The sequence below is a fragment of the Pyrus communis genome, chromosome 3 (assembly GCF_041283825.1).
Source record: "Pyrus communis isolate YQ-2024b chromosome 3, ASM4128382v1, whole genome shotgun sequence".
In the NCBI taxonomy this organism is placed as follows: Eukaryota; Viridiplantae; Streptophyta; class Magnoliopsida; order Rosales; family Rosaceae; genus Pyrus; species Pyrus communis.
The window spans coordinates 28,939,744-29,061,639 of NC_142567.1; the positions used below are offsets into that span (position 1 = coordinate 28,939,744).

The following is a 121,896-nucleotide window of genomic DNA, read 5'->3' on the forward strand; positions in this document are numbered from 1 at the left end:
TGAAATTGGAAAGCCCTTTGTGCAAGGTTCGTTTAACTTGAGCTTTAACTTGCTTTGCTTCATTACCTTACAATGGAAAACACGTCTTTCTTGAGTGAAAAGTTATTGGTAGGGTCAATAATTGTAATCGACATCATTTTACCTACCAAAAAGATAATTATAGTAACAACTAGTTTTGTTCCGTGAAGAGTGGTCTTATGGTAATTAACCGATGATCATCATAATTAGGAAACTATATATAGTTGGACAAGAAATTATGAATCGCCATTCCTTTTGCACGTGCTCAAGTTCATTGGCTTTGATTGCTTTAATTGATCGCTTTTTTTTAGAATGGTGCTATCTACACACCCATTTTAAATTTCACACATCCCTCTTAATTTCTAGCTGTCAAATCGAATGAAATGAAGAAGATTAATCAACAAAATTTAACAAGAGTCTACAGGAGATATAAAGAGGTGTGTGAATATATAACACTACCCTTTTTATATTGTTTTAGTTTACTAGTTTCTATAGTATGTAAATTTGGACTTAGCAGAATTAACTTTACTAGTTTATGGTCTGTAAACTTGGACTAACCAAGTGATTGGTTATAGCAATGTGCTCTCTCATTTGTACCTAAATTTGAATTTCCCTTCCTATAGTTAAATGAATTTATTGTGGGATATCACTTATATCATAGATAAAAAAACCTTGTTTCTCATCTACAAGTAGATTTTATGAGTTTGATATTGATCAATTATGACGTTCTATTACAGTGACATGTTATTGTAGTGGGCGTATTGACATGTCATAAATTTCTTTATAATTTTTTGTAAATTTTTTTTTATTCATTTCTAATACTGGTTGAAATATCTCTAAGCCAAAAGACAAAAATAAGAGCGACTCTAGCCCAATAAGGCTCTTCGTTTTGCAAGGATGGAGTGGGGAATGTCTATCGTGCGTAGCCTTACTCTTGATTTGGAAAGAGACTGTTTTCACGGATCGAGCTTGTGGCCTTTAGATCACAAAAGAGCACGCTTTTTGTTGTGTCAAAGCTCTCAAATGGTTACTTGTATAAGGATTACAAATAAACTAGTTACTTGTATAAAGATTACAAATAAACTAGCAAAGAGGTTACTTGTATAAAGATGATCACTTTGGACACAAAAAAGGTGAGAGCTTATGTTATGATTTGGGGACAAATTGTTCTTAAATCACGCGGTTTATTAGTAAATTAGGGTCTTAGTTCCAACTTTACCAAGCAATTCATACGACTTAATCCATGGCGCCCAACAGAGAGCTGTATTAGTAATGATTACAACTTTGTGAATAAAATTGCAATTTTTTGAACTTGAAAAGGAAATATTGGTAGGCCGAGAATTAGGGTTAAATTAACATAATATTCAGAGCCATTGAGGCACCAGCTGAATATCTAGCCAGCAAATCCATGCATGGACCCTTTGGTGGTGAAGGCTTAAAGGGAACAATTGAATATAAAAAAGACGACCTCAAGCTAACTAAATTTTCTGTTTTGTGAAGGTCATAGTAACGTTTATCGTACACATCATTATTCTTGTGTAAAAAAATTATTTTCTTGACTCGACCCGTTACATGTTCAATTATAAATCAACAATATTTCTGTTGTGACAAAATTTGCTCTCAAAGGGTAACATTGAATATCATCTAGATAATGGGGGAAAATATGAAAAACCCGAAGCACAGGATCGATTATTTTTTCGATAATTCAGGGACCACTCGTGTGCAATAAAACTAGCTTTGGGCACTGTTGCAACTCCAGCTTTTGCGAGCAAGTGGATGAAATAGTTAGCCTTTAAAAATGGCGCTCTGCAAACTTTCCGAGGTGAAGATAATGGCAGTGGTAATTGTCTTTAGAGGATTTTCCACTAGCATATATAGTGGTGGTGGATGAGATAATATGCTTTGGAGTTTGTAACAGTGAATCTGTCAGTGAGTTCTTTGCTAATGACAGTTTAAGGGGTAATTAACCACAATAGATATGTTTTGACATGTGTTGAACTTTTGATCACACTTTTTAAGGATTGTTTGGATCAATTTTTCCTGTGAAAAGTCAAAACTGTCCTTCATTAATATTTTAATTGATCAATTTTGCCTGTAAAAAGTCAAAAATGTCCTTCATGTGTACTAACATGCTACGGTTATCATATCGTTAGTAAAACCCTAGCTGTCTAGAGCAAAAATCGAAGAAAAATTCTCTGCCTTCAGCCTCTTGCTTTGGATTTGGGGTTGGTTGCAATCTTTTTGAAAATCATTATTGGTCTCTTTCGTTTTCCTTTCCGTTAACTTTGTTTGGTGTAAAATTATCACCGTGAAACGTTGTAGTCACTATAATAATCGTCGTTTTGGCCTACGTACACACAGTAAACACAAGGTTTGAATCCAATTATCACCCTCAATGCAGGGTTGAAGTTGGAAGCCATATAAACACGAACCATTATTTTATCTAATTACCATATATAATTCTTTGACCAATCTTCATTGTCTTCCTCTGTTCCTCATATTCAATTCCCTTGGCACTATATCCCTAAACAAACTTGTAATGGTTGTTCTTGCATAAGTTGATCATGGAAATTTAATTACCAAATGAGAGAGGCGCGAATTATATACTGATAGCACTCACGAGCATGATATAATAGCAAATTTAATTGCCTTATTTTAAGTGATTGATTAGGTCAGTACTCTAACCCACCAATAATCCTAAAATTGAAGGGAATATTAATTTATCACCTTAATGAGCTTAGGGCAAAACGGGAATTACAGAAATAATTAACATATCTTGGGCAAGTTTGCATAGGTGGCATAAAAGTCAATGGGTCTAAACTAATGACCAGGACTAATCTATGAAAAAAGTGAGTAGTAATGAAACACTTCCTGTACTGTTTACTTTTAATGTTAGAATATTTTTGGCCTAAAAAATCACTCATGGTACTATTCACTTACACATTTATTTTGTCATTTTGATTAAAACTAAAGTTTTTAAGAACTTTTGTTAGTTTTTCTATAAAAAAAAAATGGGAGAGGTTTTATATTCTCTTACAATACTGCTAATTTGTTAAACCAATATTAACCAACTCTAACAAACGTATAATCAACCAATATTGAGCTGACACGCGTTCGCTCAATCCTTCACACTATTATTAAGTTTGAACTTTCTGAAGTATCTAAATTTTTATGAAATGTGAATTAATTTTTTTACCCATGATTAAATGTATTCGAATTTACTTTAATCAAGGCCTTGTACTTGATGAGTGTGTATTATGTGTATTTTTTTCAGTTAAAAAGGGAAAAAAAGAATATAAAAGAGGAAAAGAAGAATAATATATTTACATCAATCATTTGTGCATGAACAATGCTAGCAAGATCAATTTTTTAGACCGATTTACAAATTATATGATGTGCTATCAATAAGAAATAAGTATGTTAATTAACATTTAAGTAATAATCTAATTATCTCTCACCTAGGCTTCTAGGGTTTTCTCTACTAGCCACCTTTGGGCCTCTAATGTTTGAGCTCCTGTGGAGGATCTTTTTACTTTATGGGTTGAAAGCCTTTATGTTATTTCATTTATGTACTATTTTGCAATTGTTGCAGCGAAGAACTATTACTCATGCTTTATTTGCATAAGTGACGTTTTCTTTATATGCGTTAGTCTTTTTAGAACTACATACTTTGATAATCTGTCCGTCAAGACTTTATTTTATGAATGTTTCTCTATCTTTGACCCCCCAAAAAAGATAGTCTCTCCCTGTCATTACCCTTGTAGGGCAGAATATTTTTTTTTGAAACCAAGAACCATAGCATAAAAAGGCCTACAAAGAGGCAAACAGAATAACAAGACCAAGCAGTGTCAAGGGATAAACCACAACGACCCCTCCACAAGTAGAGACGTCATCCCCATCACCACCATAACCCCATTAATGAGGGCAAGGTAATCCGTCATTGTTCAATACATAGATCAACGAAGATGGGGGTCTAACGACCCAAACGACATCACTCATCTCCGAAAAACCAATCGATGCAATCTTGTGAGCCACGCCATTAGCAGACCGTGGCACCCAAATTATAGAGATGTAGTAGGGTAGAGGAAGATCACATCAAGCAGAAAAATATCGAACTAGATTTCCTATGAATTATATATAAAAAACAAAGCCACAGTAGTAGAGCAATTACAAAAAATGGAAATCCATAACAAATACGACAATAGAATCAAAATATATACAATGTCAGTACACTTGTTTGACAGTATATAGCATCTGGTGCTGAAACCAAACAAGCAATGCTGGAATCAGATGCCAATTAGCATGCAATTTTGTCAGTAAATTTAGTGCTCCTCTGACTTTGAGGACCCAAACACTGAATGAGTACTGAAAACCAAGTGCAATCTTTGTCTTCTACCTCTAGGCTCTAGGGTTGTTAATTGGTTCATATCTGCGTTTTTATTAGGAACTGTTCTTGCGCTAAAAAACAACCTGCTTTTTCCGGCCATGCATGCGTAGGGCAAGAGTGAGGCTTTTATGTCTAACCCTAGCTACGCTAGCAGACAATATCTATTTTCAGCTTAGAATAAAAAGAAAATGTATTTGGTAAGCCTTTGGACAATAGATTTGCTCTTTACTGTCCTCCTTTTTTATTTTGTTTTTATTTTTTATCTTTACCATGGCTACAGGTATGGGAAACCTATCTCTGCATCATACCATGCGTTTTATTTTTGACGTTGAACATGGAATCTTTTTATACCTATAGCGCCAAATTGCACCATATTTTGTATGTTGTTTAAGGGGAAAAACTCATACTCAAGTTGAGGAAGCTTTATAGCCTTTAGACTATGGTCAAAGAAAAGCTTTTAGAATGTGACGATGATCACCAATAATTCCTATATATCTATATCTTTTTCCATCTCATCCAATACTGTGGTATATTAATCCATGATGGTTTTGACTAAGGAAAAAAAAAATTAGGTTTCCTTTCCGACGGTAGAACAACTATATATTAATTTTTTATGGAGACATGTAACAACCACATCCAATACAAGAAAGATATGTGGGCTCAACATGAGGGTTTTATTCTTGTCATCTTGCGTAGACCATAAAATACGTTGAATGAATAAGACGTAGTCTGCCCTAATAAAGTAACTGGACTTTTATGCCATTAACAGACATGGGATGTCCAGGCCACTCATAATAAGTCTTGCCATCGGGCCGTACCTTGTCCAACGATGGCAGGGTACCAACTCTCCGGAGTCTCCCCTTGAGCGTTGGTGCACTTGTGCTCTTGCCAACGTGGACCTTTAGGACTACTAGCTGGCAGTACTACGCCTACATTATCAAAGACTACCTAGTAATAGTATGCTTTGTAGCCTCCCCTCTCCGCTGTCACTAGGGTTTCTTTCTTATAAAATAACCAAGTTAATAAGAGAAAACGATAATCGCCACTTATAACTCTTTTTTCTCTCTACTACTTGTCTGACCTATGCATCAGAGGCCTTTTGGCAGACACCCTCCCTTTTGTTTAGTGTGTTCGTCAATTAGACTACTGATATTTGTTCTCTTATAGATGAAATTCTTCAAATCAACCATGTACGAATTTAGGGTTATGAAAGGTCTTTCAATTAATAAGTAGAATTAATCAACTTTCAAAGCGTTTATATATTAGGCTATCTTTTCAACTTAACAAAAGCAGACATGACCCACTTCTAAAAGCTTTTCTTTGACTGGTGTTTTATCTTCTCCACAAATGTTTCAGCCATAAGAATTGCCAATATAGCCAAGGGGGACTCATAGAATAGAGTAATTCGACGCATTCAATGACGTTACTATTTCATTTTAGTTATAACTTGCAAAATTATTAATACACCGTAGAAGTTGAATATATTAATTTTATCGTCTATTTTTTATAATGCATCATTTTGTGTTCCTGATATATAGAAAATTTTCTTTTGTAGGCATTTCATTCAAGAAGAGAAAAGTAAAAATATTCGGAGTAAATCACACTTTACATTCTTCACACTTGCCAAGGAAGCTTTCTAATTAGCTTTAGTGTGAAATAGTTATGTGAAATCTTGGGTCTCCTTTATATAAATCGAAAGTAATTCCAATCAAGAGGGGAAGCAGAAACCAAAGTAACTTAGACTTCTTTAGCATATAAGTCCAAAGAAAAAGAATATTGATTCGAGGAGGGATGTGCATGCAAGTGCAACCCAGCTCACAACTTGTTAGAATATTTCACAATGAAAAATGTTAAGGGACTCTAAAAAATGAGAATTTTTATCGACTCTTTGTTACCTCATATTTTTACACAATGTTTTCTAACATTAACATGGAAATTGATGTTAAATCGTCAAATGACAAAGAGTTCATAAATAGTCCAGTTTTTTAAAGAATCCCCTTAACATTTCTCTTTCACAATTTAATTACTTTCAAATGCATGTCAATCAAATTTATTCTCTAGGCCTAAAATAGTATCTAGCATAATATTGATATAAACAGCTGTTAGTCCTAGAGAATAAATTTGACTCATCCTATATAATGACACGTACTGTACCATCCGGTGTGCCAGTACATTGAAAAATCTCTCTATTAACATGGGCATTAGGACAGGTATTTTGTCTCAAAGAAAACCACATAGAACAAATCTCCGGGGATGTTTGGGGGGGGGGGGGGGGGGGGGGTGTTGTGTGGAAAAGTGCCACACGACACAAACTAACACATGCAAAACGCCGACGCTTTTTTATTAGCATTACACAACTCTACTTACTATCAGCACCAGACAAAGTTAGAAACGAAAGAATAATTAAAATATAGTTACCTTTTCCCAACATTTCGAAGTAAGGAAAAACATTATTTCATTCCCAAATTATATGCATATGCATTAGATCTGGTAAACGGGTCGTGTTTGTGTCATACCCATTATCTTAATAAGTCATGTTGTGTCAAACTCATTATCTTAATGAGTTATTAACAAGTGACTTGATAACGATCCAATTAGTTAAATGTTGTGTCGTTTCGTATCGAGGTAATGAGTCATGCAAGAAATTGTAATGCCTAATGTATAGACCTAACAAATGAGTTGTATTCATGTCGTTTTTATGTCATACTTGTTATCTTATCGAGTTCTTAACGTGTAAACTGATAACGACCATTCATTAACAGGTTCTTAACGGGTGACTTAATATCCGAATCTTTAACCGATTGACTCAAAATGTTTTATTTACGTGTTGAGTTAACGAATCGTACAAGAAATTGTCAAACCTAATAATATGCGTAGGAAGTCCGTACCCAATGAAGTCAATCCTCAAACCAAAGTGGCCCTAAACTGTCAATAAAGGAAATATATATTGGGCTATCTCAAAAATAAGAAAACGAGAAAACCAACCATTGGGCTTTCTACTTGTTTTTGGGCTTTTTTCTCCTCCCTTTCTGGTTTGGAGTCCATGTTGTTAATTAATTAAGTATTTACCAGAAGAAGAAAAAAAAAAAAAAAAAAAACTAAAACAGACGTTCCATCACGCTCTCTCTCAAGCGTTTGGTTGCCGAAGCAACTAAAAATCAAAAACCTACTCGCGGCTTCTTCCTCCCGATTTTGGAGCTTCTCTCCCTTCCACTCTCTCTCTCTCTCTTTCCTCCATTGAAGCACCTCCATACACAGGTATCGTTTCTTCCGTAATTATGTATTTTATTATTTGAAACTTAGTGCTTCTGTTCTGTGCAAAATTCTTGAGCTTTTGATTACCTGCAATTTTCAATTTTCTACGATATAGGGTTTTTGGATAATTTCATGATTTAGCGATTCAGGGTTTCATTCTTCTGCAAAAGGCGTTTAATTTCTTCAGAGTTCTGGACTTTAATTTTCTAATTCTTCTCAAAAACAAGGATTTCAATTTGCACCTTAGATCCTTTAACCCTGTGTACTGTTTCTGGCTTTCGTAACTGCAAAAATTCAGATTTGTCTTAGTGAAATTAAAACACCCGAAAATGTGAAATTGTGAAGATGTGATTACGGCACATAGAAATTAAGTAAATCAAGCATACAGCGTATGTTAACATTGCTCATCGTGAATTATATGCATTATACTTGAGTTGGATCTTTCGGCACTACTGTATGCACGAACACTAACTGTGTGGTGTCATTTATGGCAGGGATTTGGGTCTTGAGTGACGGGTGTTGGAAATTGTTGTGGGCAGTTGGTTTTTGAGTTCCTAGTGAAGTTTTTTTCCGCGTAAGATAATGGCTAGAGGGTATGGTAGTAAGTCGAGCGATGATGATATCAGAGGTGAATATCGTCGTCATAGTAGTAGAACTAAGCATCATGATGAGCGTCGTAGAGATGTGGACAGGGGAAAGTCCACTGAAAGGGATCTCAGAGGCAGAGAAAGTTCTGATGAAGAAGGGGAGTTGATAGAGAGAGACAGGGGCAGCCAAAGGAATGAAAGAAAGTCTGAGAATGGGCGTGGAGAACAGGAAAAAGGTAGTTACCGGGATGAAAGGGAGAAACCACATAGGCGTGAGAGTGAACGTAGAGGGGTAGATACTGATGGTGGTCATAGAAGTAGGGGCCGAGATTCGCGTCACTATTCAGAGCGCAAGGATGAAAGGGAAGAGCATAGAACATTAGAACGGAAAAAGGATAAAAGAGATGATGATCAGAGAATGTTTCATAAAAACCTGGAAGATGAAAGACGAGAAGGAGAAGATAGGAGTTTGAGGGAAAATAATGGAAATTCAATACCTCAAGGACGGTTGCCAGAAGGAAAAATGAACGCTGATGTGGCAAATACAGGAAAGAGTGGTGGGGTTTACATTCCCCCATTTAAGTTGGCCCGTATGATGAAAGAGGTTGAAGATAAAAGCAGCGTTCAGTATCAGCGACTGACATGGGATGCCCTTCGAAAGAGCATTAATGGTCTTGTGAACAAGGTCAATGCTGCAAACATAAAAAATATAATTCCTGAAATTTTTGCTGAGAATCTGATTCGTGGACGGGGCCTCTTTTGCCGTTCGTGTATGAAATCACAGATGGCATCTCCAGGTTTCACTGATGTGTTTGCAGCCTTGGTTGCTGTTGTCAACACAAAGTTTCCTGAGGTTGGTGAACTTTTGTTGAGAAGAATTGTCTTACAGCTTAAGAGAGCATTTAAGCGGAATGACAAGGTGTGTTTTTTCTCCCATGCTTTGTTATTTTACCTCCACTCTTTTGTGTTTATTCTCAGTAATTTCATGCCCACACATGCTGAGTATTGAGCCCTCGACTCAGCCTCCACTTTCATTTTTGAAAGGATGAGTCCTCACAGCACCGTCGCCCGAGGGCTGTTGGCTCGTTTAATAAAGTTTTGGAAGACATAATATATCTTTTACATATATTGATTCTAATCCTCTTCTTTAATTGGCTCGACTCTGTGATCAGCCGCAACTACTAGCTGCTGTTAAATTTATAGCTCATCTGGTCAACCAGCAAGTGGCTCACGAGATTATTGCCTTAGAATTGCTCACAGTTCTGTTGGAGAACCCTACGGATGACAGTGTTGAAGTTGCTGTTGGCTTTGTCACTGAGTGTGGATCATTACTGCAGGACCTTTCGCCTAAAGGGTTGCACGGTGGGTATGCTGTTTGATTTGGTAGCATTTATGTGCTTTTTGGGTTTGATTCATTAGCATGATCTACGTGTTTATGATCAACTATATGCTTATTATACATTGCATCTTACTAATATTTGGAAGTTTTACATAGCTAGATTATACAAATTGTTTTTCAGTTGTTTGTTTCCGCATGCTTATTATGTATTGCATCTTACTAATAATTTTGATGATATGTAAGACAGATGTGCACCCATGTAAAATTGACTGAATTGGATGTTATTTTAAGTGCATTTTCAATCTGGTGACCTGGGTTCTGCTCTGGGTTCCTCCACTGTCCCAATTATCTTGAACTTTATATTGCATAGGGTCCATAGTTCCTTTTCTTTTTCAGGGTGTTGTTTGACATTGCTCTTATCATCTGTAACTTTTGCAGGCATCTTTGAGCGCTTTCGTGGAATTCTTCATGAGGGAGAAATAGACAAGAGAGTTCAATATCTGATTGAAAACTTATTTGCGATACGGAAAGCAAAGTTTCAGGTTTCGTGGCTTGAGTCTATTTGTCTCTATGATGGTAAACTATATAGCAACAAAGAACTCCGAGAGCTTACAATTTATTGTTTCATATCCATTTGCAGGGGCACCCAGCTGTTCGTCCAGAACTGGACCTTGTAGAGCAGGAAGACCAGTTGACACATGAAATTTCTCTTGAAGAGAAAATAGATTCAGAAGTTACCCTTGGTATGTCTTATGATGTTAATTATTCATAGATTTTCTACTTTCCTACAGTTATATTCGTTAGAGATGTTAACGTTTTGATTTGTCTTCATTTTTAGATCTTTTCAAGGCTGATCCTGATTTCCTTGAGAATGAGAACCGCTATGAAGAACTGAAGAAAACCATACTTGGTGAGGATTCTGAAGATGAAGAAGGTTCTGATGTTGCGTCAGATGGTGACGATGATGACGATGACGATGATGAAGAATCTGAGGAAGAGGATGAGGAGCAGATGCAGATAAGAGACGAGACAGAGACAAATCTTGTGAATCTTAGAAGAACTATCTATCTTACAATCATGTCCAGTGTAGATTTTGAGGAGGCGGGTCATAAGCTCCTGAAGATTAAACTTGAGCCTGGTCAAGAGGTGAGTGATACAAGTCATGCATGATGTAGTTATCTTATTCCATATGATAACTAGGAAACTGGATGTGTCTTTGTGCCATGCTTTGAATGAACTAAAATATTAGTATCAATGTAAAAACTGCTTGTGCTCAGCTAATCTGTTTAACCACAATCTTATAATGTGAATTTTAATTATCCTAATATGAAGATTAATAGAAACTGAATACATTTGCAAATATGTGAATCATGTTTAGACTCAAGAGTGCAGCAATTTAACAACAAAGCTTTTGAAACTCTGTGACTATATAGTATTTATCTTGATTGACTTGCAATTTTGTTGAAGAATGATAATCTTCATTATTTGACCTTGATTTCTCATATAAAAAAAAAACAATCGTCTTGATTTGACCTTTTACAGATGGAACTATGTGTCATGCTTTTGGAATGTTGCAGTCAAGAAAGAACCTACCTCCGGTATTATGGTCTCTTGGGGCAAAGGTTCTGCATGATCAACAAAGTCCACCAGGAAAATTTTGAGAAATGCTTTGTGCAACAGTATTCCATGATCCACCGGCTTGAGACAAATAAGTTACGGAATGTTGCAAAGTTTTTCGCCCATTTACTCGGCACAGATGCCCTTCCTTGGCATGTGTTGGCCTATATACGATTGACTGAAGAGGACACTACTTCATCTTCTCGTATTTTTATCAAGATCCTTTTCCAGGTAACAAAAGAGAAATTTGATATTTCTACATTTCTGTTTCGTTTTCTGAAGCCTACCATTGCTTGTTACAATGTTGACAATTATTAGTTTACTTCTACCTCTGAAATAATTATTTTATTTCCAAATCTTTTTAACTTATTGACAATGATAAGTCTGATTGAGAAAAAGAAGGCGAAAAGATCAGCAGATATAAATATATAATGTCGGTTGGTCTTGGTCAAGAATAGGTTCGAATCACAAATATATATAATGTCAGCTTGCTAACAATCATTAGTGACCGCTGCCTCTAATTAATCCTTGTCCATGTAAAGTTTGTTTTGAATAACATGACGTAGGACATTTGTTCATGTTTGTGTTTATTTTCTTAATCTTTTTCTTAATCTTAGTGGTTTGAAATATCATTACCTACCAAATTGACACCTGTTTCTGTGGTTAATTTCTTAAGTTATGATTTACCTCATTTGTCTGATTATTGTTCTTAGAGAATGTTGACTTACAGATCCTGGCATCCGTTTGCTGGAGATTGTTTCTTAGAGAATATTGTACACAGTTGTGATTTTCTATTGTTTCTGGTGTGTAGGAATTGTCAGAGCATCTTGGCATCCGTTTGCTAAATGAGCGGCTCACAGATCCAGCAATGCAGGAATCTTATGATTCTATTTTCCCAAAGGATAATCCCAAGAACACCCGCTTTGCCATTAATTTTTTCACATCCATTGGGCTTGGTGGCATCACCGAGAACCTGCGTGAGTACTTGAAGCATATGCCACGACTCATTATGCAACAACAAAAACCTGTGTCTGACACAGAATCAGGTGAAGAATCTGGGAGCTCTAGTTCATCAGATTCGGGAACTAGTTCCGAGTCTGAATCAGAATCAGATTCATCAAGCTCTTCTGAAAGTGAGAGTGATAGGGACAAAAGACAAAAGAAGCGTAGGAGTGAAAGAAAGAGGGACGAAAGACACGAGAAGCGCAGGAGGAGAGATTAAAGTTTGTTTACTGCCTTAGAATTACGTATCGCGTTTTTGGGATATGATGTTAAGAATATGAATATTTTTGCTTCCGCTTCTAGTTGTAAGGGTATATTGTTTTCGACTGATTCTGGTCTGATATCAGCCCCCTTCAGAACTTTGCTTGCCAAGCTCTATCTCCGGGATATTCGGTTTCTTCCTCCCTCTGCTCCTCGAGTGCCGGATGTACTCCTACCAAGGAAGAGGTTCTCCCTGAGTGGAAAATTTCCTCGTACCGGTTGGTGGAATATTATTACAGATGGTTGTAGGAATGCTGTGTGGATCATATAACTAGGTCTTGCTCTTTGCCAGTTCTAATTTCTGCAGCCTTTTAGCTATTGTACAAGTTTCCAGTTTTGAAATTGTATGAGCAATATTTTATGAAAATTTTGAGCTCTTTTTTGGACAGAAAATTTGGACCTCTCTCATGGTCCTGAAAATCTGGGTGACTTGAAAGTGAATGAGAAAGCGATAATCACTGTGTGCTGCTCCATTACCTTTCAAGTTACTCTTTAGTTTCAGCTTTGGTTAAAAGTTGACTGAACTCTGCAGTTTCTGCATATGCTATATATTTTGTGGTGCAAGCTGTAATGATATGCTACATACTCGAGGGCTTACAACGTGCTTAATGTGACCCCACGCATCAAGGTATCAAACAGCAGTGGACAGATTAGAACACTTTATGATGAGGCCCAACCAATCGCTTCAATGCCATCTTAGTAGCTGAAACTTTATTTTTATCTAATAGTCACTTGCTTTTGATGGAATTACAATGTACTCGGTATACATGACATATTCTACAACACTATAGCCCTTGCACTCTTCTCAGAAAATAACCTCTAAAGCATCAATGCTTCAATATATCATTATGGAAAAAAACTGCCATTTGACCCCTAGAACTATTTTTTTGATAAATTAACTCGTGAATTATTTGAAATTAGTGAATTAACATCTCACTGTCAAAGTCGATAAAATCTCATCTACTTAATGGTCAAATACTGACTTGACTTTATCTTAAGAGTGAATCAAGTGCTGGTCAACAAAGGGAATGAAAGGATGAAACCCTTCGAATCTAACGGTGAAGGATTAATTAGCTAATTTCAAATAGTGTAGAGCATTAATTTACCAAAAAAATAGTTCAAGTGGCCAATTTTAAGTAGAGTAAGAGTTCAAGGGTCAAATGGTAGCTTACTCATCATTATACATTATTTAGCTAATCAGATTGTGCTGCAACTCCATTGATATAAATCGACAAAAAACATAACTGATTTTTATGAAGTTACCTTCCTTCAATTCAAGCCCATAATACATCGTTTCAAGTAAAACGGTGAGAAAAACAAACCACACTATTTGTTAATGATTTAACGAAAAGTTTTTTTATATTTTATTATTATTATTATTTTAATAATGTTGTTTATTTTCAAGTATTTTGTAACCTTTTGTTTTTATTTATTTTTGGAGGTGGAGTTATTTAAGGTATTATTTGTAGGGTTACCGATGGTCCTGTTATCTTGTAGCTTTCACCGGGTTATGGTCTCCTTCATGTCGATGTTCATGTCTCACATACATGATGCGCAAAATTTTAAGCCTCAGATCATTTTCCAATAATTCTTCCTATGTTGACATTGTTGTTATTCCCAGCCAAGTACACAATGGACCAGTTTTGGAGGTCTACCGTCAATTATAAAACTTAAGAGAGCTCCAAGAGCTACAAGTCTTTTACGGCAAGAGATCCAGTTTTGGAGGTCTACCATCAATTATAAAACTCAAGAGAGCTCCAAGAGCTACAAGTCTTTTACGGCAATAGATCCCTCCGGATCTCTCTCACCAAATCCCACCAATCAATTAATCTGGATCCTTGAAATTTGATCCAATAACTAAAATTATTATAATTTTTTAAGGGACCTTATGTTTGTAGCCGTTTGATCAAATTTCAAGGGTTTAGATTAATTGATTGGTGGGCTTTTGTGGGAGAGATCCCTTAGGGATCTCTTCCAGTCTTTTACCATAATGTATTTCAACGATCTGAACCGTTTATATGATTTCAGAAAGGAGCTCTAAACCTTTAATCCACTGGTCATATAGGTTCAAATCTATGTGGTTTTTAGTAGACATGATATTTGAGGGAAGTCCTAAAAGATAGACGGTTTGGATTGTTGAAATACATTACAGAGTGGGCCGCACAAAACATGTGTCAAAAGTTATGTAAAAAAATCTGTCCTCATTACTCTATTTTTTTTTTTTAATTTTGAAGGTATGAAGGAATGTTATTGAAACTTCCATCTTTCCCTTTGGGTAAGGAATGATCCCAACTTCCACATTTTGTCAGCAAATGCAAATTTATTTGTTTGAAAATATTAGAAACCAACCACTTATCGTTTTCAGGATCCTCAGCTGCCTTGTAAGCAATGCAAAGTGCAAACGAGAGCAACAATACATGTGCTGTCATGCACATATAGAATAGGTTAGGTTTATTCGGATAAGGGTTTGCGAGGAGCTTGCTGCTTAAGTGATTAATAACGTTTATTTATGCATCTGAGGTTTGTTTAGGTTTTTTCCCGCAACATCGTTTATATACACACGTACATATATCACACATGCCAGTAGGTTATATCATTGCATAATATGCAAAAGCAAAGGTAATGACTGTAACCGGTAACCTGCAGGATAAGTTGTCTGTGCCTCATGATCTCGTGATTTTTTTAGGTTCTTCCTATATCTATACATCACTTGTGACTCAAATATACCTATATATCACCTTGTGATATTTTTAGATTCTTCCTATGTCTATACATCACTTCTAGACATGTGAATCGAAAACCCACATATGCTTTGACTAAAAAATGCAATAATGAGACAGAAACTCAGGACAAAAGGGGTAGAGAAAGACCTAAGAAAAATTGAGAAGAGACTCTAAGAAAAGACATGGAATACTTGGAGCTAACGAAATATTTGGTGCAAAACCGAATCGAATGATGTTTTAGAATTCATACAACCGACCCTACTTATTGAGATAAGGTTTTGTTGTTATTATTATTATATTTTCTTTTATCAAACGATAGGATATTGACAAACACTTTTACATTTGCATTCGCAATGCTACAACCAAACTATCCTACCATAATAGAGTTAGTTACAACTAAGTATCGTACGATCATTATAATTATGTATCATTCTCGACATCTATGTGAGTTGAACATGAAATCCCATCCACCCACATGAAGACAATACTATTAAGTCAAATATAGTCTATCTAATTCTTTTTGGGTGGGAGATTATTTTGCAACTTGTTAGCAGATGAAAGAAAAATCAAAAGACAATGGAGTCGGTACATGTTTGCATAAAATGTCGCACGAGTAAAGTTAGTCAACAAAAATGTCCCTCCACCTGCAGTAGATCCAAGAAAAACAAAGTGCATGACTTTTGAGCTCACTGTGATTCTACCGCTTAGGCAATACGCAATCATTGGTCGATAACAAATATCCACTGATGTAATCGTTTGTTCACATCAAAAAATTTCTCTTTCAGTGTGCGATACAGTTATACTTAAAACGACTTGTTATACTAAAACCTCTTGTTTCGGTGTAACATGAGTTCTAAAACTTCTCGTTACTTTAAAAGTTCTCATTTCGATGTAACATGAGAAAGACCAAACATTCACTTCAATTTTCTTCCATCTTTTAAGGACTATGCAATAAATAACGATTACTAGAGGGATAAAAGAGAAAATTACAAATTGGAATAACCTCAGATCCTAATCTTGTGATGTAACAATGAAAGCAAAATTCCTTGGAAGCAATTACACATCAAATCTTCTGGGATTAATACAGCTGTAAGATGAAGGATACTGCCAATATGAGTTCTTGAAACGGAGATGTGTGATTTTATTTTAATATAACGACATATTATGCACATGATTCGTTTAGAAATGATTTTAAAATGGTTGTGAACATTTTTAGTGAAAATATTGCTAGTTGCAAACACAATATTCTTGAAATTCAAAACTAAGGCTTATTATTTACAATTAAAAAAAAATACTATTAGACCGTACTACGATAGACATGTGACATTTTGGATATTATCATGATTTGGAACTATTTGCAGGATAAATAATTATAAATAAACGTTTGCTTCACCTAAATAATTACACAGCTCGTTTGTAAATGCTTTTAATGAAATTAACTTTAAAATTATGACCTTTTTGCACGAACCACTTCAATGTCTTTTCCAAGAATACTTTCAACAAATTTGAGCATAATAAGAAGTTTACATAATGTTACTTACCTTTCTTTCTGTACTTTTTTTTTTAGAGAACTTTAACGAAAAACTTTCGGTACTGTTTACTTTAACAAAAAATCACATTTTTACACTAAAAAATCAATCATGATACTATTCACTTTACCATTTATTTTGTCCTTATCATTAAAAATTAAAATTTTTAAACCTTTTTTATTAATTTTTTTTTAAATCATTTTTTCATCTCTCTCCATTCCAACATCACCGATATTACTGATGATTGGAATCATCTGTTTGACCATTCAACATTCATGCTACCAAATTAGAAATTGCTGATTGATTGATTGATTAGCACTGTGATAAAATATCATTAATTAATGTAATTAATCTAATCTTTCTCTTGTCTTCTTTTACCTTCTAACTATTGAGGCACCTTGACTTTTTCACAGCATATATTGGAGCAGGATTCTCTATCCTCCTAATCTATTTACTCTTTCATCTTCTACTATTTGAATGGTCACGGTTAAACCACGTCAACATTTTATATTGATTTTTTTATAAAGATAATAAGACAAAAAATAACGTGTGAGAGGAGGGGATGGAATGGAATGAGAATAGAAGGGTAGAAAATCATACTCCTATGGCTGTTGATGGACATGGACATTATTCACACCACATGAACAGCCAAAATATATGAAAAATCCAAGAGGATCCTCGCAGGATCCTTCAATCACATCCGTTCATCGTATATCATACGATTAGAAATTATTATAATTTTTTTTATTTAAAAATTAAATATAAGCACCTAACAAAAATTGACTCACAAAGAGAAACCGGCGAGGATCCTCTTTCATGAAAAATAATGAAATTATTTGTAGTAAGGATCATTCTCCTCGCTAGATTAAGATCTAGATTGAGTCTTGTTGTCGACAATGTTTCTTAGCGGATAATCTGTAAAATACAAAGGAAAGACCAAAACCCTCTCAGTAAGTCCAAAGAAATTTGTGGTATACCCTAATTCTAGGATGGGGTGGGCACCCCTCCCTCTAAACTTTTTTCTGAAAGAAAAAAAAAAAATTGTCGTCCACAACCTTTCACAAAAGAGAAAGGATAGTGCAGGTTTGAATTGTGAATTATTAAGTGTAAATAAAATGAATTTTTTATCCTCTTAAGTACAAATATGTGGATAAAATTTTTCATGTAATTTAGAGTAATCAAACAATAGAGTAATGCTATTCATACCATGTTTTTATATCACATTTCTATACCGATGTGGACAGCCACATCATTTGAAAAATTTGCAAAACCCAAGGAAATGAAGGAGAAAGACTCATCTTATACCACAATCATCATTTAATTAACTAGTTTTCATTAATTATTAGTTTATTAAATAATGAACTAAATTTAAAATTTTAATTAATTCAAATAATATGCTGTCCACGTCAAATATCACCTAAAATAATATAAAAATGTGATACTAAAACATAGTATGGATAACATTATTCTATAAATAATGAGTAAAATAAATAGGGACGGAAAGTAAACGGTTGAAATTTCAGTTGAAAAGGGAGCGAAAAGAAGGCCACCTGTTGGTGCTGCTTTCTTCTCCTCCTCGGAGACATTTCCGATGGCCCTCAACCCCCCAACCTTCGCCCGGTCAAACCCGCCTCAAAACACGACACCGTATCCGTGATCTTCACCTCACTTCCCTCTCTCTATATCTCTGTGTAACTGTGTATAAATAGATAGATAGATATAATAAATATATATATAAATTCTGTAGAATTATTGCTCTGTGAAAATATTCCAAATTAAATTTACCCAAATAGTGACCATTTCTTAGCTTTCACGGGATGGTTTTGGTTTTTGATATAGATTGCAATCTTGGACTCTAGCCTCTCTCTCTCTCTCTCTCTACTTTCTCTGTGTGTGTGTGTGTGTATAAATAGAATATTAGCCTCGCACTCTCACTTTCTCACTCCCACATGTGCTTCTGTTCTTAACTTTTTCTAGTTCCTTCTCTCTCCCTTATAAATTATACAGTTGTTCCCTGAATTTGGAGTGAGTTGTCTTCTGGGTTTTGCTCAAAAACCAGATGCTTTGATTTTATTTAATTGGACTTTTGAGCTCAAACTGCCTCTTTTCTGGTGCTTTGTGCTCTAATGTTATTGAAATTTGTGACTTTCAGAGAATTTCTTTGTTGGGTTTTTGTTAAAAATTTAACACTTTGAGTATTTTGTGACTTCCAGAGGTTTTAATTGTTGGGTTTTGGTAAAGTTTGAATTTTTTTGATATTGGCAATTGAATGTGAAGTTTGTGGACTGAATTTTGACTGCTTAGTGGGCCTTTTTTTTGGTGTTTATTTACTTGGTTTCAATCATATTGGGATAATTTTAATCTGGGGTTTTGATGAAAATGAAGGGCTTTGTGTTTATTGATTTGTTAGCTGTGTTTGTAATCCTTCTTCTATGTGGTTTTGCTGTGGGGAAGGAATGTACAAACATCCCTACTCAGCTTTCATCACATACTTACCGGTATGACCTCTTATCTTCCCACAATGAGACACTCAAGGAGGAAATATTCTCATACTACCACTTGATACCTACCGATGATTCGGCGTGGATGGATTTGCTCCCAAGAAAGATACTGAGGGAAGAAGATGAAGTTGAATGGGGAATGATGTACCGGAAAATGAAAACTTCTGGCGGTTTTGAGGCCTCCGGAGGTTTTCTTAAGGAAGTGCCATTGCATGATGTGAGGTTGCATCCAACTTCACAACATGGAAGGGCACAGCAAACAAATTTGGAGTACTTATTGATGTTGGATTCAGATGGTTTAATTTGGAACTTTCGTCAGACAGCGGGTTTGCCAACCCCTGGAACACCATATAAGGGTTGGGAGGACCCTACTTGTGAGCTTCGGGGTCATTTCGTAGGTTAGTCTTATTTGTTAACTCATTCCTTTTGTCTTCTCTGTCAACATTGCTAAGCCTTTTGATCAAAGCTTTAGTGTAATTTCTCTGTTCTCACATGTTAATACATTTCTTCATTGATATTGTCTTCTCATATCTATACAATGTGACTGTGTTTACCTCGGTTTTAGTTTGGAGAACACTTGCACATTGTTCCGATTAGTTTGGGGAACAAATAATATACCATAGAGGCATTCCCTGTCTCCACATTCTACTGCCTTGGTCTCTGATATATAACTGAAATTCAGCAATGGGGTTGTTTTCAATTGTGATTTTATTTTTTGAAAATTCGGGTTGTGTGGAGGTGTATAAATGGCTTGCTTTTTTATTTTGAAGGGCATTACTTGAGTGCAACAGCACAAATGTGGGCTAGCACTCAGAATCAGATCCTCAAAGATAAAATGTCTGCAATAGTGGACAGTCTCTCTCTTTGTCAGAAAAAAATTGGCAGCGGATATCTTTCTGCCTTTCCATCAGAAGAATTTGATCGATTTGAAGCTGTTAAGCCTGTCTGGGCTCCTTATTACACCATTCACAAGGTAGAATCTACTTAGTTTATTATCTATTGCCATTACTTCGTTTTGATTCGAAGGGACACATCATTAGCTTTTCTGAATTGTCTACTTCGACAGATATTGGCAGGCCTATTGGATCAGTATATATTTGCTGATAATGCTCAAGCGTTAAAAATTGTCACATGGATGGTTGAGTACTTTTACAACCGTGTTCAGAATGTGATATCTAAGTACAGTGTAGAAAGGCATTACACTGCACTCAATGAAGAAACTGGTGGGATGAATGATGTTCTTTATAAGCTATATGCTATAACGGTACGTAAGATTTATTATAATGCACTCTTGGCTCATCTTTTAGATCATTCATTTTTCGTGCAGACAGTTAATTCTGTCTTTGTCCTGGTTGGAATTAGCAGTATTAGGAACTACCATTCTTATTTGTTAGGACCTTTCTTTGAAAATATGGTATTTGGGAGATAACACTGCTCATGTATGTCATATGCCCCGTTCTAAACATTAGGAAAAAGCCCGTGTAGAAGTTTCGTGGAATTTACTATTTCGATGGCAACCACATCAGAACTCTGGTTTCCATTGATATGCGAACTACTTTATAGACTTATAGTATTTTGAACATTAGAGTTGTGGCATTGACCTTTCTTGTTACCATGCTCAGGGAGATGCAAAGCATTTATTGTTGGCTCATCTTTTCGACAAACCATGCTTTCTGGGAGTGCTGGCAGTGCAGGTAACCATTATTTTCGGTTCAGTATGTCTAGCTTGACCTTGGGTTTCTTGCAAATTTTGTTTTCCTTTCTCTTCCCGTTGGTAAAGACCAGCTATGATAGCTAATTTCTAGCTTCTCTGAACCTTATCTTTTGGAATCCCTTTCATCAAGTAGTTTTGATATTTGCAGGCTGATGACATATCTGGTTTTCACGCTAACACGCATATCCCAATTGTTATCGGTGCTCAAATGCGATATGAAGTCACTGGTGATCCACTTTATAAGGTAAATGATTTAATCATCTTTTAGAGTATCTGAACAACAATTATCAACAAAACCTAAGATCCTTTCTACGGTTTATGTTTTAAGCTCAACAAATCGGCTTTTCCCCCTTGCACATGATCACCATGCGAGTTTGTATGGATATTACTTATCTTTTTACAAATGGTATTGCTCTTGCGTTTTTTATTTTGTTTTTAATCTTTCGATTACCATTTTTTCTATTTCCTTAGTGACTATATCATTAGTATTAGTGAAGGGTTGTTTATTCTGACATTTATAAAAAAAATCTGAAATTTTCAGGAAATGAGTACTTTCTTTATGAACGTTGTTAACTCTTCTCACAGCTATGCAACCGGAGGGACATCAGTGAGCGAGTTCTGGTACTAAAAATCAGATATTGATGTTTCATTTTCAGCTCATTCATAATAAGCTCTTCCTTTTTGCCTGAATCCCAGTGCTACTTTGAGGATAAGTACTTATAAAGTCTTAACATGGATCCCGAATTGTTCGGATTTGCTTTCCTCAACTTGTGAACAGGTCCAACCCTAAAAGGTTGGCGAGCACTCTACAAACTGAGAATGAGGAGTCGTGCACAACTTATAACATGCTGAAGGTATGCCCATTGTAATCGTTCTCAAGGCTGATGGATTTTTTATAGGTTACGCGGGAAGTTGATTGATTGATTTTAAATTTTGAGTATTTTTCATTTCATAAAGCTAGAACTGGTGCTGGCGTACCTTATATATTACATGATAGCGGTTATAATTTAGTCTATTGTTGAAAGAGGTGCAACTATGGGAAGTCAAAATAATTTTGTGTAGTGTATAAGTTCATCTTTATCGTTTGATGTTATGCACGATAAAGGCCTTGTTTCTGCTGCTACTTTAGCACATCTCAATGATCTTGTAGGTCTCTCGCCACCTGTTTAGATGGACCAAAGAAACAGCATATGCAGATTATTACGAGCGAGCTCTGACAAATGGTGTGCTAGGCATCCAAAGAGGGACAGAGCCTGGAGTCATGATTTACATGCTTCCACTGGGTCGTGGAAATTCCAAGGCCAGAAGCTACCATGGTTGGGGAAAACCCTTCGAGTCTTTCTGGTGCTGCTATGGCACTGGTATGAGATTTATTGGGATTTTCTTGTCCCTCTTACCTTTCCCTTAAAGGGAATTTCAGATTCTTTCTAAAATCGTCATGATCTATATATTGTAATGATGTGCTTTCTCATTCTGATGGAAGAAAAATTTAGATTGCATTGACTTGTTTCTGTTATAAGTACTGCAAACGACCGTCAGTTATGTCTAAGTTCTTAATGCTTTTGTAGGTATTGAATCATTCTCAAAGCTAGGAGATTCCATATATTTTGAAGAGGAGAAAGAAGCTCCTGCTCTTTACATTATCCAGTATATCTCAAGCTTCCTTGATTGGAAATCCGGACAAATAGTGGTTAATCAGACAGTTGATCATGTCAATTCATGGGATCCTTACCTTAGAGTCGCGCAAACATTTTCTTCAGCGGAGGTATGTGTGACATTGACATTGACATTATCATTATCAGACAGAAGTTTTTATCTCTTTCGGTATTCACAATTCATCCTTCTGCCATCTTATTGCTCAGTCTTTCAGTTGCAATTGTGTTTCTACTCTTTCTCTGATACGCACGGCAGTTCTCTTATTTTCATTAGGATTTGTGAAACACTTTCAAGGACATCATAAACACGTCCTCCAGCGTTTGACACTCATTTAGAAACCTATAAAAGAGTCACCCTTGTCTATAAACAAACATGTGTATGTTTCAGTATAGATTCACTAAAACAAACACATATAGCATCATTTTGTCTTGTGCCCTTGTAAGTCAAACATAGAATTTTTATACTGGATCTCAATGATGCAGGGGACAGGCAAATCATCTACGTTGAACTTGCGAATTCCAATTTGGACAGATTCAAATGGTGCAAATGCAGCATTGAATGGTCAAAGTCTGAGTGTTCCAGCTCCAGGTGAGAGTGACACTCGCAGTTCCCTCTCTATTTCTGGAGTTGGTATCAGTTTCGAACCTCTTTGTGTTTGATTTTGGGTTCAAACTATAGGATTAATTGATATTATTTTCATATTCGTGAAGCAGGTAGTTTCCTAACAGTCACAAGAAAATGGAGTCCTGGTGACATTTTGACCCTTGAGCTGCCCATTAGTCTAAGAACAGAGGCTATTAAAGGTAGTTTATAGTATATTCCTATCGTTAACCAAAACATTCTTTTATGAATGATACATAACTGACCAATCCTTCAAATTTCAGATGATCGGCCTGAGTACGCTTCGGTTCAAGCAATTCTTTATGGTCCGTATCTTCTTGCGGCTCATACGAGTGGTAACTGGGACATTAATACTGGCTCTGTTGGGTCTCTTTCGGACTGGATAACTCCAATCCCTTCCTCATATAATAACTTCTTGGTTTCTTTATCCCAAGAGTCCGGAAGCTCAAGTTTCGTCATAGCCAACTTAAACGAATCAATTGGATTGGACGAGGTTCCTGAAACTGGCACTGATGCTGCTAATCATGCCACTTTCAGACTCGTTAAAAGTGACATGTCCACAGAACTCTCTTCAGCGAATGATGTTATAGGCAAATCAATCGTGCTAGAACTGTTTGATCTTCCAGGAAAGGTTGTGGTGCAGCAAGGGAAAGACGAGAACCTCGGTATAGCAGACATGTCCACTAGTAGGGACACTTCAGTTTTTCGTTTGGTTCAAGGTTTGGATGGAAGGAACACCACGGTATCCTTAGAGTCCGAAAGCAATGAAGGTTGCTATGTGTATAGTGAAAAAGTTGAGGCGAATGCAGACTTGAAGCTCGTCTGCAGTTCAGAGTCATCTAGCGCTGGATTCAATCAGGCAGCCAGCTTTGTGATGACCAGTGGAATAAATCAGTATCATCCTATCAGCTTTGTTGCTAAGGGGACACCAAGGAACTTTCTTCTAGCGCCATTGTCAACCTTCAAGGACGAATCTTATTCCGCTTATCTCAACATTATGACCTGATAAGTAGGGTTCGGATTGTGGAAGCTGGAGCTGATCCATTCAATAAACAAACTGTTTGTGATGGTTTTTCTCGGGATGGCATTCGTTGCTTCAGTTTCGTTCATTGCTTCTGCACATAGGGCGGGATGAATTTACTCATTCAGGAATCTTAGTAGAGATCACAGAGCTTAGAAGTTGGGTAAAAGAAAGGTTATATATTCTAGTAATTATCTTGAGACCATTTGTATCCATGCCAAGAAATAATCACTGTAGCTTTATGTTCTTATTCATGAAGAATTTTTAGAATGTGAAATATGAAGTGATGAAAGCTTGGCTCCTTAAGATTGAATAGGAGTAACTCTTCAAGATACTTTGTGACTGATTTACGAAACTTCATTGATGCTTGTACTGTATCCGACCATTTGTTTTTTATCTAGTTCGATGACTAAACGATTTCATATTTGCAGGAAATCATCTTTACAAAGTGATTTATATTATGAACAAATTCGGTTATAAGTGAGAAGTTTCGTGAATCGGTAACAAACCATCTTGAGGAGAAACTCCTACTCATCCATTGAGAGCCAAGCTAATTCTATATTAAATTGGCTGGGGATTAGAAAATTAAATCATGCATGCTATGTTCGTCTATTTATCTAGTCACGGTTGGATGACTACAAAGATTATAAACAAAAAGCGAATATCATGGATGAGAGTTAACACGTTGTTGTGTTATTCGGGGAAAAAAAAATCACTTCAATAGTCTAAATTATGTGAAAAAAAATAAGAACATAAATATGAATACAACAGAACACCAAAAACGCCGATCTTAGTATGAAAAACCTAATGATGAGCTGGACTTATTTCCAACACTACAGTAAACCAATAAAAATGGGTCCAATTGTTCTAAACGGGCCCTAATTAGTATGAAAAACCTAATAAGACATTGGGTCTTTCTACATATAGGTTTCACCTAAGGTTTGAAATTTTATCGTCGTCGTTTTAGGGTTTTAGGGTTTGAGAGAAACTTCAGGAATCATAATATAGAAGAGACCCGTCACTTGTAGTGCAATAACAGTCACGTACACAAGTGTTTTTTTTACTATCAATTGAAGTTTTGAGGGGCTTATTTTTCAAGAACCTAAAACTTTTCAATGGTTTAATCCTGCTAGTTAGCAACTTGGACAGAATGCTCATGGTTTTGCCAGAATTTTAAGGTTTGGTGCTGTGTCTTGTGAGATTGCTTTTGGCTTAAGCTACGTTTAGCCTCTGAGTCAATGCACAAAACAGTAATGGCCACCTCACACCAAAAAAAAAAGAAAAAAGAAAAGAAGAACAAGAATTCTTAGGTCACAAGAAAGTTATGAATTACTAAAGATAGATGCTGCTTTAGAATCTGAGTTACAGGAATTATGGCTTCTCGATAACCAAGTTACCAACAATCTACAGTCAGAGACGCTATGATTCATCGAGGACCGTGGTGTCTAATTAATCCCCGGAGACCCTCTGGAGGAACCTCGGTACTAGAGAATAGAGCTCCTCCTTGCCATCTTCTTCTTCGTTTCTGGCATTGGACGCCTTCTTTTTGAATGTGCTGCAGAAGAACAACAAAACACAGCATCAGGAAATTTCTATCCAGTACTACACTCATTTAGGACAAGACTAACAAACAAAGAATTTTGAGCCGCAGATTCAAAATGTACACAACTAAACGATCTAGCTCTTGAATTAAACGGCTACACTTAGCATTTGACCCTCTTAACACCAGAAACTTAGGAAATGATTAGGTTCAACCGCAGATGCTACCTTAATTGCAACGACTCAAAGGCTATATTTTTGGTGTGAGGTGGCCATTACTGTTTTCTGCTGGCAGCACGAGATGATATGACATATCTATCAGAGATACTGGAAATAAATTGACATGTTTATCTCGTCACATGGCAACCCGTACACGTCACGCGTTCACATTTAGTACACTGTTCACCGTTTCGAACCCCTCTTCGTGAATGTAAATTGTACAGCTGGGCTTTAGGAGAGTCATTGTCTGTCACTAATGCTTCACGTGTGATGTCTTGTTTTGATGTTCTTGAATCCTTGAAACTGATATCAAGTCTTAGTATGAGAAATGTACGTGAGAACAACTTACAATAACGGGATCACCGTACTGTAGTATTTTATTTAATAATGCATTATTATGTGTGTGCATTATTAGAAGGAACACCACGTGACGTTAACCTATTTCATATCAGTCGTTATTAATGAATTTGTTTATGTCAACAGCTGTGAAAATGGTCAAATGGGTTGTGCTAAGGTTACTGGTTAATTTTGTTGGAGTGCCAGTTGAAACTTGTGTATAGATGAGTTGTAGGCTTGTTGTCACATTTGGCCACAAGTTTTGTGCTTATGATTGGATTTTATTGGATTACTCATTAGATTTGAGATTTGTTGAAGTGAGAAATGAATACTTCATTTTCAAATTTATTCAAGTTAAAGGAATCAGATGTGTTATAAGATGATGACACCCTACTCATTTGAGGGGATTGAAAATGTTAAGTTTCTTTCATGACTAATCTGTTTTTACATTTGTTTCTTTCATGACTAATTTGTTTTTACATTCAACTTAAACGAAATTTAAAAGTTGGCATTGATTTATTCTTTCAAAGTGCAGTGTACGTTAAATCTAATGAATTATCTTATGAGTTATCTTAATTAAATCTTAAGAACCATACCTGGCCTTAAGCTAACGACCTTCCAAACCTATTATCTACCTTTTACGTAGGAGGAATTCGAATCACTAAGTGATCCTAATCCTACCCATATAACTTCTCCTTTCACTTATTACTTGAACTAACCTCAAGGACTTCATGAATTTGTAATACTTTTTCCCTCAAAAGTTCCCATTTTACCATCCCTAATTTCCCTATTTGTCCTCAGTTTCCCCTCCTGTTTCAAGTGTAGGTTCCCTATTAGTCTAGAAGGTCCATCTTGCACGGTTCTCTCCTTGTCTAGGAGGCCTCACCTCTAGGAGAAATCCGTTAATAGGGCAGTCTAATTTGGTAACATGTAAAACAATTTTTATGAGACTGAGACCAGTGTAAGACTGAGTGAAACCGAAATGCAAAAGGACTCGTTTGTTTATGTAAACTATCAAACAAATGATGACGTCATCAAGTATGTTGTCTTATTGAATATATCTCCTCTGAAAACTTATCTCCGTCACTGGGTAAAGGTTGATTAGTAGGTTAGAAAACTTTTTACAATGAATGCATGCAAAAGGGATTTTTTTCGAATTTCAAAAGTGGTATGTAATCCTGTAAACAGCTTTCCTTCAATTATTGGCATTCCAAAAGCAAAAATAAAAATAAAAATAAACCACTATTTCATCTTTTTCCACTTACAAAATTGGAAGATGACTTCTCCTAAAGAACAGTTTGCATTTTCATGGTCGATGGTCTCATCAATTTGCATGAAATGAGTAGACATAGTTTGGCCTTCCCCTTTTATGTCACAAGTCAAACATAATAGTGGCCCCAACCAAATACTCTCCATATATTCATGCAAAATTACGTGCATATTAAAAAATAAACACTAAAATTGTCGTAATAACAACGTTATAACAGACAACAAAATATCAATACTTAATAAATTTAAATTACAGAGAGCAGAATGCAAACTTTCGAAGCACAGTGCTTTATCAATTTAGCTAAACCTAAATCCGCATAACAACGTTTAGGTTCGATAAAAATTTGAAAATTTTGACGTTAATAAGCGCAGTAAACACACCAATAATATAAAATACAAACACCTTCACAATCCATCTTTAAGCTAGCAAGTTTTTAGTGGCTTGCCACATAAGCAATCGTTGTAAATAAAAGACGACGCTTCAAGGTGGTCGAACGGCGAGCCGGCCGGAATCCGGCCGCAAAGGTGGTTGTGGCTCAAATCTAAGTGCCCGATATATGAAGCCGAAATGATAGATTTCGGGATATCACCCCTTAAACTATTGAACGACAAATCAATCGCCGTGAAGTAGGATCCCCGTCCGAAAACATCCGGTATCAGGCCCGAAAGACAGTTTCGGCTCAAGTTCAAGTTGCTAATGGCCGAAACAATCAAACTGGGCGGTATACGACCCGATATTTTGTTGCAGTCGAGATTTAGCGTTGCAAGAACTGCCATTTTGCCGATTGTAGCAGGAATCGGACCCGAAAGCTGGTTCAAGGAAAGATCCAGATCCGCGAGACGGTAAATTTGCGAGATCGAGCTCGGGATGGTACCGGTGATCAAGTTTCGGCTCAGCAAAGCCCGGCTCAGCATTCCGAGTCGGCCAAAATCTCGGGGCAACTCGCCCGATATTTTGTTGTTTCGGAGGTCAAGGTGCATGAGGCTGGAGAGGTTGGTGAGCGAGGCTGGTATTGGGCCGGAGATGAGGTTATCGGCGAAGTTGAGTACCGTGAGACGGTGTAGCCGTCCGATACCGGAAGGAATCTCGCCGGAAATTCTGTTTCCGATGAGGTCAAGGATTCGGAGGAAAGGGAGCGTAGTGATGCATTTCGGAATCTCGCCGGTAATTCCCTTCCAGTCGGCGATGGTGACGCTGGAGAGACGGGTGAGGCGGCAGATGGCTGGGGAGATCGTACCAGTCATGTACCCGGTCCGGTGGGACTTCTCGTAAATCGGGTCCTCGGACTCGCCCCGGAGGTTTATGTCGGCAACACGGCGGGACTGTTGATCGCAGCTGATGCCTTTCCAGTTGTGGCAGCAATCAGTACCGACCCACGAGTTGAAGATCCCATGCTTCGACTCGTGGAGCACCGACTTGAAAGCCAGCAGAGCTGCCCGGTCTGAAGGCGGACAGCCCTGAACGGCACAAGTAACTGCAAAGATTGTAATGGCCACTGCCGTTAAGTGAAGACGCACAGCTCCCATTTTTCGAAAGGATTGCTCACTGTTTGTTTACAAAGTATTTATGTTTTTGTTTGTGAGATTCAGTAAGGGTGTGTGTTGAGTTGTGTGCTGTCAGGTTTAGGAACTTGAAGCAGGGATAAGAGGGAAGGAGATGGGCATGAACTTACTGAGTCTCAGTGTGTTTATATATATACAGTGAGATTAATTTTTATGACGTTTTTGCCCTTAACGTGGGTATTTAGGGTTTATCAGCTGGATTGACTCGGAGAAATTTTTCAATGTGGCGAAATATGGCCTGGTACAGTAAGTGTTATAATATAAGTAGTTGAAATTTTTTTTTCGTTCTTAACTATCCAACCATTTATATTATAACACTTACTGTATCGATTCGTCTGGTACAGTAAATGTTGTAATACAAGTAGTTGGAAATTATTTATTTTAATTAAATATTTAACAATTTGTATTATAACACTTAGTGTGTTGATCTGTGTTTCAAACACACTAAAAATCTCTGATTGACTTAGGTGTTGGGTGATTGCACTTTTCAAGACTTGGAGTATATATGACAATGAGTATCGTTTTCAATTCCTATGCTTCCTGAAATTTCATTGTATTATTGCCACATCACAAGATTGATTCACACAACATATTATAATAAAGCAATTATGTACATGATATTTGAATATACATAATGCAGACAAACACGTAAGGATTAAAAGAGTTGATACAGTTTGAGAGAGAGAAGGATAAATTATTACTCATATTAGGAATTATTTTGGAGAAATTAGGTTTTCATCTCTCATTTTGCTACTTCATTAATTAAAACTTTATTCTTTTACAATTTTTTATCAAGGTCCTTGGGTATTAATAACATCATTAATTATTTCAATAATAAAATATTTTTACCTAAAAATATTCATTTAGTGTTAAAAATGTTACAATTAGTATATTTATATTTATGGCTAAATTTTTTATCATATATTTTTATTTTTAGTTTGTACTCATTTTAAATTTGCAAACCTTTTTTAAATTTGTATCAATTTTCTTTTCAGTTTTAATTTGCACCCATATATTAATTCTTTTTGTGCCCATATTTTTTTAAAGTTTTATTTGTATTTGTGCCCATGTGTTTACCGTCACGTGACATTGTATAATTAATCAATGATAGAAAAATTACATATGGTATATTTATGTTTTATGGCTAAACTTTGTATCATATATTTATATTTTTAGTTTGTACCCGCTTTTTAATTTGCAACCTTTTTAAAAAAAAATTGTAGTATTTTATTTTTAGTTTTAATTTGTACCCATGTATTAATTTCTTTTTGCACTCATATTTTTTAAAATTTCATTTGTACTCATAATTTTTTAATCTTTTATTTGTACCCTAATTTATTTATAATGTACTCATTCTTCTTTATTAATGTACTACTTTGTTATAAGTGAAATGTACCAATTTTTTTAACACTATGGATACATTCTTTTGCCATTTATTATTTCTTATTGTTACATAGTTTTTATCCATTTATTCAATTAAAATGTTTGAATTTTTTTTATTGTAACCATTTCTAATAGTATTAATGAGGGATTTTAAATTTATAGGATTATAAATCTCATAAAATATCAAACAATTAATATCAAAACTTTAAAAATATAAATATTAATAGTAATATAATGAGGTGTACAAAGTCAAGAGATTTTGATCAAACTTTGAATACCATTAAGATTTTAGTCAAAGAGTGTTAGAGACTAGGGACCGCATCCAAAGTATCCCATTTATTTTAGGTAATGAGGTTAAGATAAACTATGAATATGTGTAATGACTCGTAAATGAGGTATACTAGGTAACTGAACGCATGAACTAGTTGGGAAAGAAATAAGGTTAAATCTTGCATCCTTTCATGAGGAATGTACATATCGATTCTTTGTGAATAATATATCTTTAACCAAAACCATTCAATTTCTAAACTTTCATAAAAAGATCATTTTTAAAAAGAATAATTCAAATCGGATTGTTTATATATCTAAATTTATGGAACAATAGACAAGGTGGGTATCAAGTTACATGTTAACCATCTACATATTTAATACATTTGGATGTCTAAATGATTACTTTGTCGGAGATAAGATTAAAATAAATTCTTAATATGTAGAATCACTGATGATTAGGTAAATATTGGGGAAAAATGATAGGATTGGATAGAATTTAACATTTATATCTGATCGATTTAGGAGATGATCAGAAAGGGTGTGGATTAAATTTGAGGCTTGAGGTGGGGCTCAAAAATAATAATTGAAATATATACAGCTCAACATGGGGGCATATGAGAGTGGGTGGAGGAAGAAGATAAGGGTGGGGAGGGGCCTTGGCTAAATTTTGCAGGGAGTACGATGAGAGTTGGAGCACATGGCAGCTTGAGGTCCATATATATATATATATATATATATATATATATATATATATATAGGTTACATAAGTTTAGAGAGAGAGAGAGAGAGAGAGAGAGAGAGAGAGAGAGAATGTTAGGGTTTTTCATAAATTTTCTGTCAGGGATGAAGTATCTGCATAAAATAACGTCTGATTTTGAGTTAATTCCATCGAATAGGTTGGCCGTATGGAACAGAACAAAGTAATTGTCGTAGTTGAGAAAGAGAAAGAAACCTTCTTTTTCTTTCTTTATACCAGTGATATTGCGTGATGAATATTCGGACTCCGAACCTCATTTGCAAAAATAGTACTCCTAGTTACCTGCAGAAAAGAAAGAAATTAAATACCAAAAACTTGAGAAGTTCTCCAAACCTAAGCATATATTTAGTCTCGCTAATTAGTAGATACCGCACTAATAATGCAGACAATGTCATTGGGAGAGGACGAGTTTCACCAAGCAACATTTTATAGAGTGAAAAACTATAGGTATATCGAAGAGGGAAAACAAGACAAAGGTATATATATTTTCACCCAAGCAATCTGATTTTTGTACTTGATTGGATGATCACTTCCCTTTTCTGTCATCGTCTTTGCAATTATGCTTTGAGATGATCATGACACTGGACCAATTAATACCGACCTTGACACTATTCTTTTAACCATTTGAACTTTAAATTGATTGTTTTAAGTTTATTTTCTGTTACACTCGGCGTGGAAAAATATTGAAAGCTAACAAATGCGTGTCAAAATTTCACTAGCCTAGACTATTGAATCTCTTCTTATTATGTTTCTTGTGTTCCATTAATTGAGATGAAGCAAAAACATGTTTAGTGTTTGATCAAATTCAATGAATTTTTTAGTGCTAATGTGCTTGAGTTAGGAGAAGGTTAATTAGTTTTGTCCAAAATTTGTGCTTTGAAGCTAGGTCTTTTTAGATTACCCCTACCAATACCTGAATCTTTGTCTCCCCAATTTGAATGCCCAATTTGGTTTTTATTTTCAGAGAGTGGTCAATTATATTAAATGATCAATAAGTACATTAATCAAACAGTAGAAACAGGCCCATGCGAAGATTGAAGATCATGATCTGTGGACCATCATTTTATCTTGCATGTGGATGAGGATGATCATACCATGTGAGGACAAGCAGCCGCTATTGGTCCATGTTAAGAGGATTTCAAACAAATGAAAAACTATGTCGATTGGAAGTGGGAAAGATTTGAAAAGCATGCACATCTCCAGTTAGATTTTCATAATTTTGATTTATTTTACTGTTTGATTACCATATAGTTATAACTGACTTGTGATATTAGCGCTCTGCTTGTTTCAGTAGTAGAACACACTTATCCTAAATGATAACACTAGACCTTAAAATTCACTGGTAGAGTACTTACCGCTCTTTTCTTAATTAGGGCTGAATCAAAAGAGAAAAACATATCTATACATATCTTCAGGCACGACTTGTCGTTGATACTCCTGCCCCAAACCTTTGAGTTAAGAGATTTCAACAACTTGTGCACGATGATGATCCTCTTAACAGATTGATGTTGTAGCAAGTGGTCATTTACTATATAGTGGTGGAAATGATTTGAGTCATTACATGACGGCATGAGTTCAAACCTTGTTGGTAGCTAATCTAACAAAAATACCTATCGTTTGAAAAAAAAAAAAAAAAAAATTACAGATTGATGTTGTAACTGCTTGCTCATTTTTAGACTTGTTTTTTTCTTCTTCCAAGAATTTTGATTTTCCAGCTGCTAATTTTGCTTCCCTTTTTTTTTTTTTTTTTTTTTTTGGGGGGTGGGGGTGGGGCCGGGCGGGCGCGGGGGGGGGGGGGGGGGGGGGGGTGTGTAGGCTGGAAGCTTTTGGGTTTAATTTGGTTGAGATCATTATAATTCATCCTAAAAATGAGTAATTTTTTATGTGATATTGTTAATCATAATTATATCCCAAAACATGCCCGACTTAGGGTTACAAGTTCACATGAATTATAACACATGTAGCTATAATCTATTGATTATATGAGGAGATCCATGTATAATATAACATTTGTCACATAACATTTATCATGGTCGGTGCCGTATCATATGTATTTCTTGCTCCAACTATTAAAATCCCCTTTAAAGAATGTCGTTTCCTGAAAATAGGCATGAGCTATATATTTCAGTGTGTTTTATAGTTTTCCCAATTGTAGATCTTATAGAATCATTGGTTAGAGGCTAAAGCTCATGATCTAAAAGGAGAATAGGTAGGTAATGGACCAGATTGCACTGCAGCAATTATTGAGAGAACAGTATGCATGGAACTCAGTAAAGGAACTTGGTACCATTATTTAAAAGAGTAGAAGACCTGCTATTGTTTCTTCCTTTGCATGTGAGTGTGTGTGCGTGCTTTATGTGTACAGAGCCTGCAAATAAAGTAGTACATTAAACAGCTTCCCTTTTAATCTGGTACGTTTGTGCTCATCTACCCAAAAAACCCTAATGTTGTTCACCTTAGGCTTTAGCGTCGGCGACAATCCTTCTTGATTTCTTTCTTCTCTTTTTCTTTGTTTTTTTTAGTGGTCCCTCTCTTATTCTATCGATGAAAACTTTCATATTTGTAGTCGCTCTCTCCTCAATATTGAGGAGGATTTTGTAGTGGTTATGACTTACTCAATCTCGGATCATAGACCAAGGACAGTTGTTCAAATATAAGATGGTGGATTTATAGTTTGTGCTCTTGAAAAATGATTATAAGGAGGAAATTTGACGTTTATTGGAAGTGAATCATAGCAGGGATTGTTTGCAAACGAATACAAGATCATCAAAGAGTGGTGCAGTCTTTCTCTGATGACGTTGCAGTGGCTTGACGGGATTACTAATTATAGATGTCTCATAACAAAATTTCCTTGCCAAATGAGTGTCCTCATATGCAAGTTCGTCAAAAAGATGTTAATACAAAATTATTGCTTAATCATATCCTTGTAATACTAATATTGACCTAATTATTTCCTTGTAATACTGATATTGACACTTCCTATTCTCTGATAATGGTCGCTCTCTCGCTCTGTTTGAGGAGAGCCTCTATATCTGTAGTCACTCTCTCCGTTTTCTTTGATGATAAGTTGTTCATTAGCTTTCAACAAAATAATAATGAGATTATCATGTTTTATTTGACCAACAATGAATTAGATTATAATTGAATTGACTTGATGAACCTTATCCAGAAGATTGTCGTTTCGTTTTTGGGAAACATGAAACGACTAAGAAATATAAGAACATATGGATTTGGTTCTCCTAAAATTTTGCATTATAATCTGACAGCTGACAAAACTAGCCGACGTGCATGTTAGATAATTATAATATAGTTGGAATTGCTTATTCCTTTTCCCAAATCTAATTAGAAAATTGATTTAAGAAACTGTTTATTAGTACCCAATTAAAATAGTTTGCATCTCTTTTAAAAAAAGTTTGTATCAATAGATATCCAAAACTTTATATAAACATCAATATATTTGACAAGAAAAGGGTTTAACTGGATTCTTTGTCTTTGGGTTAGCAGTAACAGCTCAAACGCATGAAGGAAATCTTGTATTTTGTTTTTATTTTATTTTTTCTTTCGAACATTTGAATTTTGATGGACCAAACTACAATCATGCCTTTTCTCTAGTTAGTGATGTGATCGTATGATTAGCTATGTATGAATATATGCATGTGCGAGAGATCTCCCAACTCCACCAGAAGCTTATTGGGAAGATCATCATATTTTACTAATTAATTAATTTCAAACAAAGATATAATTATGTAAATGTAAATGTAATCTTATTTTCATGTTCAGGTGTAATTTTGTGCAGCTTACCAGCCATATGATAGATGACCAAAAAAACAAAAAAAATTGAATGAAAGAAAAAAAAATCCCTTCTCCTAGAACCAGCATTATTCTCGTATTTACTGTAGTATCCCACATCGCCCGTGAGGGCTTGGTCTTTGGGCCTTATATATCCATTGCCAACCTTAAGTTTCAACTAGGCCTTTTGTGGACTCCCTGAGGGGAGAGCAGGCGCTGGCTACGGCTGAGTACCGGTCCTCAGAAACAAAACCGTGCGGTAGCTCTGTCTTCGGGCAGGGAATGCCAAAGCGGACAATATAGTTGGAGCTGAGGGTTGGGATGTGACAATTTGGTATCAGAGCCAGACTCATGGTCGTGGTGTGCCGACGAGGACATCGGGCTCCCTAAGGGGGGTGGATTGTAGTATCCCACATCGCCCGTGAGGGCTTGGTCTTTGGGCCTTATATATCCATTGCCAACCTTAAGTTTCAACTAGGCCTTTTGTGGACTCCCTGAGGGGAGAGCAGGCGCTGGCTACGGCTGAGTACCGGTCCTCAGAAACAAAACCGTGCGGTAGCTCTGTCTTCGGGCAGGGAATGCCAAAGCGGACAATATAGTTGGAGCTGAGGGTTGGGATGTGACATTTACCATTATGATGATCTTTTGCATACCTTGTCATCACCATAAGCCCTACCAACCAAATGAATTTATTTTTTTCACAGCTTCTTTACTGCCACCACAGCCCCACGTGAAAAGTTTGAAAGAGACTTTAGGAAACAACACAGAACTTGAAGTTAACAAAATATTTGACGTAAAATTAAACACAGTGACATTCTATAATTCATACAGCTGATTCCACTTAGTAAAATATGGTTTTGATGTTGTTGTGCTGCAGTAATTAATCAATATGTTACTAAATAAGGCTTTGTTGTAATTAACAGAGAATTGACGTAAAACTGAGCGTAATGACATTCTATGATTTATACAATTGACCCCAATTAGTAAAATGAAGTTTTGTTGTTGTTGTTGTGCTGCAATAATTAATCAATATGTTAGGAAATAAAAATGGTTTTCTTTGGGTGGTATCTAGGGCAATCAACAACAGGACTAGGACAAGAAGTCCCGTGTTCATAAGACCATCTGTAACCCTTGGCCTAAAACCTAAAATTTTTAACCCAGAAAATTTAGGTTTTAGACTAGAAACAGCTTTTCTGCTTCAACCCTTCAGGCCTAAAATTTTAGCCCCAAATTATTAAAGAATGAATTTGGGCTAATTTTTTTTTCTTAAATTAATTTTCTTTCAAAAAAAAATTATGTAGACTATCGTAAATTAATTTTATGAACATTTTAATCTAAAAATATTTAAATTCCGATATATATTGAAAAATCACTAAATCGATACATGAAACTTATGAAACACTATGAAGAATATGAAAATCATGATAGAGATGTACAAACACAAAATACATGAAACACACAAGACACACAGAACACGTGTGGAACACATACCAAACACATGTAAGGGACATACAAAACACTATGTGAAGCGCACACACATGTGAAGGACATACAAAACACATGATAGAGATGAAGCACACACAGAACACATGTGAAACATATGACACACTCGAAACATATACCAAATACATACAAAACACATGAAACGCATGAAACACAAACCTACATACATGAAACTCAAACCTTCAATCATCCTCTATATAAGCATGTGCTGAATATCTAACTATCACACAACACTCATACCTTTAGTCATCCTCTATATTCACCAATCTTCCAACTTTCAAAGTGTTTTTGTTTCATAAAAATCATCAATATCTCATCAATGGGTGATAGAAGAAGGCGTAGCTTGACAATGCAGATGGCACAATACCAAGCAAGTCGTGCAAATGCCAATGCAAAAATGAATGCAGAAGAAGCCGAATTTGCAAACTTGCTTATGCAGTATCAGCACCATATCAAATCTAGCCATCGTGATTCTGTCACGGGACGTTCATTTGTGCAGCGAGATAGAGAAAAGTGTTATGACCAGATGATGAAAGATTATTTCATCGAACGTCCAAGATATCTTCCTCATGATTTTCGGAGGCGGTATCGGATAAGGAGAGAGCTTTTTGAAAGCATCTTAAATGCAGTTGTCCATCATGACTACTATTTTGCAAAGAAGATAGATGCAGTAGGCTGACAAAGCTTATCACCTCATCAGAAGCTAACATTTACATTTCGGATGCTAGCTAATGGGTGCTATGTAGACTAAACTGATAAGTATTGCTGACTTGCGGAGAGTAATGACGAGTATTCAAGCTCCTCAAGGTCATGACACACTCTGTAAGGATTTGGTTGAGCATGTATGGCGCCGAGAAGGTGAACGTTGATGATGGATGATCTTAATAAGTGTAATAATGTGTTATGTTATGTACTAATTTTGCATGTACTATGTTGGTATTTCTAGTAATAAATTGAAATTTCTTCTTGTGACAAGTCTTTTCACTAGTACATTGTCAAAATTATTGAAGGCATCTACTGTACAATAATTAACGGGTGCTTTGCAGACTCAACTGACAATAAGGACAATAATTATTGAAGGCATCTAGATTAATATAAACAATAATTAATAAGTTATAAACTTAATACAAAGGACAATTAATAAACCACATAAACCATATAAACTTAAAAAAAAAAAAAACAACAATTAATAAACTACATAAACTTAATACAATTGAAAATTCATAAACTACATAAACTTAATAATGATATCCACTATCTTGATTTGGTGGTGGACTTAATGGTGGACTTGGGATATAGCCTTGAGATGAATTATCATCTTGAAATATACTCATTCTGGCATCCCTTTACAAAATTTCCTTTTGCTTACCACGTAAGTACTTCTTCCTCTGTAGTGTGTATTTGTTAAGGTCCTCCATCATGAAATTTATTTTGAACCTCTCTTGGTCCCTATCTCCTAGTTGCGTCATAGCCACATGCATTCGGGCCACTTCCTCCTCCTGAGAGCTATGACTTTCGGTCAATCTTGCAAATCCGGTAGCAATTTGTTCACTTATGGGATCTTGGGACTTCCATTTTTTCTTTGCTTCCTTTTACTTATCTCTTCATGGGGGCCTTGCAAAAGAAGAAGTTGGGGTCATTTGTTCGACACCTTCATTCACACCTTCATTGACATCATTTGGGGGTGAGGCTTCACTATGAAATAATCTTCCCCATTGTTAGTCCGCATCGGTTCCCCACCTCAGACAATCCTTGAGGACATTCCAAGCATGATGCAACTTAAAAGCTTGATTTTTTGGTGTAGTTCTTGTCTTGTAAATTGTCATTGCTTTGTCACCCTATGCATTAAATACGTAAAAACAATTAGTTGAAACATACTATTATGTACATGACAAATAAAATATCAACAAAAAATTAACAATTTCTGAAGAGCTCCTTCCATTAGCCATGTCAACCGTGGCTCTCACCAAGCTTCCCTTCCACAAAGTACACGCTTTGTTGATAACCTTCCACCGATCATAAACACCACCACCTTCCCTTGGCTTGGCGTTGGAGTTTCATGGAACTTATCAATGATTTTACCCCACAAAACCTTTTTATTTTGGTTTGTGTCAACAGCACCATCTTCGCTAATAGAAACTCATGCCAAACATAAAGCAATATCTTCCTCAAAGATCCAATTACGACCTCTAACATGCTCTTTTGACATCTTGAAAAATTTGGAAATGAGAAGAAATAGTAGAAAGAAAAATTGGAAGAATTGTAGGAGAAAAGTGAGTTTTGTGTGGATGTTTGAACAAATACATATGTATTTATAGAGTTTTTGGGTGAATTTTGAGTTAAATATATTTTTTTTAAATTATTGTAGTTGTTGGATTTAAAATTGGGCCGTTAGATCTTTTTTTTTACCGTTAAATTTGATTATATTCGATCTAAGCTGTTGGATTCAATAAATATATAAATATAAAACTAAAAAAAAAAATTGAACGTGGACCGTTGGATTAACCAACGACCCATTTAAATATGGCCGTTGGATCGAAAAAAGTAGCCGTTAGGCTACTGACCGGGACTAACAGGCGGGGGCCATGCCCATGTGGGTGGGGTCTTGCTGGGATTCCATCTAATGCGTGTTGCGCGTTGGGCAAGTGGGTTAGGCGTTTCTGCTTCACAACCCGTGGTTCACTCGCACTTGGTGGGGCCCACAATGATTTATGGCCTAAAAATGGGCCAGTATTTGGCCATCTTTTGAGTTTTAGGTTTTAGGTTTTGTTTAGCACTTAGGTTGGGTTGGGTTTTGGAGGGGGGGGGAGGGGGAATTTGGGTTTTAGTCCAGGGTTGGAGAGAGTCTAAGGAACGCATTCATGTTTTGTCGTTTAAAAATATTTTTTTGTCAATTTTTACAAGAATTTGTTGAGGGTTTTCTTAAAATTAGTTGTTTGTTTAGGCATTTGAGTTTCTTGCTTATGTGTTTTTTTCGGGTTGGGAATTGAAAACATATTTCCATCACCGATGCTAAGCTGGATTAGGCCCTTAGGCCTTTAAAATAGAATCTATATTATGAGAGGTTTTGTCCATCATAAACATGTCAATTTAAGTAATTTACTAGTAATACTCAAGAACAAGTGACCATCAATTTTCATTAGGATATGAGACACATGTTTTTGACACATATTTTGATATTATTTTGTAGGATTCATTTCGTAATTTATTTCAACGATATGAACTATTTATATTTTTAATTACATTATTTATAGATCATCATTGCAAAAAATTAGACAAATCCAAAACTACTCAGACATTCATTTTTAATGAAGGAAATTAATGGACGAATGCGGTTCTACAAAGAAACAATAAATTCAACCCAACGATCATATGATTTCAAATTTTGGTATTTTTGGTAGCTGGAACACGTAAAGGATAGGTAGTTGGATCATTGAAATACATTACAGAGTGGGCTCACAAAAATGCGAATCAAAAGTGTGTGTTCTAGATCCTACCTCATATAGACTCCATGTACTATTGCCTAGTTGAAATTGACCCATGAACTATTTGTTTGGTAAATGAACCCCGTTGACTATTTGAAATCAGCCAATTACCCCCTATGAAATTCATCTAGTTTGCTGTTAAATACTTACACTACTTTAGCCTCAAAAGTGAATCACGTGCTAGTATTTGCTAGCAAAGTGAATGAAATTTCATAGAATCTGACAGTGAGGTGTTGATTGGCTAATTTCAATTGTTTCAAGGGAGTTAATTTACCAAAAAATAGTTCATGGATGAATTTCAACTAGAATAATATTTTAAGGGGTAAAAAGCAATTACACTGTATATTTAGAGAGAGAGAGAGATTCAATCAAAATCATCTCTCTTCCAATATAGCTTGACTTGATCAATGATCTTGAGAAAACAAAACATATTGCATCATCTGTCATGATAAAAATATGGGCGATTCTATTACTCCAATCTTTTGAAGATACCCCTGAAAATATCCCATACTTTTGATTCATGTATTAACTAAAACTACCAAACCAACTTACCAAAGATGCCCTTGAGAATTATCTTCCAACTAAATTAGATTACATCACCCAACACCTGGATTCCCTTAACTAGTGAACTTCTCTCCAAATTTGTGAAAACCTCCACTATGAAAAATGATGACATTGGAATTTGGAAGTTGGTTTTTCATGGGTCAATGGAAGTTGGGTTCCTTAGCCCTAGAAAGACCTATATACATTGGAATTTGGAAGTTGGGTTGCTTAGCTTCTGTATATCCCCATTTGGACTTTGAATTGAGAGCATATGGGTATTTGAATTTAGTTGCCACTTTTCCAATGCAGGATATAGTTTCATCAAAATGTTAATCAAAGACCGAAGGTAGGCAAGTACGCTGTCAATAGAGGGAGTAAGAATATTGGAAAGCCCAATGGCTTCATGTGAAATTTGGCAGAAAAAGTGAAGCCTGATAGCCACATAACCCATACTCCAAACAGAAAAGCCATAGCCTTCCTCCTTAACTCCAAAAGGGAAACGATACAATTCTAAAGAGAAAAGAAACGCAATACAATTATAAAGAGAAAAAAGGGAAATAAAGTTATACCTAGGTGCCATGAGAAGCAACTATTTAAAGTGTTCATGTTGGGAGAGGATCAGTTTATGTGACATTTGACTGTGTTCGATTCTGCTCTCCACATCACTCAACCAACAATGTATGTATTGTATGTTTTTTTTTTTTTTTTTTTTTTTTCCAATGGAAAAGGATTATGCGAGATTAGCTCTTCGGTAATGATGTATTGTATTTGATATAATTCTTACCTTTAAATAATCCAATCCAATTCCATGGCCAATGGATTGACATTCTCCCCGTACCACTTCAATTTATTCTCTTCTCATCTCTCCCACTAGTCACTTCCCACCAAAACCTACAACAACAGACACCAAAAGGTTATATTACTAATCCACATCTTGTAATGTACTTGGAGCATATTTATGTATAAGTAGCCTCTTGAGGGCGCTCGATGATATGTATTTATTTAGGGTTTTTATTTTTATTTTTTATGTAACCCTAATCTCACCACCTTAGTCATTTATTGCTAAAAATGTGTCTCACGACAAGCCTTTTATCGATAGGAGGCTAAGAATCATTCATGCATGCGTGAATGACTAATAAAATTTAAAACTTTAATTAACTTTAACCTCATATAATCTTTTGAAAATTACATATCTTTTAGTTTTTAGTACTAAGAAACAACTGCATACCTCATTTATTGGGACATGTATTTTATTTATATCATTCCGTGACATTTGACTATGTTCAATTATGCTCTTAACGAGTTTTTTTATATCATTCCGTGACCAAGAATCCTCTACGCATGCGTGGACGACTAATAGCAATAAAACTAAATCAGTGTAGGAGAAAATGCATACTATTTTCTCAATTAAGAATGTCAAACATAAAATAGAGAAACTTCACAACTATTTTTCCCTTTGTAAGTTACAGATCTAGCTGCTGTTAGAACTAAGAAACAACTGAATATTTACCTCACTCCCTAGGTGCCAAAAGTTCTATTTGATGCATGAGTCTGATAACCAAGCTCACTTTCATTTCAATCGAAATCGAAAGAAGGGCAACTTCAAATACATCGACCCAGCTTCCAATTTAGAAATGTCTTCTTTAACGAATGTGTGGACACAATGGCCTTTCATTTTATGAATTCCTTACCTTTGGCAAATGTACGAACACCATGAGGTATTTATTTTATAAATGAACGTGTGGGGACTATATATATATGATTAATTAAGAACAAAAACGAATTCGACTAAGGCTTACAAAATAAATTCTTTCCGTTAAAAAGAAAAAGCTAGGGGCAACACTTAGATCTTCTATGGATAGTGCCAAAGTTGGAAGGACCAGCTAAATCCTCTGCCCCTTAGTGAATCCGCCCTTGCCTCAAGTAACATGTAAGAATCACTGCATGCCTGGGAGAGAAAATCATGTTCACGTATGAGATTACGGATTGCAATACGAGTCATAATACTCTTTTTTTTTTTTCTTGTGTGTTAACAAAGGTATAAATGGTAAAGAATATCAGAAATTTTTATTGAAATGAGTCAACCTATCACAAAATACCACAAATATATATTAAATTTGACCACTTCATTTACACATCTATCCTTCAATATAAATATATATATATGAACAAACGATATTATCTATACTAAGGGGAGGGAAAGGGAGAGGGGGTGGGGTTGGGCTAAGCCTCACAATAGGCTAGCAATAATGTAGTTCAAATTCGCTTTTGGCGAGAATCAAACCTAAGACCTCTCGCTTACAAGTGAAGATGAATACTATTAAACCGTAGTACTAATTAAGTGGTCATCTTTCAAAATACATTGGTCCAAATAAACTCCAAAACTCATAATAGCTTAAATTTATCAGGTCGTTTTCTCACTTATGTGATGAATTTTGGAGTAAACCTAGAATATATAGAAGATTGAAGACTATTTATTCTTGTGGTGGGTCAAGCATTCATCACATGCCATTATATGTTATGACACTACTTAGAAGATGTGTAGAAATGCTTTACATCTTATTTACCTAATTCTCTACTGCTTTTCCCAAAAAAAAAAAAAAATCTCCATTGAATTATACAACATTATCTAATACTATGATGCACAGCTCCTTAGTCTCCACTCAACTATGTTGTCACTTTATGATTTGATTAATCTCATCAAGATCTGAAGCTTAGTTAATTAAAGCTTAATCGTGGATAAGCTGGCTCAAATCAAGTGCTAATTTAATATGATTACGTGCATAAGCACCTTTAAGAAGATTAGTATAAGAATAATCAACTGTTCTTATTTGAAACGCCTTGTAATCTTCAACCAATTTTGTGCTTCAATATAATTACCAGGAGTAAGCGCTATTGCTTGTTTCCAATACTCGGCGACTTGATCGAACCAAGCCTCCGCAATTTCGGAATCTCCTTGTATCTGTATAAATGTATCTGTATAAATCAATATTATTACATTCCAATTCATTCCTGATACCTCCCAAAAAAAAAAATCCAAATTATATCTCAAATTGACTGGTTAGTGTGAGCTTATATATCCATGCAGTTATGCACTCTTCGAATAGGAAATGAAGCACCTAGGTTAAATGGACTGCCCGTTTTGTAAGATCCTTAATAATTAATTAACCTTGTACTTTTCCATCCAAGCAATAAGCTCTAAACACGTTTTAATTAGTTTAATTAGCTAATTACATGTGACATTTTCTACCACCACAAAAAATTTGGCCAAACCCACTTTTGGATTCCTATATATTAATCAACTAGTGAACCCAAAAGTAGCTTGCATTCGATAGATAATATTGAACCATTAACTTTTGAGCTTTTGATAAGTGCACTGCAAATTTGATCAGATTAATTATTGAGATGAAACCCTAATACACCAACACAGAAATTAGATGAGGGGAAGAACATCAATGGTTGATCTCTCTTAAATTTTAATCAACGACTTTAATAAAAAAAATCAACTCAATAATGCATATGTAACTTCGATTTAACGGAGTAATAGTACATAGATCAAATTTTTAGACAAATTTTTAAATCATGTGATTTGTCATCAATAATATATAAGCACGTTAATAACACTTAAGTAATAATTCAATCATCAAGCAACACGTCATATAATTTACAAATTTGGTCTGAAAAATTATCCTCCATGACATTACCCGATTTAACGCCATAATTTTGTTTGTTAGTACGAGGGTTGCCCCTACTTATTAAAATCCATGTGCCTCTATGTGCATCTTCCTATGTGTATAAGACTCCTCGGGGCAGCATTGGTCCCCCACTAAATAGCAGAAAGATCCTTTCTTTAAGCACCAAAAACTAATTAAGAAAGTAATCCCTTGTTTTGAAAACATTAACCTTGAACTCCCACAATCTGTATTCTGCAGCACGTCATGAATTAAGAAGGAAAAAAAATAATCTATGAATTATTAAGCAAAAAAATAATGTCCTCCAGATTTGTGAATCTAATAGAAGATCATTATTTATTCAGTCTCTCCAAAAGTGATGGAGGATGTTAATTAATTTTTGGGTTTCTGTGGAACTGGAGGAGGTAACTTGCCTCTGATTAACATCCACAAATAACTTCGGATTTTATAACCGACGAGATGAATATTTTGTATTAAATTCTGGTTGTTTGATTTAACTTTGATTTTGATTTTGTTATTTTGTGTATGGTATGATGAACAGACTTAGAGTACTTGGATCTAACGGAAGACGTGACATAGAACCGAGCGCAATGACTTTCTAGGATTCATACAGTGTACCTTATTTAGTGGGATAAATCTTTGTTGTTGTTGTGTATGGTATGATGAATAGCCATATTCAGAATATAAACTACTTACTCGTTTGAAATTGTTTTTAAATTGGCTGAAGCGTTTTTTATGAAAATATTTTTGGGATCAATTTTTAGTAAAAATGCAATTGAATTTTGAAAAAACATTTGAAGTGTTTCCTACGAAAAACACATAACTAGTATTTCTTATAGAAAACGCTTCATATGCTTTTAAAGCCAAAAAATATTTTCTCCTAAAAACACTTTTGGACATTTTAAAAACGTTTGCACACGAATCCTATATATTTTTTCATACTAATGTACTTATCCAAATGGTCAAAATCTAAATCTAATTTAACAACAATTTTAACAAAGAAATAAGCCATTCATTTTGCTTCATATGAAATCTCAAGACCCACTTGTTGACCACCATGAGGGTAAAAGCAAATCCACATGTATGATACATTACTATACATATCCACCACAAAATATTGTGGCTAATATGATCTAAGAAAACTAAAAAAAGAGAATGGCAATTATAAATTGAGAGAAATTATGATTCTTCTACAGTACGACCACCGGTGCGATAAGAAAGCTAGGCTCATCAGTATACACAAAGTGATGATAAAGTTTCCTTGGCTCCACCATGCCTGCCTCAACCTCTTTGAGGCATTTTGCTCGAGCATCTTGCCCACACGAAAATCATGTTAATGAGAAGACCAAATGAATATTGCTACAATTTCCATTGTAGCAGTAATGGGATTGGAATCAATTGCATACACTGGCAACGCGAACTACTGAAACCAGAAAACCTAATTGATTCCAGATCAATCCCAAAACAAGAGCAAAACTGGGAAGAAATGCATCAAAACCTGCACCAAATGATTCCACATCAATCCCAAAACTTGAAATACACTATTACTTAAGGAGAAGGATAGTGGTCAATTTTCACGGAAAAATAGCATTGGGAAGTATGAAACCTAAGGCAAACTTGGTCTGCTTCGTATGTAAAAAATGAGCGAAACAAGAACAATTCTACAGATAGGTTATGTACTAGTTTTTTAATATAATTACACTTTTCTTCTCATACCTAACTTTTTATACATGTAGTATACTTTTGCTCACACGCATCTTTATACCATACAAATTACAAAAGTCTGTACGTCAATGAAACTAATAGTTGCCCAAAGTCCAAATTAAGTTTCCTTGTACCCGAAAGTAAAAACCCTAAGTTCCCTTCCCTGTGTGTACAACTAAGTTGTCCCTGTCTAAAACAGCACCCACAATACTGGTGGTTGTGGTCCAAACGTTCACAAAGGGCAGCATATAGTCCATGACCTGGTGGTCACCCTCCGCACCAGAAAACCTAGCTTTTCTGCTAAAAATGGGATTCGAGTATGTTCTTTACAAACCCCAGCCCAGCCCCAGTTTTGCGTTTTGCTAACGTATACAAGATCCAGCCATTTTTTTTCTCTTGCTTTGATAATTATGGTTCTGCCCCTCCATTCGCTATGCAGCCATTTCTCTCTTAGAATTCATTGGTTCTTCTGTAATAATGGCTAGTCTTTGAGGGCAATATGGTCCTGTAAAAAATGTAAACTTACCAAATCTGAGAGACTAGATTTTCTGTCCTCAGTTACTCCTGTGGGGCTGAACTCAATAGAAGAGGAAAGAAAATGTGTTTTTTTTTTTTTTTTCCTAAAATTATTATTTATTATTATTTGTTGTGGGTTTCACTTTTATCTCTCCACAGTCACTGTCACTGGCATCAACGAGAACTCCACCACCGCTGTCACTAGTATTCCATGCCCAGAACCAGCATCAGCAACAGTAGAGAAAGAAGAAGCAAATCTCTAGAGAGAGAGAGAGTGAGTGTGTAAAGGTTTGCTTTTTATATTGTTATGCTTATATTCTTGGTTTTGTCTTATGTCATCTGATATTGTGCTTGATTTCAGTGGGTTGTTTGAATTTCTTATGTTATCTTCCTTACTTGGGTGATTGAGATTTCAGGAATAGGAAAGTTGGTGGATTTTGGGATTTGTGAGAAATTTTCAGTGAATAGTGAAAAAATGGTACTAGTTAGTGTCTTCTGTCCTCAGTTTTTCTTTGTTTCAGAAGCTACTTTTATAGCAGAATCAATATATCTTTTAACACGAGTAAGAATTACATGGATTTGGCTTTTGGGTAGCTTTAAATTCTTGGGTTGAATCTAAAAGTTGGGTTCTTTTATTTTGTTTTCTGAGAATTTTTGCAGGGGATAAAGCCAGAGCTTTTACTTGTGATTTGATCTGATTATGGTCGGAAAATAGAAAAGGAGGAGTTTATTGCTTTGTTGAAGTTTGGATTTTTGGATGAGAATTTGAAGAATTAAGGAAGCAATGGAATCAGATCATCAGCAGCATCATGACAAACCCCAGCAGCATATGAACTCTAGCTTGACGCGCTACCGGTCAGCTCCCAGCTCATATTTCACAAACATTTTGGACTCAGAGGTTTGTGAGCCCTTGTTCAATCGGCCTTCTAGCCCTGAAACCGAGAGGATTTTCGCCCGGTTTCTGGCTAGTGAAGGTGGTGGTGATGGAGGAGGAGGTGGTGGTGGAGGAACAGAAGAAATTGCATCACAACACAAAGTTGAAACACAGATTAATAATCAGCAACCACAATTTATGCTGCCTAAGGTGGATGATGAAGTGGGGATGATTCAACAGCAGCAGCAGCAGAGCAATTTGAACAACTATTCATCTGTTGCTCAAGGATTTTACCAGCCGACGTCGAAACCGCCTTTGCCTAATCAGAACTTGAATGAAGGAGCTTATTCAATGGGGGGAAGTCACTTGCCTTCTGTCAAAACCGGTGGTGGCGTTGCAAATTCCAATCTCATTCGGCATAGTAGCTCGCCTGCTGGATTGTTCTCCAATATGAACATTGATGGTATGTTGTTTTTTTCAGCATTGATGAATTCCAAAAGGTAGAAGTGCCAAATCAAGTAAATTTTGATTATTGTGAGGCAGATTTTTGCTTCTTTCAGTTTTTGGATGCTTAATTTTCTCACAATATGCCGAATTATATTTACTTTCTGTTATTTGAATTGATTGATTTTGTACAGCAAAGTAATGAACTTTGTATATCATTCTGATAAATCAGTTGGGAATAAAGTTAACTAGTGATAACTGTCGCTTACGAAATCTAATCTACCGAACATTTTATGAAAGATTCAATAGTTCTGGTTCTTCGGTTTGGTTGATTCTAGTCTTAGTTTAGATTCGAAAGAAAAAAGATGGTATCGATTTGAGAATGATACTTAGCATTTTGCAGCGGCAGGCTATGCTGCATTGAGAGGAATGGGGAACTTCGGAGCAAGTAATAGCACTGGTGAAGAAGCATCTTTTTCTTCTGCGAGCAGGTTGAAAAATTTCTCTTCAGGGCCACCATCTACGTCGGGGCTAATGAGTCCGATTGCTGAAATTGGGAACAAAAGAATGCGATCGAATAGTCAAGATGCTGGAGGTTTTGGGGATGGCCATGGTAACAATTATGTGACTGGTTTCCCAATGGATTCATGGGATGACTCTGCGATTCTGGGTGATGATACAGGCTTTAGGGATGACGAAGTGAAAGCATACACTGGTTTAAGTCCATCTGAAACTCAGGTACCAAATTTGTGTTAAAAAGTAATGTGCTTGGTTGTGTATTATCTAGTGTCTGATAGTTTTCATTACTGTCATGCAGGATGTGGAGGCTGGAAATCATCCTCCTACACTTCTAGCTCATCACTTGAGCTTGCCAAAAACATCCACGGAGATGGCTGCCATTGAAAAGTTTTTACAGTTCCAAGATTCTGTTCCTTGTAAGATTCGAGCAAAGCGGGGCTGCGCCACACACCCAAGAAGCATTGCTGAGAGGGTACTGTTTTAGTGTCTCAATATCACACATTGTACACCCTTCTTATTGATTTGAACACTGTTAAACGAAAAGCTCCATTTGCACATGTTAAATTAAAATGCTCAAAATGTTTATTTTTGTTCCGGCCAGGTGAGAAGAACCCGAATTAGCGAACGAATGAGGAAACTGCAAGAGCTTGTACCAAACATGGACAAGGTAAAATCTTCACTTGCTTTTTCGATCTATGAACCAGTTAGCGATTACATTAGACTCAAAACATCTGAGATTCTAAGGTCTTTACTTTGCAGCAAGCACACACTTCCGACATGTTGGATTTGGCTGTTGACTACATTAAAGACCTTCAAACTCAAGTCCAGGTATTTTTTCGGAATCCAATCATGAAAATTTACAAATTGTGGAGCTCAAACACTTGTGATTTGCATTTGCAATGTATTCACTCATCGGTATATCCTTCTTTTTCTCTTCATTTTTTTTCAGACGCTCTCCGAAAATCGTGCCAAGTGTACTTGCTCAAACAAGCAGCAGTAGCAACACAAAAGTGTGGGAGGGGACTTTGCTTTTGATGTACAGAACCATTAGAAGTTGGAAAAGAAGATAGAAAGCAGCTGTAGTGTTCTGGGGTTCTCTTTTATACTGTAAAAAAATTGACAGTTAGGTTACTTATTAAGTGGGTGGAGAGGAAAAGAAGCAAAAGGGGGTGCCAAAAGTTTATGTGTAAGATTCAAAACCCACTGAGGACATTAATAGAATGCAAGCTGTATAGTAATATTTTGTTAAGATGTGACATTACGTGTTTACAGTTGTCGAGCTCGAATTCAGATCCTCTCTAAATCTCACAATCCGGAGCGAACCAAATAATTCGAACCATCTAACAATGGAAGAGAGAGATATGGACTCTTAGTTTGTATGAAGTGGGTTAGCTAGATATGCTAATGAGGGCAGTGGATGAAATGAGTGGTCTAGATTTTTCGTTCTATCGGCTCCTAACTGTGAGATCTAAAGAGGATCTCGATTCGTGGAGCTCAAGCAATTTATCAAATTTGCAGTCCCTTACGAACTTACGTGAAAAAGAGACGCTAATTATGTGAAGTTGTGTGAGGAAGCAACACAAAAAATGAAAACACACGGCGACATCTAGAGGTAAACATGCTTTTTCTAGCATAATTGGGGGAAGAATGAGTGAAGCAAATTAAAGATTCCATGATTACTAAATGAGCATTTTCTCTTTGCTTTTATTTTTAGGCATCAAACCGCATCCACTCAAGATGGTAATTGTTCTTGTTGCCCAATCTGGATTCAATAATGTAGGTTCAAATTATTTGATTTGACTTTCAAATATTTCATTTTAAAAATATTTTTTGATGTTATAAACCTAACGCGTTAGCGTTCTAAATTTTATACAGCCAACTTCATCTAGTAAAATAAGACTTTGTTGTTGTATGAAATAATGAATGGTTGAGGCACCTCTAGGATGCCGACAAGTACTATGGACTATAGGGGACCAGTTGAACCTCAAAGAATTGCAGATTTTATGTAGAGTAACATGGTCGACACCCTAATTTTATTGGCATTGTCTTGTTCTATGCAACAAGGGGACCACTCCTAGTTCTAGTTTCGTTATAGTAAATTTGTTTTGGGTGTGTGGTGTTGGTGAACTAGACATGTCACAGCGTGTAGTGTTTTAATGAGATGTTCATATCGTGTGAGATTATGTTAAATTCAAATTTAACTCGTTAACTTGTCATCATCAAATATATAAATCCAATCTCCTTTATAAATCTTGTTGGTTGTGCTGCGTTTCACATGTTTACTCGTTTTTCTCCATTCCTTTTGGGCTTAGAAAAGTCCAACATAAAAAATATTATCGAATAATATCAAGTATTACATAACTAAAATAACCTTAAACCTTAAACTACCGTAAAGCCTAGCCAAGTACATCATACATATAACAAATGTCGGACCCTTCACCAACAAACATGTAACGTAAGAATCCAATTAAGTTATAGACTAAACAATAAATAAAACACATTTCACAAAGATAAAGAGTGGTTATCATGTTTTGTAATGAATGTTGACTCGAACCCTTAATTAACGTGTTATTTTATTGTTCGTGCTTCTAACGCGTTATTGTGTCATAAGAAGGCTAGCAAAAACATGAGTTGGGTTTTGTTTTCTTTCTAACTTTGTCTTTTCAACTTTGCTTTCATAACCAAGAGGTTGGATGCCCTGGTGAAGAAGGATTGTTGGAAGAACGAATGGCTATAATAAGCTGCATCAAATGGACAAGTCACTGTCTTCTGCATGTAAGTGGTTGCCATGTCATACCTTATGTCATGTCCCTCCCAAAAATTGCTTACCTTACCCATCAAAGAAAGATTGCTTTCTACTTGTTTTTATTCCTTGTGGAAGCACAGAATGCCACTACACACACACACACACACATACATACATATTTCTCTTGGTAAAATTTGGTCATGAATCGAGATCCTCTCCGGATCTCAAAATGCAAAGTCAACGAATTCAGAGATTCTGGCCGTTCAAGGGAGAGAGAAAGTGATTCAGACCTTTAATTTATGTGAAGTGAGTCAGTATAATATTCTAATGCGAGATGTAGAATTTTAAATAAGTGGTCCGGATATCTACGTTTGACGGCTCTGAAAACAGAGGTGCGGATAGGGTCTCAATTCATCACAAAGAGAGATGTAGGTGTACTAGTTGGAATCATGAAGTTAACGAACTTTGTTTTCTAAGCGGGGACCTTTTTCTTTCCAGCTGCATGATGAAGCTACTGCCTCCCAAACTAGTCAATGCAGAATGGCATATAAACTTGGTTTGATAAAAACACCAAAACAAACCTCCTTCATTAATTGAAAAATCTATTATTTTTTGGTGTATCTTATCTATCAGGATTTTTTGTCCATCATTAGATTTTGGTTACTGAATTTTTTCACTACAGAAATATAACCCCCAATTTATAAGATATCCCAGAGCATGCTAGGAATCTACTCTCTAATTACCATTGAAATATCCGAGAGGTTGAATCCCTATAAAAAAATATTAAGTAACATGCATGCATGACTGCTACTGTCAAGTTCTAATAACGTCGGCAAGGCCGCCAAGTAACTGAAAAAAAATTAAAAAACATTATTAAATCCATAATTTTTTTCTCCTCCTTTCCTAATCACAGGCCCAGTGTTATCTAATGGTTGGGGTCTTATCTCAAGAGAGTCCATCACTTTCTGGTATTGAGAAAGAGATCAGGACAAAAAAAAATTAAATGGCGGGGCCAGGATCTTAGTCTAGAAGGGGCTCAAAAGTTGCAATTCGAAATGCTTTTTTTATCTTACAAAAATTACTTTGTCGTGTGGTGGGCAACCGACTATCGTTGTTTGGGTTTAGTATGGTATCGTTCTCATCATCTTCTTCTTTAAATCTAAACTCAAGTTTGTAACTTTCTTCCTCTCTTCTTCCACCAGTCCACAGACTAGAGTCCTCATCAAAACTCAAAGCAACGGATTGTATGAAGTCCATAGAAGCCACCAACCCCAAACTAAACCCGATGAAATAAATTAAAGTAAAAGCATCGGATTGGGACCTCGAGTCCACCGAAAAACCTTTAAAAAACATAAACATAACACTAAACATTTTTGTATATAAAAAAATAAAAAATGTTAGGATGAGCCCGGGACCAACCTAACCCCTTCATGGCTCCACTAAAGCTACATAGATCTCATAGGTTAGTTACCTGTTTATTTAGGGTTTCTGTTTTTTTATTGGGTTATTATACAAAATGATCCCTGAGATTTGCATGATCAATAGAAATGGTTATTGAGATTGAAAATCAGTAGAAATGGTCCTTGAGATTGTCTACCATCCATGATTTTGGTCCTTCTGTTAAAAACGATTTTGGGCAATTTTCAAAGTTTTGTAACTCAATCATTTCTTAACCAAATTCGACCCATAATATATCAAAATTTAGATAGGAAAGTGTAAAATAAGATTATACCTATTTGGAAGCCCAATGGTTGCCGTAGATGACCGAAAAATAGTCTGAAAGGTGACTGATCCTCGGGAAAACTGAAAAACTCGCCGGAAACTGGGTAAACTTTAAACGTTCTTAACTTCTTCAATACTCAACCAAATCGAGTGATTCAAAACGAAAATAATACTTCTTGATGAGAAGAAGAGAATGGTGCCTTTTTCAAAGGCTAACTCGCCGTGTTTTGGTCGGACAAAGGCTCGAAAGTGGCTAACCATTTTCTAGTTAGCCATTTTCGAGCAGGTTTCCAGCCAAACCATGGCAAGTTAGTAGTAAAGAAAGATACCATGCTCTTCGTGTTGTCGAGAAGTATGATTTTCGTTTTTGAATCACTCGATTTCGTTGAGTATTGAAGAAGTTATGAACGTTTAAAATTTACCCAGTTTCTGACGAGTATTCCAGTTTTCCCATGGACCAGTCACCTTTTAGGCTATTTTCCGGCCATCTCCGGCAATCATTAGGCTTCCAAATAGGTATAATCTTGTTCTATACTTTCTTATCTTCATTTTGATATATTATGGGTCGAATTTGGTTAAGAATCGATTGAGTTACGAAGCTTTGAAAATTGCCCAAAGAGTTTTTAACGAAAGGACCAAAATCATGGATGATGGACAATCTCAGGGACCATTTCTATTGATCATGCAAATCTCAAGGACCATTTTGTATAATAACTCTTTTTTATTTTCTTTATATTGATCTCTTATTCTAAAAACTTTAATTTACAGAAAAATGATTTCAAACTTGAGTGTAAAAAGACGGACAAATTTCTATAGCTAACTGGGCCTTTGTCTTGTACCACATCTGGGCCTTTGTCTATCTTGTACCAAATTACATGGCTAAAGTCCAATGGTATAGCTATTTAAGCCCCATAAATAAGGGTAAGAAGAAGAAAATAACTATTTAATTGTTTTTTTAAGTACATTTAATATTTTTTTAACAAATTATATTATCTATATTCGGAGGAAGAGGTGGGCTTAGCCTTATAATGAGCTAGCAATAATATAGTTCAAATTCGTCTTTGGCGAGAATCAAACCTAAGAACTCTCACTTACAAGTAAAGATGAATACCACTATACCGTAATACTAAATGACATTTAATTGCTTTTTTACTCATATTTTTTATGTATTAAAACTTCAGCAAATTCTCTCTTAAATTAGACCTTGTTATACTTACCCTCCCTCCAAACTATCAATTGTGACCAATATTCCCAAAACCCTTAAATCACTTTTATTTTGTAATTGTATATCATAGGTATTTAAATTTCTTTTACGCGAATCATAAAAAGATGCAATAAAAAAAAAAGAATGCTACCAAATTGAGTTTCATTAGGAAATTTGTATTTCATTTTCATTCCAATTATGCTGGATAATTCATATCTCGTAATATCTGATCTTCTCCAGTATGAGATTTTTTCCTTTAAAAAAAAAAATTCTTCTAATCATTAGGATATATCTGCGTACAACGTCTTTACAATTATGACTAAATTACCAAACTAACCGACTAAATAACTGATTCTAGTCACTTGTTATATAAAAAACTATTTTAGCAATATATTTGGACCCCAGAAACAAAAATATTTGTTCTTGATAAATAGAAAAATATATTAACTTTTAAGTATACAATTTTTTTTTGTTTTTGTTTTTGGTATAACATAAGTAGAATATCAAATATTAATTTTTAAAACAAATAAAAACCCAAGAAAAAGAAAAAGAAAGAAGGTGAAAAATCCCAACGTTTGAAGAGGGACGTTGGCCAAACGGTCATTGCGGTTTCCCTCTCGATTTAAAATCATTTGAATCAAATACCAACAAAAAAAAGGACTTTGGCATTCAAAACCTGGTCGCTTCTCTCTCTCTCTCTCCTCTCCGCCCTTCATGCCATGGAACTATCCCACCAAGACTTTCCCTTCGCTGGCTTCAGTGCGGCTCGGGTCACATTAACCCCAATCCCCACGCCCTCCTCCACCCGCCGCCTCTCCAGCAGCTTCAATGAGCGGAGCCGCCCCGTGCCGGCTTGCCGGAAGCTGGCCTGGGTCAACCTCGAAGGCCGGATGGTCAATGCCGACGAGGCCAGCTCGGCTGGAACCATTAAGGGTGGCTTGAGAACAGAGCAAGCCGCGGCTTGGGAGCTGTTTAGCCCCTTCCAGAGGTTCCTCTTCGTCGCCGTGATAAGCGTCGCCACTGCCGAATCGAAGAAAAACCGCCACATTTCGCAGCTGAAAAAATCTGTGGATCTTAGGGTTTGTCATCATTGAGCTTTGATTAAATTGGGTTTATTAAATTTTCAATTTTCTCTTTGAATTGCTGATTAGTGATTGGGGTTGTTTAAAAAATGAATCTTTAGCCGTTTTCTTCAATAAATTATCAAAATTTGAAAATTTCAAGCATGATTCTCTCTGTATATTTATTTTAGTTGTTCCGGTATGAAGTTATATTCATAATCGGGTCTCTCTTTTTTCAATATCAATTTAATTTGGATTTTTTTTCCTGAATTTTATTTATTTTCATATACATTTGATCAAATAATAATCTTCATCACATCCAAAGTATCAGATTTGATTGTTTTTGAGTAAAATACAATCTTTCGAGTTAACTGAATTCGAAAACGTTTTTGTTAAATGCTGAGAACCTTCAGTTGGTGAAATATATAATTTCTTGACTTAAATTCTTGCATCAAACTGTTTACCAGGATCAAATATTATCAAGCATGCAGCAGAAGCTTGACAGCCTTTGCGAGCAGATGAATAACATTAAGGATCACTCAGGAACTCTTGTTCCTTCCACCCTTGAAAGCGCAGAATTGCAACGCAACGAATCTTTTGGTTCCCATAAAATCAAATTTGTTGATTGTGGTTGTTGGCTCTGTGATCAACATCGTGACCTTCCAAATGGGTTGGTGGTAAGAATTTGTTCCGTGCCGCTACATAGGTTGTTTCGAGTTATCTTGTACTAATGCAGAAATCTTGAATCTTGTTGATCTCTTGATTTGGTATCAGGATAACAATGCTGAGAAAGCCTCCAATGGGGATCGGATACTACTACATAAAATGTCTCTGCTAAATGCACAAGAGCAAGAGGAGCGCCGTATGTCAGATTTATCAGACTTGGCCTCAAGTGTCACTTCTGCTGCAGACATCCAGGTAATGGAACGCGTCGTATCTACTAAATTTCCCATCGACATTACTATTTCAAAGCATTGGATCTTTGTCAAGGAACTGATATGAAGAAGGTGAAGTGTTAAATCTATGTTTGAAGAAAACTTCTCCATTGAGGTTTGGTAGGGGATGTTTGAAACTTAATGTAGCTTAAGATTCATGGTAACGATGTCAGGCCGTGTAGGTTCGAAGTTCCCCTGCTCTGACGGGGAGGTTTGCATGTAGTTATACTTTCTGAGGCATCACTTTTCGTGTTCTTGATGTAATTCGTTGTGATTTCTGCAGCTAAACACCTTAGCTATTGAACAAGACATATACAATCTCAAGAAGGATTGTGAAGAGAGAGATGGAACCATACAGGAGCTAACCACTTTACTCCAGTCATCTGAAAGTGCCGGTTCAAAGGTAACCTGCCCCTTTTGTTCTCGTTTCCTTCTTTTATTGCCAAATCTAGTCTTAGACTGATCACTGTTATTCTTATAATTCATGGCAGAGGATTTCCGAGTTAGAAGACATAATACGTAGGAAGAACTCGACGATTACAAGACTAAAGAGGGACATGGTAGTTCTAGAGCAAAAGGTAAAGGAGTTGCTTAATAGACATGGCGTTTCAGAATTTAGGGTAAAGAATTTGTCATGACTTTTTAGTAATTCGTTAATACATATCTCAATGCAGGTAGTACACCTTACAAGGCTTCAGAGACCCTCTTTCTCTTCCTCAAACGCACATGATGACGATAGAAAAATTCCGCACATGATGGACAACCTCGTTTATGATATGGATAGTACTACTAGCCCTTCATCTTCCGATTCAGACTGCTCTCCGCTGATTCGATCACCAACTCCTCATGTTGCTAAAAATCCAGAAGGTCCTCAGATCCTTGACCCTGTTCCAACCACTCAGAAACCAGAGCCTGAAAATGCCTCTACGTCGAAGGTGAAGCCAACTGACAGTCGCATAAAATCCCAACCACTGAATCCTCTGAAAGAGATCACCATGAATTCGAGGCAAGTACACTCAGTGAGCAAATATTCTCAACCAATGAGTCCGAAATCTCAACCAATGAGCCCTGTCAAAAGATCGAATACCACTCAATTTTCAAGGCCAAGGCCGATATCAGCTGGTGGGGATTCGAAAAAGATCATTCGAAGACGTTCTACATCCGGACGAAAGGATGCTACTCCACAGAAGAGATGGGCATAGAAAGGTAGACCTTTTGCTTTTAGGATGAATAAAAGGTCTACCTTTTGTTGGTTGATGTGGAAAACGATATATGCAACCATTGAGTCTATTCATCCCAGTCGTCGACGATACTTTGAAGTAAGATATAAGATTCTAGCTAGTATATATATATAGGATATATATTATAAGTGCAGAGAGTTTTGTATTTAATCATACAATGTGACAGTGCTCTTTCAATGTAAGATCTTATTAATTTTCTCTATGGCAATCCTACCCTTCTCTCTCCATCGTCCCTTTCTGCGCATCTGACACGATAACAGAGAGATGAAGGATTTCTAGAAGGGAAGAAGTAGCAACTGAATTCGCTGCCCCCTCTCCTGAATTGTGATCTGGGTGTCGGGTTTTGTGTCCCAGGTTGGTGGATTGAGTGAATCAGATGACCAGACGAGAAGCAATAGGTTGGAACACAAATCTTGTTGTATTTCCGGTGTCCATGGTGGCAGCGAGGAAGGTGGAGGAAAGGAGGGGCGGGCTGTTTCGTTTGGGGGCTAGGGTTTTAGTGATCGTGGGTTTTGGGCTGGGTTTAGAGAGAGAGGTGGGTAGAAGGAGAGAGTGAGGGTGAAGGTGAAAGCACAAACTTGTGATGCAAGCCAACCTTTCTAACCTCTGAAATAGCACGTGAACAAATAACTTGAACAAAAACAGTGACATTCTTCACATTCATAAGTAAAATTCGAACATGAGGCTATAGTATTTCCCTCTGTTTTTCCCTTCTAAGGTGTAAAATATTTGGGCTATACAGATTTACATACCACAAATGTAAAGTACAGTCAGCATATAATCTGTTCTTGAAACCGAACCGCTATACTCTAGGCCATTGTGGACTCACAACCTGCACGTGCAAATAATTCGTTGTTCATCACAGTCAATTCCTCATCACATATTCTAGGGCAGAGCGTAATTTGGTTTGATACAATCCAAAAATGTATTACAGCAAATATATATGCAGACTATATAACGGAAACCACCACAAGGGTAAGGGCTGATATTGAACACAAAATATTCTCAATTAGTTACTTGGAAAATGTGCTATATTCAGCTAACCTCAAGCGTGCTAAAAACTAATCGCATTCGACTTGCAACAACTGATGGTTCCTCGGCTTGTCCAACCACTGCCATTTGCTCTAGTTGAAGTGTCTTTACTGGAAGCCTTCAAGAAAAAAAGTTTTAAGCAAAGAGTTGAACCTTCACAAACGATTTATATTGCGAGAAAATAGTGTTTAAAATGCTTCAAAAGCAAATTGAAACGTTCAAAGTGGAAGTTGATTATTTGTTGTAATAACATCAAGTAATTGAATTAGGAATTGAATATGCTGAAAGAAGCTTACCATGCCATTCCTCTCACGTAATACGCATTTGCTATGAGTGCACAAAAGCCTTTCCATTTGAGTCTTTCTTCGTCCGACACTGGAGGTGTGGATGACCATCTAACTATTGTTGGCTGTGGTGTACACAAAATGGTGATGAATATAATGCTCAACCACAGAATGCACTCATCAACCTGCATTGTGAAGAAAAGACGGAAAAGGGGATCCGGATCCCACTTAATTAATCATTCACCTTAAGAAGCAACATTCGAAAAGTTTAACCAACCGAAACCTTAACATACATTTCCTGCTTCCCACATTTTCAACATTAGACTATGACTAGGACTCATTCTAGTCAATAGATCACAAAGATCATCGGAGTCGGGAAATAAATTTCATATTCCAATCCTTAGTCAATCAGATAACGAGTGAACATATGCTACAATAGTTGTATTTCGACAAATGGTAAATAAATTTCATATTCCAATCCTTAGTCAATCAGATAATGCGTGAACATATGCTACAATAGTTGCATTTCGACAAATGCTACAAGTTAATAACAAAGAAGCGAGTTCACCTCCTCTGATGCAATCTTGGATTTCAAACTGGTGGTTCCACCATAGCTGTGCATTCCTTCAATTTCAACACCAGATTCCTTCATATCAACAAGTTCTTTTCTTAATCCCTCGTCAGAGCACCCCAGTGCATATGCATTCACCCCAGCACTGATGAACTCCTGATCAACCAAATTAAACATCAGTTGTGAAAGAAATTAAACAAAGAAAAACACACAAAAATACCACTGAATTCTGTATATACTTTTAAGTTGGCACCTCCTCCACGGTCGACCACATTCCTGTACCGCCTAAATAAACTGATAGCTATGTTGCGCGATGATCGATACTCATCGTCTGATGGAATCGAATCCTGCATCCGGCACTGTAATGCATGATAGTAATACACATCAAACACTCAAACAAACCTCCAAAATCCCTTTTCTTCTTTCTAAATTTTAAACAAAAGAAACTAACGAAAACACTTACCAGCCATTTCTTGGGGCTGTTTAGCTGATTTCGACTTCTCCACGAAAAGTAAGAAGCAGAGGGTGTAGAGTTACAAGGAGCTCCAATTGGGTTAATACAAATTGAGATTTTGTTCAAGAAATTCACATGGGTAGTCTTGCAGGGTAATGATGCCTCATGCTGTAGAAAATTATGAGCAGAATCTGAATATGTAATAACTCCTGAAGCATACACCATCAGCATGGTCGCAGAACTTGAACCATCACAAAGCTATATCGCCTTTTACAACAACCCAAAAAACTAAATTCAAATTTGAGCAATTATCTAATTGCATACATTATCACAAAGTTCTCAAAAACAATAAATCCTTATCAAACTAAATGTGGTCAGTTATATGAATCTTAGAATGCTAGTGCGCTTGATTTTGCGCCAAGGCTTTCGTTAGCTCCAAGTATTCCACGAGGCATAACCCAAATTCAAAATTTAGTGTTCAAACAACAATTCAGCATAAACCATCACAAAGGTCTCGCCTTCGAAAAAAACCCAAATACCAAAACCAAAATCGAGCAGTTTCCTAATCCCAAAAGGGACATGCAAAATGGATAATTGATTGATTCAAGTGGAAATATGAAACCTGGAAAAGAAAGCTTCGTCCTTTACCTTTTTCTGCAGCTCAATTTTCCCGGGAACCAAACAGGATTCTGCCAGAAATGATTATCCAAGTGAGGATTTTGTAGAAATTTTTAGGGGTTTTGAGGCCACCAATTAATATATGAAGGGCTATGGTCCTATGGAGGTGGAGATTCCATTTGATTCAAAATTTTCAGAATATTTGTGGCTGCTAATTGTTAACTGCCGTACGAGAACCCTCCTCTGCTTTGGCGGATTTTTTCTCAATTTTTTTTATTTGCAAGCCAATTCTAACGACGTCACTTTCCTTGTCGTCGTTATATTATTACTCTAATTTGCTATTTTTTTCATTTTATTTTTTTGGTGAGCTCATAATATTATTGTTTCACTTGTATTTGTTTTTTATTTATAAACTGTATAGTGCGCGTAAAAACTCGAGTAATATTACCTTTATTATATTTTTTGTAATATATTTGTATTATCTTTTAAATAAATATAAAATTACCGATACAAGTGGATCTCTAAAAAAATTAATGTAAATTTAGTATGAAAAATGTGTAAAAATAGCATTTTAAAATAATTTCGCCTTAATGGAAGAGAAAGTTACTAGACTTGAGTTTTGAGTGTGAAACAAAACCACGACACCCCAAAACCTTTCATTCCCTTCATATTCATTGACTTTTTACTCATTTTCCAATCCCTTTCCCCTCTCTCTATTTTACCTAGTTGAGTCATTGAATTCAATTATTATTTGAGTGAAAATTAAGTTCTTAACTTATTTTTTCAAAAAAAATTAGTCATTGAATTAGTAAATTTACCAATTACATCTTTAATATTATATTCGAAGCTATTATATTCAATTTTTTGTCATTTTAAGTTATGCATGTAATATACATTGGAGGGTAGATTGGTAAATTTTCATAAATAAATAGTGTATAGAATTAACTTTGGAGGGTAAATAGATTTGCAACCTACATGAAATGTTAAGAACTTATAGGCGAGAAAATGACAGTATTATATTAAAAAATGTAGTGATTAAGTTGACAAAAAATTGGATAAAATAACTTTGAATATAATAGTAAGGAAGAAATTGGCAATTTTTAATAACTTTAAGGACTTATTTCACCGAAAAAATAAGCCTATTTTTCGCTGAGATGATAGTTCAAGACTAAATCAGCACACCGCTTTTACGTATTATTACATGAGATACAAGCGTAGAACGCACCGCATCATCAAGAGCTAATGACCATGGACTGAGCGCTGCAGCCAAAGCTCGGACTCCCCGACCAGAGTCGAAATCACCCGCGGTGCTTTCCATCGAGTGCCTCAAAGGCAGTTCCAAGGTGGACGCGTGGACCGGCGACATGCTCCCAACCGGAGACATCGTCCAGGAAATTCGTATATATATTGGAAGCTCCACCACCGTCAAGTCGCCGTTTAAGAACGGAAGGAGCGGTGTACAGAAGATCCTCCATGCATCCTTCAAGGCCAAGGACACCTCCATTATCGTCCACATCCGACGCGGATTACATGATTTTGCACTTTCTAGCAGTTGGGTATGATTACTTTTCTTTTGGTTCTTCATTTGTTATCTTGCTTTCTTTTTTGTTTTTAGAGTCCTCCACCCCAATCGGGCTATTGAGGAGCCCAGCACCGTCAGACTCGTCACTTAGGCAGGAGGCCCGACTTTGTGACTGAGTGGATTTGACTACAGACTCACGTCAGTTACGTTTCTTTCTTTGTTGTTTTTGGCGTGTGGTTTACACTCACAAAGAATAGCAATTGAGCCAACCAATCCCTTGTGCTGATGGGATACCTTCATTTCGGAAAGGAAATTGATCTTAGGAACATTAGTTACCTTGACAAGAGAAATTAATTAAGGCAAACATTAGTTATTATTTTGTGACCAATATTTACCTCCTTAATAAAAACTTTAAAATTACTACCACCCACATAATCTCATTTCCCACAAATAGAAGAAATTGATCTTAATAAATTCCTAAAAAATCATCACTTGTCCAGGTTATTCAACCAAAAAATAAAATTATATTTAAAAAGGTAAACCACCCCTCCCATTGGCGAAATCCTAGTGCCACGGATCGAGCACTCACAACCGTCGATTCTCACAGTTATCAACGGCTCATACTCTCCCGCCGCCTCCTTCTCCTCCAAAATTTTCACACGAAAACACAAAATTTCAAACTTCCCGCGATTCCTCTGCTCTCCAAACCGTAAATAAATAACCCTCAAAGCCTCTGCCATTTTCCATCCAATCCAAATCAAAATCTCTCCAATTTTCCCGAGAAACAAACGCTTCCTAAACCCTTCAGTCTTCCTCTTCATCTTCCCAAATGGCTCGTACCAAGCAGACTGCTCGCAAGTCCACCGGAGGAAAGGCACCAAGGAAGCAGCTGGCAACAAAGGCTGCTCGGAAATCTGCTCCCGCGACCGGAGGAGTGAAGAAGCCTCACCGATTCAGGCCGGGAACCGTGGCCCTGAGGGAGATCAGGAAGTACCAGAAGAGCACTGAGCTCCTGATCCGCAAGCTGCCGTTCCAGAGGCTGGTGAGGGAGATCGCACAGGACTTCAAGACCGATTTGAGGTTCCAGAGCAGCGCTGTATCGGCGCTCCAGGAGGCGGCAGAGGCGTACTTGGTGGGGCTGTTTGAGGACACCAATCTGTGTGCCATTCATGCCAAGAGGGTCACCATTATGCCCAAGGACATCCAGCTTGCTCGTAGGATTAGGGGCGAGAGGGCTTAAGAAATCCCCAAATCTTAGGGTTTTGAATTTCAGCAGAATGTAGTGGGGTTTTTATGATTTGTAATGGGTTTTGGAAATTGATATGTAAAGTTGAGATCTTGGGAGATTTATGGTTAATCGAAGTTTGGTTTGAATTATGTACTCCATGTGTTTGTTAACAAAGCTTGCTTAATTTGATAGACTAATTGTTATTCAAGCTGAATCGGTTTTCTGGATTATTCCTTCTTTTGTTGGTTCGAGCAAGATGTGATCTTTTGCTTGCTTGATCTACTTTGTGATTCTGTACAAGAAAGTGTTTAATGGCGTATCGATTTTTAATAAATTTATTATCCTTCGAGCATTTTGCTCCTAGCAATTGTATGCCCAATCTGCTAGAACCATTTGATCTTCAGACCTCCTTGTCGAAGCTCTTCCTGCAGCATATAATCTTTAGCAACATAATGCCATCGCTGGAAGCATCGACTTTTCTGTGATAGGCATGTTTTAAGAAACATAGCCTCGAGTTCCCCTGATTCCAGTGGTAGTCTAATTCTGGTCCATTTTCAAAAGCTTGGCCAATTTGATGTACGAAATTCTTGCTGTGTAAAAGTCATCGAGAAGTATGTTCTGAGGCCTAATGTCGCAATGGATGATTTGGCTGCTGCACTCCTCGTGTAAATACAAGAGCCCACTCGCAAATTCCTAATGCAATTTCCTTTTTTGGGTTCCAGTTTGGCCTACACTCTTTCAAAGAGGAAGCTTGATAGAGAGCCGTTGCCCATAACTCGTACACAAGAATTTGGTGCTCCCCCTCATTGCAGAATCCTAGTAGCTCGACAAAATTCCAGTGATCTGTTCTACTATTTGTGCACATTTCAGCCTTGAATCCAAGTCAATTTCTTTAATCATAACGTCCAATCTTTTGACAGCAACTCATTTCCCCTTATCAGGCCCCAAAACTCCTTTGAAAACGGTTGCACAAGCACCACGGCCTGGTTCTTCCCCGAATCCATGTGTCTTCTAGCTCTTTGTAAGTAAAATTTTTCAGATTCGTGACTTGATAAGGTTGACTCACCTTTGCTTTTCCGTAGTAGAAGCGAGTAACAACAAAATAGGCTACTCAGCAGCACTGATCCAACCATGATCAGAGTTAAATTATATATCTTTCCTTTTCAAGTATCCGTTGTCGATAGAGATGATGTCACTACTGTGTTGCCCAGAAGTTGGTTGAGAGGACTCCAAGGCAGGGGAACGTTTCGGATTCAATCTCATGGTGTTTCGCAACAGATGACACAACTAGATCAGTCTCACGTGACACGCACATGCTTAATTTGGACGGAATATATAACGGAGTTGATGAAAATGACCATTGCTTCACATTTTGACAAGTTCAAAGACCAATGGTCACAGATTTTTTCAGGAACCAAAGCTCCAATTGGATTAAAGTTTAAGGACCATTGCTCGAATTTCATCTGATAGTAAAGCCAGTATGTGTGTGTGTGTAGATATATATAAAATATATTGCTGCAATTGCAAATGCTAGAACTGGAATTTAAAATCCCAAGTACTTCCATCTCATGCAAATAAGCTTTCTCAAAGATTCAAACACAGTAGAAACCCTTAACAAACACCCCCCAAGCTCTTCTATTCTGGTTCACGGTTTCTCTTGGCTACATGGTTCATCTGGGGGAGAGATCGAGCTTCAAGAAATAGTAAATGGTCTTATCAATACACAAATTTACAACTCCCCAGAAATTTCAATTGCGCTTATATTCATTAATGTAGGAATTGGGTTCAAGCTTTCCCCCTGCAAACGAACATACGAGCCCTCTTACAAAATATAAGGCTAGTAGCGGCTTACATGTGAATGATGAGATCTGAATGAGAGTTTGAGCAGCAGCAGCTTCTGCATGTTGCTTCTATCTCTCGAATTTTCTAGCTAGGTTTTGTTTTCTTCGGTGATCTCAGTGTGGAATTTACAGTAATGGAAACATAAATGAAGTAATTGGGCTTCTCCACGTGTTGCCAATTGACTTTAGGTTCGATGTGCTCACATTCTAACCCCGGAAGGAGAAGCATTTTGGTGACAGCATATTTGAACCCGTCCCATTGAGTGATACGAATATGAAGGGTAAGTTACTGGTTTACAGCCATTGATAGATATGATCAGTTATCGATTTGAAAGCCACACATGATATGCAATAAGATGATTGTGAAAGCTACACATTCCATTATGTTGAGAGCATCAATCCTATATTAGGAAAATGAGAGACTGTGTATGTGTTTATAAGTAATTGGGTTACTCCTATATTGTCAATTGTTTTTTTATATTGAACCTCAACTTTTTCTATGATATCAGAGCATGCTAGCTATTTTCTCTACTGTGTCCTGGACCCGAGGGATCCTATTCTTCAACACATGATATTCCTGGCTCGCCCACATCAACTAAGCTCCTCAACTCAACTTGAACACCAACCAACATGCATGCAATGAAGAAAAAGAATAAGGAAAAAGGTTTATATCAAAATGTGAGAACTATTTGCGACCGTTGCTTAAAAGCATATGCAATCTTTGTTAAACGTAGGAGATCAACGTACATGCTGCAAGAATTTTTCCCGTCGGTCTTTTTTTGGTTTAGCTCTTTTTTTCACCCTAGCAATCACATGGAACAATTCTTTCTTTTTTTTTTCTTCGGACAAATCAAAACAACAAAAATGCCACTCGTTCTTGGAAATAATTAAGGGTGTTGCTATTTCAACCACATTTGCTCGACATCTCTCTAATACAACATGTAACACGTCCGACCCCAATATTCTTCGAACACTAGGGTAGTTACGTGGTGACCGACACTCGAAGGTGACAAAGCCATATTAGGATGCATGAGAAGAAGAAATAAATAAGAATTATGAATTTAAATATAATTAATATGTAATGAGGAACGTGTTTAGAGCATACAACTAATTCTAGAACACTAAAAAGAAATAATGTAAAATTGAATGAACAAACGAATGGGTCCTACTGAGAGGACTCGAAGATGTCGATGTGGAAGTGCCTTGATGCCGGGATGGTACGCCTCGATTTTAAGTCTTGAGGGGGCACAAAACAAACATGAGTAGACCAAATTGATATATATATATATAATATATATATATATATATATATATATAATATTGAAACAATTATCAACATACTAACCCCCAAAGTTTTATGAAAACTAATAGCATAATATGTGATAGGTTTTCCTAGACCCTAGCATGCCATAAAACCTTTCATAAAACATGTTGTATATAGTGTGCTAACTAGTGGTATCAGTATTGCCCAAAGGCATGTATAACTTTTCCTTCAAAACACTTCCTTTACAAGTATCAATCGCCCGTAGGCTCCTACAACACCTAACCCGAAGGTCAATATAAGTATCATCGCTCGAAGGCTCCTACAACACCCAACCCGAAGGTCAATATAAGTATCATCGTTCAAAGGCAGAACAGTGACCACTAGATACGCACAAAACCATTGAATATAATATTTCCAACATAAGTACATATATCTCAAAACATCTTCATAGTATAAAGTCATCCATCATCTATACAGAAAGAAGTGTGTACAAGCATGTTTATAAGCAGTATAAAGTCATCCATCATCTATACTTCAAAGAACATGAGTTTGATAAAGTATGGTATTCCAAAATATTCTAAGTAAACATAATATCTCATAAAACGTAATCATTAAATCATGCTTTTCATGTATGCATTTCTAATAATAAAACATGCATTTTAAAAGGGGTCCACTCACAGATACTTCGTCGTCGTAGAGCTGTACGAAATAGGAATGATGGAATCGCCGCTAATAATTGCACCTAAGCACATAAAGGGTACAATTAAAACGATTGAATTTGGGAAAACGGACGTCAAAAACGGATTTAGGATGTCAAATTACCCTAAGAAAGGTCCTGGGTAACTTTAGAAAAAGTCAACAAAATATCAACAAGGGAATATTCTAGGAATATTCCGAGAAATGTTCCAGGAATATTCCAACTAGATTTGGGTTGGTGGGTTTGGGTCGAAAGGCTGGACCAAGAGGCTGGGCCAGTTTCCTTGGCCCAAGGCCTGGGTTCACACGGCCCAAGGGCCTAAGTTCAATTGGGTTTTGGGTTGGGTTGGGTTTTAGGGGTAGCGGGCCTAAGGCCCAAGTTCCACTCAGCCCCAAGGTCGGTTCTTTGGGTTACACAAGGGTTGGGCTTGGGGGTTTAGGCCCAGAGGCCCTGAGTTCTTTGTTCCTCGTCGGGGAAGGAGGTCGGAGCCTCCCGAGCTTCGGTCACCGGCCAAACAACACCTAAGCTTATGATCTAGATACCAAAGTGGACTTTAGGATGATGGGAAAAGATCTAGTACCTTCGATTAGTTGGGGGGTGGCCGGAGGTGGTCGGATTTCGACTCGCAAGCCATAGGCTCGCCAGACCTGGGAATGTTGTGGGTGTCTCGGTGCTTCACAGGGACGAGGGAGAGGGAAGGTCTAGATGATGGTGGTGGTGGTGAGTGTGTCGGGGTGCTCCATTGAGGTGTGGTGTATGTGGGTGTGTACTGGTCCTCAGGGAAGAGGGAATACGGGAGATGAAGCACAGGAGAGAGAGTGAGAGCTAAGGGAAGGTGAGGGAGAGAAAGAGTGAGATGAGTTCATGGGGAAGAGGGGAACCAGGGACACAAATCAGGGGGTGGACCCCTTGGGCTCACCAATTAAGATCCAAAAATAATTTTTAAATAAAAACCCAAAACTTAATGAAATTACAAAAATACCATTTTGTTCCGTAAATTCCGGAACAGGCTGTCACAACATGCAAATGATCATGTACTATTAGAGAGATAGTCCGCAATTTTGTAAGATAATTTTATTCCAAAAGAAGGAATCAGTCTGAGTATATATTCCAAATGACAACCGTCTACATATTGGCCATTCTGATATTCTCTTGCACTTTCCTTTTTTCGTTTCAAGAATTTTAGCTAGAAATGTCAGGGCTTGTGATAAAGATAAAGATACCGCAACCTATCAGATATCTTCTTGGCCATGTAGCAATAGGGTCAAGTTGAGTTGCGTTCAGTCTCGGTCGAGCCCAATTTAGAGAGAGAGAGAGAGAGAGAGAGAGAGAGAGAGAGAGAGGATCGATATATATTGTTAAAAAATGTTATACTAGAACATCGTTTATTAACACCACCTGCGCTATGTTTGGTTGGCGAAATGGGAAGTCTAAACACTTATCTAAGGCCATGTCTGTAAGTGCTGCCCAGCTCTTCTTTAAGCCAAAACGCCACCCCCACCAACACCCCCCCCCCCAAACCCAATCCACCCCAACCCCCAACACACACACAGACACAGAGAAGAAACTTCATAAAGAGCCAGTGATCCCGCTTTACTATTCATAGTCCGGGATACTCGATATTTTGTTAATATGTCATGCATATTATTGATATTATGTTGATATTGTGTTGATATTGTGTTAATATAGGATATTGGATTTAATTTTTTGATATGTTGTCGGTAACGTCTTGATATGTTGTCGATACAGATCGATAAAGTGTGTCAATAATGCTTCTCCATAAAAACTGGAACAGGATCCTTTAAGAAGGGGCTAACTCATATTGTCTAAATATATACTTTGTTTATTTCATGATTTTTTGTTTCTTTAATTTGTCTAATAGATTGTGGAACTTTTGGTGCATATGGATTGCGAAGGATGCGAAAAAAGGATAAGAAAAGCAATTTCAAAAATGGAGGGCAAGATCTCTTTTCTAATTCATCATTTTTGTCTCACCAATCTCCTTAATTTGCATTTTCCCTATATTAATTACAATATTTGGATTATGCATATGATAATATGCATGCAGGTGTGGATAGCTTGGAAATAAACATGGATACACAAAAGGTGACGGTGACGGGGTATGTAGATCAAAGGAAGGTGTTAAAGGTTGTGAGAAGAACAGGGAGGAGGGCTGAATTTTGGCCCTTCCCATACGACAGCGAATACTATCCGTACGCATCTCAATACTTTGACGAGTCTACGTATTCGTCTTCCTACAACTACTACATGCATGGCTATAACGAAAGCGTGCACGGATACTTCCCCGACCAGTTATACTCAACCGTTGCTGATAATACTGTACATCTCTTTAGTGACGACAATGTTCATGCCTACTGCACTCTTATGTGATCAAACAATAAGAAGCCATATGTACAGTTTGTTGGAAACCAAAAGAAAACTCCCCAGACGATGAGCCTGGAGAGATCTTTTTTTTTTTTGTTTGAAAGCCACAAACGGGTGCTCCTGTGGTGGGAATGCAAGTATTAATCAAATGGATGACCTTTTCAAATTGTTTAGGAGTATTTAATTAACAATATAAAACTAAGAGCATTTAATTAACAATAGAAAACTAACTCAATTGGATTGTTAAAACGCCGATTCTTCCCTCTTCAAAGAGAAAAAACTTTAGGTTATGTTTGGGCGACAGATTTCCGAGTCTCAAAAAATTGATGCCAAGTTAGTATCGTTCCAAAATGTTAGATAGGGAGGAGCGTAAATGTCTTTCATGAGCATTACAAATGTACGAAAGAGAGATTTACAAATGACTTATTCAAAGGATTTGCAAATCCCTCTCACAAGAATTTTGAATTTTTCTACAACGGAAAGTTTAGAATTTTGGAAATTTAAATTATGGAGGAAAATATGTGTATCGGGGAAAATTAGCATGAGAAAATAATTAGTAAAAGGGAATGGACTCATCTTCCCCGCATCAGTTGACATTTTTGCTTAATTTTTTATGCTAATTTTCAAATAAAAACTTGCCCCTGGCTGCAATTGCCTGACAGTATGAGCCTAGCTGATTGAGTCGGGATACTGTTCTGAATACGTCGGACGCTTGATAACTTTTCTTTTAAGAAAATACAAGAGATTTGGTTTACAACAAAAGGGAAACGTACCTTAGAAAACAATAGGAATGTGTGCTTAATGTATGGGGTAGAACAACTCTTGAACAGAAGTACATGATCCAAAATATAAAAATGGATTTCGATTGAACTGGACAAATAGAGTCAGGAATCACTTTATAGCATGCTGCAGAATCACCGATGCACCATTCTAACTCAATCTATGTTTCTTCTTGCTTGTGCCTCGCTTATTGCAGGTCAGGTGTTTTGGATGTTTACAATTTTTGAGTTCCACATATGCATTGTCCTCCGCCTGCTTGGTTGTAAGTATTACTCATTCAAGTGTTATCAGAAACGCTATGGCTTTGTGTTTAATTGCTCTATTTGTTTAATGTTTCCTTTTCATTCTGATGGCATAGAAATGAGTCTGGTATGTCAGCTGATCTGTTATATTTGAGAAAACCTTCATGGCCGCCATTAAATTCGGTAAGGACTCAGTGCTGCTTGGATACTTCAAGCCATTTGTAAATTTGTTGATTACTATCGTTGGTACCTGTAGCAATCCTACAATCGTTGGTATTGTACAGAAATGTCTTAAAATTTTCACTTTTACACCGAACTAAGTATTAGGCTACTCCGATGTTTTCTAATGCAGATCTATGTGTTTGGATCATCAACTGACAATGGGATTTATATTTTGGATTTCTATCCCGATTCAAGCTCTCCTAGCCATGTGGACTACAAGTAAGATACGCTACAATTAGCCATCAGGTCTACCTAGACGTAGGACCGAAATTATAAAGTTGGTTAGATAAGAACAGCAATGTGACCATCAGCCTCTGCAGCTGAGCGTTCTTATCAAATACATAATATGTACTGTTATGAACATTCAGCGGAACTAATAGCGCTTTTTACTTGACAAAGGATGGTTAGATAAGAGTAGAAATGTGACATTTACTTCAATTGCTTTTCCCCTTCTCCTATAGTTGTCTTAATCTTGTAGAGACGTGCACAAAATCGTTCTGGGGTAAAGAAACAAGATAAGAAAAACAGGTTTCTTCCATTGTCAGAAAGAGTTACGGCATGTGCTTCATCCTCTCAACAGCACCATCATCGCTGGAACAAGGGTATGCATTCTCGAAAGCCTACTTTGTGATTCAGTAGTCCAAATCCTAAAGATTCTTTAGAATCCTATAACATGGTTTCTACTGCTACTCCAATTATAAACACGTACGTGAAGGAAAATGGTTGGCGATGTTGAAAGGTGTCTAAACATTTGACCCAACCTGCGCTTCCATTCATCTATTACTTTAGAGTGCTTCAGTTATGAATAATTTCACCATGAATCTCATATTCATACACCCTTGTACAATAGCACTGATGAGTTTTCGTTGTTAATCCATGAGGCCTGATACTTTATGGATCATTGGTTTCAGAATTCATCTTTGCTCGCAAAGCCACAAGTCATGTTGAAGTGACCAACTGATGCTTGGGTGACTTGTATATCTGTAGTTCTAAGCAGAAATGTCCAGTGGTCAAGAAACAACTGGAAAACGCTTAACCCTGAGGCTCTTACGATTTGTACAGTTCATAAGACGTATGTGTTGGGAAGAACCTAGAACATGAGCATTGAAGTTCGGAGGAAGAGTAGAGGTATTTTCTTTTGTAGATTTGTCTACGGTTAGGTTCAGTGGTGTACTTCAGTTATTTACGGGATCCTGAGGTTCGAGGAATGTTGTAGACAGTAGTTAACAATGCAATTCATGATAATCGATCACAGTTGGTACTCAATTCAATAATACTATTGTCATTAATATAATGCAATTTTGTACTGCAAGATCAAAATCGAAATTGCAGATTGAATTGCAAGAAAAAATTGCACCACGACTGATGTTTACAGCTAAATTTGAACACAAATTAAAATGGCTATATTGTTGTAGCAACAACAACGACAAATATGAAAACTGACGATATACAGGACTAAAGATACACGCAAAGAGTCTTAAGTAATGTGAAAGAGTCTTAAGTATTGTAGAACAATACACGGTTTTGAAAATCTTCATTTACAGAAAGTAAACAGGACTCAGAAGCAACACTTCATGAAGATGAGTGAAAACTTTTGGCTGGAACAAAAAGAGCAACAGCACCATACTCCGGTCTTGAGAATTTCCGGTAAACTGCTTGAAGTTTACTTTCTGCAGAATTCGAGTGAAGGCCAACCAAGAGTTTGGCACAGTCCCTGTTGCATGTCAAAGAACACACTCAAATTACTAAATATACACATCTGTTTATCTGTTTCGCCAATCACAGCTACACATACAGATTCCAAATATGGTTTACCTCAACTGTTCTTCAGAGTGGCCAGTGTGGTGCTTCAAAGTTTCAGTCCAGACAGGAATCTTATTCAGAGTATAACGTGCAGCATAGACAGCGGCAGCAGATATCATGGATGGGGAGTACAGAATGATAGTCGGATAATGCAGGATTCCGAGCTCAGCTAGAAAGAAAACCATGTTCTTCATCTGCATTAGATCAGTAAGAAAAGCAAATTAGTTTTTGTTAGTTCACCAAAAACAGAGTTTTAAAGTATGATTCTGTTTTTCTGAAAACCCACAGAAAATTAACTACCTCCACATCAGGCGAAACAGATGCTTTGATATATCGAGACAGGAAGACATAAGGGGTTGGAACTGTCAGATACCACTCCAGCTTCCCGAGAATTGCTTTCTCCATGCGAAGTATCTGATCGGCAGAGTATGCATAGTCTGACAAGCAAACAAAGTCATTGACCTGCATATGGGAAACCCCACTTTCAAATTTCAGATCAAATTATAATGTCCGAAATCAGATGAATTCTTACTAAAACAAGTGAAGAAACACACCTGTGGGGCCCAGATTTCTTCATATTTGGATGCTATGACCATGGAACTAATGCCAACTAGCTGAAGTTCTCTCCTAGAAATGATCTTCTTCGAAAGGTACCGATCAAGTATGTTCACAGTCAGGTAGAAGGTTTCAGGCATCAGTTCAAATTTCCGGTGAACATCTATCAACCAGTCTATGAGGATTGATCTCATCCTTGTATTTATATCTGGCTGCGAGTCCATGTAGTCATGAACTCGGCTATCATCCTGCATACGGAATTTTCATTTATAAGATAAGAGTTAGGAAAAGGGAAAATTGAATTGGGGAGGGAGGGAGAAAGGGAATACAACATACTTCGGTGAGCTTGTAGAACTTGTACAAGTCATCAATGTATTCAACCACTGCTAATTCATCGTTGACATCGGGGGAATCTATTTCAACAATCTTTTCTTTCGGCTTGATGTTCACTCCAAGAGCCATAGCCTGCAGCAAACTAAAATTCAGTACTCCAAAACAGATAAGTTAGAAGCTCAACACACATTATGCCAAAAGAACATGAAAAATCACCTTGCTTCTGGCTGTGAGGATCGAAGTCAGAGTCTTGACTTCCTTCCGCCCTTCTACAGATTTATCCTTTTCTTCTTCATCAGAACTTATAATCACCAAATCCTCTGGTGTTTGCTTTTCAATTTCCTTCCTGGGGACCACCTTCTGGGTAGAAATACGCTTTTGATTGAGAGCTACCTTATCTTCAAGAACCGGCAGCACCACAGGGTTCTACAAAATTTAAACAGTCCAATCAACCCCTAGAGCAAAAAGCTAAACTTTCTTAAGAATAAAGTAACTAAGGTAATAATCTGTGATTAATGTTAACAAACAAAATAAATAATGAATTAGCCAATATATTAAAGGATTCTTTCCTTTTTATCTTTTTCTTAAGAGTATTATTACCACATTTTTAACTCCTTTTTCTTGTGCCTTTGCTATCAGTTGCGCACGAAAGCTCCTGCAAGTCAAAAATTTTTTAGTTCATTACCATTGTCAAGAGAGAGAGAGAGAGAGAGAGAGAGAGAGAGAGAGAGAGAGAGAGAGAGAGAGAGAGAGAGAGAGAGGGAGAGGGAGGGAGGGAGGGAGAGAGAGAGACCTAGTGATGGGTCGATTGCCAATGTCCTGAAGAACTCGCCTGTTATTTCTGAGTCCATCACCACCTTCAAGAAACACATGAAAATCGGCGAAATCAGAAGTAAAACTCAAAAGAAAACCCCCAGAAGAAAAAGCCCTAACTAGCGTTGAAATTATTTAACCCACAAAGAATAACAGATTAACGGTAAACAACAAAAACAGATGAAACCCAACAATTCCCAGATTCCGAATTCCGAATTCCAAATTCATAAATATGATAAAGAAAAACAAAAGGGCAGATCAAAATAAACCCCAGAAAAAGATCACAATAAAAAACCCAGAAATTTAAATGAATTCTTCTCCAAAACCCAGAAGTTTAAATGAAGAATTCTACAAAACCCAGAAATTTAAACCAAGAATTCTACAACATAAAGAAAAAAAAATCCTAAATCCCAACCCACAAATGATCAGGGGAAGAGAAACCCACATAAAATCACATCAAAAGGACTCAGAAATTCAAAATACGAAAGGTTCAAATCGTCTATTCAAAATTCAGAAATGGGACGGCGAATACCTTTGGGTGGAGGAGGAACAACCGCTGTTCCGGCTCTGGCTTCCTCCATTGATGGCTGAGATCTCCTTCTCGCCTTCTAGGGTCTCTCGAGTCAGCGATTCGTCCAAGGAAATTCGCCTTCTTTCTCTCTCTCTCTACCTCTTCCTTCTCCCTCTTCTTTCTCTCTTTCTTCTTTCTTTGATTTGCTGCTCTGCTCTTTGCGTTTCTGGTTTCAGTTGTCTGAAAGCAACGCCGAGGGGTATACTATTTGAAGCTCGGCGGAACACGATAGCTCCAACGGTCATATTCTTTTCATTTGAATTACTGACCGTTGGATTTTGCTTTTTATTTTTGGGCAAAACCGTTGGATAATTCTACGGCTACGATTAGTGGGTGTAATTTGGTAATTCAGTATGGCATTCGCCCTGGCCCACAAAAGGAACTTTGGGCAGTTTTATACCATATAAGTTTTGCATCATTAAGGTTTTGAAGAGAGAATGAACACGTATGTCGTCCTGATAATTTTTGACATGTGTCTTCCAACTTAACTAAGACGCTAGTTGATAAACAGCGGTAATTAGATATTATGTCATCCTGATAATTTTTGACACGTGTCTTTTAACTTAACTAAGACGCTAGCTGATAAACAACGGTAATTAGATATTATGTTATACGTATATAGAGGAAGAGTAAAGGTATTTTCTTCATAAGATTTCATAGATTGGAGGACTGTCGTAGACAGTAGTTGTGTTGCAAATAAGGGAGGACTGTCGAAGACAGTGGTAACAGGCATTGTGTTCGATTGAGGGTTCTGTCGTGTACGAAAGTTGTAGACAGTAGTGAACAGATGTTATTAATACTGCAACTTTGCATTGCATGATCTGAACTGAAAGTTTGCAGCTTGAATTGTAACTAAATTTGAACGCAGTAGAATGGCTATATAGCCTATATTGTTGCAACAACACAACTATGAAGAATCCGAAACCTGAGGAGAGGATATGCACACACGACTACACAAAATCGACACACTGAAAGAGACTAGTATTGTAGAACAATACACGGTTTGGATAATCTTCTTCTATCCGACTCAAAAGCACCTCAACTAGCATATGGGTTGTATTGTCTACAGAAAGTAAACTGGACTCAGAAGCAAACACTTCATGATGATGAATGAAAACTTTTGGCTGGAACAAAAAGAGCAACAGCACCATACTCCGGCATTGAGAATTTGCGGAAAACAGCTTGGAATTTACTTCCTGCAGCATTCGAGTGAAGGCCAACCAAGAGCTTGGCACACTCCCTGTTGCAGGACAGAGAACGCAATCGAATTAGTAAATATGCACCTGTTTCCAATCACAGCTAATAAACTTTAAATCCAATTAGAAAGATAAATAGTCGGATGATTGACAGAAGAAAGACTACCTCAACTGTTCTGCGGAGTAGCCGGTGTGGTGCTTCAGAGTTTCAGTCCAGGCAGGAACCTTATCCAGAGTAAAACGAGCAGCATAGACAGCTGCAGCAGCAATCAGGGATGGGGAATACAGAATGATGGTTGGATAATGCAGGATTCCGAGCTCAGTGAGAAAGAAAACCATGTTCTGGATCTGCATTAAGATAGTAAGAAAAGCAAATTAGTATTTTTTTTACTCTTTCAAAAGAAGGGGAGTTTAAAAGTTGATTCTGTTTTTCTAAAAAACCATAGAAAATTAACTACCTCCACATCAGGCGAAACAGAAGCTTTGATGTATCGAGACAGGAAGACATAAGGGGTGGGAACAGTCAGATACCACTCCAGCTTCCCCAGAATTGCTTTCTCCATGCGAAGTATCTGATTGGCAGTGTATGCATAGTCTGACAAGCAAACAAAGTCATTGACCTGCATATCAAAAACCCCATTTTCAAATTTCAGAATAAATTATAACGTTCGAAATCAGGTGAAACTTACTAAAACAAGTGAAGAAACCCACCTGTGGAGCCCAGATTTCCTCATATTTGGATGCTATGACCATAGAACTAATGCCAACTAGCTGAAGTTCCCTCCTAGAAACGATCTTCATCGAAAGGTACCGATCAAGTATGTTCACAGTCAGGTAGAAGGTTTCAGGCATCAGCTCGAATTTCTTGTGAACCTCTACCAACCAGTCTACGAGAATTGATCTCATCTTCGAGTTTATGTCCGGCTGTGACTCCATGTAATCATGAACTCGGCTATCATTCTGCATAGGAAATTTTCTTTTGTGAGATAAGAGATAGGAAAAGGGGAAACTGAATTGGGGAGGAAGGAAGGAAATAGAACACACTTCGGTGAGCTTGTAGAACTTGTACAAGTCATCAATGTATTCAACCACTGCTAATTCATCGTTGACATCAGCTGAATCGATTTCAACAATCTTTTCTTTCGGCTTGGTGTTTACTCCAACAGCCATAGCCTGCAGCAAACCAAAATTTCAGTACTCCAACAAAGCAAAGTTAAATTCAAGACATTATTCCAAAATAACATCGAAACTCACCTTGCTTCGAGCTGTGAGGATTGAAGTCAGAGTCTTGACTTCCTTCCTCACTTCTTCTGGCTTGCATCGATTAACAGGTTCCTTCTTTTCTTCTTCTTCATCAGAACTTATAACAACCACGGCCTCAGTTTTTGGCTTTTCAATTTCCTTCCTTGGGACTACCTTCTTGGCCGGAAAACGCTTTCGATTGAGAGCTACCTTATCATCAAGCACCGGCAGCACCACAGGGTTCTACAAAATTTATAGAATCCAGTTCCATGAGAATAATTAACTCTAAGAGTCAAAAACCAAAATTCATAAGAACAAAAATAATGGTAAATTTTTATTACCGCATTGTTAACTCCTTTTTCTTGTGCCTTTGCTATCAGTTGTGCATGAAAACTCCTGCCAGTCAAGAATTCGTTAGTTAATTGGTGGTGTGTTTGTGGAAGAGAGAGAGAGAGAGAGAGAGAGACCTAGTGATGGGGCGATTGCCAATGTCCTGAAGAACTCGCCTGTTCCTTCTGAGTTCATCACCACCTTCAGGAAGAACAAACGCAAAACACATCAAAATCGAAGAAATCGGACATTAAAACATGAAGCTTTCCGAGAAACAAAATTTGACTTGCTACAACAATAAGAAAGAACGCGAAATAAAACCCCAGAATAAAAATCCCCAATCAGCACCGAATCCACAAAGAATCACAGAATTAAAGATCAATCAACAGTAAACCGAATATCCAGAAAACCAACATTCCCATTTCAAAAAATGAACAAGAAAAGAAACCGGTAGATCAAAATGAACAAGAAAAATTGATAATCCCCAGACAAAATCGCATCAAAAGAACCCGGAAATTTAAATGGAGAATTCTACAAAACCCGGAAATTAAATAAAGAGTTCTACAAAACCCAGATAAAATCACATCAAAAGAACTCAGAAATTAAATGAATAATTCAAAAAAACCAGATTAAATGACATCAAATAACCATAAATTCAAATGAAGAATTCTACAAAATCCAGAAAAAAAATTACTAAAGCCCAGAAAAAAATCACATCAAAAGATCTCAGAAACTAAATGAACAATTCCACAAAACCCAGATAAAATAACATCAAAAGAACCCAGATTTGAATTGAAAAGATTCATATTTTCCATTCAAAAATCAGCAGTGGGATCGGCGAATACCTTTGGCTTGCTGTGGAACAACCGCTGCTCTGACTTCCTCCATTGATGACTGAGATCTCCTTCTCGCCCTATAGGGTTTCCGGATTCAGTTACTTCCTTAAAGGAAAGGCACCTTCTTTCTCTCTTTCTTTGTTTCGCTCTGCGTTTCTTGTCTCAGGACTCAGGAGCCTAAAAGCAAAGCAATCGGTATCATTTGAAGCTCTCGACCAACGTTAGGCCCCAACGGTCAAATTTTTATTTCAATTTTCAACCGTTGGATTTTGGTGTACGGCTGCGATTCATTTTCGAGATGGGTTTAAAATTGTGGCTTAAATGGTAATTCAGTCATATTTGGCATTTGACAATGCACACATTCTAAGTTGGGCAGTTTTTACCATATAAGCCAAAATCTGAAATTTGTTTATTTTATGGGTTTTTAATGAATATAATTAAATATTGTTTTTCATTTAAAATGACACGAATTTCTTTAATGATATTGATAATTGAGTATCTAAAAGTTAATTATAGTAAACATACACATAAATAAATAAATAATGTATTTTTATGACATGAACAAGTAATAATTAAAGTAGGAAACGAGAAAATGCAACTAAATTTAAATTTTTTCTCGTAATTTAATTGAATTTATTGTAATATCCTGTCATTTACAAAAACAAAGCAGATAACTAGATTTAACCTTTTTTTTATTCAAATCAAATCTTAGGTTTTGTTGACTATGGGATTCTTTTTAAGAAAAACTAATGAAAAAGGCTTGAAAACTTTGAGTTTTAATATTAAGGACAAAATAAAAGGTAAAGTGAATAGTATTATGATTGACTTTTTAGTGTAAAAATATGATTTTTCGTTAAAGTGAACAGTACCGTGGGCTTTTAGTTAAAACTCTCTTCTTTTTAAGGGCTTTATTTGTACACAACCAAGTTATACAATATATGTTCATAAGTAAAAACCATCTGATGTTTAGGTAATTCAATATAGTGACATAGAGCAAGTGACCCCTTACCACAGTGGTGAAAATGTTGAGCCTTTGCATGATAATGTGGATTTAAACCCCGTCGATGATTAATCTAACAAAATCTATCATTGATAAAAAAATAAAAAAAATATACAGTGACATCAAATATTGGGAGTAACAATTTTGGGCAACCAACTTTCCCATATTGGTAAAGATATGGATGGGCCGTGAGTTTAGGTTTGTATTAAGGTCATATTTTAAAATTTAGCACATTTGTAACAAAACGTTGAAAGAGACTAGTTTTAGTGGGGCTGATCAATCAAACCTAATTTATAGAGACTTAAACCTGTGTGGGGGTAAGCGGATCAAGAAGTCGAAACTCAAAGCTAGTGTGTTAAGCAAGCTTGTTTGTTGTAAGGCTATCGGATTAGAGAATTTCCTCTGACAAATTTTTGACACATTTGCAAGTTTACTCAAAATTGGCTCGAACGATACATCTTCCTCTGCGACTAAGTTCAAAATTTCATTCATTGCAGTTTAGATTGAAGTAATTCATTTGCACTCATCTTTTCATTTGTTTAACTGAAGAAAACAAAGAGAAACGCTAAAACATAAAAATAGACGGTTGAATCGTTGAAACAAGGGCAAAACCAAGAATTTTTCTATGGGTGGGCTAGCTAAAGTTATACTTGTTAAACAATGAATTCATTAAAAAACTTCTTTTGAAGACAAATCAATAATGAAAACGGTTCATGCTAGGATTTTACTCTTTAATCTGGGAAAAATAATCCAACAAAAAAAAAAAATTGAAAATTAGGGATTGTGTTCCGGAGAGAAATTATAGAGTACGGTATTACCCCGTCATTTGTGACAAAAGTTTCCACTTCAAATTGCTGCATTGATTTATGATCTTCTATTTTCCATAAATCTCACAAAGAATTGGATTTCCAAGTTAATATCTACTGGGAATTTTTTTTTTTTTGAAAGGAAACCATAGTAGATTGATGATTCAAAAAGTCATTACAAGAAGTAATTAAGGTGATAAGCATCCTCAACAAGTAAATCTATGGTTACACTTGGGGGAAGCAAGCCGTTCGCTACATTGACTAGAAGTAATGTTTAAAACAAAGTTAAGATTGTAGTGTTATTTGAAATTTTTTTCCTAACCGCCTTGGCTACAGCCCACCATAGCCCTCTACATAGTTCCGTCAGTGCATTAAAATACATTACAAGGAGGACCTCACAAAATTGTGTGTATCCAAATCCTCACTGTAACGACCCATCCCAAATTTTAACGTTTTTACAAATTTAAAGCATGAGTTTACAAAAATGCCCTTCGAGGCGAAATAATTGACTTTTGTTGACTCTCATATCGTGAGACTTATAACCCATTATGTTAACGTATCCTTGTAGTACTCGCCGCTATAAACGTGTGGGAGCAAGCAGAATTGAATTTGAAGTTAAAATGAGGATTTTACGAAATTCGAAATGTAAAGGCATTTCGGTAATTTTATGTTCCACGATATATTTTTCCGTTCCGTCTTTTCTTACTTTGTTTGGTGTGCCAGTGGAGCCCACCCCCTGTTTTGATGTCTCCCAACACTCTCTTTCTTCCCTCCCTTTTTCTTTCTTTTTCTTCTTCTTCTTCTTCCCGTGGACATCTCTCACCTCTCTCACTCACAACTTTCCTTCACTCTCTCTACCTTTACACTGTTGGGGTGAAAACTTAGAGTACACAACTCTAGCACAAGTGTTGGAGAGACAATATAAGTAAACAAATTACTTGTATTACACAAACAAATATTACAACACTCTCAAAGGACACTCTTAGAAGCAGTGACACTCACTTACTTTCTAGAGACAAACTCTAGAGCACTCACACTCTTACAAGACTACTTACAAGGCTTCCCACTCTCTTACTTAGCTCTTCTTGATTGATTGGTTGCTTGTTGATTTGTTGATACAAATGGTGTGGATGCCTTCTCCTTTTATAGGCATGGATGGAACCTTGGAGAAGCATGGACACACCATGCTAGAGATATCTAGATAATTCCACTAACTTCCTAAGCTAGAATTATCTACACTAACCTTGCATGTTGGTGCAAACCTCACCATTCTTCTAGACTCTTCCACCAACTTAAGAAACAACATTCTAGTCATTTCTACAAAGTACTACTTTAACTTGGATAATCTAGCTAACCAACCTTAGTGAATGTTCTAGAATTCTTTATTCTAGATTTGTGTAGGTCCTTTAATGAGATGGGGTTGATTTCTTTAACATGCACTATCTCTTTCTCTCAACTCCTACTCATCTCTTTCTTTCTGTAAGTACAGAGAGACGATGCTCCATCACACCACCTTGCCGTACTCTGGCGAGCCTCACGACCAAACCACCTCCACCTCACTCCCTTCACTACCTAATTGTATGACAAAATCAAAGGACAAAGTTTTGAGCCCGCTATCTCCCCTTCATCTCTTTCTCTCGTCTGCTGGTTAAATCGAACCACACAAGCTCAATTCCTAGATCCCTATCTATGGAGCAGCCTTACCTTTGTGCAACCTTACCTTACATGAGATGGATTCCTTCAATCTTCATGAAGTGGCAGCTCCTCCTGAGCTCATTACTTTGTGGCACAGAAATAGTGTTGTCTCCAGTCTTCACAAGATGGCAGCTTATCCTGAACTCTTCACCTTGTGGCACCGAGACCAACACACAAAGTATGCATATATTGATATGCAAATCTGGATTCGATGTCTAGTTAGTTTCACCAGTCAAACACTTGAAAGATGAAACTAATGAGAATCCAAAAAACAGGCCAGTTCACTAATTTGAAACTTGGAAAAACTTGACCTAAAATAGAAATCAAAATCACAAAAATAATGCTGTAATATGCAATGATGTGGGGGATTTAGTGCATGAGTGTGGTTTTGTGGCTAGGGTTTTCAAGTAAGAATACATGAGGTATCACAAAGCTAAAATAAACTCTTTTCTAAATATGCAAAACTCCTAACCAAAACAAATGAGCGTATAAATGAATTTAAGCAAGCAATTTCAAAAATAGATTTAGAAATATTCGATGAAGAAATTACCCATAAAATTTGCTTGATGCTCCTAGGAGAGCTAAGAGATGGAGATGAAAATAAAGCTCTCAAAAACTTTTCCAATCTCAAACCCCAAAAACCAAATGAACCCTAACATGATCTTTATAAAAAGGCTTGAGATTTCAGACAAGAAGGGGACTAGAAAAGCCACGTGTCATGTCCACAAACAATCAAGAAAGATCTAGGGATAAAAATCACTTAGGGAAAAGGTGTCAGTTGACCTATGTGGGCTATCTTAATGTGTGTGCCTAGCAAACTGGAAACCAGCAAGAAATTTTAACTAGACGGAACCACTAGACAGAATGAACTGGAAATAATGACGTGAAATGCATATGAATGACAAAACCTTTGATGTAAGAAGTTAAGCTCTTGAAAGAATATTTCAAAAGTGACATTGAATCCTAAATCTATCCAGAGCATGTGTGGAACAATTTATAAGATTTGACAAGGAAAGCCAAACACCAATTCTAGACTTCATACCACGGATAGTGTCGGTGTGTTATGTAGATATATTTCTTCTCTGGTGTAACCCAGAGTCGTATAGCTTCACCTTCGGGTGATGGTTATGCCTTCGGACGACCATGATACCCCTATTTGAGTACTTTGGTGATTTTATCGTACAAACATTTTCATAGCATGTAGAGTTTCGAGAAAAACCTATTATATAGTACTATATGTGTTTTCAAAACAGGAGGTTAGTATATTCAGAAAGAAAGCGGTTTTCTTATTATTATTATTATAAACTTTGGTCCACTCACACTTTTGTTTTGCACCCCCTTCAGGATTAGAATCGAGATGTACAATCCCGGCATTGAGGCATCCCCGTATCGGTATCTTCGAATCCTGTCGGTGTAGGATCCTTTTCTTTGTAATCTTACCCTTCTATAAAATTTTTTTTGCAGTATTTCTGATTAGTTGTATGCTTTGAACATGTTTCCTCATTTGCATATTTCTTTATATTCATATGTTTTATTTGAGTTCGCTTTCTGTCATTAATTGTATGCATATTAAATGACTTCATCACTCTCGGGTGTCGGCCAGCATGTGCCTATCCTGATATTTAGAAATAGTGGGATAGGGGTGTGTCACTAAAACATATATATTCACGGGCAGAGATAACTTAATTTTTTTTTTTTTTTTAAAACAATAGAAGGACTTGATGAATGTTCCGGATAAAGCCAAACCATGCCTGCAGAACGTTTATGTTTTGAAAAACAAGGAAACTAAACAACAAACAACAGATTGCTGTTAAGTCAAATAAAATTACTTGAATAACGTTGTTCTTTCAGTTACATTGGAAGTTAAGACATGAAAAATTATAAAAAGAAGAAGCCGAAAATGATTTGGTCAGATTAGCGATGACTCTGGTGGATACGATGTTTCGATGCTTTCAATGGATTGGATTTAGAAAAATAGCATAAATAATTCAATGAAAATGATTTGATGCAATTGTCGATGACTAATGGATACGGATATGTCGATGACTCCAATGGATACGATGTTTCGATGCTTTCAATGGATTGGATTTAGAAAAATAGCATGAATAATACAATGAAAATAATGTTCATATATAGACTGTCGCAGCCTTAGCTCATGCATCTCACTTGGTACCATGGCTTTTGAACTGACATGTTCTCTATGCTTTCTACTTATCCTCCTACATCTGCCACTTTTCACCACTTCTCAACCTTACCAGAATAAATCTTTAGGCTCGTCTCTCGTTGCTCAGGACGATGACTCTGCATGGCTCTCACCTTCTGAGGAATTTGCTTTCGGTTTCCAAAGAATTGGAAATGATGGTGGCTTCTTACTCGCCATCTGGTTCAACAAAATACCAGAAAAAACTGTCGTCTGGTCAGCTATTAATGGAAGTCTTTTCCAAAAAGGATCCACGGTTGAGTTCACCGCGGATGGCTTTTTTATCAAGGATTCTGAAACGGGTAATCAGCAATTCATTTCTGATCAGACTGCTGCCAATGGGGTTGCCTATGCAGCCATGCTTGACACTGGAAATTTCGTCGTGGCCAACAAAAATTCAATCAATCTGTGGGAGAGTTTTCATTATCCTACTAATACAATCCTCCCCACACAAACTCTCAGTCAAGGCAACGTACTTTACGCCAGCTATTCTGAAACCAATTACTCAAAGGGCAGATTCCAGTTAAACCTACAGTTCGATGGAAATCTTGTGCTTTATACAACGAATTTTCCATTGGATACTCCCAACTATGCTTACTGGTTCACCAAAACCGAGGGCAGTGGCTTTCAGGTTGTCTTTAACATGTCTGGCTATATTTTGGTTACAGACAAAAATGGAAGCGTAGTTTACACAGTATCAGATTCAGACAAGATGGCTTCGATCAAAGATTACTACCAAAGAGCAACTCTTGATTCTGATGGAGTTTTCAGGCACTATGTCTACCATAAAAGCATTGGCTCATTTGTAGAAACGGGGACCAAGGCTTGGTCCACTTTTTCGTTCCAACCTCCAAATATTTGCATTGCAATAGAAGACAGAGGCCCAGGTCCATGTGGGTTCAACAGCATATGTGAACATGATGATCAAGGACCTACTATTTGTCGGTGCCCGCAGGGTTACACCCCCATTGACGTAAACGATGAGCGCAAAGGATGCAAACAAAAATTCATTCCCCAAAGTTGTGATGAATCCTCACCAGAATCACATGGTTTTGTGTTGGCAGAGATGCCATACACAGATTGGCCTAATGGAGATTATGAGCATTTTCAGCCGGTAGATGAGGACTGGTGCAAGAAGAGTTGTCTGGGTGACTGTTTCTGTGCCATTGCCATTTATAACAACGATCGGCAAGACTGTTATAAGAAGGGAATTCCCCTTTTGAATGGGAGGAATGACAACAGTACTGCATGGAAATCCCTCATCAAAGTAGGAGCAGACAATTCTACTTCAAAATACGGAAAAAAGAAAGAGATTTCAGCTTTAGTCCTCGTCGGATCAGCGCTCATGCTGATAATCAGCTATTTGATTATTTTTATAATAACCTATTTGTTTTTTTCTCGCTTGTACTCCAAGCAAGCAAAGACGAGTGACCTTTACCCAGTTGTTCAAGGCTTTAATCTAAAACGCTTCACTTACATGGAGTTAAAAGAAGCTACAGAAGGATTCAAGGAAGAACTAGGCCGTGGCGGTTTTGCAACAGTTTACAAAGGAGTTTTAGCATCTGACAATGGGAAAGGTGTTGCTGTCAAAAGATTGGACAGTATGGTCAGAGAAAATGATTTCGAATTCAAGGCTGAAGTGAGCATGATTGGGGGAACAAGTCACAAAAATTTAGTCAAGCTACTAGGATTTTGCAATGAAGGACAACACCGAATTCTTGTGTACGAGTTTATGACGAATGGATCCTTATCAAGCTTCCTCTTTGGAAATTCAAGGCCAAGCTGGTACCAAAGAAGAGAAACTGCCTTCGGAACTGCACGAGGGCTCCGGTATTTGCATGAAGAGTGTAGCAGCCAAATCATACATTGTGACATTAAGCCTCAAAACATTCTTCTAGATGACTCTTTCACTGCAAGAATTGCCGACTTTGGAGTGGCCAAGCTATTGAAGATGGACCAAACTCGTACGACTACAAGATTTCGAGGAACAAAAGGGTACGTAGCTCCTGAATGGTTCAAAAGCTTGCCCGTCACAGTGAAGGCGGATGTTTATAGCTTTGGCATTTTGTTATTAGAGATTATTTGCTGCAGGAAGCATTATGAAGAAAACGTGCAGGATGAAGAACAAATGATACTAGCTGATTGGGCATATGGTTGCTATGAGCAAAAGAAACTGCACCTGCTAATCAAGAATGATGATGATGAGGCCAAGGAGGACATCAAGAACATGGAACTGTTTTTGATGATCGCATTTTGGTGCATTCAAGAGGATCCATCACTAAGACCGACCATGAGCAAAGTGACACCGATGCTTGAAGGAAACCTTGAAGTTTCAGTCCCACCAAATCCATCCTCATTATATGTTCTGTCTAAGTGATCACAATTACAGTTGACTGCAAGACATCAAACTTTTGTGTGTTTGATTTTATACCATCAACCTCGCTCTTTATCTGAATTGTAACATGAGCATTTTATTGTTGATGTTTGCTCTGGTAGTGGTGAGTGTTTTTATTTTTTATTTTATTGTATTGTTGTTTTTTTTCTTTCTATATAGGCCAGGGTTATACTTTCTAAATTTTATTTGTGAAATCGATTTGATTAGAATGTCCGTATTTGACTTGGTCACTTGATCTTTTTGTATGTAATATGGTTTTTCTCTCCACACAAGTGGATGTAGACTCTCCTTATTGGCACAAATTTCCACCCCTAATGTTGTATGAAAAAATCCGTGTGTATTTTTAAAGATTTTTATCACAAATTATCATTGAAATTGATCTATCCCTTCAAAATGATCTTGACATTGAAAATTGATAAATATAATTCCTGAAAATAGATATTGTAAATCATTCTAGTTTTTGTAGTATCCCACATCGCCCGTGAGGGCGTGGTCTTTGGGCCTTATATATCCATACCCAGAGCTTTAACTTTAGAGAGGCCTTTTGTGGACTACGGTCCACAAGAACAAAACCGTGCGGTAGCTGCGGTAGCTGGGTGGCTGCGACATAGTACAGACCCAGAATGCCAAAGCGGTCTTGTGGACCGTAGTCCACAAAAGGCCTCTCTAAAGTTAAAGCTTTGGGCATGGATATATAAGGCCCAAAGACCACGCCCTCACGGGCGATGTGGGATACTACAATCCACCCCCCTTAGGGAGTCCGACGTCCTCGTCGGCACACCACGACCGTGAGTCTGGGTCTGATACCAATTTGTCACATCCCGGCCCGGGGCGGACCACTTCCCGGGCCTGCTCTACCACCGTAGCACGATATTGTCCGCTTTGGGCTTACCATTCTCTCACGGTTTTGTTTTTGAGAACTCACGAGCAACTTCCCAGTGGGTCACCCATCATGGGATTGCTCCAGCCCCCTTCTCGCTTAACTTCGGAGTTCCTACGGAACCCGAAGCCAGTGGGCTCCCAAAAGGCCTCGTGCTAGGTAAGGATGAGAATATACATATAAGGATCACTCCCCTGGGCGATGTGGGATGTCACAGTTTTTCCGTTACACTTCTGTAAAAAAATTATCCTATGTGCAGATATCACACAAAACTAGGTCCACAAATTTAATTAATTATTATCATGTAGATTAAAAATATTTAAATAATGAAATTTTTATATTTATTTTCTACATAATGAAAAACTTAAAAAAAAAAGAAAAAGAAAAAAAAAAGAGAAGGGATGTGCTATTCACACATCCTAAATTACTTCCTACACATCTCTTGTTAATTTCTGTCTGTTGATCTCTTTCAATTCATCTGATCCGATGGCTGAAAATTAGAAAGATACATGAAGGATGCGTGAATATCACATCTCAAGAAAAAAAGACAACGAAGATGAACAGTCCATGTTCTTCTTTCCCTCCCACCTAGCAGGCTAGTACAACCATGACTGCAGAAACGATGTCGTAATGCAGATCGGCGAAGAATACACAGCTGACAGTAACGAAATCAGTGACTCAAATCTCGAGCTTACGGACCATCAGAGCCTCGAGTCTCTGGCTCTGCTTCTCCAGAAATCCCAAAGCTGAGTCCCACGCCGCCGCAGGGGGGAAGCCGAAAATCCCAACCGTACCCACTTCCCGGAGAGCTTCGTTTTCCAAGTCGGCGTTCTGGAAGCCCAAGTCGAGGTTCGTGTAGCCGGTTCCTCCTGGTGAACAGAAGATGACTGACGAAATTCCCCACCTGAAGTCAACCGACAATTCCCCTAATGTGGCATCGCGAAGCTCCAAAACAAGGACAAATAGAAGCAAAAAGAAAAGATAGAAAATCTAGGACTGGCTAAGTAGAAGGGGCCGAACATAGTTATACTATGGAACTAAAGTTGCGGAAGGAAGTAGCTTACCTTTGTATAAACTAGACTTGGCTGCTGAAAATTCAGAAGCAGGTCCTGCTTACATCCAATCCCGGTTGAACACATGTTCAAGTTTTGATTAAAAAATTAAAACTTGAACACGTGTCCAGTCGGGATTGAATATAAGCAGGACTTGATGCTGAATTCTTCAACACCCAAGTCTTTTCCCCTTTGTATGGTGATGAGGAGCAGCACTGTCCAAAGCCAAAACCAAAAAGGCCAAAGAAAACGCCAATGGAGATGATGATCATTTATGCCTTCTCCAAGTCCATTGACTCCATTGATTCCACTATTAAAGATTTGCGGTTGATTTTTGCTAGTTTTTTGCGTTATTTAGCTATTGGGATTCAGTGTTGAGCTAGGTAGCAAAGCAAGTATTTGTTATTCGTTGTTTTGTATGAATAAATTAGTATATAATTCTTGGATTTCAAACTTGTTTAGAAATTGTTTGTTGACTTGTTTATGGTTCTTGGGTCTTATTTATTTTTTGTTGACAAAAGGGCATTAAGCTCAAAGAAAAGACTACAATAAAATATCACCTGGCCAAGTGGCTTCCCTATTATATAAGCAACTAGAAAACATTGACAAGATGGAGGAGTTTGCTAATAAAATACTGCACCCAAATTGCAAGATAATTCAAACAGGCAAATTTGTCATCAAACAAAATTTATTTCTCAATAAATATACCAAAATTTCACAAGATCTTATCTATTTTAAGCGTATAAAATAATTTTTCCAGGCCTTCGGAAGGCTATGCATATTTAACTAAATACGATATGAAATTTTGGTGATTTTTTTAAAGTATATGAACTGTTGCAAAATTTTGGTGCATTCAAGGGGATCCATCAGGACGACCGACCACGAAGAATGTCATGCAGATGCTTGAAGGAACTGTTGAAGTCCCCGCCCCACCAAATCCTTCAGAATTATATGCTCAACCAAAGTGATAGCAATTATCATTTGTTTTCCTAGACATCGAAACATTTTTTGTCAGCCAGATAGTTCATAGTGTGTCGGCAAAAGACATGTATTTTTCTCCATTTTTTCTTTTTCTGTTTGCGTTGTAAGATTCCACATCGTTCAGGGGAGTGATCCTTATATGTATATTATCATCCCTACCTAGCACGAGACCTTTTGGGAGCTCACTGGCTTTGGGTTCCATAGGAACTCAAGTAGCGCGCGAGAGCACTCCCATGATGGATGATTCACTGGGAAGTTCTCGTGTGAGTTCCCAGAAACAAAACCGTGAGGGCGTAGTCGGGGCCCAAAGCGGACAATGTCCTGTTACGGTGGTGGAGCAGGCCCGGGATGTGGTGAATCCCGGGCCGGGATGTGACAATTTGATATCAGAGCCAATTCCTGACCGGAAGTGTGCCAACGAGGATGTAGGGGAGTGGATCCCGGGCCGGGATGTGACATGCATTCTATAAACAAGTCTTTGTAGCAAAACTGCCAAAAATTGATAGAATCTTTCATAGTGAGTGTTGGAGATGAATTTCCTAAGAATTGAGGGCTGATTTTAAACGGATATATTACCCCCTAACACACTATTTTCTAAGACGGTTGAAGTAAAAATATACTAAACACATGTATATGTACAATAGAACCTCGATAACTTTATACCCGATAATTCTAAAATATGACTCAATCATTGTTTGTTTAGACATCTTCTGGAAGCAAGGACTAGAAGCACCTCTAAGAAGAAGCATCAGAAAGAAAAATATTGTTAAGCTGCAAGTTTCTTGCCCACCACCACACACTTCCACATGTTTCCTATGGTGTATAAGTTATGCTTTTGTCTGCAACAACTTCAAAGTCGTCTTTATTTTTTTAATGTTTGAGTCTTTTGCATTTAGAAATGGCACTGTGAATAAAATAAGAAACAAGAGACCTTAATTATTGTTAGTGTAACTTGAATCAACGAGAGTTTTGATTTAGATGGAGCTGCACTGAAAACGAACAGTGAACAAAATCTGGAAAAAACGAATGGTTTCTTCTTCACACTGCAGAAACTTGTGCAGAGGAAATATTTCTTTTTTTTTCAAAAAGGAGCACTAACGTGCTTTTACATTAACTGAAGGCCCTTTTACTTGGGACCACATACACTCCTACATTTCATCTTAAACACTCATCTCACTAATTACATGGATCAATCAACACATGGCACTCATGGCCTTTTAGTAAAATTAACCTCTACACTTTGCAACATTTTGCATAAGTGAATACACCAATTTAGAACATCTTATTTAGACTTTTCAGCTCAACACTTATAATTCAACACTCCCCTTTAAGTTTTGAGCTGATTTCACACCTAGCATATCCCTGAGATAGTTAAACCGATCCTTTGTCAAAGCCTTAGTAAATATGTCTGCCATCTGTTCATTTGTTGGACAGTACACCAAATCAATTATCCCTTCCTGGAGTGCATTCTTGATAAAATGATACCTTCTGTCAATGTGCTTGGTTTTCTGATGGAAAACAGGATTTTTAGTAATTGCAATTGCTGCTGTATTATCACAGTTCACTGGAGTTGCTTCAGTTTGCATCTCACCAAAATCTTCAAGAACAAATCTAAGCCAAATGGCTTGAGCAGTTGCTTCAGAGGCACTGATGTACTCTGCTTCTGCTGTAGAGAGTGCTACACAATTCTGTTTCACTGAGGCCCACGAGAACACCCCACTGCCAAAAGAAAATGCATAACCAGAAGTACTCTTGCTATCATCAACAGATCCTCCCCAGTCACTATCACAGAATCCGATTAGCATTGCATTCTTTCCCTTTACATACTCCAAACCATAGTCTAGAGTTCCCTTGATGTACCTAAGCACTCTTTTGGCTGTTCCAAGATGTTTATTTGTAGGGCAGTGCATGAATCGAGCTAGAAGGCTTGCAGCATACATTATATCTGGTCGAGTTGCTGTGAGATACAACAGACTTCCCACAATTCTTCGATACTGTTCCTCACTTGCTGAACCACTGCCATCATCTTTGCATAACTTCTCTGATGAAACAAGAGGTGTGAACACAGATTTACACTCACTCAATCCAAACTTATCTAACAAAGAGACAGCGTACTTCCTTTGATGGATAAATATGCTTGTGTGAGTTTGAATCACTCCCATACCAAGGAAATGATGAAGAAGCCCCAAATCTGTCATCTCATATTTTGTCATCATGTCTTCCTTGAACTCCCTCAACATCTCAGTGCTATTTCCAGTATACACTATGTCATCCACATAGATTGAAACAATCAGAATTTCTCCTTCCCTTGCTTTGATGTAAAGAGTAGCTTCACTCTGACTTTTCACAAACCCACAGTGAGCAAAATAGGTATCGATTTCACTATACCAGGCTCTTGGCGCCTGTTTTAGGCCATACAAAGCTTTATAAAGCTTGTACACCTTGTCTTCACTCCCCTTGATCACAAAACCATCTGGTTGTTCTACATAAACTTCTTCTTCAAGAACTCCATTCAGAAAGGCAGATTTCACATCTAGTTGGTATAATTTCCAACTTTTCTGAGCTGCCAACGCAATTAGAGTCCGAATTGTATCCAGTCTAGCTACAGGTGCAAACGTTTCATTGTAATCCACACCTGGTTTCTGAGCATACCCTTTGGCTACCAGCCTAGCCTTATGCTTTTGCACTGTCCCATCGAGATTAAGCTTGGTCTTGAACACCCACTTAACCCCAATTATGGGTTTATCACTTGGTCTGTTCACCAGATCCCATGTTGCATTCTTCTCAATCATTGACAGTTCATCTTGCATAGCCTTCATCCATGCTTCATCTTTGGCTGCCTCTTCAAATTTTTCAGGTTCCATAATACAAAGATTGCATTCTGCCAACACATCATCTAGATTTCTCCATTTCAATGGAGTGTGATCAAAGGCTTGAGTCCTTTTCATGCTGCTGTCCACATCACTTACAGATTCATGAGAAAAAACCAGATTTGGTGACAGAGCATAATCATTTTCCTCTGAAGTTGTCTCTGATGAGATACATTTAGGCTACACAGATAACTCACTAGGATTAAACACAGTTACATAGTTCTCAGGAGCTGTCTTCCATTCCCAGGCTGCATTTTCATCAAACACTACATCCCTTGAGAGTATAAGCCTTTTACTAAGAGGATCATACACTCTGTACCCCTTTTCACAGGTTGCATAACCTACAAATATGCCCTTGACACTCTTTGCATCTAGTTTCTGTCTCAACTCATTTGGTGTGTGTACATAACACAGACACCCAAAAATTCTAAGGTGTGCAATTCCAGGTTTTCGACCACTGAATGCTTCAAATGGAGTTACTTCTCCAAGAGCTCTTGTAGGACACCTATTCAATATGTAGACAGCTGTGAGTACAGATTCTGCCCATAAGTAGTATGGTAGTCCTTTGTCATGGAGCATAGCTTTTGCCATCTCAACTACAGCTCTGTTCTTCCTCTCTACTACTCCATTCTGTTGTGGAGTATAGGCCATAGATAACTGTCTTTGAATCCCTGCATCTTCACACAGTTTGTTGAATTCACAAGATGTGAATTCACCCCCTCTGTCACTCCTCAAACATTTTATCTTAAAGCCACTTTGTAATTCCACCATGGACTTGAATTTTCTAAAACAGATCAATGCATCTGACTTGTATTTCAGGAAATAAACCCACATCATTCTTGTACAGTCATCTACAAGAAGCATGAAATATTTGTTACCTGCCAGAGAGTCATTCTGCATAGGACCACACAGATCTACATGCACCAATTCTAAAGGTTTACTTGCTCTCCATGCCTGATTCTTTGGAAACCACTCTCTGTGCTGTTTCCCAAACTGACAACCTTCACAAACTTCATCCATTTCTTCTAAAACAGGGAGACCATGCACCATTTCTTTGTTCTTAAGCTGTTGAAGACCTCTAAAATGCAGATGGCCTAGTCTCTTGTGCCATATCCAAGTAGACTTAGAAATACCTGCTCTCAGTACAACCTGATCATTTGGTATCAGTGTCAAAGGATAACACCTGTTCTTTTTCATTTCAACTTTAAGTACAAGACAATCCAATGAAGGTCCATCAAAGATACTACACATCTTTCCCCCAAATAACAGGTAGTAACCGTGTTCATCCATCTGCCCCACACTTAACAAATTTTCCTTCAACCCAGGTAGGTACATTACTTCTTTGACATATTTTCTGCCTTTGCTAGTGTCTATCACAAGTGTACCAAAACCTGCTACATTCATGAGTTCCCCTGTGGGCATTTGAACCTTGCCAACCACATTTGTCTTCATGTCTATCAACAACTTAGAATCCCCTGTCATATGGTTGCTACAACCACTGTCTACATACCATTCTCCATTCACTTTTGATTCAGTGATTGTGCTATTTGCATAAAACAGGTTCCCTGTCACCTCTACCTGATTAGCACTATTTGCCTTTTGCACTAATTTACCTACTGTGCACTCTCTAGCCCAGTGACCAAATTTTTCACAGTTATAGCATTTAGGTTTCCCTTTATATCTACACTCTCCAAAGTGAAACTTAGAACATACCCTGCACTGTGGTTTTGTACCTATCTGCCCCATTGACTGTGCATTATGTGCAGAATTAGCAGGAAATTTCTGCTGAAACTTAGGTTTTGAACCCCATTTCTTGCCCTTATTATTCCAATTTTTCTGGAACTGAGATGAACCAGATTGACCTTCACCCCTATTCTGCTCTTTTGAACTCACTGAGAAAGATGAGAATGCTTTCCCAGTAGTATCAACAGTATGCAGATCAAACCGTTGTTCTTGACTTTTTAAGATTGCAACTACTTCCTGCAACTCTACAGTCTCTAGACACTTTGTGTTTTCTATAACCAAACAGATAGAATCATACGGTTTACTCAGACTAATCAGAACCTTCTGTACAAGTCTCTCATTCGACAGAGATTCACCAAATGTTCTCATTTGATTAATTAGCTCATTCAGCCGTGTAAGATAGCTAGATAAAGACTCATCATCTCTCATCCTAGCATATTCAAACTCTCTCCTAAGATTCTGCAATTTAACAGATCGTACCTGCTCACCACCGTGATACTCCCCGTCAACAAATCCCATGCCATCTTAGCTGACTCGGCATTGGCGATTCGTGGGAAGATCTGATCCGAGACTGCATTCTGAATGATTCCCAAAGCCTTTGCGTCTTTCATCAGAACAGCTACCATTTCTCCATCATCCTCCGATGCTTCTCCAGCTTCCTTCTTCTTCGGATTGGAGGTTGCAATCCCCTTCTCTACCAGATTCCAGAACCCAAGGGACTTGAAAATCGTTGCCATTTTAATTCTCCAGAACTCGTAGTTCTCACCGGAGAAAACTGGAGTCCTCACTTCCGAGCCTCCAGATCCAGACATGTTTTGATCTGAATCGACAACTTTTCACGGAGCTTCAAGAGAGCTTCGATTGAGCTCAAAATAGCTTCACAGATTTACGCCCAGATTGTTAGACCCAACTAGGCTCTGAGGCCATGTTAGTGTAACTTGAATCAACGAGAGTTTTGATTTAGATGGAGCTGCACTGAAAACGAACAGTGAACAAAATCTGGAAAAAACGAATGGTTTCTTGTTCTTCACACTGCAGAAACTTGTGCAGAGGAAATATTTCTTTTTTTTTCAAAAAGGAGCACTAACGTGCTTTTACATTAACTGAAGGCCCTTTTACTTGGGACCACATACACTCCTACATTTCATCTTAAACACTCATCTCACTAATTACATGGATCAATCAACACATGGCACTCATGGCCTTTTAGTAAAATTAACCTCTACACTTTGCAACATTTTGCATAAGTGAATACACCAATTTAGAACATCTTATTTAGACTTTTCAGCTCAACACTTATAATTCAACAATTATGAGGTACATAGGACTAATGTCATGGAACTTTGGAATTAATTGATCTGCCCTTAAACTGTTTTACCGGGTTAAAGGGTTTATATTCTGATTTCTTACAATGCCGTCAAACCTGAAGAAGAGAATTTTTCCGGGGGCAACGGAAACTTTAAAGGCATGTTTACTTATGAGAAATGGGTATTCAAAGTGTGTTTACATTAACGACATTATTATTATTATTTTAACGTTTCATTATTACTAATGCACAAGGAATGAAAAAGTAAAGTAGGCATCTTGAAAACTAGTTCATCATATACCTGAAAAAGTAAATACACACATTCCCTTGATCTGGCAAAACTTCCTGGTTCTTGTTTAAGTTTTCATACAAGAATGCTAGCTAGTGTAGGAAGTTTATACGGACTGCAACTGAACTTACAAGTGATTATGCTCAAAAGTAGAGTAGTCGATCCTGACAAAACCCGAAGTCATTGAATGGTAGAATTTTACATATGACGTTAATTACATTGAAACTCGTCTAATATGGTTTCTAGTCCAAACTTTAGGAAAGTTAGATTGTTGCCATGCACCAGCTCTATATGTGGATAATTAATATATCTTTTATTTCTCAAAGAAAAATACACTTGATTACCACACAAAGTGATCTTTAACATTGGCGAGAAACTGGAAATATGCATATTGCCATGACCGGCTCAAAGCTAAAGGGCCACAAACTCCTAAAAATCCTACAATGAAACCAAGAGCCACAGAAATATGAAACCATGGAATTTCATTCCCATTGCCTTGTACATCTTCCATGTTCTCAGTTGTATTATTACTTGTATTCATCTGTCCGCACTCGTTTGGAAGCGGGGAGCCACAAAGTCCAGGGTTACTCTCAAAGGCGGTGGCACCGAAGCCTTGGAGCTGTGTGCCGGTTGGTATCGATCCTTCTAGATTATTGTATGCAACACTAAATGAAGCCAAGAAATTAAAACTTGACAGTGATGCTGGGATTCCGCCAGATAGATGATTTCTTGAGAGGTCTAATGTCTCCAAGTTTTTGAGGTTTGATATTTGGTTTGGAATATTGCCGGAGAAGTTGTTGACGCTAAGATCCAATTTTTGAAGATATTGCAATTGGCCAATCTCGGCCAATCTCGAAGGGTATATTTCCACTTAGACTGTTGTTCTTGAGTGAGATTGCTCTTGGCATGTTGGATAGATACTTGTAGTGTGAAGAATGTAAAGATGAATTATCATCGCGTAGGAAGTAGATGGAAAACTCAAAATGATAACCCTGGGCTGTTTGATTTGGAGCATGTTGCCATACTAATGCTTGTAGTCTGCAAAGCTCATTCGGAAATTCACCTGAAATCAAGTTATTATTCAACCGTACAAAGAAAAGACTTGGAAGATTCCCCAACCAACCAGGTATTGAACCAGTGAGTCTGTTAAAAGACAAATCCAGGACTCCCAGTTTCGTGAGCTTTGAGATCCATGCAGGTACTTGACCTGTCAAGTGACAGCTATATAAACTGAAAACACACAGATTATGTAACCCAGGATCAACAATGATATTCCTGTCCGGCATTTCTTCACCTTGAAAAGTTTTAGAAAGGAGGAGTACCCTAAGACTTTTGAAATGCATTAGTATTTTCATTGCCCCTGTAATGTTGGTGAATCTGTTTTCAGAAAGCGAAAGGAAGGGACAAGGATTTCAATGAAAGAATCTCAGGTTGTATTTGCCCTTCAAGATCATTTGTAGCCAGTCGAAGTGCTTTGAGGGACTTGCATGAATAAAGGCTTATTGGAAAGATACCAGTGAACGTATTATATACAAAATCGAGTTTACTAAGTTGAGTAAGTCTCGAGAAATCAAGTGTGGAGATATTCCCACTAAAACGGTTGAAGCCCAGATTTAGTTCAATAAGGTTTGTGCAATTCAACAATGATAGGGACAGCGGACCTTCTAGATTGTTGTAGTGAAGCAGCATGAGCTCTAATTTGGAGAGCTTCCCAATATAGAGGGGAAGTATGCCACTCACCTGATTAAAGGAGAGGTCCATGATTCTGAGATTGGTAAGGTTTAGAATGTTTTCACCAATGGAGCCGAAAATCTTATTGTAAGGTAATGAAATTCTTGAAGTGTTTGAGCATTGTAGATATCACTAGGAAGGAACCCGGAGAGAGTATTAAAGCCTGCACGAAAGACTTCCAATTTGGAACAATTTCCTAGTGCGAGAGGAATCGAGCCCTTGAAATCATTGTCGAAGAAATCCAAGACTCGAACCAAAGAAGAATTAAAACAGATTGAGGATGATATTTGGCCTGAGAGAAGGTTAAAACTCAAATCAAGGATCTCAAGACGAGTCAAGGACAAAAAGAGCCCAGCATCCGCAGGACCGGAAAGCAGATTGTGGGAGAGGTTGAGGTGCGAAAGATGTGTCAGGTTTTTGAGCGATGAGAGAAACATACCTCCTTTGAGGCCTTTGGATGGCAACTGCAATCGGATGATCCGACCTCCCTGATCACAAGTGATGCCTTCCCATTGGCAATAATCAACTGAAGCAGTCCAGTTTAATGGAGGGGAAGACTGAGTGATTGACAAGGAAGAGAGAGCGTTACGTTCGGCTAGATCGCATGCATGCTTTGTAGATATAATGGAAGAAACTAAGAGGATGAGAAGGAAGCCATGAGAAATTGGATGACCCATCTTGGATTTAGATTACTCACAGCTTTTTTCATCCAAGCGTATGTATGTAGACATATACAGCATACGCGTATTAAGAAGCTGCAAGCTTATTTACTCCACATGTTCCTATGGCGTACATATGTGTGTATACACATATTATGATTTTGTGTACAATATATTAATGGCTTCAAAGTCGTCTAAAGATTCTTTAATGTTTTAGTCTTGGATTTTTGACTTTAGGAGTAGATAACAAATTAAATAATACAACAGACATAGACTTCTAGGAATTAGAGGTTGCATTTGTTAGCAGTCGTTAGTCTTCACTGGACTAGACTGGGTTAAAAATTAGTCTAGTTTCGTGTTTGTTATTCGCACGGGTTAGCTTTAATGGGATTAGATGGGATTCACATCGACCAAAGGCCTGGCTAGAAGGCCATCTTCAATGAAGAGGGCTAAAAGTCCAAAAGTCAAAGTTCGAAGGCTGGCATCGAAGATTGAGGTTTGAAGGTAAAAACGAATTGCAAAGTTCTGCAGGAGAATTGGATCGATTTACGGGTTTCCAAGCACAACTCTCTCTTTTGATCTTTGGGACCCAAGCAGTGAACTTTTCATCTGGGATTTTTCCAATTTTCTAATTTCAAAGATCTGCTGTTGTGTTGCAAAAAGTCTTAGTAGAGTTTCTTTCACTCTGTGTATTTGAGAGCTCAAAAGCCCCCATTTCTTTCCGACATTTATAGCTATTTCATTATTTTGCTTCTTAGTCTGACATTGCATTAAATGTTTCACTAACTTAGTACAACTTATTTTATTCTAAGGCATCCATCCTAGTCACTAGAATTAATCCAGTTTGAGATAGTGTAACGACCCACCCTCAAATATTTCGGTTTTTATAATTTTAATGCATGAATTTACGAAAATGCCCTTCGAGGTAAAAACGTTGACTTTTGCTAACCGCCTTGTCATGTCATGTAAGATTCGTTTCTTTGGCGTATCATTGTAGTACTCATCGCTACGAATGCATGGGCGCAAGTGGAACATAATTTGGAATTATAACGAAGATTTTACAAAGCTTAAAACGACAAGGGTATTTTGGTAAATTTTCATTTGAAACACATGTTGTATTGGGGTTGTGTGCCACGTGGGACCCACAGATTGGTCCCTAATCTTCTGGAACTCTCTCCCTTTCATTTCTCTCCCATGACTTTTCTCTCTCTCTACTCTCTCAGCTCTCTCTCTTATACATTATCTTAGCTCTCTCACTCCTCTATGTGCACCGCTGCACCACCACCACCACTCACCTTGCCAGCGAACCACATCACCATCACCCCCAGTTCATCCCATCTCTCTCCCTGAAACCAAAAATTTGAACTAAACCCTCGGGCCCACACTTAAATCGGAGAAACAGAGGATGGAGAACTCTGGCTCTCAAATCTTTTCGGTAAGGACCTTCGATCTCTTCCTCTTTGACATTTTGATTCGATTTTTGAGTTGTATACATGTTTTGGTGACAATCTAATGCATAACTCAACTCGGGGAGACCTTCCTCGGTTTTCTGGCGACGTCAGGATTGTGTGCCTCAAATCTAAATCCTAAGGGGGCGCAAAGCAAAAAAGGTGAGTGGACCATAATTTATATTAATACTAATAATAATAAGAGAACCATTTTATTCATGAACATACTAACCCCCTGTTTTGAAAACATATATAATACTACATAATATGTTTTTCAGAAAACCCTAGCATGCCATGAAATCATTCGTAAAACCAATGCGTAAAAACAGTGCTCATAAATAGTAGTATAGCCGCCTGAAGGCAAATCCGCAAATCTCATCAATACTGCACTTTCTAGGGGTAACATAGTTGCCCAAAGGCTGTACCTGTCTATCACTTGAAGGTGAAGCTGTATGACATTGGGTTATGCTAGTGAAGAAACCATGGTCCATCACCCAAAGGTGAAGTTGTACGACTCCAAGTTACACCGAAAAAGAGGATATATAACATCACACATCGACACTAGCCTCAGGCTAGTGAAGCTAGGGGTATAACATCAATATCATCAACTCTTCATTCACCCGAAGGCAATACCTGTCCATCACCCGAAGGTGAAGCTGTATGACACTGGGTTACGCTAGTGAAGAAAACCATGGTCCATTACCCGAAAGTGAAGCTGTACGACTCAGGGTTACGCCGAAGAAGAGGTATATACATAAATCTCCTCGACTGTATCCTATGGCCATAGACATCTACATACCCGTGTTGTGTGGATGTGCCCGCTAGATAAGCACCGAAAATATACCTCAAAAACTCAAATCAAATCCAAAGCTCAAAGCCTTATCTCATCAATCCATGATAGGACATATTCATAAATCCGTAAAATAAATCATATTCGTAAATCCAAATAATCATAATCGTAAATGCATAGAGGTTCATAAACGAAAACCCAATAATTCATAACCTTTAGTAAAATGTAAATTCGCTAAATCCTTAATATTTCCTTAAAAGTAATTTAAATAATTCATAAGTTCTCCGTAACCCTTAAATATAGAAATTTGTAAAACAATATATAAAACATACTCAAATCAAGAAATATGTAATACATGCTAGGCTAACATTTTTATAAAAATATGTAAGTTTAGAAGGGGTCCACTCACAGATATTTTATTGCCCGAAAGCCGCTTGAGCTAGCGAGTATGGTGCCACTTCCCACCGACGCACCTAACACATATAGAGGCCATTTAGCAAAACTCTACCAAAACGACAGAATTTCAAAAAATGAACACCGAATTCGAATTCGGCACGTCGAAAAACTTAATAAGGGACCTTGGGTTCCCCCACCTGCCTCCTTATGGCGGCAGCCCGGAAGGCCATGTGCCATTGCAGGCGCTGCCACTTGCCAAGATGAGTCGCTGGCGTTGCCCTGGACAGTGGCGGAGCACTATACCTTCGGCGAAAGAGCGTGTGCTCCACACGCCAGTCTTGACGTGCCCCCATGCGCAGGCCACGCGTCAGCCCAAGAAGCTGGGTTTGGGTTAATGGGTTGGGCCGAGTTAGGGTTAATAGGCCATGAGCCTAGGTTACATGGCCTAAGGGTTTGGGCTGTATTTGGTTAAGGCTGATGGGTTGTTGGATTAGGCCCAACAGCTGGGTTGGGCCAGTTTAGATCACGGGTCATGCTTGACCCGATCCAGATCATGGACTGTAAGACTTCACGAATGAGAAGGCTGGATTCTTGGCCGAGAATATTCTCAAGCTCCGATTGAGCTCAAATCTCAACCAAACCTTGCAACCTAATATATGAAATTGAAGCCCAAGAGACAAGGAATCGAACCATACCTTTGGGTTCCTCGATCTTGGTCGGAAAACAGCCTGGAATGCACGGATTATCGCCAGAAACTTGAGAAGGTTTCTCCCGAAGTGTTTCCTGCATCCACACGCGTGGTTAACTCCTAAACTACCCTAATCCAATTGCTAAACACAATCTATGGGGTTCCAAGGGTTTACCTTGGTCAGAAATTCAAGAAGCTCGCCAGAGTACGGCAAGGTGATGCCACTGTGCTCCCTTGAGAAGTTAGACGAAGAGAGAGAGAGCTAAGGAATTTTGAGGGAGGAAGAGTGATGGTAGTGAAGTCATCGTGTGCTATTGTATGTTTGTATATGTGTGTGTGTGTGTGTAGTACTCGAGAATGGAGAGGAAGAGAGTTACAGAGAAGAGAGCTGAGGAATACTGTTTCCCGTGGAGAGACAAGGAGGAAGAGAAGGAAAAAGGGAGGGAGAGAGAAGGAAGGAATCGGGGAGAGGAAACAATCACCACGTGTCACTCCGGGAGTGGACCAAGGTAGAAAATATCTCAGCTTGAAATTTGATTAAAGAAAACTCAAAATCTTGAAATTTGTAGTTCAGAATTCAGAGTCCTTTATAATTTTTCGTTGAAAGAGCAATTGTAGATGTTGAAATTTGGGGTTCCACAGTATATGCGCATTCAATAGCATACATTTGCCATCCAAGTTCCTTTAAAGCAACAGAAGAACAAAAGTCAAAATATGCTTGGAATTTGCTGTCCAAGTTCTTTTTGAATTTTTCCAGGCATTAATTAGTTCGGAATTTGCCGTCCAAATTCCTTTAAAGAAGGTTGAACACTGCAGTGAATTTGTTTAGATGAGCACTTACTTTTCTGATTTGAATTTGAGTCTTGAATGAAATAGGTGAATCGAGGGAATCATGCAAATTAAGTCATAAGTAATGTTAATGAAATGGCATCACAACCCCACATTTTGCTGAAAAAGCAAGACTATTGAGAAAATTCATATTTGTCCACATTGGGGATAAAGTTCAAACAAAAAGTGTAAGGAGTGAACTAGCAGAACAGGAGAAGAAGAAAATAATATGTTGTCCACATTAGAGATAAAATTACTTTTTTTCCCTTAGACAATTGACATTTGTCAAGCACGTAACCAAGATGGATGAAAAATTGGATGAAAATTTCCAAAATCTAATGTTAGGGGAGAAATGGGTCAATTATAAAAGTCCAGGAGGGTAATTAGTTAAAATTAAAGTTAAAAAAAAAATATGTCAGCTTCGGAAGAAAATCGACAAAATAGAGTAATATGATTTGATATGGTGAGAATGAATTTCATATTGATGAGAAAAAAGATCTTGCATGGACTTATAAGTAAGTTGGTTACCACATTGCCAATTTAGTTTTGTGGTAGAACCTCAATTTTCTTTATGATATCAGAGTAGGTCTTCTCATGTGTGAAGCTCAACAACCCCACGCACTACACGTTACCATGTTGGTGTTGTTCGCGTGTTTGATTTAAAATTTGGCACAAGTGAGAAATTGTGTTGAAAAAATCAGGTTACTCCTTGTATTACCAATTGATTGTTTTATTAGTAAGTTTGGCTTGTAAGTAAGTTGATTTCTTCGAATCCGTAACAATTTTCATTTAAAAAGTTTTTTTAGCGTCTTGAATTTTCATCCATGCATCTCGGAATACTCAGAAAACTAAATTATCTTACACGCCATGCAGAACTTGAACAAAGTACATAAGTTTGAAAGAGTCAAAAGACAGTTTCCAAGTAATGCCCGTGAAGAATCCGAAAAAAAGACTTGGAATCAGAGTCAATTGAACCATTGACGAAAATGAGCTCATTGTTGACTTTGTTGCGGTTTGATCCTCTAACTTAAGCACAAGAAATCACATCATGGTCCAGCATCCAAGTTTTTTATTTCATATATACTTGAAGAAGATGAAGTAAAAAATTGCAAGTGATTGACACAGAAAATATAGTTTATTTGAAATTTTTCCTCACCTTTGTAATTTTCCCATGGCTTGTCCACTGATAAATCTTTTCTTCCTTTTCATGTTTCTACCATTTTCCACCCTAGCTCAAACCTCCAAAAACATTTCTTTGGCATCATCTCTCACTGCACTAAATGATGACAACTCATCATCATGGACATCGCCATCTGGCGACTTTGCTTTCGGTTTTCAAAGAATCGGAAAAGATGGGTTCCTACTAGCCATTTGGTTCGATAAGATAAAAGATAAAACTATTGTCTGGTCAGCCAATGGGGACAATCTAGTGCCAGAAGGATCCAAAGTTGAGCTTTCGATCGGTGGCGAGCTTATGCTCACTGATGCTACCGGCAAGCGCATATGGTCTGCTCAATCTGTCAGTCCCGAAGTTGCCTATGCATCCATGCTAGACACTGGAAATTTTGTACTGGCGGATCAAAGTTCATCCAATGTGTGGGAGAGTTTTGATAAGCCAACGGATACAATACTACCTACACAGATTCTAAATCAGAACGACATACTCTTTGCGCGCTACACGGCAACAAACTACTCACGGGGAAGATTCATGTTTATTCTACAATCTGACGGAAATCTCTTGCTTTACACAACGAGATTCCCACTGCCGACAAACAATTTTGCTTACTATGCAACCATGACTATGCATACTGGCTTTCAGGTCATCTTCAATCAGTCAGGCTATCTATACCTTACTGCAAAGAACGGAAGCATACTGAATATGGTATCATCCAACACAGTTTCCATGCAAAATTTCTACCATAAAGTAACTCTGGAGCATGACGGAGTTTTGAGGCACTCTGTTCATCCTAAAACTGCTGCCTCAAGTGCCGGAAGCCCCATGGCTTGGTCCCCTTTGACCTCCGAACCTTCGGATATTTGCTTAAGAATTGGAGGAGACACAGGCAGCGGTGCATGTGGATACAACAGCCTATGCAGTTATGATGATAAAGGACCAACTTGCCGATGTCCTTATGGCTACATATTTATTGATCCCAATGATGTCTTGAAAGGATGCAAGCAAAACTTTGTTTCACAAAGTTGTGATGAGGCCTTGCTGGAGACAGAGAGTTTTGATTTTCACGAGATGCAAAACACAGAGTGGGCTGGCGGTGGTTATGAGCAATTTACATCAGTATCGGAGGAATGGTGCAGACAGAATTGCTTAGACGATTGTTTTTGTGTCGTTGCCATTTTCAAGGATGGAGAGTGTGAAAAGAAGAGAATTCCTCTTTCGAATGGAAGAATGGACACGAGTATTGGTGGAAAAGCTCTCGTCAAAGTAAGGAAAGACAACTCTACTTTTATACCTGAAGTTCCAAATACAAAAAAGAAAGATTACTCGACCTTGATCCTCATCGGATCAGTGCTCCTGAGTAGCTCAGGGTTTCTGAACTTGATTTTGCTATTAACAACCTATTTGGCTGTTTCTCGTATTTCTTATAGAAAAGTGAATCTGAGTGAACCTAATTATCCAGTCATCTCTGATATGAATTTGAAGCATTTCACTTATGACGAGCTAAAAAACGCTACAAATGAATTCAAGGATGAAGTAGGACGCGGTGCTTCTGCAATTGTTTTCAAAGGAGTTTTAGCCTCTAATAATGAGAAGAGCGTTGCAGTCAAAAGCTTAGTCACTAGGGTCGGAGAAAATGATTTGGAATTCAAAGCGGAAATGAGTTCTATTGGCAGAACAAACCACAGAAATTTAGTACAGCTACTTGGATTTTGTTACGAGGGAGAGCACCGAATGCTTGTCTATGAGTTCATGAGCAACGGATCTTTAGCGAGCTTCCTTTATGGAGAGTTGAGGCCAAGCTGGTACCAGAGAAGGAAAATTGCACTGGGAATTGCAAGAGGGTTGTTGTATTTGCATGAGGAGTGCTGCAGCCAAATTGTACACTGTGACATCAAGCCTCAAAACATTGTTCTCGATGACTCTTTTGTGGCAAGAATTTCTGACTTCGGACTGGCCAAGCTTTTGAGAATGGGCCAGACTCGAACCACGACTGGAATCAGGGGAACGAAAGGTTATGTGGCCCCTGAATGGTTTAATAGGTTACCTATCACGGCCAAGGTTGATGTTTACAGCTTCGGAATTTTGTTGTTTGAGATTATTTTCTGCAGGAAGCATTTTGAGCCAGCAGCAGAGGATGAAGATCAAATGATACTAGCTGATTGGGTGTACGATTGCTATAAGCAGAATAATCTGCACCAGCTATTCAAGAATGACGATGAGGCAATGCATGACATCAAGATGATGGAGAAGTATGTGATGATTGCAATATGGTGCATTCAGGAGGATCCGTCGCTTAGGCCTACCATGAAGAAAGTTGCGTTGATGCTCGAAGGAACTGTCGAAGTCTCAGCTCCACCCAATCCATGTTCTTTCATAAGTTCAATAATTTAACTGCTTCCAATTATAATCCATTTCTTTTGTATATCAAAAGTTTGTGTATTATTTATTTTCAAATACTCTTTAGTTCTTAATGTACTGTGTAGTATCGAATGTACAATAATTCTCTTAAAATGTCCGAATAAATAGAGGAATTATCAATGGTATAAAACCCATGCTCATTTTTTTGGCTTATGCGTTCTTCCAGTCTTTCTCAATAGCAACTTCTAAAACTCAAGCTTTCTCCCCTACTGCAGAGAACCTCTCAAACCATGTAAAGTTAGCCGGAAAATTGTCCTGGTGTTTCACGTTCGAGATGAAGCTGATTTAAGGACTTAGATATGCAAAACGAAAAGCTGATAGTGTATAGAAACCTCTGCTTTAGTTAATTTAGTTGGAAAGCATAATTATGTAACAGAAAAAAATTTGTATTAAACACATGGACACATAATATGTACAAAGAAAGATAGTTTTTTTCTTTCCTCCTTTCATTGCCTCACGGTAGGCATGCGGATTTGTCATTTTGAGTGTTGTGGCTCCCTTTGCTCCCCATGTTGGAGAAGGATGCTTGATCAAAGGAGAGTACTGTACGAATGATGGAACTCAATTTGCTCAAAAAAACAGCTTGACGAAGCTGGTAAGACAGAGTAGGATTCAAAGTGTTGATTCCCAAGAAGGCGCCAAAGTTGATGCACGAAACCTGGTGGACCTCGAGTCAACGTAAAGTGTGGTGTAAAGACCTTTGCAATGGTGCTCCGGTCGAGGGTGGATTAGTGAAGCAACCTGCAAGGAAGGTAAAATAGGTATCGAAGGGCACCGGTGTGTTACCAGCCTAAGTGCCTCCGAAGCATGGACACTTTGGTGGGTTTACGGTGCTTCGTAGTTGACCGATACTTGGTAGTTTCAAGGTCGATATAATATGGTACAATTAATTTATCATGGCATATGGTTTATGCAATCTTTCATGCATTATCGTTGAAATCAATTATGTGTATTATTAATCATTATCCAAAAATACTACTATTACTACCTATTTGCACCATCTATCTAATAAAGATTCATGCATTGGCGGGCCCTGCCTCTATTAGAGAAATAGTACAAATAGATGGTAAGTGTAACATTATTCATCAGTATCATGATAGGTTTTATTTACGATATGATTGTGTTTTCTGTGTGATCCTATTTTTCGTTTCTTTTTCATTGAAGTGCTGGGCTAGAAGAAACGTGACTAGAAGCTTCTAAATTCTACAAAAAGAGTAGCTGTATAGAGTTTCCAAGTCTAGATTGGACTAGTTAGGGCTTCAACCCAAAAAAAGGGGTAGAAAAGAATGCTTGTTGTAGGCCATGGACAATAGGAAAGACTTGAGTTTAAAACTAGACTCAGAACAGCATTGATGTTCCATTTCTTTGAAGCATTCAAAGAAGGCGGCTTCCAAGTGATTGGCCCTCATGCATATTAAGATTTAAAAAGACTCTGCATCCATTACCCAAATGCCAAATCTCCAACTGCAAATCTACCATGATGGAACGTTTATTTAGTTGTTAGTGAAGACGACGGAACTCATTACAGTTGACTTGAAAATTAAGTACTAGAATGCATGATCCCGATTGCAAACCTGACAGCGGTGCATCTAGATTCGAGGCTCAAGCGCTGTAATTTGTGCCAAAAACATATGCAAACCTTATACGTACGAACATTGCCGCAATATACTAGGTATAGATCGTCATAAGCACCTTACTTAATTGCTAGTTATTTATTTCGTAATTTTTATTCTTGACAAAAAGAGTAAAATGATTTGTTATTGTCTCGAACTTTTACGATGGGTATGGCAAAAAAGAGTAATTAATAACGGCACTTGATCTAAAAACTACTCATGTAAACTTTTATCACTAGAAGACTCGAAGCATATTGTGGCATGCACAAGTAAACAAAAGAATCAAGGACATAACGCTTATAGGAGCCAAAGAATAATATACAGTTTCTCAGCAATTCCCTATATGTAAGATTGAAAGACTTGCAAGCAACCTCCCCCAGCGGATCGATAAATCCAAAAGCAAGAGTTAAAACCAAATTTGGTATATATTAAAGTTAATTGAATCGCTGATGAAAAGGAGCAGTGCTGACCTGGTTATGGTTTGATCCTGTCTAATTTGATTAGAAGAAATCTTGTTTGTCGTCACGAGGATGAAAAATATAATAAAAATTACGAAGTGATTGAAACAGAAAACATAGTTTATTTGATGTTTTATCTACTTAATGAAAAATTTTTTTCGTCAAGTTTGATCAGTAGCTTGTGGTAACGTAATTACCATGGCTTTTGCTCCGATTTTTCTGGTCTGCTTCTTCCTTTTCATTTGTCTCCTATGTTCTACTATGGCTCAAACTTTCAGAAACATACATTTAGGTTCATCCCTCACTGTTAAAGGTGATAATTCATCCTGGCAATCACCACCTGGTTACTTTGCTTTTGGTTTTCGGCAGATTGCAAATAATGCTTTCCTCTTGGTCATCAGGTTCGATACAATACCAGTGAAACTGGTTGTGTGGTCTGCCAATGCGAATTATCTTGTGCCACAAGGATTGAAAATTGAACTTGCAAATGATGGCCAGTTTATTCTTAATGATGCAACGGGAAAGTGAATATGGTATGCTGAAGCTGCTGGTTCTGGAGTTGCCTATGCAGCCATGCTAGACACTGGTTCAAGCACTTTGTGGGAGAGTTTTGATGAGCCAACTGATACAATACTACCAACGCAGACTCTAAAACAGAACAGCACTCTCTTCTCGCTATTCAGCAACAAATGACTCAAGAGGAAGATTCATGTTTACACTACATTCTGATGGAAATCTCATGCTTTACGCAACACATTTCCCTCTGCAGTCTCCCAATTTTCGTTACTGGTCAGCCAACAGTACAGATGTTGGATTTCAGGTCATGTTCAACCAGTCTGGCCTTATTTGCTTGTTGCTGTCAAAAGCTTTAGAGAAAATGATTTTGAATTTAAAGCAGAAATGAGTGCTATTGGGAGAACAAACCACAGAAATTTAGTCCAGCTACTTGGATTTTGTAACAAGGGAGAGCACCGAATTCTTGTATATGAGTTTATAAGCAACGGCTCTCTAGCAAGCTTCCTTTTCAGAGATTCCATGCCAAACTGGCGCCAAAGAAGGCAAATTGCCTTGGGAATAGCAACAAGTCTTTTGTATTTGCATGAGCAGCGAAATTGTACATTGTGACATCAAGCTTCAAAACGTTCTTCTTGATAACCATTCCAAGGCAAGAATATCTGACTTCGGATTAGCCAAGATTTTGAGAATAAAACTGACTCAAACTACTACTGCAATCAGGGGAACGAAAGGGTATATGGCCCCTGAATGGTTCAAATTAAGGCTTGCCTATCATGGTCAAGGTTGATGTTTTCAGCTACGGTATTTTGTTGTTAGAAATTATTTTTTGCAGGAACCATTTTAATGAAATGGCAGAGGATGAGATCAAATGATATTAGCTGATTGGGCGTATGATTGCTATAAGCATAACAAACTGCAGCTGATATTCAAGAATGACAATGAGGCAATGCTTGAAGTGACGAAAATGGAGAAGTATGTGATGATTGCAATATGGTGCATTCAGGAGGACCCCTCGCTCAGACCCAAGATGAAGAAAGTGACATTGATGCTCGAAGGAACTGTTGAAGTCTCAACTCCACCCGATCCGTCTTCTTTCATAAGTTTAATACTTTAGGTGCTTCCGATTATAATCAATTTCTTTTGGATATCAAAGGTTTGTGTATTTTTCATGTGCAAGTATTCTTAAGTTCTTTACTTACTGTGTAGTCAAATGTATAATAATTCTTTTAAGATGTCCCAATAAGTAGAGGAATTATTCATTTTCCATTACATTAATTACCAAATATTAAGTTAATGACTATCTGACTTACGGCAAGCTGGCGGTTTAGACTGAAGTACTTGATAATCAAACATATAAAAGCATGTAACTATAACTGAAAGCGCTTAAAATGTAGAATTTGTGAAAGAGGACGGAATCACAGATCAGGAGGAACTGAGGCTTCAACATTACCTTCGAGCATCAATGTGAATTTCTTCATGGTGGGTCTCAGCGATGGATCCTCCTCAATGCATTGCATTGCAATCATCACGTACTTCTCCATCTCTTTGATGTCTTCCATAGCCTCGCCACCATTTGGAAATAGAAGGTGCAGTTTGTTTTGCTTATAGCAATCGTACGCCCAATCAGCCAGTATCATATGATTTTCATCCTTGGCCTCTTCTTCAAATTTCTTATGGTGGCAAATAATATCCAACAACAGAATGCCAAAGCTGTAAACATCCACCTTCACAGTGATAGGGAAGTTTTTGAACCGTTTGGGGCCACATACCTTTTCGTCCCCTCATTCCAGTCGTAGTTCGAGTCTGGTCGATTCTCAAACTTGGCTAATCCAAAGAAATGCTTGCGGAGAAAGAGTCGTCGAGAAGAATCTTTCGAGGTTTGATGTCACACTGTACAATCTGAAGGGAAAATTTGGCTAAACTAAGATTATTTTAGCAACATACAATGAACAAATAACAATTAAGAGGCAGAAGCTTATACATACGTAGTAAAAAACAAATCTTAACCATGAAATTCAAATTCTAGTAGTGTGGTGAACCAAGACTCAACTCAAATTCGAAGAGAGAGTTGAGAATCCATTATACCTTTGTACATGCTCTTTGCATTTGCAAACACTATTCACTCAAAGTGAGGGTCTTCATTCCTTTGCTCTCTTTTGCTCTTTTGGATCCTTGGCTTTTTAATTAAATTTGGACCTAAATCCTAACAGACTTCAATACAAGGGTTAAGTCCTAATTTATTTGCCAGAAGGTTATCTTCCAACTACCCTATTATCACCGGAACTAATAATCCAATTAAGCCATTACTTATATTGAGAGTTCTTAATTGATTGTATGTCATTAAGACTTCAATATATTTGTAACACTAGGGCTCTGAGAATCCTTAAGCATATCAATGACTTGTAACTCAAGTCATCTTAGTGCTCCATTATTCTCGGCATTACTCATTGTCATTCACATAAGAGTTTTATAACTAACGGATTCAAGGAAGAACTAGGCCATGGCTCTTTTGCTACAGTTTTTAAAGGAGTTTCGGGATTTGATAATGGGAAATTTGTTGCTGTACAAAATTGGACACTAGTTTACCCAAAAAAAAAAAAAAAAAATGGACACTATGGTCGGGAAAAATGAGTCGAAATTCAAAGCTGAAGTTAGCGCAATTGGAAGAAAAACCACATATATTTAGTCCAAGTGATTGAGTTCTGCGACGAAGGGCAGCACTGATTTCTTATCTCCGAGTTTATGAGCACTGGTTGTCAAACTATCAGAGAAACGGGTCAAAGACCCACTTTTAACAGCACCTTTATTTTTCCCAACTTGTTAATTACTACCTGCACATTTGTTAATTACTACCTGCATGGTCCGACATGTATGGAGTTTTATACAAAAATGCTTTCAATAACACCTATATTGTCCCCAACTTGTTAATTACCACCTGCACCTATACAGTTCGACATGTATGGGGTTTTATCATAAAAGATCTTAATGTTATAAGTTAGAGTGGGGTTAGGATATTTAAACTCTCATTTTCTCACATATACCGTCGATGTGGGATATTTGTAACATCCCACATCGCCCAGGGGAGTGATCCTTAATTGTATATTCCCATCCCTACCTAGCACGAGGCCTTTTGGGAGCTCACTGGCTTCGGGTTCCTTAGGAACTCCGAAGTTAAGCGAGAAGAGGGCTAGAGCAATCCCATGATGGGTGACCCACTGGGAAGTTGCTCGTGAGTTCCCAAAAACAAAACCGTGAGGGAATGGTAAGCCCAAAGCGGACAATATCGTGCTACGGTGGTGGAGCGGGCCCGGGAAGTGATCCTCCCCGGGTCGGGATGTGACAATATTTCAACAATTTGTTCCTTTAGAAAGCTTTATGGGTCACACGTGGAGTTCCACACATCAACAACCACATGGAGCCAAGATGGGGCTCACTCGTTCGCGCTGGGCCAGTGGCACATGGCATCTCTTGGTCTACGTGGAGCCATGTCGGGGCTCATCCATTCGCACAGGGTCAGAGGGGACCCACCCGTTCACGTGGCAGTACGAGCCCGTCCCTTAACTCTGATACCATGTTAAATTTTAGGTAGACGGGCCGAAGGCCCACTCCAACCACACCGATAATGTCCCCACTTGGCCACCTGTTCAATCCGTCAGGTGTGGGGATTTAATCACAAAAGGCCTCAATGTTAGTTAGAGTGGGATAATTCTATTTAAAGGACTTATTCTCAAACTCTATGGTTTGTCCTTCAAATTCCAACCCACAACAATATTAAGATTTATAAATCTCTCTATTGTCTCTAACTTTTTACTAAATTTATAAAATTTCATATATTTTGTTCTCTAAATTCTCGATCCATTTTTCTCTTTTTTTGTTCGAAAATTCCCACTCTGTTGTATTTTATCTGACAAGGGGAAGGGGGCCGGCGGCAAGGAGAGAGACTGAGAGAGAGATGTGTTTGTAGAATCATAGGAAAATGTGTGTGTTATCCCTTCTACGTAATGCCTTTATTTATAATAATAAGGGAGAGAGGAAATCCTTCATCCCCAAGGAATACAAGTTGTAATAGGAAAGGATAATTAGAATCAAATCTAATCTAGGATTTAACAATCACACTTAAACTAGGAAAGTTTACAACACAATCCATCCTATTTTTCATTTCTTGTGTCGAATTAATAAAGCTAACTTGATATTGGAAGGTTTATTTCTCTTAATCCTCCCCAATTTTGTATTAATTACTCTCTATATTAACTTGATATTGGAAGGTTAATTTCAACATGAAAAAAGCATTAAGTGCCTCAAAAACTTTAATTAGCTAACAAGTCATGTATTCTACCCTCTTATAAATACTATATTTTTGTTTTATTTTTTTAACATTTGTGTGAGGCCCTTCCTGACGTAAAATCTTGGCTCTGCCACTAATGGAGAGTAGCCCAACCTCTTATAAGCCATTGCAAGGTTTCTCTTTTCACCAATGTGGAGCTCTTTTACTTTCACATTCTCACAGGTTAAAAAACATGCCTATCCCAGTGAAGGTGGATGTTTACAGCTATGGCATTTTGTTACTAGAAATTATTTGTTGGAGGAATAATTTTGAAGAACATGTAGATAATGTAGATCAGCTGATACTAGCTTATTGGGCATATGATTTCTATATGCAAAAGAAGCTGAATTTGCTATCGGACAAGGACGGTGAGGCAATGGAAGACGCCAAGATGATGGAGAACTACGTGATGATTGCAATGTGGTGCATTCAGAGGACCCGTCACTGATACCGATGATGAAGAAAGTCACGCAGATGCTAGAAGGAACTGTTGAAGTTTCAGTTCCACAGAATCCATCGTCATTATGAGTTCAATAATTTAAGTGTTTGTTTCTTTGTTATTTGATCAAAGAAAACTCAAAATCTTGAACTTTGTAGTTCAGAATTCAGAGAGTCAATTTTTTGTTGAAAGAGTAATTGTTCATGTTGAAATTTGAGGTTTCACCGTGTATGCGCATCAATAGCATACATTTTTTCCCTCAAACAATTGATATGTGCTGACAAGATGGATGGAAAATTGGATGAAAAATTCCAAAATTTAATGTTAGGGGAGAAATGGATTGATTATAAAAGTTCAGGGGTAATTGGATAAAACTAAAGTTCATGAAAAAATTGCCAGCTTCGGGAGAAAATTGACAAAATAGAGTAATATGATTTGATATGGTGGGAATGAATTTCATATTGATAAGAGAAGAGACCTTGCATGAACCTATAAGTAAGTTGATTCCGACGTTGCCAATTCGTTTGGTGGTGGAACCTCAATTTTCTTTATGATATCAGAGCAGGTTGTTTCACGTATGAAGCCCAACAACCTCACACTTCACGTCACCATGTTTGTGTTGTTCATATGTTTGACTTTAAGATTCGTCACACGTGAGGAATTGTGTTGAGAAGTAAATATAATTGCTTCTCATATTATAATTGGTTGTTTTATTAGTAAGTTTGGCTTATAAGTAAATTGATTTCTTCAAATCCGTAATATAATTTTCATTCAAAAAGTTTTTATTAGTGTCTTGAACTTTTCATCCATGCATCTCGGAATACTCAGAAAACTAAATTTTCTTGCACGCCATGCAGAAATTGAACAAAGTACATAAAGTTGAAGAGTCAAAGTAGACAATTTCCAAGTAATGCCTGGAAAAATCCAAAAAGAAGACTTGGAAAAAAAATCAAATTGAATCATTGACGAAAAGGGCTCATTGTTGACTTTGTTGTAGTTGGATCCTCTCATTTAATCACAAGAAATCACATCGTCTTCCAGCAGCTAAGTTTTTAATTTCATACTTGAAGAAGATGAAATAAAAATTGCAAGTGATTGACACAGAAATTATAGTTTGTTTGAAATTTTTCGTCACCTTCGTAATTTTCCCATGGCTTGTCCACTGATAAATCTTCTCTTCTTCTTCCTTTTCATGTTTCTACCATTTTCCACCCTAGCTCAAACCTCCAAAAACATTTCTTTAGGCTCATCTCTCACTGCACTAAATGAAGATAACTCATCGTCATGGACATCGCCATCTGGTGACTTTGCTTTCGGTTTTCAAAGAATCGGAAAATATGGGTTCTTACTGTTGGTATTTGACAGTTTACTAACTCAATACCAAAATATGTGGGTGATAAGTTTACAAACTCTATCACACCTCTTTCACTTTGCACTCTCAAATAAAATTGGACAAAGAAAGAAATAGAGAAAGGAGGGAAGCAACAAGCTTTGGCAAAACACTTGGACTTTGATATATGGAAAAGAGAGTTTACAAACTCTATAGCTTACAAGCTTAAAATGAGAATGAGAAATGGGATTTGGATGGGATGATTTACAATGCTTGATAACTTGGGTATTTATAGCAAACCAAATGATTAAACTAAGATTATTTATTACCACACAAAACACATTAATTGCACCTAATAATTTTTATTCAACCATACCTAACATTGCCAAACTTTCAATGCCTAACTTTGACATTGATTTTCAACAATGGCTAGTAGCACCCTTTTTTTGATTTGAATTTCCAACACACCTCCTCAAATCAAAACGCCTTCATTCCTAGCATTTCACGCAGTAGCCGGAATGTTTCAATTGGCAATGGCTTTGTGAAGATGTCTGCCACTTGTTCCTTGGTGTGACAGTAGACAAGTTCAATTGTCTTTTGCTTCACATGGTCCCTTAGAAAATGGAACCTGGTATCAATGTGCTTGCTCCTTCCATGTTGAACAGGATTCTTTGCAAGTTTGATTGCAGACACGTTATCTACGTGAATCACAGTCGATTCCACTTGTGGATGACACACTGACTTCAACAGATTTCTTAACCAAATTGCCTCACACACGGTTGAGGCTACAGCAACATACTCGGCTTCACATGATGACAAAGCAACAATTGATTGCTTCTTTGAAGTCCATGAGAAAGCTGTTGATCCTAGAAAAAACACATAGCCAGTTGTGCTTTTCCTTTCATCTTGGTCACCTCCCCAATCACTATCTGAATAACCAAATAATTTTGCATCTTCACCAAAATTATAAAATAGACCATAGTTTAGAGTACCTCTTATGTACCTCAAAATTCTCTTGGCGGCCAGCCAATGAGACTCCCTTGGTGTTTCCATGTATCGACTCATGAGTCCAACACCATAAACTATATCAGGTCTTGTGATTGTAAGGTACCTTAGGCTTCCAACGAGGCTTTTGTACACTGTTGAGTTTACAAACTCACCCTCTCCTCCTTTGGACAGCTTCAATCCAGTTGCGACTGGGGTATTGACAGTGTTGCACTTGTCCATATTGAACTTCTTCAATATGTCTCTCATGTACCTTTGTTGAGAGATGTAGATACCATCACTTTCTTGCTTCACTTCTATGCCAAGAAAGTATGACATTAATCCATTGTCAGTCATCTCAAATTCACTGAACATGGATTGCTTGAACTCATGGAACATTGCCTCATTGTTTCCTGTAAACAATAAATCATCTACATAGAGACAAATAATTAAGAACTCCCATTTTTCACCATTCTTCATGTAAACTGAATGCTCGTATGGACATTTCTGAAATCCATTTTGGTGAAGGTAGTTGTCGATCCTTGAGTTCCAAGCTCGTGGTGCTTGCTTGAGGCCGTACAAAGCCTTCTTCAAACGATACACCTTATCTTCTTCTCCTTGTACTTGGAAGCCTTCTGGTTGTTCCACGTACACTTCTTCCTCAAGTACTCCATTAAGGAAGGCTGACTTGACATCTAATTGATAAATTTTCCATTTATGATGTGCGGCAAGAGAGATTAGCAATCTTACCGTGTCAAGTCTCGCAACTGGAGCATAGACTTCATCATAGTCCACTCCATACTTCTGTTTGTAGCCCTTTGCTACAAGCCTTGATTTGTATCGATCCACACTCCCATCTGCAGTGCGTTTGATCTTGTAAACCCACTTGACACCAATAGCCTTCTGATTTGGTGGGAGCTTTGTCAGCTCCCAAGTGTCATTCTTCTCGATGGCATGGATCTCTTCTTCCATGGCTTTCTTCCAACAATCTTCTTCCACAGCTTCATTGAATGAGAAAGGCTCGTGGTCTGCATACAAGCAGAAAAGGTTGGTTTCTTCTTCTTCTTCTTGTCCATAAATCTCTGTGAGACTCCTTAACCTCACTGGAGTTGAGGAGCTGCTTTCCTCACTAGATGTAGGACCACTCCTTGCAATTCTGTGCACTGGAGTTGTTGTGATTGTTTGAGCAGGCTGTTGCTCAATCGGTGGTACAACTTCTGGTTCTTCAAAATCAGTGGAGACGATCTTCTCTTTACTGACTTCTTTGTTGTTCCACGTCCATGTCTCTTCCTCACTGAAGATGACATCTCTACTAACCACTAGTTTGCCAGTTAGTGGGTTGTAGAGCTTGTATGCCTTGGACTCTTCACTATAGCCCACAAACACACACTTCTCACCTCTATCATCAAGTTTCCTCCTCTTGGCTTCTGGAACTTGAGCATATGCAACACACCCAAAAATTCTTAGGTGTGTAACATTCGGCTTGTATCCACTCCAAGCCTCTTGTGGTGTCATCCTCTTGACACTCTTTGTTGGACATCGATTCAACAAATAAATCGAACAAGCTACAGCTTCTGCCCATAACTCTTTTGGCAAATTCTTCTCCTTAAGCATGGACCTTGTCATGTCAAGGATGGTTCGATTCTTTCTTTCGGCTATCCCATTTTGTTGTGGGGTATAGGCAGCAGTAAGTTGATGCCTAATTCCTTGCTCCTTGCAGTATGCTTGGAAAGCATTGGAGGTGTACTCTCCACCTCTATCTGATCTCACAGCCACAAGCTTGTGGTTACTTTCTGCCTCTGTGAGTGCCTTGAACTCCTTGAAAATTTTTAGGGCAGCTGACTTCTCCTTGAGAAAATAGACCCAAGTCTTTCTACTGAAATCATCAATGAAGGTAATAAAATACCTATTACCTCCATAAGACATGGGATCCAATGGACCACATATATCTGTGTGCACCAACTGCAGTGGTGCCTTTGCTCTCCATGTATCACCAACAGGGAACGATAGTCGTGCTTGCTTGCCAAGCACACAACCTTCACATACTTGGCGTGTGGCTTCAATCTGGGGTAGACCACGAACCATTCCTCCACTTGACAGCAACTTTAGGCCATTGAAATTAAGATGGCCAAATCGAAGATGCCATTTCCATGACTCATCTTCCATTACACCGATGTTGCAGCTTCCAATCTTTGTGTTCAAATTCAACGGAAACATCCGGTTCTTTGACATTCGAACACGTGCAATAAGCTTTCTCCTTGCATTCCTGAGAGTGAGAAGCATGTTCTCCATATGTATAATGTACCCTTTCTGGAGCAGTTGACCAATGCTCAGAATGTTGCTCTTCATACCTGGTATGTAGTAGGTATCGGAGATGTATTCTTCTCTTCCATCCTTCTGGATGATCTTGATCTTCCCTTTGCCTTCAACTGGCAACTTTGAGGAGTCACCAAGACTTACAGATCCATAGGCCCCTTCTTTGAGTTCGGCAAAAAACTCCTTCTTTCCACACATGTGATTGCTTGCACCAGAGTCCAAATACCAAACATTTTGTTGGCTACTGGAATCATGGTGTGCTAGTAAGACTGTAAGTTCTTCATCAGTATTTCCACTTGATTCTGCCATGTTGACATGCTCACCATTTTTATGTGAACATTCATTGGCATAATGTCCATATTGCTTACAGTTGTGACACTGGATATGCGCCTTTCCTCGAGTAGATCTCCACTCCTGAGACTGACCTTGATTTTGTGCATAGCCTCGACCTCTTCCTCGGGCTCGTCCTCGGCTACGGTTGGATGAGCTCCCACGACGTGAGTTCCACTGCCCACGACCTTTATTTGGTTTGTCAATATTCAACTTTGACTCCAAAGCTTGCTCTAGCGTTGTGGGGCTTGCATTCTTCTGAATGCGTTGCTCGTGAACTAGGAGGGATCCTAGTAGCTCTTCTGCGCTCATCACCTCCAAATCCTTGGATTCCTCAATGGCAGTCACCACATGCTCAAACTTAGATGTGAGTGACCGGAGTATCTTCTCCACAACTCGTACTTCATCGAGTCTCTCGCCATTTCTCCTCATCTGATTTACTATCACAATGAGCCTTGAGTGATAGTCGGAGATGCTCTCCCCTTCATTCATATGAGCAGTTTCAAAATCTGCTCGAAGTGATTGTAACCTCACTTTCTTGACTCGATCTACTCCTTTGTAGATTGCACTGAGTGTATCCCATACTTGCTTGCTCGTTGTTGCTTCTGCAACCTTCTCGAACGTTGAATCTTCCAAACCCTGGTATAGAAGATACAGCGCCTTTTGGTCCTTCTTTCGTAAGTCCTTGAGAGTGTTCCTTTGATCCGCAGTATATACGGCTTCTTGCTCGGTAGTGGGTACAACATACCCACTACTGACAACTTCCCATAGCTCCTGTGATCCAAACAATGCTTTGAATTGGATGCACCATCTCTCATAATTTTCTTTCTTCAATGTGGGAACTTGGAGTTGCACTAAGTTGGACGCCATAACTGCTGCACCTGCCAGAATGGTATTCTGGCTCTGATACCAATTGTTGGTATTTGACAGTTTACTAACTCAATACCAAAATATGTGGGTGATAAGTTTACAAACTCTATCACACCTCTTTCACTTTGCACTCTCAAATAAAATTGGACAAAGAAAGAAATAGAGAAAGGAGGGAAGCAACAAGCTTTGGCAAAACACTTGGACTTTGATATATGGAAAAGAGAGTTTACAAACTCTATAGCTTACAAGCTTAAAATGAGAATGAGAAATGGGATTTGGATGGGATGATTTACAATGCTTGATAACTTGGGTATTTATAGCAAACCAAATGATTAAACTAAGATTATTTATTACCACACAAAACACATTAATTGCACCTAATAATTTTTATTCAACCATACCTAACATTGCCAAACTTTCAATGCCTAACTTTGACATTGATTTTCAACAATGGCTAGTAGCACCCTTTTTTTGATTTGAATTTCCAACACTTACTAGCCATTTGGTTCGATAAGATAAAAGATAAAACTATAGTCTGGTCAGCCAATGGGGACAATCTAGTTCCAGAGGGATCCAAAGTTGAGCTTTCGAACGGTGGCAAGTTTATGCTCAATGATGCAACCGGCAAGCGCATATGGTCTGCTCAATTTGTTGGTCCTGGAGTTGCCTATGCATCCATGCTAGACACTGGAAATTTTGTACTGGCGGATCGAAGTTCATCCAATGTGTGGGAGAGTTTTGATGAACCAACGGATACAATACTACCTACACAGATTCTAAATCAGAACGACAGCCTCTTTGCGCGCTACACAGCGACAAATTACTCACGGGGAAGATTCATGTTTATTCTACAATCTGACGGAAATCTCTTGCTTTACACAACGAGATTCCCGCTGCCGACAAACAATTTTGCTTACTTTGCAACCATGACTATGTATGCCGGCTTTCAGTTCATCTTCAATCAGTCCGGCTATCTTTACCTTACTGCAAAGAACGGAAGCATACTGAATATGGTATCATCCAACACAGTTTCCATGCAAAATTTCTACCATAAAGTAACTCTGGCGCATGACGGAGTTTTGAGGCACTCTGTTCATCCTAAAACCGCTGCCTCAAGTGCCGGAAGCCCCATGGCTTGGTCCCCTTTGACCTCCGAACCTTCCAATATTTGCTTAAGAATTGAAGGAGCCATAGGCAGCGGTGCATGTGGATACAACAGCCTCTGCAGTTATAATGATAAAGGACCAACTTGCCAATGTCCTTATGGCTACACATTTATTGATCCCAATGATATCTTGAAAGGATGCAAGCAAAACTTTGTTTCACAAAGTTGTGATGCGGCCTTGCCGGAGACAGAGAGTTTTGATTTTCACGAGATGCAAAGCACAGAGTGGGCTGGCGGTGGTTATGAGCAATTTACATCAGTATCGGAGGAATGGTGCAGACAGAATTGCTTAGACGATTGTTTTTGTGTCGTTGCCATTTTCAAGGATAGAGAGTGTGAAAAGAAGAGAATTCCTCTTTCGAATGGAAGAATGGACCCGAGTATTGGTGGAAAAGCTCTCATCAAAGTAAGGAAAGACAACTCCTTGAAGTATTGAAGCTTTTGTCCATTGGTTACTCCCTGGATTGTTCAAAACCCTAGCTGAAACCCTAGTCATAAATACAATAATGTTAACGCCGTCTACTTCTCAACGTGAAACTATAATATAGTACCAATTTGGATCCTCTCCTGAGCTCAGCATCCTAAGCCTACTAAGCAAATAACATGGGTTGTTGGATCAAAATCCAACGGCTACAATTATTATAATTTTTAAAAGACTTTCTATTTATAACCGTTTGATCAAAATTCAATGGTCCATATAATTTGCTTAGTAGGCTCAGGATGCTGAGCTCAGGAGAGGATCCAAATCCATATAGTATTGTAGTACCATGTCAATCGTGATACTTCCTTTTAAATTTCACTAGAGCGACGTCGTCAGTTGTACCACGTCAGCATTGATACTTCCTTATAATAAATATAATATTAAAAAAATAGAAAAAGGAAAACTATGAAATTGGATACGAAGACGTGTTACTTCCAGAGCGACGTCGTCCGATTCTAGATTCCACGCTCCAAAGTGGCGTCGTCTGGTTCCAGAAAATACTACATTTAAATAGTTATCGCGATGAAACAATAAACGTTGCGCAAAGAAGAATTTCGTCGTCTAAAATAACACACGAAGAAACCTTCATCGCCATCACTTCCTCACGCAATGATCGTAAAGAAAGGTCTTGCACGATGAAGAGAAGAACAATCGTTGCGCAATAGTCTTTGCACAGTGATGCTTCCTTGCACTAAGTTAAAAGGGACGAAGCACATTCGTTGCACAAAATGTTATGCGCGATGAACAGTTGTTTCGTCGCACTTAGTGTAAAGGGATGAAAATGTACGTGGCGCAAGGACAGAGTGACGAAGAGACACTTCGTCGCATAAAGTTTAGAGGGACGAAGGACTTCTTATCCCAAGATTTATCATTGTCGTTGCGTGTATTACCGGGGGACAACGAACTCTTTCGTCGCACAAACCATTTTTAAATTAAAAAAAAAAAAAAAAAGTTTATAAAATGAATATTAAACAAAATAATTTTGAAAAGTTAAATTAATTTAGGAACAGTAATTGATAAGGAAAAATATTAATTTAAAATAAATATAAAAATGTACGTATAAGTCGGATAAAATTTAAAAAGTACAAAAGTTTGAAAAAAAAAAAGTTACAACACAAAATCATCACTATCAACTCTGCCAGTCGGCTGTGCTGGGTTAAAGGCCTGGGAGGTCGAAGGTGTATGAGGATAAGTCCACTAGCGGGGATGTTAAAGCCAAACATTTAAAGTGTGGAGATGATTTGGGCCATCCTAGACTCTTGGGCAGCAATATGGGCATTCGGGATGGCGATGTGGGCAGTTAGGGTCACAATGTGAGCATTATGAGCCGCTACCTGCTGCTGGAGTTCCGTAA

General features: G+C 37.6%; 13 protein-coding genes, 2 long non-coding RNA genes and 2 pseudogenes across 22 annotated transcripts; 10 read left to right on the top strand and 7 right to left on the bottom strand.

Moving 5' to 3' along the window:
• The first annotated feature begins 7,505 nt into the window (after positions 1-7,505).
• Positions 7,506-12,859, top strand: LOC137715244 (uncharacterized). Its single transcript, XM_068454497.2, has 8 exons — positions 7,506-7,663; positions 8,155-9,166; positions 9,420-9,609; positions 10,025-10,128; positions 10,227-10,329; positions 10,425-10,732; positions 11,129-11,434; positions 12,015-12,859. Exons 2-8 carry the CDS (start codon positions 8,243-8,245, stop codon positions 12,423-12,425), a joined length of 2,346 nt encoding a protein of 781 aa, XP_068310598.2. The 5' UTR covers positions 7,506-7,663; positions 8,155-8,242; the 3' UTR covers positions 12,426-12,859.
• Positions 12,860-18,532: 5,673 nt separating this feature from the next.
• On the top strand, positions 18,533-24,565 carry LOC137715095 (uncharacterized). 2 transcript variants are annotated; one of them, XM_068454320.2, is made up of 12 exons: positions 18,533-19,617; positions 19,990-20,192; positions 20,286-20,483; positions 20,842-20,913; positions 21,082-21,177; positions 21,475-21,554; positions 21,712-21,787; positions 22,084-22,294; positions 22,502-22,698; positions 23,072-23,177; positions 23,303-23,392; positions 23,474-24,565. In XM_068454320.2, the coding sequence occupies exons 1-12, from the start codon at positions 19,092-19,094 to the stop codon at positions 24,214-24,216; spliced, it is 2,598 nt and encodes an 865-aa protein (XP_068310421.2). In that variant the 5' UTR covers positions 18,533-19,091; the 3' UTR covers positions 24,217-24,565. The 2 variants fall into 2 exon arrangements, with proteins under 2 accessions (XP_068310421.2, XP_068310420.2); XM_068454319.2 differs by having other exon boundaries at positions 18,551-19,617; positions 23,300-23,392.
• A 969-nt stretch (positions 24,566-25,534) lies between these two features.
• Positions 25,535-26,146, bottom strand: LOC148698284 (uncharacterized). The gene is made up of 2 exons (XR_015961095.1): positions 25,999-26,146; positions 25,535-25,786 (listed from the first exon to the last, which is right to left on the bottom strand). It is a non-coding gene; the product is annotated as an uncharacterized LOC148698284 (long non-coding RNA).
• A 1,657-nt stretch (positions 26,147-27,803) lies between these two features.
• On the bottom strand, positions 27,804-29,275 carry LOC137715391 (uncharacterized). The gene has a single exon (XM_068454706.2). The coding sequence runs from the start codon at positions 29,119-29,121 to the stop codon at positions 28,018-28,020; it is 1,104 nt and encodes a 367-aa protein (XP_068310807.2). The 5' UTR covers positions 29,122-29,275; the 3' UTR covers positions 27,804-28,017.
• Positions 29,276-46,155: 16,880 nt separating this feature from the next.
• Positions 46,156-49,907, top strand: LOC137715825 (transcription factor bHLH122). Of its 7 annotated transcripts, none has more exons than XM_088691759.1 (8): positions 46,560-47,087; positions 47,216-47,277; positions 47,460-48,136; positions 48,521-48,855; positions 48,935-49,108; positions 49,238-49,303; positions 49,396-49,464; positions 49,586-49,907. In XM_088691759.1, the coding sequence occupies exons 3-8, from the start codon at positions 47,584-47,586 to the stop codon at positions 49,634-49,636; spliced, it is 1,248 nt and encodes a 415-aa protein (XP_088547885.1). In that variant the 5' UTR covers positions 46,560-47,087; positions 47,216-47,277; positions 47,460-47,583; the 3' UTR covers positions 49,637-49,907. The 7 variants fall into 7 exon arrangements, with proteins under 7 accessions (XP_088547886.1, XP_068311272.2, XP_088547885.1 ...); XM_088691761.1 differs by having other exon boundaries at positions 46,560-47,073; XM_088691763.1 differs by having other exon boundaries at positions 46,858-47,073; positions 47,216-47,361.
• Positions 49,908-54,918: 5,011 nt separating this feature from the next.
• On the top strand, positions 54,919-57,753 carry LOC137715885 (uncharacterized). The gene is made up of 6 exons (XM_068455245.2): positions 54,919-55,387; positions 55,837-56,046; positions 56,144-56,287; positions 56,588-56,707; positions 56,796-56,882; positions 56,979-57,753. The coding sequence occupies exons 1-6, from the start codon at positions 55,028-55,030 to the stop codon at positions 57,504-57,506; spliced, it is 1,449 nt and encodes a 482-aa protein (XP_068311346.2). The 5' UTR covers positions 54,919-55,027; the 3' UTR covers positions 57,507-57,753.
• A 423-nt stretch (positions 57,754-58,176) lies between these two features.
• On the bottom strand, positions 58,177-60,749 carry LOC137715886 (uncharacterized). The gene is made up of 7 exons (XM_068455246.2): positions 60,535-60,749; positions 59,896-60,153; positions 59,672-59,791; positions 59,430-59,588; positions 58,874-59,046; positions 58,590-58,695; positions 58,177-58,377 (listed from the first exon to the last, which is right to left on the bottom strand). The coding sequence occupies exons 2-7, from the start codon at positions 60,115-60,117 to the stop codon at positions 58,348-58,350; spliced, it is 810 nt and encodes a 269-aa protein (XP_068311347.2). The 5' UTR covers positions 60,118-60,153; positions 60,535-60,749; the 3' UTR covers positions 58,177-58,347.
• Positions 60,750-62,754: 2,005 nt separating this feature from the next.
• On the top strand, positions 62,755-63,407 carry LOC137715877 (histone H3.2). The gene has a single exon (XM_068455234.2). It carries the CDS (start codon positions 62,856-62,858, stop codon positions 63,264-63,266), a length of 411 nt encoding a protein of 136 aa, XP_068311335.1. The 5' UTR covers positions 62,755-62,855; the 3' UTR covers positions 63,267-63,407.
• A 4,915-nt stretch (positions 63,408-68,322) lies between these two features.
• LOC137714899 (Heavy metal transport/detoxification superfamily protein) lies at positions 68,323-69,607 on the top strand. Its single transcript, XM_068454056.2, has 3 exons — positions 68,323-68,512; positions 68,939-69,014; positions 69,125-69,607. Exons 1-3 carry the CDS (start codon positions 68,462-68,464, stop codon positions 69,445-69,447), a joined length of 450 nt encoding a protein of 149 aa, XP_068310157.2. The 5' UTR covers positions 68,323-68,461; the 3' UTR covers positions 69,448-69,607.
• A 2,333-nt stretch (positions 69,608-71,940) lies between these two features.
• Positions 71,941-75,018, bottom strand: LOC137716374 (G2/mitotic-specific cyclin S13-7). The gene is made up of 9 exons (XM_068455820.2): positions 74,722-75,018; positions 74,170-74,233; positions 73,977-74,031; positions 73,593-73,802; positions 73,380-73,508; positions 73,043-73,291; positions 72,789-72,950; positions 72,501-72,682; positions 71,941-72,399 (listed from the first exon to the last, which is right to left on the bottom strand). Exons 1-9 carry the CDS (start codon positions 74,768-74,770, stop codon positions 72,258-72,260), a joined length of 1,242 nt encoding a protein of 413 aa, XP_068311921.2. The 5' UTR covers positions 74,771-75,018; the 3' UTR covers positions 71,941-72,257.
• Positions 75,019-75,527: 509 nt separating this feature from the next.
• LOC137715858 (G2/mitotic-specific cyclin S13-7) lies at positions 75,528-78,558 on the bottom strand. The gene is made up of 9 exons (XM_068455210.2): positions 78,374-78,558; positions 77,666-77,729; positions 77,540-77,594; positions 77,211-77,441; positions 77,001-77,129; positions 76,668-76,916; positions 76,415-76,576; positions 76,123-76,304; positions 75,528-76,000 (listed from the first exon to the last, which is right to left on the bottom strand). Exons 1-9 carry the CDS (start codon positions 78,414-78,416, stop codon positions 75,859-75,861), a joined length of 1,257 nt encoding a protein of 418 aa, XP_068311311.2. The 5' UTR covers positions 78,417-78,558; the 3' UTR covers positions 75,528-75,858.
• A 5,429-nt stretch (positions 78,559-83,987) lies between these two features.
• LOC137714741 (G-type lectin S-receptor-like serine/threonine-protein kinase LECRK2) lies at positions 83,988-86,488 on the top strand. Its single transcript, XM_068453875.2, has one exon. It carries the CDS (start codon positions 84,040-84,042, stop codon positions 86,440-86,442), a length of 2,403 nt encoding a protein of 800 aa, XP_068309976.2. The 5' UTR covers positions 83,988-84,039; the 3' UTR covers positions 86,443-86,488.
• A 9,433-nt stretch (positions 86,489-95,921) lies between these two features.
• On the bottom strand, positions 95,922-97,989 carry LOC137714951 (receptor-like protein 3 pseudogene; annotated as a pseudogene).
• A 1,047-nt stretch (positions 97,990-99,036) lies between these two features.
• Positions 99,037-101,831, bottom strand: LOC148698285 (uncharacterized). Its single transcript, XR_015960368.1, has 4 exons — positions 101,469-101,831; positions 101,301-101,388; positions 100,619-100,682; positions 99,037-99,557 (listed from the first exon to the last, which is right to left on the bottom strand). It is a non-coding gene; the product is annotated as an uncharacterized LOC148698285 (long non-coding RNA).
• Positions 101,832-103,182: 1,351 nt separating this feature from the next.
• LOC137716206 (G-type lectin S-receptor-like serine/threonine-protein kinase LECRK3) lies at positions 103,183-105,846 on the top strand. Its single transcript, XM_068455620.2, has one exon. The coding sequence runs from the start codon at positions 103,293-103,295 to the stop codon at positions 105,687-105,689; it is 2,397 nt and encodes a 798-aa protein (XP_068311721.2). The 5' UTR covers positions 103,183-103,292; the 3' UTR covers positions 105,690-105,846.
• Positions 105,847-107,985: 2,139 nt separating this feature from the next.
• LOC137715590 (G-type lectin S-receptor-like serine/threonine-protein kinase LECRK3) lies at positions 107,986-109,417 on the top strand (annotated as a pseudogene).
• Positions 109,418-119,501: 10,084 nt separating this feature from the next.
• On the top strand, positions 119,502-120,497 carry LOC137716592 (G-type lectin S-receptor-like serine/threonine-protein kinase LECRK2). Its single transcript, XM_068456040.2, has one exon. It carries the CDS (start codon positions 119,502-119,504, stop codon positions 120,495-120,497), a length of 996 nt encoding a protein of 331 aa, XP_068312141.2.
• Positions 120,498-121,896: the final 1,399 nt, after the last annotated feature.

Bases quoted from the DNA above. Each gene is read 5' to 3' on its own strand.
- LOC137715244 (XM_068454497.2), top strand. From the start codon at position 8,243: ATGGCTAGAGGGTATGGTAGTAAGTCGAGCGATGATGATATCAGAGGT. The intron at 9,610-10,024 runs GTGGGTATGCTG...TAACTTTTGCAG, and splicing joins TTCGCCTAAAGGGTTGCACG to GCATCTTTGAGCGCTTTCGT. The intron at 10,733-11,128 runs GTGAGTGATACA...GACCTTTTACAG, and splicing joins AACTTGAGCCTGGTCAAGAG to ATGGAACTATGTGTCATGCT.
- LOC137715095 (XM_068454319.2), top strand. From the start codon at position 19,092: ATGAAAATGAAGGGCTTTGTGTTTATTGATTTGTTAGCTGTGTTTGTA. The intron at 20,914-21,081 runs GTAACCATTATT...TGATATTTGCAG, and splicing joins TGGGAGTGCTGGCAGTGCAG to GCTGATGACATATCTGGTTT. The intron at 21,178-21,474 runs GTAAATGATTTA...TGAAATTTTCAG, and splicing joins CTGGTGATCCACTTTATAAG to GAAATGAGTACTTTCTTTAT.
- LOC137715391 (XM_068454706.2), bottom strand. From the start codon at position 29,121: ATGGGAGCTGTGCGTCTTCACTTAACGGCAGTGGCCATTACAATCTTT.
- LOC137715825 (XM_088691760.1), top strand. From the start codon at position 47,584: ATGGAATCAGATCATCAGCAGCATCATGACAAACCCCAGCAGCATATG. The intron at 48,137-48,520 runs GTATGTTGTTTT...AGCATTTTGCAG, and splicing joins CTCCAATATGAACATTGATG to CGGCAGGCTATGCTGCATTG. The intron at 49,304-49,395 runs GTAAAATCTTCA...TTTACTTTGCAG, and splicing joins TTGTACCAAACATGGACAAG to CAAGCACACACTTCCGACAT.
- LOC137715885 (XM_068455245.2), top strand. From the start codon at position 55,028: ATGGAACTATCCCACCAAGACTTTCCCTTCGCTGGCTTCAGTGCGGCT. The intron at 55,388-55,836 runs GTTTGTCATCAT...ACTGTTTACCAG, and splicing joins AAAAATCTGTGGATCTTAGG to GATCAAATATTATCAAGCAT. The intron at 56,708-56,795 runs GTAACCTGCCCC...AATTCATGGCAG, and splicing joins CTGAAAGTGCCGGTTCAAAG to AGGATTTCCGAGTTAGAAGA.
- LOC137715886 (XM_068455246.2), bottom strand. From the start codon at position 60,117: ATGCTGATGGTGTATGCTTCAGGAGTTATTACATATTCAGATTCTGCT. The intron at 59,792-59,895 runs GTAAGTGTTTTC...CATGCATTACAG, and splicing joins ACAGCCCCAAGAAATGGCTG to TGCCGGATGCAGGATTCGAT. The intron at 58,696-58,873 runs GTAAGCTTCTTT...TTTTTCTTGAAG, and splicing joins TACGTGAGAGGAATGGCATG to GCTTCCAGTAAAGACACTTC.
- LOC137715877 (XM_068455234.2), top strand. From the start codon at position 62,856: ATGGCTCGTACCAAGCAGACTGCTCGCAAGTCCACCGGAGGAAAGGCA.
- LOC137714899 (XM_068454056.2), top strand. From the start codon at position 68,462: ATGTTTGGTTGGCGAAATGGGAAGTCTAAACACTTATCTAAGGCCATG. The intron at 68,513-68,938 runs GTAAGTGCTGCC...TTTGTCTAATAG, and splicing joins ACTTATCTAAGGCCATGTCT to ATTGTGGAACTTTTGGTGCA. The intron at 69,015-69,124 runs GCAAGATCTCTT...ATATGCATGCAG, and splicing joins AGCAATTTCAAAAATGGAGG to GTGTGGATAGCTTGGAAATA.
- LOC137716374 (XM_068455820.2), bottom strand. From the start codon at position 74,770: ATGGAGGAAGCCAGAGCCGGAACAGCGGTTGTTCCTCCTCCACCCAAA. The intron at 73,803-73,976 runs GTAATAATACTC...TAAATTTTGTAG, and splicing joins AAAAAGGAGTTAAAAATGTG to AACCCTGTGGTGCTGCCGGT. The intron at 73,292-73,379 runs GTATGTTGTATT...TTCCGTATGCAG, and splicing joins AGTTCTACAAGCTCACCGAA to GATGATAGCCGAGTTCATGA.
- LOC137715858 (XM_068455210.2), bottom strand. From the start codon at position 78,416: ATGGAGGAAGTCAGAGCAGCGGTTGTTCCACAGCAAGCCAAAG. The intron at 77,595-77,665 runs GTCTCTCTCTCT...CTTGACTGGCAG, and splicing joins GGCAATCGCCCCATCACTAG to GAGTTTTCATGCACAACTGA. The intron at 76,917-77,000 runs GTGTGTTCTATT...TTTCCTATGCAG, and splicing joins AGTTCTACAAGCTCACCGAA to AATGATAGCCGAGTTCATGA.
- LOC137714741 (XM_068453875.2), top strand. From the start codon at position 84,040: ATGGCTTTTGAACTGACATGTTCTCTATGCTTTCTACTTATCCTCCTA.
- LOC137716206 (XM_068455620.2), top strand. From the start codon at position 103,293: ATGGCTTGTCCACTGATAAATCTTTTCTTCCTTTTCATGTTTCTACCA.
- LOC137716592 (XM_068456040.2), top strand. From the start codon at position 119,502: ATGCTCAATGATGCAACCGGCAAGCGCATATGGTCTGCTCAATTTGTT.